Here is a 144,179-nt window from a genome sequence, read left to right as displayed (position 1 = left end):
GCCGTGCGTTGATTTTTTCGCTATAGGGCCTATCTTCTGAAGATATAGCATTTAGAATCTCATCCCTAGTCATTGCATCTTTCTACTCTAGAAGTAACGTTTTACATTTATTTGTCTAAATTTTTACTTCATCATGTAGCGGCGAATTTTTTCTTTCTAATACATCAGTCCCGATCAGAAAGTTCAAAGCCACATTACATATTCATCACTTTCCGCATCTGCCTGTTTCTCTGTTTTTACCTCTTTTTCCTCCCTTTTTAATAGCGCGCCGAATGACGATTTGTTTTAAAATCACGCAGAGTAGCCGTACGCGTTTTAGGATTTTTGTTCGTTATAGGCCTATCTACTGAAGATAGCATTTAGAATCTAACCCTGATTCATTGCATCTTTCTACTCTGGAAGTAACGTTTTACATCATTTTCTCTAAATTTAAAGCGCTATAAGAAAAAATGTACACTCTAAATTTCAAGGGTTTAAAATATCTATCTATCTATCTATCTATCTATGTCCCATAGCTAGTAGGCCGTTGGGGCGACGTAGTGATGGCTTTAGAGATGCATAATTTCCAAAGTTCTCTGTCCTCAGCTGATCGTATTAGCTGGTCAAAGTTCAGTCCAGTCCAGTCTTTGATGTTATCAATCCACGTCTTCTTTGGTCTTCCTCTCTTCCTTACCCCATCTGTACCTCCCTGCAGAATGGTGTTTGCTAGACTGTTCTTCCATCTGATCACATGACCAAACCACTGGAGTTGTCTTCTTTTCACAATGGAGATCAGGTGTTCATGCTCTCCGATGAAGCTTTCCATCATTGCCCTTACTTGTTTGTTGGTGGTAGTATGCGTAGAGTAGTGGACCTGGAGGAGCCTTCTCATGCAATTCATCTCAAACGCGTTAATCCTCTTTTCCATCTCGGCATTAAGCGTCCAGGTTTCACACCCATACAAGAAGACGGAAATTACCAATGCTCTCAGGAGGCTCATTCTTGCTGCCATTGAGATGTTCTTGTCTCTCCAAATGGGTTTCAAATTGGCTAGTGATGATGTCGCTACTGCAATTCTGATTTTGATTTCTTGCACTGATTTGGCATCATCTGTGATGGTTGCACCAAGGTATTTGAATTGTGTAACTGTTTCAAGTTCTTCCCCTCCAACATGAACTTCCACTATTTCATCAGACCCCATTTTCAAGACCTTGCTCTTTGCAGCGCTGATTTCCATGCCAAGTCGCCTTGCACTGTCATCTAGCCTTCTTGTGAGGTCACTTAGTTCTTCAGGTTGTCCTGCCAAGAGGTCGATATCATCAGCGAATCGCAAGTTGGTAACCCTTCGCCCTCCGATGCTAACTGTTCCTTCGAATCCGTCAAGAGCTTCCATCATGATAAACTCAAGGAAGATGTTAAAGATGGTTGGTGACAGTAGACAACCTTGTCGGACTCCAACTCGGGTACGAAACCACTCACTGATTTCATCTCCTAGCAGTACAGTACTCTTAGATGTAGTGTACAATGCTTCAATTGCATTTACAATTCCATTACTGATGTTGAACTTTCTTAGGATTTCAAACATTGCTTCTTGCCAGACACGGTCAAATGCTCTTTTAAAATCAATGAAGTTGTGGAGAAGTGGCTTTTGATCTGTGCGGAATTTCTCACTCAGAATTCTCAGATTGAAGAATTGTTCCACTGTGCTGCGCCCTATTCTGAATCCTGCCTGTTCTTCTGCTATGATTCTCTCTGCTTGAGGTCGAAGTCTATTAAGAATTATTCGGAGAAGTATCTTGCTCGGATGACTGATCAAACTGATGGTGCGGTAATTGTTGCAAAGATTTAAGGTTGCCCTTCTTCGGAAGAGGAATGATGATCGACCGTGTCCATGAGGATGGCCAAATTCCTGATGTCCATACCTCATTGCAGAGTTTTGTGTAAGCCTTGATTGTTGTTTGGCCACCGCTTTTCAGCATCTCTGCCGGAACATTATCAATGCCTGGTGACTTCCCATCTTTCATGTTTCTTATAGCCTCTTCAACCTCAGAGGTGAGGATTGGTGGATCTTCCTCTTGCTCTGTGTTTGCCATTGCCTTCAGCCTATTTAACAGGTTATGATCTGATGTTAGGTTATAGTTGTAGAGTTCCTCGCAATATTCCTTCCATCTGTTGGATATTTCCTTCTTCTCAGTCAAAAGATGTCCATCTTTGTCCTCAATTACTGTTGTTCTACCAGCTTTCTTCTTTGTAAGGTCTCTGATGGTTTGAAAAGCTGCTGCAGTGTTGTTACGCTCCATATTGGTGTTGATTGTATCACACTGATCATGGATCCACTGTTCTTTTGCTTCTTTATTTGCTTTCTTTACTTCCCTGTTAATTCTGCTGTAGTTGGTATGGTCGATGTCACTCATGAAACGCCTCTTCTTCAACTCCCTGCGCCTGTCACATAATTGTAACACATCATCTGTCATCCATGCCTGTTTCTTCTTAAAAAATCCTAAAAATAAATCCTAAAGTATTGTGAGCAGGGACCAATCAAGTATTAGATTTAAAATTAAATCTTAGGCCTAAGATTTAAAATTATTTTTCAAAATGTATTTTTACCTCTTCCTCTCCCCCCTTTTTTTCTTTTTAATAGCGTGGCATTAGGCCGAATGCCGATTTTTTTTAATCGCGCAGAGTAGCCGTGCGTTGATTTTTTTCGCTATAGGGCCTATCTTCTGAAGATAGCATTTAGAATCTCATCCCTAGTCATTGCATCTTTCTACTCTAGAAGTAACGTTTTACATTTATTTGTCTAAATTTTTACTTCATCATGTAGCGGCGAATGTTTTCTTTCTAATACATCAGTCTCGATCAGAAAGTTCAAAGCCACATTACATATTCATCACTTTCCGCATCTGCCTGTTTCTCTGTTTTTACCTCTTTTTCCTCCCTTTTTAATAGCGCGCCGAATGACGATTTGTTTTAAAATCACGCAGAGTAGCCGTACGCGTTTTAGGATTTTTGTTCGTTATAGGCCTATCTACTGAAGATAACATTTAGAATCTAACCCTGATTCATTGCATCTTTCTACTCTGGAAGTAACGTTTTACATCATTTTCTCTAAATTTAAAGCGATATAAGAAAAAATGTACACTCTAAATTTCAAGGGTTTAAAATAAATCCTAAAGTATTGTGAGCAGGGACCAATCAAGTATTAGATTTAAAATTAAATCTTAGGCCTACGATTTAAAATTATTGACGATCCTGACTTTTAGACCACCCGAGCTATATAAGGTACAAATTGCAAATTTATCATATTAAACTTTTGCAACAAGGTTAAACATGTTCTCAACTGTACAAACATACCTTTTATTCCATCGAACAAGCTTTATTTTGTTCCAAAATTCACGATTTTATAGCTATTTTTGACGTAAAAGAGCTGGTAACAAAACCGGTGATGCCAGCTCCGAAGTTTTCGCGTAGCACAAGCGCTTGATGTACGCTCGTTTTGACGGTAATTTACGCTAGTGTATCATGCATTTTCAAGCGCGTTTGACATCGTTTTACTGCGTGACGCAATTCTGCATTTACATTGTTTATTCAAAATGGCGAATTTCTCGAAAAACATGATACATTTTACCCCGAAATTTCCCTCATTATTCAAAGCCCTGCCCGTTTTCACAATATTTTAGCTTCTTGGATATCATCGGAAACATAGATTAGTAATATTAGGTAGGTCACTGTATTTTTAAAGATTTTTTTAGATGATTTTTACGATGAAAAATTGACGTTTTAAGCTTCTTTTCAAAAATTGGTTTTAGCTTGTTAAAAACGGGTAAAAATCGTATTTAGCTTGTTGGATATTTTTTGCTAAATAGTTTAAAGTTTGACTCCTTAGATGAAACTTTTAGTTTAAGCTTGTTAGAATATTAAACCTTGATGAAATAGTAATATTTTAGCCTATATAGCGCGGGTGGTCTAAAAGTCAGGATCGCCAAATTTTTTTTCAAAATGTATTTTTTCCTCTTCTTCTCCCCCCTTTTTTTTTTTTTTTTTTAATAGCGTGGCATTAGGCCGAATGCCGATTTTTTTTAATCGCGCAGAGTAGCCGTGCGTTGATTTTTTTCGCTATAGGGCCTATCTTCTGAAGATAGCATTTAGAATCTCATCCCTATAGTCATTGCATCTTTCTACTCTAGAAGTAACGTTTTACATTTATTTGTCTAAATTTTTACTTCATCATGTAGCGGCGAATTTTTTCTTTCTAATACATCAGTCCCGATCAGAAAGTTCAAAGCCACATTACATATTCATCACTTTCCGCATCTGCCTGTTTCTCTGTTTTTACCTCTTTTTTCCTCCCTTTTTAATACGCGCCGAATGACGATTTGTTTTAAAATCACGCAGAGTAGCCGTACGCGTTTTAGGATTTTTGTTCGTTATAGGCCTATCTACTGAAGATAGCATTCAGAATCTAACCCTGATTCATTGCATCTTTCTACTCTAAAAGTAACGTTTTACATCATTTTCTCTAAATTTAAAGCGATATAAGAAAAAATGTACACTCTAAATTTCAAGGGTTTAAAATAAATCCTAAAGTATTGTGAGCAGGGACAATTCAAGTATTAGATTTAAAATTAAATCTTAGGCCTACGATTTAAAATTATTTTTCAAAATGTATTTTTACCTCTTCCTCTCCCCCCTTTTTTTCTTTTTAATAGCGTGGCATTAGGCCGAATGCCGATTTTTTTAATCACGCAGAGTAGCCGTGCGTTGATTTTTTTTTTTTTCGCTATAGGGCCTATCTTCTGAAGATAGCATTTAGAATCTCATCCCTAGTCATTGCATCTTTCTACTCTAGAAGTAACGTTTTACATTTATTTGTCTACATTTTTACTTCATCATGTAGCGGCGAATTTTTTCTTTCTAATACATCAGTCTCGATCAGAAAGTTCAAAGCCACATTACATATTTATCACTTTCCGCATCTGCCTGTTTCTCTGTTTTTACCTCTTTTTCCTCCCTTTTTTAATAGCGCGCCGAATGACGATTTGTTTTAAAATCACGCAGAGTAGCCGTACGCGTTTTAGGATTTTTGTTCGTTATAGGCCTATCTACTGAAGATAGCATTTAGAATCTAACCCTGATTTATTGCATCTTTCTACTCTAGAAGTAACGTTTTACATCATTTTCTCTCAATTTAAAGCGATATAAGAAAAAATGTACACTCTAAATTTCAAGGGTTTAAAATAAATCCTAAAGTATTGTGAGCAGGGACAATTCAAGTATTAGATTTAAAATTAAATCTTAGGCCTACAGATTTAAAATTATCTTTCAAAATCTATTGTTACCTCTTCCTCTCCCCCTTTTTTATTCCTTTTTAATAGCGTGGCATTAGGCCGAATGCCGATTTTTTGTAAATCACGCAGAGTAGCCGTGCGTTGATTTTTTCGCTATAGGGCCTATCTTCTGAAGATAGCATTTAGAATCTCATCCCTAGTCATTGCATCTTTCTACTCTAGAAGTAACGTTTTACATTTATTTGTCTAAATTTTTACTTCATCATGTAGCGGCGAATTTTTTCTTTCTAATACATCAGTCCCGATCAGAAAGTTCAAAGCCACATTACATATCACTTTCCGCATCTGCCTGTTTCTCTGTTTTTACCTCTTTTTTCCTCCCTTTTTTAATTTTTTTTCCGAATGACGATTTGTTTTAAAATCACGCAGAGTAGCCGTACGCGTTTTAGGATTTTTGTTCGTTATAGGCCTATCTACTGAAGATAGCATTTAGAATCTAACCGTGATTCATTGCATCTTTCTACTCTGGAAGTAACGTTTTACATCATTTTCTCTCAATTTAAAGCGATATAAGAAAAAATGTACACTCTAAATTTCAAGGGTTTAAAATAAATCCTAAAGTATTGTGAGCAGGGACCAATCAAGTATTAGATTTAAAATTAAATCTTAGGCCTACGTTTTAAAATTATTTTTCAAAATGTATTTTTACCTCTTCCTCTCCCCCCCTTTTTGGTGCATGCAGAACTTGCAAACGCAAAATCAGAATCAAATCAGAATCAAATGAATGAAATTTTGAGAATAAGCTTTTTGCGTAGATATCTAGTCCTATAGAACCCCATTGGCTTTCAAATAAATAAATATTTGAAATAAATTTAATGGAAAATCCTGGCTAGGCTACGGGCCTCGCACGGCCCTTTATAATTATGAAATCTGTTTTGAGTAGCAGTGGGCTATATCGAAGCCATAATGAGTTTTTGGTAAAGTTTTTTTTTTGTTCTATATAATCTATCTCAACATGAAATGACAAAATTTTTGGCCTGGTGTCCAAGAAAAAAGTGTGCAGCGCCCTCTTGTGTCACCATACCTTATCATTGTGGAGGGAGTGAATTCGAGTACAAAATCCTTCAAAATAATATCCTTTTCTAGCATGTTACTCTGATTTTGGTATCCAAAAAATACCTGATTTTGAAAGTTGCATGAAAATTGGATGCGTTTTCTTAAAAATTGATATTGTGGGTCAAAATGGAGCATGAGGGCGCTTTTCATGATTTTTCGCAAGTTTGCGTCCATTTGCTGTTTTTAAGTTAATAGCTATGAAGATGATCACTAGTTCAAACTGCTCAAGAAATTTGAGCATTTTATCACAATTAGTTTGTCCGTAGCACTCGTTTGAATGTTCCTTCGATACTGCTATACAAATACATGAGGTCAACGACCTTTTATCATGTACGGTACAATCCAATGGTGACATCCAAATGAACGTTCAGATTGTGGACAAACTACTTCTGCTAAAAAGCTCAAATTTTTCGAGCAGATCAAACTTCGGTGTATATCTTCACAGATGTACACATTAAAATACCAAAAGGAAGAAAATTTGCAGGGGGGCGGCCAAGATTGACTGAATTTTGACGTCGTCATTGGTTTTACACGTAAACACAAAAAATGTCTCAAATTATTCCAAAACTGTACGCATGTTATTAAGTACTCAGTATTTTATCAGTCTAAATTCGTTGAGGTTCGACAGTGAACCTCATTGTAAGTACTGTTTTTTGAATGTTTTGTATGAATAACGCACGGTATGTTTATGATAAAATTTCCTCCACTGTGTATCACAGTTAGCGTGGTGTAATGGTGAAGTTCTCGCCTGCCACGTATAGGGTCCTGAGATCGAGTCCCACTCACTCCCGGATACAATTTTTTTTTCTTCACATTCATTTTGAATCCAAAAATATTTATTTTTATGTGAAAATGTATACATTCACTGAGCAATATATGTTGTGCATTTTTTTTCTGTAACGGGGCCAATAGAGCTAAAAACACAACTCGGCACGGGGCGTCCAATGTCCAGGCAGTGTGCGTCATATTGTCTGTTTTGTTTACGATATTGGCTGTTGCCACATGAATAATGTCGTCCACCCTCGGTCCCCGCACTCCGTGCATACGCGGGCATTCATGCTCGTCGAAAATTTCGCGAAATAAGAGGTGTTTTCAGATGAAGAAACGCGATTCGCAAAACACACAAAAAAAGGGGTGTTTTTTTTCAAACTACGTGTTCGCGAAATTGAAAAAAAAGGGTATTTTCATCGAGCAGCCTACGCGTTTCTGCCAGAAAAGGGTATATTAGTATTAGACATATCGTTCGCATTTAAGCGAAAATAGGGGTATTGGCGAAGGGCAAATAATTCGCGAAATCGCTGAAAAAAGGGGTGTTTTTCCCATAAAAACTTAGCGAAATGAGGTGCAAAAGGGGGTGTTTTTAAAGTTCACCGACAAGCATGAATACCCGCGGATGTACGGAGTGCGGGGGCCGGGCGTCCACCATCGTCTGAAAATTTGCGCAAAATCTTGAAAAGCGCCCTCACGCTCAATTTTGACCCAAAATGGCAATTTTTAAGAAAACGTAATGTCCGATTTTCATGAAACTTTCAAAATTAGGTATCTTTAGCTCATTTACATATAATTAGACACCAAAATCATAGCAATGTGCCAGAAAAGGAGTACTATGAAGGATTTTGTACTCAAATCCACTCCTCCACAAAGATATTAAAGGTATGGTAACACAAGAAGGCGCTGCACACTTTTTTCTCAGACCCCCTGCCAAAAATTTTGTCATTTCATGCTGAGATAGGGCAAATGGAATTAAAAAAAAAACTGTTTAGAAAATCAAACTAAATATCACCCATTTATAGCCCACTGCTATTTTGAGAGACTTTTGTGAACTCCTGTGAACATACTCCGTGAATTCGGAGGTGCTCCTATACAAGAGGAGGAATTTCCCACAAGAATCGAGTAAATGGCAGCGTCCACGGTATGGTTGTGCATGGTATTGGTAGTGCAGGCGGTAATGTGAAGGTAAATTTGTTCGAAATGTTCTAACTTTCGTATGAACAACCGATAACTATCGTGTCGTCGTGCATAAAAGATAGATTTTTCGATCAAAGGTAAATAAAACCCCGTACATTTTATATATCATTACTGTTAGAAATAGCGCCAGATTGAAAAAATGGGGGTATGCAGGGACCCCTTAACTTGCAGAAAATTTAAAAACAGGGGGTCCGACCTCTATTTTGGTGGGTCCGGGACCCCAAAAAGCAACCTAGCGCTACCCCTGCCTATGATAGGGACAGGCATAAAAATTTCAAATTAATTCTATTAACATGAATTGTTGTTTATTGGAAGAGAGAACTTCTCAGAAACAATTTGACACCAAAACCAATCTTCTACTGTATTGCTAAGTGAAGTTATGACGAAAATACTGTCGGCCCGACTGTCGGGACATTGGGCCATTTTCTCTGATAAGACTTACCATAGGAGTACATGGGGGACTTGATATTTTTGTGCCCCCTGTCAATTTTTTTTTTTTCACTGTAATTTAATCTAATTTTTGTTGAATATTATGTATGTTATCATTTTCAACACATCTGTGAAATTTTGTATGAAAATTCAAATTTTAAGGTGGTAAAAAAGTGATTTTTGTGCTAATTTTTGTCAAATTTGGCCAGTTTTCGGCCATTTTGGGCCCATTTTAGGCAAAAACAATGATTTTTCCCAAGCGATAACAAAAAAGTGCTTTCTCCCAGCAAATAAGTAAATTGGAATTGTTATGTGAAAAGGATGAAAGTTTTTGTCAAACCATGTTTCCCTTTTGTCAGAAGATGAATTTTGGGTCAAAATAGAATTTTTTCCCAAAATGCCCCTTTTGACCCCTTTTTGACCAAAGCGGTGATTTTCACCAAGGCATATCTCACAGAAAAAAAAAATATTCAAAAGTGAAGTCAATGTTGCATTCTGCTTCCTAAAGCATTGAATCTGTTGTCAATGCAAACTAGAGCATCTGAAACAGATTAATTTTGGTTTTATTCATCATTTTCTCCAAAAATGGTGTTTTGAGTGGCACAAAATGGCACAGATTTACATAGGGCTTTAATATCAAGTAAAATAAATAGCGCCCTCGCCCAGATGTGCCTGTCCCTACCTATGAGACCCCCAACTCATAATGCAGGGCTCTATGGGGGGTCCAAATTTCTTGAAAAATTGTTTGGTATATTGATGGGTCAACTTCCAAATTCTCAGCAGCACACCCCAGGGTTCTTTGGCTTCTTATCACTGTTTCTGTAATTCCCAACCATTTTCAAAAAATGAGGTCTTCATTTAGAGTTACAATGTATACTGGCTGCTTGTTTTAATTTTACATAACTGGTACATGTTCCTAATTGTTATGTGGTCTGTACATGAAATTAATGTGTGGTTTGAAACGAAAATTTAGATTTTAATACCAAACATCTTGTTTGAACATTTCAGATATTTTGATCCACTGATACATATTCTGCATTTGGAAACCACTTTAAGTAGAATCAGAGCTACAAAGTGAGAAGCCAGTGAGGATTGTGGTCTTATATTGTTCAATGCTTCACACCAGGACGTCTTTGCTAGAATTACCTTCCATGGTGGGTTTTAAGTGAACACACAACACAGTAACTTGATCTACATCTTTTCTAAACAGAAACAGCAACAGATGGCAATGAAACATTTGAAACCGTTTACTTGTGCATATTGCCGACGCGATCATTATTCTTTAGACAAATTGAAAACCCATGTGACCAGACATTTTGCTAAATATGTGCAAGCTTGTAGATGCAAATATGTGTGTTTTGTAAGAAAAAACTTGTCAAAAAGTAATAAGCTGCAGAGACATTTCAATAGCCACAGGATACTATGGTACCAATTCTGTAACTGCTTGAACGTAAAAAAGAAACCTTTGCAGTGTGAATATTGTCAGAAATGTTTTACATATTGCAGTGTTCTGAAAAATCACATCAGAACTCACACCAAAGAGAAACCCTATCGGTGCGAGTACTGCCAGAAATGTTTTAGTATGAAGAGGAATCTTCAAAGGCATATAAGGACCCATACCAACGAGAAACCCTATCAGTGTGAATACTGTCAGAAAAGTTTTGCTCAAAAGTATGGCCTCACGTATCACATCAGAACTCACACCAAAGAGAAACCTTTTCAGTGTGATTATTGTGAGAAATGTTTTGGGGAGAGTAGTGGTCTTAAAAGACACATGATAAATCACACCAAAGAGAAACCATTTTCCTGTGAGTACTGTCAGAAATGTTTTGCACTAAAAAGTACCCTTATAAATCACAACAGAACTCACATCAAAGAGACCTCCTTTCAGTGTGAGTACTGTCAGAAGTGTTTTGCTCAAAGGAAAAACCTCATAAACCACATCAGAAATCACACCAAAGAGAAACCCTATCAATGTGAATATTGTGGGAAATGTTTTGGACAGAGTAGTGTTCTTAAAAGACACATGAGAAATCACACCAATGAGAAACCCTTTTCCTGTGAATACTGTAAGAAATGTTTTGGTGAGAAAAGTAGTCTTCAAAGTCATGTAAGGACTCATACCAATGAGAAACCTTATCAGTGTGAGTATTGTCAGAAGTGTTTTAGTCAAGGGTATAGTCTCAAAAGCCACATCAGAACTCACACTGAAGAGAAACCCTATCAGTGTGATTTTTGTGAGAAATGTTTTGCACAGAGTAATAATCTTAAAAGACACATGATGAGAATTCACACCAAAGAGAAACCATTTTTGCTGTGAATACTGTCAGAAATGTTTTGCACAAAAAAGTTCACTTATGAAGCACACCAGAACCCACACCAAAGAGAAGCCCTTTCAGTGTGAGTACTGTCAGAAATGTTTTGCACAAAAAAGTTCCCTTGTAAAGCACATCAGAACTCATGCCAAAGAGAAACTATAGTGTGAGTACTATGAGAAATGTTTTGCTGACTGCAAAGGCCTGTGCACCATATCAGAATTCACACCAAAGAAACACCTTATCAGTGTGAATACTGTCAAATGTTTTGCCCAAAAAAGGACCCTTGTAAACCATTTAAGTCAGAATTCATACAAATAAACCCTTAGTGTTTTACTCGCAGTGAAATCATTGCAGTATGGTCAGTAATATATATCAAGGTAATTCGCCCCCTAGGATGTGAGCAGTGGTGGCACTGTCCCTGCACAGGCAGGTATGTCTGGAGTTTTTTACTCTGGTTTATCTGCCTATGCATGTTGTTTCCATTTGTAATTTCATGTTTAATTGTGCCTATGTGCAATGTGTGATTCTTCTTTCCCACATATTGATATATTAAGAATAGCGAATATGCATCATTGATCTTGTGTGCTAGTTTGTAATGTTTGATTGTTACTATTAGCAGTGGGCTATACATGGGTGATGTTTAGTTTGATTTTCTAAACAGGTTTTTTTTTCATTCCATTTGCCCTATCTCAGCATGAAATGACAAAATTTTTGGCAGGGGGTCTGAGAAAAAAGTGTGCAATGCCCTCTTGTGTCACCATACCTTATCTTTGTGGAGGAGTGGATTTGAGTACAAAATCCTTCATAGTACTCCTTTTCTGGCATATAGCTATGATTTTGGTGTCTAAATATATATAAATGAGCTAAAGATACCTAATTTTGAAAGTTTCATCAAAATCGGACATTACGTTTTCTTAAAAATTGCCATTTTGGGTCAAAATTGAGCGTGAGGGGGCTTTTCAAGATTTTGCACAAATTTTCTTCCTTTCGGTATTTTAATGCTTACATCTATGAAGATACACCGAAGTTTGATCTGCTCGAGAAATTTGAGCTTTTTTGCAGTTTGTCCGCTGTGCTCATCTGAACGTTCATTTGGATGTCACCATTGGATTGTACATGATAAAAGATCGTTGACCCCCATGTATTTGTATAGCAGTATTGAAGGAACATTCAAACGAGTGCTATGGACAAACTAATTGTGATAAAATGCTCAAACTTCTTGAGCAGGGGGGGGGAGACAATTTTAGAAGAACATAATAAAATGTAAAAAATGCCCTGTTAAGTAAGAAACTTTTGCAAAATGAAGACTTAATTGAAGCGATTTGGTGGACCATTTTGGCACTAGTAATGTGTAAAATTTTAGTTAATTTTTTTTAAATCAGTCCATGGAGCCTTTCGTGGACGGCAATTTTCCCTATTACGGATCCGTACAAGAAAATTACCCTCGATTAGAGAAACGTGAGGGTAATAAATCTTCTTTCCTTGGTCTTATTTTCACATACCACTGTCGGCAGGAGGGCTCCCAGCTCCAACCAAACCATGGGAAATAACCCTTTCCCTGGACCTCTGTGCAACTCAGTGGTATATACACTAGGCCTATATGGTAAAGTTCAACATTGTTATTTGTAAAAACTAAGACAATTGGGTTAAATTCGGCCGAAAAATTTTGACTTTTAGAATATCGATGGGTCCAAATTTCTTGTAAAATTGGTATATTGATGGGTCTACTATAATACACCCATACCAGAACCAGAACCACCCCAGAAAACTAACACCATGCAACTTTTGTTTTCGTTCAGGCTTTGGCTTTTTTTATCGTGCTGTTTCTTTAATTCTCAACTAATTTAAAAAAAATGAGGTCTTAATTCAGAGATAAAGGTAACAGGCACTGGCTGCTTGTTTTAATTATACATAACTGTAGCTTAAATTGTTTTGCAGTCTTTTTTTATATTATTAATTAAAGCCATATTATAACATTTGCTGAGGATAACGCCCTCAAAAAAATTTTAAATTCAGGTTTTTACACGATTGTAATGTACTTTAGTAAACAGATGTTCGTACCATATTACAACTGCCGGCGTGACATGCATTGGCGCTAGTTGTAAATTCTGATTTTCTTTGCTTTACCTCACTTGTTCGGCTCAACATTAAAAGGGGACATATCTGACAGTAAATGCTAATATTTTATTGAAAATTAATACTAATCTATTTTAAAAGAAATGTTATAATATGGCTTTAATGTGTGGTTTGAAACGAAAATTTACCTTATAATACCAAACATATTGTTTGAACATAGATATTTTGATCCACTATATATATTCTGCATTTGGAAACCACTTAAAGAAAGTAGAATCAGAAGTCAGAAGCCAGTGAGGATTGTGGTATTTTTATTGCTTAATGCTTCACTTCAGGACATATTTGCTAGAATTGCCTTCCATGGTGGGTGTGAACACAGATTATACAGTAACTTGATCTACATCTTTTCTAAAGTTGACTATGTAACTACATGTTATAAACAGAAACAGCAACACATGGCAATGAAACGTTTGAAACCATTAACTTGTGCATATTGCCGACTCGAGCATTATTCTTTGGACAAATTGAAAACCCATGTGACTAGACATTTTATTAAATATGTGCAAGCTCGAAGATGCAAATGTGTGTTTTGTAAGAAAAACTTGTCAAAAAGTGATAAGCTGCAGAGACATTTCAATAGCCACAGGATACTCTGGTACCAATTCAGTAACTGCTTGAACATCGAAAAGAAACCTTATCAGTGTGAATATTGTCAGAAATGTTTCACGAAGAGTAGTGCTCTGAAAATACACATCAGAACTCACACCAAAGAGAAACCCTATCGGTGCGAGTACTGTCAGAAATGTTTTAGTCAGAACAGTAATCTTCAAAGGCATATAAGGACTCATACCAACGCGAAACCCTATCAGTGTGAGTACTGTCAGAAATTTTTTGCTCAAAGGCATTACCTCACAGGCCACATCAGAAATCACCACACGAAAGAGAAACCCTATCAATGTGAATATTGTGAGCAATGTTTTGGGCAGAGTAATGATCTTAAAAGTCACATGAGAATTCACATTGAAGGAAAACTCTTTCAGTGTGAGTACTGTCAGAAATGTTTTAATGCGAAATATAATCTTCAAAGGCATATAAGGACCCATACCAAAGAGAAACCTTATCAGTGTGAGTACTGTCAAAAATGTTTTGCACAAAAGTATGGCCTCACGGACCACACCAGAACTCACACCAAAGAGAAACCTTTTTGCTGTGTAAGCTGCCAGAAATGTTTTGCACAAAAAGGTTCCCTTATAAAGCACATCAGAACCCACACCAAAGAGAAGCCATTTCAATGTGAATATTGTGAGAAATGTTTTGGGCAGAGTAGTGTTCTTAAAAGACACATGAGAAATCACACCAAAGAGAAACGCTTTTCCTGTGAATGCTGTCAGAAATGTTTTGGTGAGAAAAGTAGTCTTCAAAGGCATGTAAGGACTCATACCAATGAGAAACCTTATCAGTGTGAGTACTGTCAGAAGTGTTTTACTCAATGGTATGGTCTCATTAGCCACATCAGAACTCACACTGAAAAGAAACCATATCAGTGTGAATTGTTTTTTTGCTGTGAATACTGTCAGAAATGTTTTACACAAAAAAGTTCCCTTATTAAGCACATCAGAACCCACACCAAAGAGAAGCCCTTTCAGTGTGAATACTGTCAGAAGTGTTTTGCTCAAAGGAATGGCCTCGCATACCACATCAGAACCCATACCAAAGAGAAAATATCAGTGTGAGTACTATCAGAAAACCCCCAAAGAAGTGCCCTTGTAACCCACATCAGAATCCACACGATAGAGAAACCCTAACAGTGTGATTACTGTCAGAAATGTTTTACTGTCAAGGCAAAGGTCATGTTAGAGGAGACAACAAAGAGAAATCATATAGTGTGAATATCGTCAGAAATACAGGCACCAATATAATATATAAACAAAACATTGGAACGCACACCATATAAAATCTTTTGAATGCAAGTACTGACAAATCCGATTTTTATTTTTATTAAAACACCTGTTTTTAAGAGAATAAAACAACTAAAAACTACTTTTCACTATTGAGTTTTAATTTATAGTTGTTCTTTGTATTGTAAACAACAGGAAGCATGATCGGATATTACATCATACGTCATACAAGCAACACATTTATTTAGCAGTTTATGCATGTTCTTGCGCCAAATGAACCTTTTGAATACAGAAATGTTAACATGTGACTGCAAGCTATGATTTAATTGTGGTTTGATCACAAGCAAAATCGGTCTGAAGTCGACACATTCAACTTCCAATTCCATATACATGTAGGATTGTAAACAACATTTGTAAGGGGTGGTGCAATAATTATGTGTACCCCTGGGTGGTGAATTATAGGGGGCAAAGAGTTTTGGCAGACCAAAAGGGGGGGGCAAGCATTTTTGGCAGGTCAAAAGGAGGGTCAAGCAATTTTGGCAGGTCGAAGGGGGGGGCAAGCAATTTTGGCACAGATATTTTGGGTACCATTTTATATTACGCCTAAAAAGGCGTGAGGAAAATGTTAGGAACACGTTCAAATATGCAAAATTTCCTGCTAAGCTCTTTTCGCATTATATGATAAGACACCTGGGAACCAAGGGAGAACAGTGCCAGTGCATTGATGGTCACCACAGGTTAAATAAGAAATAAATAAATAAATAAATTTAAGGTTTTCAGGTTCCCCAAAATCTTGCATGTGTAAGGGGGGGGGGCAAAGAGTTTTTGGCACATCAAAAGGGGGGGCAAAGGTTTTTAAGCACGTCGAAAGGGGGGGCAAAAATTTTTTGCCACTGCCTAAGGGGGGGCAATCAATTTTGGCAGACCATTTTGAGAATTCACCACCCCCGGGGTACACATAATTATTGCACCACCCCTAAAGCTACATTTGGCAGAAAAGCCCATTGAATTTGGAAAACCAGTTCCAAAGATGAGCAGTTAGTTTCCAAAACAATATTAAACAAAAGGAAATATTTCCATTGTTTTATCTCAAAATCAATATATCCAACTTCTGACTGATTTTGCTTGATAATATCACATTTATACCATTTATAACACATTACAATATGTGGTCCATAATACCGTATGGATATGCAAGCTTCGATCATCAACACTGTTATTCTCGGGCTGTTTTTAAGTCAGTTTTAGATCTGGTGTCTTTATTGCACATTGTATGCTCTCATTCAAAATACATAGTGCCTCATGGACAAAAATTAAATTCGGTATCGTCGCAAAAGGACTCGTAAAAATTAAGCGGTAATTGAGATTCACTAATTTTTTCACACCAGGTGACTATTGTACGTGGCATCTATTGAAACTTTAAAGACTGAAGTTCAACCAGTTTCTCACATATATATTGATTTATTTGCTCTATTGCACTTTTTATGGCTCACCCTGTAAGTCCACTATTACAGCATAATACAAACAGCAACAATATTCTACATAATGTACATAATTGTCTGTGATTAATATTTGCATGCAAAGACTCATGAATGCATTGTGTTCGTGTTTTTTCTTTTTCTTTCCATGCAGAAATACAATAGAAATTAAATGATGGATGACGTATGGCAGGAGTTGATCATGGACTATAAAATGTACCGTGGCACTCCCTACCTTTCCACTGTAAAAGCATACACGTTTCTTGGGATGAAAACACATGTCAGACACAGGGGGTACGCAAGGATTGATAACTTCTTGGAAGAACAGGGATTTGATCCAGATGATCACTTTTTGCCACTGAAGGGGCGCTACAGGAGGAAAATAAGCATAAACGCATTTCTTGCTCTTTTACAAGGTGGAGGCAGGATGAGAGATTCCAAGACAATTTTGGGAGACACCACATATCATGCTACAGAAGTATTTATAAATAAGATCAAACAAACCATCTCAACTAGTGTAGTGCAGCTAATCTTTAATGATGTTAATGGAAAGACTCCTCAGAATCATCAGCACAATCAACTTCCACATTCTGACTCTGCAGCACCTCATACTGCAGTTACTGTCCGTTTTCCTATACACAATACACAGTGCTCTCACCATTGACGCGTGACCCCTACAAATGATGTACGTTGCAAGAATGGGCACTTGCCTAGTTAACATCACTGTGTGAAAAATAACCAGCCAATATGTTAGCTATTCTCCAAACTTCTAGCAAATATATTTCTCTAACATGACCTAAAATTACAGCTAGGTTTGATGTTCAGAAATAGTCGCACTTTTGTAAAATATGAGTGAGGGCAAGGCATAGCTAGCCAACTCCCCGTGTTAATTGAATGGAGATTTGACCGAAAATATTGGTATCGGACCGCTCACTTCTGAAGGATGCCACAAAAAAACGGTACAAGCTACATCTTAACTATTCTCTGGCAATCATCATGATGAGTTTCTTATATAGTATGCCGAAATTGGGTACTGTAGGTGATTGACAAAGGGTCGCACTTTTCTGATAAATAAGTGACAGTGAACATGAAATATCAGCGCCCATAAACCCAAGTTAGTAGCTAGTTAGTGGAGGCCGTCACGGGACTGATTATTGATTATTGATTATTGAAGTGCCTTATTAATAGATACGCACGATTTAGGGCAAGAAAAACAAACCGGGACACTTTTGGAGACATCATCATCATCATCATCATCATCATCATCATCATCGACATCATCATCATCATCACTTTCTACATTTTTTCTAAACAACATAGGGCCTACCGTTTTAATAAGATTTTTTTTCTTGAAATGCATGTAACTATAATTATTGTTTAGAGCGTGATGAAATAAAACATCACGATTTTCATCACAAAACAAATATAATGCATAAGAAATCGTTTGTTTTAGAGCGTGATGATGAAATAAAACATCACGATTTTCATCCCGAAACAAAGTAATACATAAGAAATCAATTTTTCGTGAGTGATGAAATAAAACATCAAAATTGTCATCACGAAACAAAGTAATACATGAGAAATCGTTTGTTTTAAAGCGTGATGAAATAAAACATCACGATTTTCATCACAAAACAAAGTAATAGGCCTACAAAAGAAATACATTTTTCGAGAGTGATTAAATAAAACATCACGATTTTCATCACGGAACAAAGTAATACCAGGGGGATGACACTCTATTCACGTGGTTTCTTTTCCAACGCTAAAAGATTACGAATTTTGGTGGTTTGTAAATGAAAAGTGTCCGCACTATCGATTGATTACGTAACTGTTATGAATAATTTATTAGTTTTTCAATGCAATCGCCTCGACCCATTAATACATATTATCTGTATTTATCAAAGTACTTGGAATAGCAATCTGGTGAGTTCACTGAACTACGCCCAAATACTGATGGAGTTTTAATGGCGCTAATCCTCTCCATACACAGATGAACAAATACAATAGGAGAAGGTCAACACATATGACCTCCTATATGATATGTTATATGAGATGTACAACAACCTGAATATCATAAAGATCAGTGTTCGTTTGTGCATATGAACTGCATATTTACAATACTAAATATTACTCGTTATATATTATGTCAAATATTGGTATTATGACAACACGGTATATACATTGTATATAAAACGACTAATAGATCCTACTATCATGGCGTCAGGTCATTGGTTCATCATATCCCGTATGTTTCTTAAAATTCATTCATATTTGAGACAAATTTCTGTGCCCATTTTATAGGCGTACAGGTGGATCCGGTTTTTTTGTCATTTTCATTTCTTTTTGATGAAAGAATTAAGGTTTTCCACTGCACGGAGGCCACTATGTGATACTAATTTAATGCTATTTGTAAATGAATGCGGATTCCCGGTTGTTGTTTTTCCACAGTGTGACAACTGTCCACCCATCCAGACAACATCATCACATAATAAAACGTCTGTATTTTTACGATGAGTAAATATTAAACTGAACTTTGCCTTGGAACATTGTGTAAGACGGTGTAAGATTTTGTGGGCGCCCTCAACATTATTATCCTCTTTGTATCCGTAAATGACATGGCATAGACTGTGTGAATTCTATGAAGACTAGGGGCCTACTTATACATGGGGTCATATCCATGGACACAAGTAACGATAATTGACAACACGATACGCGACTGTATTTAGGGAGGCTAACCACTAATAATTAATAATGCCGGGTAGGGCCTACTCCTGGGCGACTCGTGTGGGCAAGGACGCTTAGGACGGTGACCAACTGAGTCTCAAATTTCACCGGGAGGGGCACTCAAGTATGATAATGTAGGCCTATACGCATGTGTGCCCAACTGATTTAACCCCCCCCTAAAACGAGTTTTACCCTACCAGCAAATTTAGGATCAATAGGCCTAAGCTAACTTAATACACTAAAGGAAGTTTTGGATGAGAAAACGGACATTTTGATGAGAAACGGCCAAAATGGTGAGAATTTAAATTTTCTCATTCTTTTGGATGAGAAACTTCCTGGTGTGTGTGTCAATCATTATTGTCTTATTAAAATCCGGGACTTTGGTTGACCTGTGCTAGACTCCAGCACATGTTAATGACGCAAAGACAGTTGTGGTAACACCATGGTCGCAGACCTGCAAAAAAACTCAAAAACAGATAGTAATGAAACCAGTTTTTATTTTCCTTGCTCTAGCGAGTTCACAGAGAAGGTGTTTCTAGTAGCGTCGGACTCTAGCTGAGAGCGTAGCCTGAGTCCAAACGGACTCCAAGAAGGGCTCTCCATACACAAATGAACAAACACAAAGGAAAGTAGTCTCCTCCGTGACCAGCTTGATTTCGATGGAGCGAAACCAAATTGGCTGCAGAGGAGACGGGTAATTTTGCCATGCAAATGAGGTGAGTGCCCTCTCAAGAATAACTACTCTCTGGTAATACATAAGACATCGTTTGTTTGATTGCAATCAACCGCGACAGTTCGTCTCACACACATAACAATGCACTGCGATCAAATAGGTTGATGACAACATTTGATTGAATGGACTGCACTGCGCCATGATTACGTGCACCGGTTCAAATCCTTTGTTTGGAGCCAATCAATAATTTCACGTACAGCCTCTATGCAAATTAGAGTTTACACACGCTGCAGCTGGGGTAATCGACCGAAGCTGGTTGCCGTTAATGATCGAATGCATGAGCTTATTTTCTTTACTGAATCGATTTACTGGATTAATTTCCTGTTAACTGGGTTTAATGCCACAAAGGTCGAATCGCCTTTGCCATGGACCATGACTGCATCATGTTCAGCCTCAGCTGAATCCTCTGCGCCATCTACCTCAGCCTCAGGAAAATCCTCAACAGCACTGTCAATGTCGGCCTCAGCTGAATCCTCAGCATCATCAACCTTGGTCTTGACTGAATCCTCTGCACCATCAGGCGTGTGCATATCAGAACCTTCAACACCATCAACCACAGTCTCAGCTGAATCTTCTGCACCATCAACCACAGCCTCAGCCTCTGCGCCATCTACCTCAGCCTCAGGAAAGTCCTCAACAGCACTATCAATGTTGGCCTCAGCTGGATCAGCATCATCAACCTTGGTCTTGACTGAATCCCCTGCACCATCAGGCTTGTGCATATCAGAACCCTCAATACCATCAACTACAGTCTCAGCTGAATCTTCCGCAACATCAACCACAGCCTCAGCTGAATCCTCTGCGCCATCTACCTCAGCATCAGGACAATCCTCAACAGCACTATCAATGTCGGCCTCGGCTGAATCCTCTACGCCGTCTACCACGGTCTCGGCTGAATCCTCTTCATCGTCAGCCTTGTGCATATCAGAACCCTCAGCACCATCAACCTCAGTCTCAGCTGAATCTTCTGCACCATTAACCACAGCCCCGGCTGATTCCTCTGCACCATCTACCTCAGCCTCAGGAAAATCCTCAACAGCACTATCAATGTTGGCCTCAGCTGAATCCTCAGCATCATCAACCTTGGTCTTGACTGAATCCCCTGCACCATCAGGCTTGTGCATATCAGAACCCTCAACACCATCAACCACAGTCTCAGCTGAATTTTCTGAACCATCAACCACAGCCTCAGTTGAAACCTCTGCACCATCAACCTCAGCTGAATCCTCTACACCATCAACCTCAACCTCAGCGGAATCGTCAGCACCTCCAAGCTCAACTTCAGCCTCAGCTGAATCCACAGCACCATCTACCTCAACTGATGACTCTCAGTATCATCAACCACAGCCTCAGCAGAATCCTCAGCAACATCAACATCGGCCTCAGCTGAATCCTCAGCATCATCAGCCTCAGCTGAATCCTCAGCACCACCAAGCTCAACTTCAGCTGAATCCTCAGCACCATCAACCTCAGCTGAACCATCAACTACAGCTTCTGGATCCTCAGCATCATCAACCTCAGCCTGAGTTGAATCCTCAGCTGAATTCTCTACAACACCGGCATCAGCTGAACCCTCAGCACCACCAACCACGATCTCAGCTGAATCCTCAGCACCATCAACCTTGGCCTGAGCTGAACCTTCAGTACCTTCAGTACCATCAACCACAACTGAATACTTGGTACCATCAACCTCGGCTGAATCTTCAACAACCTCAACCACAACTGAATACTTGGCACCATCAACCTCGGCTGAATCCTCAACAACCTCAACCTCAGCTGAATCCTCTGCACCATCAACTACAGCTGCTGGATCCTCAGCATCACCAACCACAACCTCAGCTGATTCCTCAACACCATCAACCTCAGTCTCAGCTGAACCCTCAGCACCATCAACCACAAGTGATTCTTTGGCACCATCAACCTCGGCTGATGCCTCAGCACCATCAACCTCAGTCTCAGCTGAGCCCTGGGCACCATCAACCACAAGTGTATTCATGGCACCATCAACCTCAACCTCAATTTCACCGTCAACCTCAACCTCAGCAGAATTCTCTGCACCATGAATCTCAGCCATGAAACCTCGCCCTCAACTAAAAGCTCGGCATCATCAACCTCAGCTGAATCAATACATGTACCATGGTCCTAGGCCTCGGCTGAAGGCTCAGCACCATCAACCGCAGTCTCAGCTTAAACCTCGGCACCATCAACCTTCGCCTCAGCTGAAACCTCGCCACCATCCACCTCGGCATTGCAAAAAGCAACATATCGCAATGAAACATTTGAAACCATTTACTTGTGCATTTTGCAGACTCAAGCATTATTCTTTGGAAAAATTCAAAACTCATGTGAACAGACATCTTCTTAAATATGTGCGAGCCCGTAGATGCAAATGTGGGGTTTTTTTCGTTAGAAAAGCATGTCAACAGTTGTTGAGCTCCCGGGGGGGGGGGCACTTCAATTTGAAATGGATATAGGTGTAGGGCTGGCACTTTCGCACTAAGGGGCATTCGGTGAGAGCAAAATGTAAGAAATATGGGGTTATTGGGTGAGAGCATGATTTTTGGCATTCGGTGAGAGCAAAATGTTAAAAAATATGCATGATGGGATCATTGGGTGAGGACATGACCACAGAAACCATCGAAATCGAATTTCTAGTTCTAAATTTTTTTTCAAAATAAGTAACAAAATCAGTGGTAAATGAAAGTTGCTGTTCAAATTTAACTTGTAAGGGTCTTTGGGCGACAGATCAAATGGAAAAATAGGGGGTCTTAGGGTGACAGAGCATATGTTCGTAAAAAAATATGGGGTGTTTGGGTGACAGCGATGCTGAAAAAGGGGTCTTTACAGCCCTACATACGTGTCAGTTCCAAAGTTGGAGTGCCCCCCCCGCCGGTTGAGCTAAAAAAATGTGAATAGCCATAGACACCATGGACCAGAAGAGTTAAAAGGCTGCTTGAACATCAAAAAGAATCCCATAACAGTATGAGAAATGGTGGGGAAAAACTTTCATCCTAAACGACATTGGTGGGGAAAAACTTTCATCCTAAACGACATGTGAGAATTCACACCAAACAGGAAACCTTTATGTAACTATTGTTAGAAATATTTTGCCCATAGGCATAGCCCCTGGGCATAACCTCAAATAACAAAACTCACGCCAAAGAGAACATTACGTTTTGTTACCTGGAGAGATTTGATCATGACTCATCTCATTTTTCAACCAAATCGACGGTAATCAACATTTAACCACAATGTTGAGGGATCACAATTGCCTCAGGCAAAAATCATTTCCTGGGAACCAAATACCACACAAGGTCATTTTTATGTAATTCGTTGACCCATTTATGTTGTATACTGCCACTAGCTATAATGATATGATATCCTTGTGATCTGGTCAACTCATGGACAGATAGGAACGTACCTCAGGAGTGAATTCAATTTTTGACCAATTCTCTCCAGGTAGTGAAACGTAATGAACTCTTTCGGTGTGAGTTCTGATCGACACAAATGTTTTGCTGACAAAGATTTGTACACCACATGAGATTTCACACTAAAGAGAAGTGTGAATATTGTCTGCGGTGTTTCAAGACCACATCAGAATTCACACCAAAGAGAAACCGTGTGAATATTGTCAGAAATCTTTTTCCCCAAAAGGTAACCTTGTAAGCCACATCAGAATTCACACCAAAGAGGCAATCTTAGCAGTGTGAATATTTAACCAATTCCAATTACTAAACCTTGTGAATATTTAACCAAATGCCAGGAAGTCAGGCCCGTTTGAAAAACAAAACAAAAAAACACGTACGTAGAATGTTTTCAAAATTTTAAAAACAATTAAGGTATTAGACCTGGGATTGACTTATTTTGGTAAATAAACATCACATCATTGTGTTAGGTCATGTTCACATATGAATACCTGAGTGGAAGAAGGGCCCAACTCCATCAAAACTGTTTTTGAGATATTAAGAAAAAACTTAATATTTGGAAAAGTTTTATAGGCAGAACGTTTTTTATCTTCAGGGGACATTTAATACATGAACATACAATAGTACATACATTCGAAATTATATGTGATGTTTCCATGGCAACGGTACAGGTCTTAATACGAGCTGGAGTTGGGCCCTTCTTCCACTAATATACCACAAGTACCAGTTCTGTGTTATATATAGCTACAGAAATTAGATAATCACCAATAATTGCACAAGTAGAACTCATGTAATAGGTTGGCAAGAAAATTTATTGTAGTGAAAAGCAGATTTCATGGATGAACAAAATTCCTCTTTAACACTATATTTGTGGAAGAAGGGCCCAACTCCATGGAGTTGGGCCTTTCTTCCATGAAAACCATGATTAAGTGTACGTGGAAGACTATTTGGAGAGTGGATTTTGGCTCATCCTTCACACCCAAGGAAGATCAGTCTGCTGGCAATAAAATGCTGGGTCTAACTCATTTTTGTAAAAAAATGGAGTTGGGCCCTTCTTCCACTCAGGTATTCATATGAATTATTTACCCGGGACCCGAGTTAATCCGGGTTGTACCCGGGTCCCGGGTTGAAAAAAATTCTGTTCACACTATAGCCACTCTCATGAAGAAAATTGACCCGGGTTGATTATTTTGCCTAAGCCTACTGAAAAATGCAGGCGTATATACATACGGTATTCTGTCATTACCGGTAGATATGCAGGCTCCCGACCGTAGTTATGCTATTTTTTTTTTTAATTTTTAGTTCCTAATTCCACCTCATGTAATTTATCTAGTTGCTTCTTGTAGCTGTTTTGGGTTAAAAACTCACAAAAATTATTGTTACTTCTTGATTCGATAATACTAGTCATTTGTTTGCATGAAAATAGTTTTCTTATCTCAGGAATAGATGTTTATTGATTTTATTGCCAAAGAACTGAATCATTCTTTTCCCAGTGCAGACAGAAACAATAGAAATGGGGTGATAATGGTTGTGTTTACTTCTAGTAATGCGGGTCAAACAGTGAATTTCTGTTCACACTACAATTGACCCGGGTCATACCCGGGTTTGACCCGGGTTTTAACCTACTCTTTCCTAGGTTGAAAAAAATTGACCCGGGTCGATTTTTTTGAGGTTTTTTCCTGTTCACACTTATAACCATGACCAACCCGGGTCTAACCCGGGTTGTACCCGGACCCAGGGCAAAACAGGCATAGTGTGAACACGCCCTATGATGGCCATATGAAGAAATACATTTGTGGATAGTTTTATGAATATTAATTACCTAATTTGCATAATTAATTAGCTAAAAAACCGAGAAACGCCAAAAGATGTAGAGCAAGAACTAAACATCGTATGAAGCTCATTAAGGTATCAAATTAAAGCTCTCAACAAGATCTGTGCATTGGGATTGAGCCTGTACGAGTGAAGACTATCAACTGTCCAAGAATCATGCCATGTGAAATTTTCGTCATTAAAGTATGCAGTCAACATTTTCAAAACTAGGCTCAATGCACAGATCCGGGATTAAAGCATATTCATTCCAAATTTCAGGCCAGTAGGGGGTGTAGTTTTGCTTCCACGTTATTTTGCAATTCCAAAATTGGTGAAAATATGAAATACGAGAAAATTGACATTAAAGTTTACAAAATCAATAATGAATATTAATTAGCTAATTAACATAATTTTGATGATTAGAATGATTACTTTTACTGTTATATTTTGATATTCAATGCAACAATATGTTTGGTTTAACTGGTGCATTTTAGATCGGTAATTAATTTGTATTCAATGATTTCTAAAATATCACTGCTTGAAAACAATAAAATACATAAAAAATAGAATGCATTAATATGGGATAACACTCATGTTGGATTATTTTCGCATTCTCTGTCAACAGTTTTCATTTATAAAATTTTAACGGAATGTTCAAATAAAAAGTAAAAGATAGCTGAAAGTTTGGGGAATTCCATACATAAACCTCAGAAAATGACATTTTTATCACCTAATCCCACACACCGTCATCATCCCTATATCTTCGTGTTAAAAATTGCCGTGATAGTACGATGAATCCTCACGTTTTTCAACAACTACGCATGGTGATTTTATTCGAGATAGGCCGTGCAACTCAGGCTAAGCATACAATTTGAGATTTTGAGCGCCTGCCACACTGTTTCTATTCTATGTTTTACGATTTTCGCATGATCAATATATGGCTGGCCGTAACCGCCACAACGTGGAGCTGCTACGCATAGCTTACTTTTCGCTTCGCGGAGCTAAATTGACCAATCATGTTAGATCTTTTCATTACGCGGAGCCAGTGGATGCATCCTCGTTCCGGAGAGAGAAAACTCTTGCCAAAATTAATGTTTACTATGGGGATTTTAAATGAATCGATTGTAAATAAACCACGACCATTTGTACAGGATCAATACCATTGTTTGATTAGTGTATAGTCAATGTTACCTTGCATGCATGTGTCATGTGTGTGGCGTGTTTGTTTGTTTGTTTGTCTACTGTGTCAGGCCAGGATCATTGACACCCACGGTACTGATACTCTCATACAATCACGGTGATCATATTGTTGAATGTTGTTGACTTAAAAATAATCATGATGCAGTCATGTCTACAGTAGAACTCACCACGACCTTTGAAGGACTTAAACCCTATTAAAAGCTATTAAACCAAGATAACACTCAATGAAAACGGCTCAACTATGTTACATCAGATCTTCTCTGGTTAAATACACACTGCACCTGTGTCCGTTTTACCTGTGCAATGAGCAATGAGCTGGTATTATAGTTTCAGTTGGGTGAACGATTATAAAACGAACGCAAGGTAACAATACTGTGGGCTTTTGTTTACGAAATGAGACAATAGTCTGCTTATTGTTAACCAGCGTTCTTGAAAATGAGAAGCTTAATGACTTAACACGGTTTAGAAATAATTTCTTCATATTTTTTGGTACAAAAGTACCAATATTTCCAAACACCTAAATTAGCTAAAAATTTAGGACATGTTGCAAAACTATATTTTCTAGAATTTCAGAGAATACTTTAAATATTGGCCGGTTCTTTTTTTACACAGTAGTGACGTCAACTAGGCAATGGCCTATACTTCTAACATACACTATTGGTAGAGGTCACGCGTCAATGGTGAGCGCACTGAGTATTGTGTATAGGAAAACGGACAGTAACTACAGTATGTATGGCCTACTACTAGTATATAAAGTAAATCCGAACTGGTTTGCAGTTTGCTGAAGGTCGAATTCCGCAGGGACACCGCGCAAGTTATACAAATTAGCTCCCGGCGATACACTGCAGATCGCAGAACTGTGTGCATAGTTTACCACCACTCTGCCTAGCTATATAGTTATGTACAATACTGTATGAGTTTCTTATGAGTGCATGTCCATCTTAATAATAAGTCAGTTCGTACTTTTCATAAACTACTTTTTGAATCATAACTTTCGTGACCGAGGATATCTTGCAACTACGTGACGCTCGTCTGGCAAATTCTTAATGAATAAATTCGCTTCACGTAATGAGTAAGTCGTACTTAATTAGTCAGTTTTACCTCCGAGTAATGAAAAACTCTAACATGATCATGATTGGTCAATTTGGCTCCACGGAGCAAAAAGTCAGCTACGCGTAGCAGCTCCACGTTGTGGCGGTTGCGGCCTACCATATCAGTATCCCATATGATATTTCTATTGCAAGAAAATTTTATTTGTTGTCAGGTTTTATCTTAAATACACTAACTGGAAATTAAATACACTAATTAGTGAGGACCGGTATTTTGCTGTGGATATGTTTAACTGCAATTTGCGGGTAAAAATTTGAAATCCTGAGTAAAAATTTTGATCATATTCAACTCTTTGAGAAAAAATTGATATAAAAGAATGCATGTAAAATCCAGCTGCAATATAATGTACATTATTGACACACTATCACTCTCTTTATTTACGGCAATAATAGAATATCGATTTCAATCGAATTGAATACGATGCTCAGTTTTGAGTTTGTAGTTGACTACTAAGCGACCTAAGCGATCGATTGCTAGCCAATCAGATAGAACTCCTTTTCTTGCGTTCGGTGAAATACCAGTCGCCCGTCGCTCACCAACGGAGTATTAAATTTATATTTATCGAATAGGAAGTCGACACTGTGTCCCAGGTCTAATACCTTAATTTAAGAAATCACATCATAGAGAAATGCTTTCAGTGTGAATACTGTCAGAAATGTTTACTGGCATAGTGGTCTTGTTCGCTAAAATGATCCGAGTTTCACATTAACCAACTTCAACCAAACATCATGCTTCATGATTTTTAATGAAAAGGTAATTACAAATATCGTTCCTAAATATTTAGTTTTTGAATATTAATATATATTATAAAATAAACACATTACAAGAAATAAAGTCCCCCACTCAAAATCTTGTCATAACACCGTAAATAAAACTTTGTACCAATAAACCTAACTTAGAATAATTATATGAATGTTTACTAAGTGTTGTGTGAAAATGAAAAGATGTCCATGACTTCATAGCTAATGAACCCAAATTGAAGAGAAATACTGTCCTTTCCAAAAGTCACAAAGTATGCCTATATGCTTGTTAACTGCAAGGTGTATTGGGACAAGGAATGGGACTGACCTGTGCTGAACTCTGCACCATGAAGGGGATTTGCATGGCTGAATGGTTGAAAAGGGGTATAATCCTTCTTGTCTTCCATGAGCAACCGCGTCACATCGGGTATAATCTTCCTTCCAGGAGCAACCCCTGTGCATGATTGACGGGCTATTCCATTGCTCGTAATAGGGTAGTGTATTTTAGCGGGACAATGCTGGATGGTGCACTCGCACGTGCACGATGTGCAAGGTAGACTTTCGCCAAGACTTGGCATGTGGTTGTTGGTGTAGGGGTGGGGTGTGTGTGGAGGGGGGGGCGTGTTGTCCGAGATGGGAATAGGAATTATTTAATAATAGTTATTAATATTGGAAGAACGTTTTAAACTTTAATTTAAGGCATCATAATACGATTTTATACTATTTTAGATTTTCAATTACCTGACGCGAGTATAGTCCCACCCCGTTTTTGGGTGAACATTTTTCAAAATTGGGGGGTGGGACTATACTCGAATTTCAACAAAAAAATGCTAGGGTCAGTCATGGTTGCCCTAAAAAATAAAAAAATAATAATAAAAAAACAATTTCAAGATGTTTTGTATTTTTAATATGAAAATTGATAATTTGTTTTCATGTCATACTCTATTAATGATTTCAAAATGCATTGAATTTGAATGCATTTTGATATCATTAATAGAGTATGGCATGAATACAAATTATCAATTTTCATATTAAAAATACAAAACATCTTGAATTTTTTTTTTTTTTTTTTTTAGGTCAACCATGAATGATCCTAGCATTTAGGTCTAGGTCCTGGGACACTCCAAAGTCGAAAAAATAAATAACTTTAATAAAAATATATATTTTTTTTTTTTCTGAAATTTTTCGAAAATTTGGGGGTGGGACTTTACTCGAAGGTGGAACTATACTCGCGTCAGTACGGTAATAAAAAAATAGCATTAAAAAATTATATTAATAGGCCTATTTATTATCGCACGCCATGGTAACAATAAAAAAAATGGCACACTTTCCGATAAAAATTTGGGAAACAAATTAATTTAAAAAATAAAAATAAAAACAATCTTTCTTAAACCAAATTTTCATGAAATTGAGGGCCATCAATAAACCAAAATGCACCCCGAATCTGTCGCACATCCCCGTAGTAGGCCTACCCTCCTTTCCACCCCCCGTTGCCCTAAACTAGGCCCCATGTCACAAGGGAAAACGCGGTAAATCGCACATTATTTGCAGAATCTCTCCTCTTTTTCCACTATTTTGAAGACTTTAAGCTTAATTAGCAGATATTGTGGTGATCTTTGGCGACTTTAGCTTTTTTGGGCGATTTCGCTCATTTTACCGCGTTTTCCCTTGTGACATGGGGGCTATATCACCCACCTTACACCAAAAAATGCGGGTCGGGTGTTTGAAATTGCCCATACTTTCAACCCCTGCAATTTGAAGGCAGTCAATATATAGGATATTGCCCAATTTGAGTTCCAAAATGTGGCTTTACCACAGGTTCAATGGGAGAATTCAAACTTTAAATGACTTTCCGGAATTTCAAGTGCTTTTTTCCTCTGTCGTCAAAAAAAAATAGAATTGTTCGCGCATTAAAGTTTCTTTTCGAGAACGCACATATTACTTGCGGACTTTGACTTAAAAAAAAAAAAAAAAAAAAAAAAGGGAAATTTAAATCCAATTTGCTCCACAGTTCCAAAGTACACAATGTGCTTACACAATGATACAGCACCTTACCTGCATATGTCCGATGTGTGAAATGCAGCCTATGGGCTGTTCCAGTTAAAATCCTTACACCCTCTAGATGGAGTTCATGACGTCAATCTTGCACGGAGGAGTTTGGATATCAAATGTAGTCACCCATTCAGGCAACTCCATTTGATATTCACGCTCCCTGTGTGGAAGATGTCTTTGCCGGGTGGGGAGTATGGAATTCAAATGGAATAGCCCAACATTTCTTCTTTTGTAGGATTTGAAGGATTTAAATATTTAGGCCCCAGGTCACATGGGGGAAAATGGTAAATCACACATATTTAGCAGCATTTCTCCTCATTTTTCACAATTTTGCAGAATTCAGCAGCCTGTTTTAACAGATTTTGTCGTTATTTTAGAAAATCTGGCTGTTTTCGTGTGATCTCCCATTTTCCCCCATGCGACATGGGGCCTCGTTTCAGATCATGATTTTACATTTGAAATCACTCACCTTAAAAAAAAAGGTGGTATGTGGTTAGGTGGGGTGGGGTGGGTGAAATTTCGAAACGTTCGAAATCGCTCATATTTTCAACCGCTGGAATCTCAGGGCAGCAAATGTGTTGGATATAGCTCAATTTTGGCTCCAACTTGATTATTTAGCATTGGGTTCAATGTAAAATTAAAACTTCACATGCATTTTTCTGGAATTTCAAGTGCTTTTTTCCTCTGTCATTCCACAGCTGTGTGCTGTACATACTCAATGTGTAATTTGACTGCCACACTCTTGCAGCCAATGGGCTATTCCATTTGACATGCATACACCCCCTAGATGGAGGTCATGACCTCAATCGCGCACACAGGGGTGTAGATATCAAATGGAATCAACCATTCAGGTAAGTCCTTTTGAAATTCACACTCCCTGTGTGGCAGATTAAGGCATGTCTTCCATAGGGGGTGTATGGATTTCAACTGGAATAGCCCAATGGTTTAATCACCTGTGTGAGTTTCTTCGTGTAAAATCATCGACAAGTAAAAGGCCCCATGTCACAAGGGAAAACGCGGTAAATCGCACATTATTTGCGCATTATTTGCAGAATCTCTCCTCTTTTTCCACTATTTTGAAGACTTTAAGCTTTGAGCTTACTTAGCAGATATTGTGGTGATCTTTGGCGACTTTAGCTTTTTTGGGCGATTTCGCTCATTTTACCGCGTTTTCCCTTGTGACATGGGGGCTACTAGACGTGTGATATGGTGTGATATCTTCTTCAGTCTTCTTCTTTTGGTTAAGTCGGTAATTAAGGTGCACAATGTGCATATCACACCAACTGATATAACCGCCACGAGTAATTTTTTTTACCTGTAGGCAAGCTCACCCCTACAGTCGCAATAGTTCTAGCCCAGATAACTTTTAACTCACGCCTAATAACGTACTTTCATCAAGTGATGGCGCTATAAGGTTTACCACGGAAGCTGTTTGGTTTACCGTGGAAGAGCTTGGAAGAAGATTACACCCTATATGGAATGGTTAAGGGATCTGGAATGAGCGTATCGACAGTATTTTTTGTGGGTCATAAGAGCACATCAGACATATCGAATTGCATTGCTTTCTGATATCAAATTTCATATTGACTATAATACACTACATTTTATTTCAAATTATTAAAATTTGATATTTTTCATATAAAACAGTCCTCGAAGTAAACTTCATAAATCTAATGATATATTTTTAAAGTGCATGTAGGAGGGAGGAAAAGCCGACGATCAATTGAAAATTTTGACCTTTCATATTGAAGATATGGACTTTTTTCCCAAAAAGACCTAATTTTTTTTTTTGGTGTTTTTGGGTTAAAAATCCATCTTCAATATGAAAGGTCAAAATTTTCAATTGATCGTCGGCTTTTCATCCCACCTACATACACTTTAAGAACATATCATTAGATTTATAAAATTTACTTTGAGTACTATTAAATATCAAAAATATCAATTTTTAATCATTTGCCATAAAATGTGTATTACATTGCGAATTTCAAAAAATCAAAATTATTTGATATCAGAAGGACATTCTCCCGGGGACATTCTTCATATTCAGAATGTAATTCAATATTTCTGACGTGCTCTATTTCTGACGTGCACTAATGTCCCACAATAAATACTGTCCAAACGTTCATACCCCATAGTTTTCAGGTTTTCAATGAGAATCCACTTTTTCAACCTGGAGATCGGAATCCCTATTTATATGCTCTGTATGTTTTTTGAATAAAATAATAGTAAAAAGCAAGCTTAAAATTTTCATTCAGTGAAAAAAATCATCGCAATCGGTGCAAATATGCATAGTTGGCAGTGGTGATACAAACCCACCAAAACTCCGAAACCCACCCTTTCTAAGCGTGGTTACTAATCATAGATAAATGGTTTTGGTGGTTCAGGAGGTACAGATTTGCATCCAAATAGAATAACATATTGAAGTTTTAGATGACCAAACACTACAGAATGGGATTTCAATTTTTTTTGTGTGTTTCATATAGTGTCATTCAATCGGAAATTAAAGTAAGCTTTGAAATTGCAATTGTTGACTTCTAAACCCACCCTTTTTTATCAGTGACCACCCTTTATATTTAGACACACGGTTTTAGCAAAAAAGTTTTCAAACCCACCCTTTTAAGCATTTTGTGGACCTCTCAAACCCACCCTTTCTAAAGCGTGGGTTACCAACAGTGAATATGTCATAATTGGATACACGTGAAGTTTTACCTACGTATAGGAAAGAAATGCTATACTGTTTGATGCAAACCTAATGAAAATTGAGCTTCTGATTTATCAAGTTATTACAAATTTATCATTTGCTGAATCAATCTTGTTATAATGAAACCTGGGGCAGAGAGAGAGAGAGAGAGAGATATACCGGAATAATGAGCCGAAAAGGAATGGCTAACACGAAATGAACAAGATGAACAAGAATTACGTCTGTGAAATTTATTGTGATTTTACATGATCAGAACATAAACATGCAGGAGCAAAATAATAAATGTTTGTATTATACAAGGTGTCCCATAAAAAGGTTACATGTAGAAAATGAAACCGCATTTTGTGATGGTATCACAAAACAATGTAATTTTTTAATATTTTTTATTTATCCTTCTTGTAACCGTTTGCTAAGTTTCAATTCCGTATCTTAAAAACAACTTAACTTAATCTATTCAATTGAAGAAACACTTTGAAATATATATAGAAACAAATCTGTGAAAATGGATGGTTATTTTTCTTTTACTCATTAATTTTATTGAGCTAATTTTACAGCCACGTACGCATGTTGTAACATTACTGTTATTGTTAAGGGTAATTTTACTTAATTGTTGTAGACTACAATGTAAAAATGTAAAGAACGTGCAGGCCCTTACGCAAGGTGCGGGGGATGTGGGAAAATGTCCGAGAATGTCCAAATTAGAATGACAAAATAAGAAAGGGGCCACATTTTAAAACTGCTACAGATAGGGGTTGTAGTCCACTTTTTGATTTCAAGATATTTTTGGTGGGAAAATATTTTTGAAATTACACCCAACCACAAAACTTCCTGCGTATGGGCCTGAATGTAAATTTAATAAATAACCTTTGTTTGTCTTAAAAATTCAAATGAAATAGAAAACTTGTCATGTCGAGACATTAACGAGAGGTTGTTAAACCAACGTAGTCGTACATCACATAAACTGTATGTTTCTGCCCAGCAAACACAAAAACGTTTTTAAAACATTTTAAATAAGTTATATTTTGGGTTTTGGTTTAGGTAAAAACGTTTTAATAACATTAAAATGTCGGGTTATATAAAGGTCATGAAATCGTTTTAAAACGTTTTGTATGAAAACACACTACAACAATATTTTTAAAATGTTTTCGAAATGTCATTGTAAACTATTTTTGCAAACATTTTTGGCCAAATATTTTGTCAATACTTAAATAACATTATGTTAAAATATTTGCACACAGCAAACACAGAAATGTTCTTAAAATGTTTTTTACAAAACGTTATAATAACATTTAAATGTCGGGTTATATAAAGGTCATGAAAACATTTTAAAAACGTTATTGCAAATATTTTGGGCAACATTTTTTGCAAAATATTTTTTCAACCCAAAAATAACATTCTGTTTAGAATGATTTGTACCAAGTTTTCAAAAATGTTTTTGGAATATTATTAAAACGTTTTTATACCCTTTATAAAACCCGACATTTAAATGTTTTCTGTAAAACATTTGTGTTTGTTGTGCAGTAAATTACCAACAAATGTTATTTAATGTTATGAAAACGTTTTATACCATTAAAGGGGCATTTCGTGATCCACGGCCTCATCCCCCACTTTTCTCAAAAAAGTTGAGATTTTTATATCACTGGAAACCTCTGGCTACATAATGTTTATGTACAAAATATTTCTTGCAGATTAATTCGTTTTGCAAAGATATCGTGAAATTTGAATTTCGTTCTGGTGCACCAGAACGAAATTACAACGCATTGTCTATGGAGCAGTGTAATACACATAATCATGCATAACTCGCACACGCAAAATCGGAATCAACTGAAATTTTGGGAATAGGCTTTTTTCGTGGATATGTACTGAAAAATGTCATAAAAAGAGGATGCTAGGATCACGAAATACTCCTTTATAAATATACCCTTTATATAACCCATTAATGTACCCTTTACATAACCCGACATTTACACGTTTTCTGACAACCTTTTATAACCTTTTGCGAATGATGTCGAAAACGTTTTGTGTTTGCTGGGTGGTTCGTGGGCTATTACAACAGATTTGGGCTCATTGACCCAAAGACGACGTATTTAAGCAACGTAATAGGATTAATTCCTCTTTCTGGGTTACTTATTAGAAAAAAATATGTTAGCCCACGCTAGCCCGAATAGTGCAATCTCAGAATTCAGATGTCATAGGGGTCAAAATTCAAAATTGCCCCAATTTTGTAAAACTAATTCCGTTCACAACCACTTGTTGGGGGGGGGGGCTGATGCAAAAAAGGGGCCTTTAATTTTTTTTGACCCTTTAAAGGCCCATTCAGTGATTTGCTCATCCGGACGATCGTAAAAATCATCAAAATTCAGATTTTGGTACCTTTGTAATTGGCATAGATGTGCTAACATAGCCTGCTAGTGGTTCGGTCGAAAGCCGTGTATTTTAGACAAAATAAAGCATTTGCATGATTCTGGACTTTTGATACTGACAGTACAAAAGTCCGACTCGAGATCGAAAGAAGCTCACTCTCCACGTACCAACACGCGTTACGTATTGTTTCTACTACTTATTACATCAGTAGCTACTATTTTAAACAAAATACACAATTTTAACTGTTTTTCATATTTGAATTGACCGTTAGTTTGCCTCGGTGATCTTTAATTGCTTATTTTGTTTTCTACTACAAAATTGTAGCTTAAAAGCGTCTGTTTTAAATCAATTTAGACTCTACTTCCCCGTGTTAGAAACACTGGACTAGGAAGTTTTTCCAGTCGATTGGTGGCGCACTGTACGAAAATCTCGATTTTCTCAGAGGATGGGGCGATGACTTTTTTTGCATCAGGCCCTTCCTAACAAGTGTTTGTGAACGGTCCCAAAAGTATTTAGCTTGACCGACTATCAACGACTTATAATTCTGGAGTTGTGAGCGCAAAAATCGAATGTCAACATAATAGGGCTCTAGGGGTCTATTTGGTCAAAACTATTCCAAAATATTCATCAGGTCACGAGGATTCAGAAAATGTATAGTTTGACCTACCTACGAATAAGCAGTCAGGAGTTATTGGCAAAAAGGTCAAAGGTCGAAATTTGAACTCCAAACACAGAAAAGTAACCCAATTTTGCTCAAAATGGTCTCAAAATGTTTGTCTTGTCTTGTATTCAGAAACGAAATACTTCGCACTACATACGATGTTTCGTTACCATGGTAACGAAATGTCGCATATAGTACAAACTATTCTTTTTCAGAATTATTGTAACCAGAAAAAACATTTTGTGAACATTTTGATCAAAATCGGATAAATTTTATGTATTTGACCCATGTTCAAACCAAATTATGATTTATTTTAAAACTTATTTTAAAACTAAATAAAACAGTGACAGAAACTTTCTTTTAATTTAATTATATACAATTCTGTGACAAATGAATCACATTACTATACGTTTAATAACTGTGAAGATTACTATTTCCTCTTGTTTAACAAAACGAAAAGAAATTTATTAAAATTAAAATTGTACCAGGGTTCGAACCCACTATCTCTGGATCCTTAGGCCAGAGGCAACACCACTATACTACGAGTCGTTCAACCATACATGTATACGGATTCCGGATTCGGTTATATGCCCATAGCCTAGTCCGCCCAAGTAGGGCCTTTTTTCTAGTTACCAGAATATTCGACGTAGAAGAAGCTACATAACAGGATTAATTACCATAGCAATGTAATGGGTTTACACTGTTTTTTAATGTATTGCCATGCACTAGACACCCGGACTAGACATTACACTGTTCCTCTTCATTACACCCTAGATTATCAAGAAACAGGGATAAAGACCTGGATCGTAATTCTATAGAAATTTTACGTTATGCTGAGTCCATGTATATGCTTCATTCGCACCTGTAAGAATAGCGCCTTTGAAAAGAGCGGTATGATTGCACACATGTATACACATTACACAGGTGATGAGTACAATCTGGGCAACAACCCATCGCTGTTACATCACTACTTCTACTGCGAATACTATGCTCAGACTATAATCACTATCTCACATGGTGCAAGACGAATCGCGAAAGTCCAGTGAGGGGCGGGTTATTGGTCTTTCAAGGTTAATTTTTCTTAAGGCTGGACAAAAATATATACTTGTTTCCGGTCACCCCGACCGTGTCCTTCTGAAACCCCTCAACCCAAAATATATTGGAGTGTTAGAAGAAAAAGATTTTTGGATTCCGGCCTTCCCGACCGACCCTGTTTCAGACCCGCCGATCTAAAACATTAAGGGTCGCCCGGCCTTCCCGATCGACCAGTTTTTTTGAAAGCATGTGACCGGAATTCAAAATATTTTTTGTAAATAAGATATTTTGCCGACCGACTGACTCCTGCTGGGACTCATGCTACCGCGGGAACACGTATAAATGTTTGTCCATCCTAAGCGATCAGAGACTGATGAGCATTGGTGAGTAATTAGCCCGGGTAATTAGGGACACTAACAAATCTGGGGTGATGGCCGAATCCTATCTGTGTATATCGTATCAGGGACACTAACAGGCGGACACCTATCCTACATACCAGCTGACATACCCCCATCTATTATAACAGGGCCAGGGCCAAAGGGTAATTTTGGCGTCAGTGGCGTATCCACGCCCAGAGTACGCTTCCAGTCACGCACCTCATCCGTACTGATAGGGAATGATGACAGGACAGGCACATGTGTACTCTTCTCTGGCATGTAGGTTGCCAGTGAGTCGAACGTGTCAGCAACTTTGAGAAGACTTCGTCTGACGGATGATATTAACTCATCAGTAATCGGTTGGTTCTTGTCGTTCAGTTGACTAACCTGCTTGGCAAGATGCTGCAACACGCCCACTCCCTGTGATATTTAACACAATAATTATACATGCATCATGTATTAAAGCAGATTCATACACTCTTAGGGAGTGTTCAGAAATACTTTGGTGGGGGGCTGGTAAAAAGGGAGGGGGGCCAACAAAGTTTTGGACCTTAAAAGAGGGGGGACCAAAAAGTTTTAGGTGGTAGGAAAGGGGGGGGGGAGGGCCAAAATAAGTTTTCTGCTTTAAAACCCAAAATTTTTGCGCGCTTCGCGCGCATTTACACCCTCTATATCACTTTTCACATAGGCAAGTTTTGGTTTTCAGTGCTTTTGTACCAATCTGATCAAATATAACTAAATCAAGAAAAAAATGCAAATAAATTGGATTTCTTTGCACGTAAACTGCACACTTCAGTTTACTCTTTCTCATTGCAAAATTATTTTGTACACATAGGCCCATGGGTAGATTTACCATAGGGCAGAGTGGGTACAGGTCCAGGTGCAACGGTCTTTGGGAGCCACAACTGATACCTGTGTACATTTGCGTTTCCAAATTAATCTCATATTTGACCATTTTAGCTTTTTGCATCAATTAGTTCCTAGCTATTTTAACAATATTAGACCATTCAAGCTTCAATATGGCCAAATTTTTTGCGCGGTTCGCGCATATTTGTACTATTTTGTACTATCATAATAGCCACAGATTATGCTGATGTGCTTATGAACCTCCAAATAAATCCTATTTCATCCCTGTAAAATGAGATAAACACCCTGATTTGAGACAAATCTAAATTAAGTATAAAATGAAAAAAAAAATTCCTTGTGCTTGTATTTCATGCGCAATTTTTGTCCCACCATTTACCTCCCTCAATGTTAAGTATTAAGTATAATGTTTGTTATACGATAATGGGGGGGGGGGGCCAAAAAAGTTTTGTCTGTCAAAAGAGGGGGGCCAAAAAGTTTAGCGGTCCATCAAGGGGGTCAAAAAAGTTTTTGAGCAAAAAATTTGAGGAAGACCAGCCTCCCCTACCAAAGTATTAATGAACACTCCCTTAGATAGTGAGAATTTAACAGACCAAATGTTAGAAAAATGCGAACCATGCATTGATTGTGTATATGTATGCACGGGCGCGCAAACTACTTACTACACGGTGCTTTCGGACGCGTTCATTTTTCTTGTGGGTTGATGCTTTTATATGTATTTTCCATTACTTTTAGTGATAATTTTGTTATAAAAATTGCAAACATTGTGAAATTGTACAAAATAATGCACTTGTACTGTCGAGATGTTGATGCGTCTAATGCACTCCCCCTTCGGGGCTCGTGTATTACGCATCAACGTCTCAGTTTGCGTGCATTATTTTGCACAATTTCACTCCCATTAACCTATAAATATGCATGAATTTAATAATAAATCACGTGTAATTTGCAAACGGTTTCAAATACTACACTGTAAGAAATATTTTACTCAACATTGAGTAAAAAGGTCACAGTTCAATTAACTGTTGAGTAAAAAATTACTCAACATTGAATAATTAAGCGCCTTGGCGTTTAGGCAAGTCATTAGAAGGGACACTGTTAACTGACATAGTTATTGCACAGCCCCTTAAAAGGTGATAGGCGTAAATTGTACAAAATTTTCGTGCTTCGCGCGCATTCAAATAGCAGAATTCATGTTGATCTGGAGCTTAAATAGTCTGAAATTGGATTTTTTCACGTGCTTTGCGTGCAAATGTCCAAGTATTAACATCGGAACAAAATATGCCCAGGGCCCCTATAAGGTAAATCCCACCCTGGCTAAAGGGGCCGGTACTGCTCCTTGTCCATGGGCTCCTGATGCTCTTGCTCTTGCCAAACACACACAATTATTAGCATTCCAAGTACTTGCAATGTAAAATTATGAAACATGATCTTCATCCATGGCGTTGTCTTTTTTTAAAGACATTTCTTGTTTACGTGTGGATCGAAATATGACTGTGATGCGATCAAGCAAATCAGTCGGAACTCGGAAATATCGTAGAGGATAGCATAAAGCATTTACAAAGCTGGATTTTGCAGAAAACCCCATTGAAATTGAACAGCCAGTTCCAAAGATATGAGCAATTAAAGAGTTTCCAAAACAAAAGGAAACAAAAGGGAATAGTTCCTTTGTTAGGGTATATCTCAAAATCAATATTTCCGAGTTCCGACTGATTTTGCTTGATCGCGTCACATATATAACTCTGTTACTTACTGTTGAGAGTGGCGTCATGAATTTGGCAAGAACCCCGGAATCAACTGAGACGTTGATACCATCCAGTTTAACCGTGTCTTCCTTGTGGTCGTGGAGCCATTCTGTTATTGTCGTCATCTTATTTTTCATTTCTACCAAGACTTTTATCAACTTATTCAGTTCGTCAACTTTCGGGCTACCACCACCAAAAGCGGCCTTAAGAATTTTCTCAGCAGATTTGAATACTGCATCGATGGCAAAGAACTCCTTCGTAAGTTTGCTAAGCTTCGCCAGTGCGCGTAAAACTTTAGCGGTAATCTTTGCTGCTTCTCCGGCACCTTCAGCCGTAGCTTCAGCTTCTGCCTCAGCGGCAGCCTCTGCCGCTCCTTCAGCTTCCGCCTCTGCTGCTGCCTCCGCCGCTGTTTCCGCCGCCACTTCTGCAGCCTCTGCTGCGGCCGCTGCCGCTGCCTCAGCTGCGGCTTCTACTGCTGCGGCTGCTGCTGACACTACCACATCAATGATCACTGACACAACGATACCCATGTTAAAGCTGTGATTTTGAGTGCCTGTGAAATAAATAGTTTTATATCAAGTTTAGTTTTATATGTCATACACGTAAAATGCGTGCAAAACATGTTTTGTTGTTCAACGTACTTCAGAACTGATACCATGTTTTAAATGTTTATCTTAATAAGGGACGCACCATTAGATATCAAGGGGAGGGCTGGGTAGTTGGGGTCATGACAAATTTTTTTAGCACCTCGGTGAAGCAAAAAAAAAAAAAATTTAGCCCCTGGATGAAGTAAAAAAAAAATTTTCAACACCTCGGAGAGACAATTTTTTTTTTTTGCAAACGTAAAGTCCTATAATTTTCAACAATTTGTTTGTCGAGTTGTAAAATTTTGTAGCACCTAAGTTTTCGAGTGCCACAAAAAACATCATTATATTTATGTGTAAAAATTTTCTTGAAGTATAATGAACCTCTTTTGGTGCGAAAATTTTTGGCATATTGAAGCTAAACCGGTACAATGTGGAATAATTGCGCGTTTTTGGGCGGGTGCGGCGTGCCGCACCCGCCCTGTATTCTCTGACTATTGACCTACTTTCTCACATGCCGCAGTGTTGAGAAAATATTCGTGCTGGTTATATCCCATTATCCCAAACACCCACAGAGGTGATAGTTTACGGCGAGTTTTGTAATTATTACTTGATTTTGATATGTAAGTAATACGATAAAGTCGTCATAGGCAGTAATGTGTTTGTATTAAAAGAACTAACAAAAATAATTATTTAAGTAATAGAAATACTATTTGGAAATTGCAGCAAGATTTGCAGATGTTTTTATTTGAACAGTACCAGTTCACCAGTTTTGCTAGTTTTCCTAATCTTTGGGCTAAATTAATAGCATCGTGAAGGTCATATATATCATTTTATACTGATAGCTTCGGTACTTAAATACAGCTTGTATGTGCATTGTGTTCAGTGTGTACACATTTACTTTTCAAATCTTGTGACAAATAGTGCTTGCTGATGCTTGTATAAGGTATTATAGACAAATTATTAGAATGCATGTGCACCAGTAGAAATGGCCCAGGTTGAATAAAATAAATAAACATATGAATGAATATTTTATTCCCTGGATTATTTTTGTTGGGACAAAATAGTGATATAGTTTGACGCTTTGAAATACAGTTATGTTAATCATAATAAAGTTACAAAGTTAAAAAATAATATCGAAATATTGTAAAATCAAACTTTTCCCCTCATAAGTTGTATCAAAACAACATATTGAGGAAATTGATATGACAGATTTTTAAACTTTGATATGGAAAGATACCCCAGCCCTGTTGTCTTACCAGAGAAGATGAGCAGAAGTCTTTCTATCTGATGATAAAAAAACTCTAGGTATGATTACGAAAATGTTTTAAATAACTATTATCTACAAAAGTTTTATAACAATGTTTTATATAAAATGTTAAGATGTGAAGGGTTAATATAAAAACAGGGAAAATCTGTTCCAACTGACCAGCAGAGAACAAAGGATAAGCAATAGATAAGATTAAAATCAAGGAAAATATGACACAACCTCCAATGGGGGAATAACAAACGTATAAAGTTAAAAACTCTTTTAACTTTGTTTATACGTTTTGTGTTATTCCCCCATTGGAAATCGATGTTGTGACAATTTTTCATTTGCCCGCCCTATTCCTTTTAAAGGAATTTTTATTTAGGTTAATTTCTTCCGAAACTCACATACAGGCGTCAACATAGGGGATGATTGTATGGACCACCTCTAGCAAATATTGGGGGGATTTATCCCCCCGGGGTCTACGCCTATGCTCTCAATCAGTCATGTGGCCCCGGCATGTGGCACATATTTCTATAATAATTTTGACAATGGGGTAGAATTTGGTGAAAATCTGTGAAGTAGAGTGAATCGAGTGTTTTCACTCACAGACCCGGCTCACATAATAACTTTTCACAAACAAATGCGCACAAAATACATGTATCAGTTCGAAGCTAAAATAAATACTCTTGATGAAAAAGGAGGAAATTTGCGCAATATAAAAGCTATATGAGGTTAAAGGAGGATTTTGTGATTCTAGCATCCTCTTTTTATGACATTTTTCAGTAGATATCCACGAGAAAAGCTTATTTCCAAAATTTCAGTTGATTCCGATTTTGCGTTTGCGAGTTATGCATGATTATTTGTATTACACTGCTCCGTAGACAATGTGTTGTAATTTCGTTCTGGTGCACCAGAACGAAATTCAAATTTGGCGATATTTTTGCTAAACGAATTAATCTGCAAGAAATATTTGGTACATACACATTATGTAGCTAGAGGTATCAAGAAGTGTAAAAATCTCAACTTTTTTTTGGGAAAAGTGGGGGATGAGGCTGTGGATCACGAAATGCCCTTTAATTTTTCTTCACTAACTGTGACAATTTTTTTTTTCACCCTTGACATCAAATCTTTTTTTTTCTGGTCCGAGGTGGAGCAATTTTTTTTAGTCTGAGGTGGAGCAAATTTTTTTGCTCAGATGGCGCGACAAAATTTTTTTTCTTCAAAAAACTACCCAGCCCCCCCCCTTTTGGTATCTAATGGTGCGTCCCTAAGCGCCTTGGCGCTTAGGCAAGTCAGAATTGTCACTGTTAACTGACATTTGTAATAGAGGTTGTGCATATGACGTATCAGTGGCGTATCCAGAAGGCCCTTAACCCCGGGGGGGGGGGGGGCTAAGATAGGTTTGTGCCGCCCTGGAGAACGGATACAGGATGTCGCCCTAACACCCCTCCCCACACATACACACGATCATTGGTGGATGTAGAGCAGTTGAAGGGGCCCCATTGTAGATGAACGCAGGGGTATCTGAGGGGCCCCCTGAGAAGTGAGCAATTTTGCAAAATGAACACCTATTTTGGGATTCATTTTGGCACTATTATTGTGTAAAGATTAAGTTTGAAAAACTGAGCCGACAATTTGTGGAATGACGGCCCAATAATATTGAAGCCATTCGTGTACAAGTTTTAACTATAGCCTATTGTATAAATTATTGCTTTAAATGAAGTGTCGGGTGCCTAAAGCAGAAGCGAAATGGGCAACCTCTTTATGCATACGCAGGGGGAATTCTGAGGGCAATGTTGCCCCCTGAAAATGTTGAAAAGTTTACAAAATGAATGCTTAATTGAAGCCATTTGGTAGACGATTTTGACACTATTATCGTGTAAAATTATAGTTAGAAAAAGTGAAAATGAAGGCCCAAATGAAGCCATTCGTGGACCATTATTCACTATTATTGTAGGCCTATGAAGTTATTGCTTAAAACAAAAGGTGTACGTATGTCCTAAAGAGAAGACAAAACGGGCACTTGATTATCCAAACGCAGGGGGTATCTGCTCAGAAGTTGAACATTTTTGCCAAATGAAGGTCCAAAATTGAAACTATTTGTGGTGCATCTTTTTTCTCTTGTTTATCCATACGCAGAGGGTGTCGGGGGGTGTTCTCCGAAGTTGGAAAATTTTGCCAAATGAAGGTCCAAATTGTGAAGCCATTTTTTAAAGTTGTTTATTCATAAGCAGGGGTGTTTGAGGGGAGATGTTGCCAAATGAAGGTCCAAATTGAAGCCATTTAGTGCATCATGTTTTAGTTGTTTATCCATAAGCAGTGTCTGGGTGGGGGTGTTCCCCCATAAAGGTTAGAAAATTTTGCCAAATGAAGATCCAAATTGAAGCAGGGGGCGCTGAATCCATCTATGGCGACACGTTCACGTTGCGATTTGATTTCCATTGCAACGCCAATGGCACGGCGCTATGTTTTTCTATAATACTATCTGAATTTTGGCCTTAAAATTGTCTTTCATAAGGATTACTTTTTTAATTCACAAGAGGTGCGAAAAAATGTAAGATTTTGAAGTGAAGTGGCTCAAACAGTGGCGTAGCTAAGGGTTATGGCACCCAGGGCTAAGGATACATAATGGCGCCCAGGGCCGTCGCTAGACCATTTTCTCGGGGGGGTGTCGGGAAATATATTTTGCTGCTATATACGTCGTATATACGACCGGATTTACCTTTTGCTTTCCCCTGGGCAACATGATTGCCACCCCAGAATTCCTTTACCGAGAAAAGCGCACGAAATTTTGATAAAATGCGCGTGTAGCACGCAAAAACTTCAATTTCAATACCAAAATGAACACAGTTCAGAACAATTTTGTCCTAAAATGGCGCCAAAGGAAGATGCTTATGGCTTATGGTTATAGTCCCGGTATTTTGATCCAGCTCATGAGTCGTGTTTTATGATTATTCCAGGCATCAGAACAGCAGCCCTAGCAATCGTATTTATGATTTACATAATAGAAATGATGGATCTCATTTTTTAGATTTGTGATCGTGTTCAAGTTTTAGAAGTAATTTCCAATGGGGCACCCCATTGAATCCAATGTGACTTCAAGAAGCAAAGTTACAAGCATTGCAGTTTTAAAAACATGGTTCAGTTTTGGAATTACGGTTAATTTTCCAAGTGTAAGGATACTTTTTTGGCGCAGTATATAAAACCTATATTCACAATATTTTATCATGGAAACCGTGACATAGCTATAGGGGTTGTCATGGTTGTGGTGCTTGGGACCAAGGATACATAAAGGCGCCCATTCCAATTCTTGAACCAATTGCTCGCGGAGCGTGCCACAATGTGCACAAATACCACTAATTTTAATTAAAACTTCGGTTATAATGGATTTTTGGTCTTAAAAAAGTGTGGGTGGGACGGGTTTGTGGTGGGGGACGTTGGGGTGGGGTGTGTGTGGTGGGACGGGTTTGGGGTGGGGGACGTTAAAACAACAACCACTAACCACTAAATGTGGATATCTGGTATCAAAATGCGAGTAAATAAACCCGGGAAATAAACCACCTTTCTTTCCATGATACAATATTGTGAATACGATTGATAGTCCTGAAGCTATAGACTTCGGCTTTAATCCACCCAATAATTGGGCAGTCACAACGCCAGTTAGGTGCTGCGGGGACCCAAAAATGGCGACCAAATCCTGATCATGACTTGGCTCGTTGGATTCGTTACAGACGTATTTGTAACGGCTAGGTTACATTTTGTGACGTCTTTATAAGTGTAAAGATGAACACCTGTCCTTTCTAAAATTACATTTAAAAAATACACTCTGGTCAGATAAACGGATAACTGCATTAATTTCATTTATTGGCGGTTAATTACATTCATATCTATACATTAACATGGTTTCATTTTAAAAATAATAACGATTATAGCTAACCCTTCCGTTGGTAGCCAGTGTGGTTCCTACGGACCCGACTAATTATGTAATTAAAGTATCAGCTCACTATTTTTTTTTCTGCGGATTTTTTGTTTCAATCTCGGTAAAATAAATCTCGTGTCCCATTGATAAACCTGGCTACTTAATTTTTATCTTTGTAAATATCCGGGGGGTTACTTCAATAGGTGTTGGGCTGACCATTTCACAGTAAGGGGCATTCGGTTAGAGCAAAAGGTAAAAAATATGGATTCATTGGGTGAGAGCATAATTTTTGGCATTCGGTGAGAGCAAAATGTAAATAATATGGGGCATTAGGTGAGAACATGACCTTTTTCTTATATGGAAATTTTGGATGAGAGCCGAAACAGTGCCACAAAAACCTCGAACATTGAATTTCTAGTTCTAAATTGGTTTCAAATTTCTTTGTTTTTTCAAAATAAGTAGCAAAACCAGTGATAAATGAAAGTTGCTGTTCAATTCAAATTCAAAAATAAGGGTCTTTAAGTGACAGATCAAATGGAAAAATATGGGGTCTTCGGATGATAGAGCATATTTCGTAAACAAATATGGGGTCTTTGGGTGACAGCGACGATGAAAGAGAGGGGGGTCTTAACAGCCCTATATACTTCCAAAGTGGGCGTGCCCCCGGGGTAAATTCATTTTTGGCATGCATTACTTTTGAATATTATTAGAGAACAAGAGATCAATGCTTTACCTATAGAGGGCAGCATATCGATTTTTTAACGGTTATCGTCTTTGACCGTACTGCGAGTCACCGTTAGCTAACCCTGTATGCCGCCCTCTTTTGAATACTTACTATGCTGTTATCATCTGATCTCCGTTAAAAAATTGATATGCTGCCCTCTATTATGTATAGCATTGATCCCTTATTCTCAAATTCAAAAGGTATGCATGCGTAAAATGAATTTACCAAAAGCCGAATCCGGATTCGGCCGTCTGCCGAATTCATAACGATATAATACATATTACTTCATTTATCACAGCTATGACGTTTTGTTAACATTAAAATATATTACGCATACAGGGTATAATTATATTACTATTTGCATAGATAAAAGGCATAGCATGACATTTAGGACCCGGTGCTCAATCTCGCGTCAACGGCGTTTCGGAGCATTTCGATGGCTCTCCAGCGGCTTGCAGTTTTAAGACGCAGCACGACGATGAATTAATATAGTGTAGCCATATCACTGGTTGCGAATTCGCGAGCAGCTATGGGCTTCGACCGTGAGTAATTTGTGGATCAGTCGATATAATCCGTTATTCATCAATGCACTCAAGAAAAGTTATTTGATAGGGTATTGTTGTCAAGTGTTATAAGCCGGTTGTGAGAAATGCAGGAGTTGGTCCAATATAGCCGATGAACAGGTGACTGAAATGGCTTTTTATCGGGCAGACACACATTTTGTTAGCTTTTGTTAGTGCATATCGCAACAGTATTTTATTTCTCAGCATAGTTGCATCGACTTGGGTTCCGGGCACGCCGACGCGTTTATCGGCGAGATTGAGCACCTGGTCCTAAATGCATTTTACCTTGACATACGCGGGGTCGTTTACAACGATCCAATAAATAAATATCCAACGATAAAGTTAGTCTCTTCTATCCACTTCTCCCGGGGATATATCACAATCGTTAACATTTGGAACATTTCACATGCATACTGCTTGTCTCAATGCCTTCTTGGACCATATTTATATTGGATATTGTATCGTGATACCGTAGAACAATCTGTTGGTCAGCATATTGATTGAATAAAATTGAATCCTATCATACCGCTCTAAACCCTTTTTAGAAATACTGGTTACCCGCGATTTAAAATATATATTAGTATACTCTTACCAGTACCATTAATTAATCACCGTTGGTAAGCAGAAAGCAAACCACTGAAAATATGAATTCCTCAAAAACAGTATAATTTGACAAATTAAATTTTGTCATAATAAATAGAAGGGTTCGTCATTCCTTTATGCTCAAAATTATTTGTAATAAATCTCATTCACTAATTTGTAATTCCGAGTGGAGTATGTATCAAACAAGTTGTTCTGGTTAAAATTCATTTGTAATACTACCAATTGCTTTTTTTAGTATTGTAAATAAATTTGCAGCATTTAAAGGATATTTCTTGAATGACTACTGTCCCATTTATATTGCAAATTTAAATTTATCAATAATTCGACTACGTCTAATAATCACTACGTATGAATATCTACTCGTAAATTCGACCGTGTTTTCGACGAATTAATTAATATTATCGGAGAATACTATAGTATTTATGTGTTGCAAAACGTGTTAGCCATTCGCCCTATCGATGCCATACCATTGCTCTTAATAATAGGGCAATTTTTTAACGGCGTCAAGTTGGCTGTTTAAATTAGTAATGTCTGCTTGAGTCAGCGGTAGGCTCTGCAGGGTTGGAAATTGAGAAGAATGGTCAACGGCAAACTTTCGGAACTTGTCAAACGCCGTCAGGAAGGCTGCTGAAGCTTCTATCAATTTTGCGATATCATCGGCAGTCGGGATGTCAGTGGTAACCTTGCTACCAATCTTTTTCTGCAAGGGTTTAGCTGCATTGTAGGCTTCATCCACAGCCTGCAAGATAAAATTTTTGTTTAGGTAGGATTTAGGTTGACAATAACAAACAGAAGATACTAAAAATGTATTAAATGAAGACAAGTCGTTTGTAGTAGGTGTCCCTTTATTTGAAAAGAGTCGTTAATTGTTGGTGGCAATTCCCTATACTGAATAGCTGGTTGCTCTGAGGCGCTTACAGTGAACTGGCCCTTGTCGACTGAGAGCTATAGCTCTGAAAAGAGTCGTTAATTGTAGGTACTCGTTTCCTACTGAATATTTGGTGGCTCTGAAAAGAGCTTTTGAAATGAACCGCCCCTTGTCCACTCAGAGTTGTGGCTCAAAAAAGACGTTAATGGCAGATGCCCCTTACTGCTAAATATTTGGTGGCTCTGAAAAGTGCCCACATTTTGGGGTCCACGGGCCTCTACAATCGAAAAATGCTCCAATTTTAATCCAAGTGGTCTCAAATTGTTCCCTCGGCAAAAATAAGTCAAAATGAGAAAAGTTGCATTGTTTGAATGTTTTGTTACAAAATAGGTCAAGATCAACAGGGCTTAATGGATTGTTTTGCCATGTTACTAAGGAAACAAAGATCCTGAGGTATATCAATTTATTCTCTTTTAATGTCTTTGTAAGCAGAGCAATCTAAAAACATTTTGATCAAAATCAAAGAAATCTTCAATTTTCGCAACTGTGGAATCCAAATTTTGACATTTGACCTTTTCCTTTATAACTCAAGAAGTGTACATCAGAGATATATAGGTCAAGCTATACATTTTCTGAATCTTTATGACGAAAGGAATATATTTTCATAGTTTGTAACAAGATTTAACCCGAGTAAGCGGCCATTTTGAATTTCTGCAAATTAGGCACTGTTATTTGGAATTTCCGGGTGGATGATTTCATAACTTGACTGGGCTATGAGTCATGACCATCAGTGACCATAGAGCCATATTATTCATGCAATTTTAGTGTTTGAATTCACGGACGTATGACTGGTAATATAGTGGTATAGCCCATCAGTAACAACGTTATACGCTAAAATTGGCAATGTTTTGTGCCGGGGTTTTGTGTGGAGTGTGAGCCGAATCTATACCCGGCGTCGGAAAAATCTACGTTAAGACGCTGTCGAAGTTACGTAATAATCGGATTAACTACCATAGCAATAGATGAATATAATTTGTGAATAGATCGCCCTGCACTACAAGCAGGTTGCACTCTTCATCTGTGTATGTTTGCAATCAAAGATTGAATACAATACCGCTCTTTTCAAAGATACTAATCTATACAGGTGCTAGTTATTAGCATTTATTTGACATCTATGGTTCAATGCATAGGAACCGCGTTAAAGTTGTAGTGCAGGGCGATCAATTCAGAAATTGTATTCATCTATTGCTATGGTAATTAATCCTGTTACATCATCACTTCGACAGCGTATAGATGAGTTGACTTCTGACGTCAATGCCTGACAGTATGCGCACGCATCATCCCAATTTCCATTGTTTGTTGCCTGGCATTATGCGCGCGCATCATATTTTGTTCAGGGCTCGTGTTTTAAAACTCCCGCCATAAGGCTATTGAACAGTGTAGTGGTTGCATGGGGTTCGCTCAAGCATACCGATAGTCCGATATACCAGTCCCTTGCCTTTGTTGATAAACATTGAGGTCAACTCATCTATACGAGTACATCTAATTAAACTTACGTCAGAAATGGGTCCCAGATAATCGTGGAAGATTGAAACTAGTGGCACATTAATACCCCCTAAGGTAATAGTCTCATCTTTGTGCTTTGTCAGCCAGTCTCGAAGATTTTTACTGTCATCTGTTTCTGTTTGGATGAGCTTAGTAATCGCCTTCACAACAGCCATCTTCTTTTTGTTGGATTTCTTTTCTGCTGTACTACCACCAACTGCTTTGGTCAGCTTCGACAAGGCAAGATTCACTCCATAAAGTATGGCACCAACAGCAATGTTCTTAGCAACAAAAATGGCAAATTTCTTTGTCGACTCCGTATTCAAAAGATCTTTGAATTTTTTTGCATCCTTCTTTAATTCTCCAACATCTTTTTTGGCCTCTTCAACTTCTTCTTCGAATTCTGCTTTTTCTTCTTCAGTCATATCTTCCACTTCTTCGCCTGCATCTTCAAATCCTTCTTCTGCTTCTTCAATAATTTCAAACGCTCCTTCGATTTCCGCCATACTGCCGTACAGCAACAATGCATGGAATGAATAGGAAAAATAATTGTGGATTTAAAAAAAAAATAGCACGGGACCTAAAAGTGGCTAAATCTTAATATAACACATTTCAGAATTGCCAAAAACAATTAGGTCTTTTTGGGAACTTGCAAAAATGTATATCTTCAATATGGTTTGCGATAGCGTAAGAAAGAGACCATCGGAAATAAACATGGCAGCGTCCATCGAGAGCTACGATACGTACATTTATGTCGGGGAAAAAATCTGATTTTCTCGTTTATTATGTTTATCCAATTGATTTTTACCCCAAGACTTTACAGTTTGTTTGATTCATAATTCCTACACATATGTGATGCGATCAAGCAAAATCAGTCGGAATTCGTAAATATTTAATTTTCAGTTTATTTAATTTATTTATTTAAAATATTTAATTTTCAGGTTTTTTTTATAATATGGTAAAAAGCATTTACAAAGCTGCATTTTGCAGAAAACCCAATTGAAATTGAACATCCTGTTCCAAAGATATGAGCGATTAAAGAGTTTCCAAAACAAGAGGAAACAAAAGGGAATATTTTCTTTGTTAGGCTATATCTCAAACGGGATCTCAAAATCAATATTTGCGAGTTCCGACTGATTTTGCTTGATCGCATCACATATGTCGGGGTAAGTCAATAATGGTATGTTCCTTTAAATTTCACAGTTCTTCTATATATTCGTCGTTATCATTTTCTTCGTAATTTTTTAAAAACTTTTTGGGAAAACAACGACAGCATTTTTTCAGGATTTTTCTGGGTTTTTTAACTTTGGGGAAAACAGCGACCGCTGTCGAAAGACACAACCAATGACCTTGCAGCATTTCTTGGCGTAACAAACGAACACGGACATTGGACGTTACTCCCCCGGTTACTTCTATATCTATCAAGCTTTGGTCCAAGTCCACTAGTGGCGTATCCCCGATTCGATTAATATATCCAAATACGGTTAAATAAAAGTAGAATGTAAAAATATTTATATGCCCTGGTAATATATAGACTAGTCGTCAACAATAGAAAAAAATAGAAATTTAAAAAATAGAAATAACGAAAACACAATCTAAGACACAAACTCATGTCCTCCAGCAAGTTCAAAATATTCTCCAACGCAAAACAGCAGTTTTGCGTTAGAATAGAGACTGTATATTTTAATCGATAAGTTCATACGTGATGGTAATAAACCATTTCCAAAAGTTTAAACTGACTTTCAGCACAAAAATTCACTAACCTTGAATTGTTGATGTGTGACACACATCTTCATCAGAAGAAGTCCTAAAATGTTGTGATGGACTTGCCCTTTTGTTGATCATTGGCAACTTTTGGTCGAATGAGGGTGTTGTATAAGGTTGGCAATTCCAGTCCTTGATCGCGATTTAGTTCTGGCGATTTCTTCTTGATCTAGATGGCCTCCCGCACTAAACGGGGGTACTCTCTATCATCCTTGGCTAACACCTTTGTGGATTCCCAGTCGAAAATTCAAGGTTAGTGAATTTTTGTGCTGAAAGTCAGTTTAAACGTTTGGAAATTGTATATTTTAAAGCAAAGGTTGCCTATTATGATCAACATTCTAAAATTAAGTTGAAGTGCACTAGTGTTAACAACATTTCGTTGCGATCGCCTGACGTGACCGACTGTGTTTCCTTCCGAATGTCCAATGCTTAACACCTAGGAATAGACTCTAGCCTCGAATGTGAAGCTAACAGTGAGCAAATTTATGGCTAGACTTCTCAGGTAAATAACAAGAAATGTCTTTAAAAAAGACAACGCCATGTACATGATGGATGAAGTTCATAATAAAACACGACTTGTGCAAGCACATGAGACATGATGTTTTAACTTTGTGTCTAACCAGACACGTGTCTCAAAACTGGCTTCACATGATGCATCTTTCTGCAAAACAGCGCGGTTTCAGGCCATTAGGCCTACAGGCCAGTAATTGAACTAATAATGGATTACATCACCTTTAACATAGACATACCAACCTAGACCTATGACTACCCATCCCTGACCGTGGCAGTAGGTGAAGCCACGTATCCAAGGTGATTTTGGTCGGGTGGTCGGACGCGGAGAAATAAGCGTTCATGTCTGGAGAGAAAGACGCGCTCGTTTGCGTGATTGTTGCGCCATTATCGCTCGCGTCAAATGCAACATGTTCCATAGACGCGAACATATCTGCTTGCTTGCGTCCGGGTATGCGTCCTTGTCAAAGTCGTTGCTAAGCAGTGTCGGCTTCACTACGCGAACCAAAGTCATAGGTCTAGGTTCTTGTTTGTCTGGGACCTTTAAACTGGTATATTGATCGAAGTAATTATTTGAGCGTGTTAAGGGAAGGGGTATGAACGTTTGGACAGTATTTATTTTGGGACATTAGAGCAAATCAGACATATCGAATTGCATTCTGAATACGAAGAATGTCCTTCTGATATCAAATAATTTTGATTTTTTAAATTCGCAATGTAATACACATTTTATGGCAAATCATTAAAAATTGATATTTTTGATATTTAACAGTACTTGAAGTAAACTTTATAAATCTGATGATTTATACTTAAAGTGTGTGTAGGTGGGATGAAAAGCCGACGATCAATTGAAAATTTTGACCTTTCTTATTGAAGATATGGATTTTTTTTCCAAAAACACAAAAAAAATTGAGGTCTTTTTGGGAAAAAAATCCATATCTTCAATATTCAAGGTCAAAATTTTCAATTGACCGTCGGCTTTTCCTCCCTGCTACATACACTTTAAGAATATATCATTAGGTTTATATAATTTACTGCGAGGACTGTTATATATCAAAAATTGAAAAATATCAAATTTTTATAATTTGTCATAAAATTTGTATTATATTGTGATTTTCAAAAATGAAAATTATTTGATATCAGAAAGACATGCTTCGTATTCAGAATGCAATTCGATAGGTCTGAGGTGCTCTCATGTCCCACAAAAAATACTGTCGAAACGCAATAAACGCTCATTTTAGATCCCTTAAGGGTATACAATGTATTGTTGGTCGAAGCAGCAAAAAAAATCGATTTTCATTATCTGAATCAATATATTATTGAAAAATAACACTTTGGTGTTTTGCAAAAGTTCATTCTACAAATCATATACTTTGAAAACTAGCTTAATTGATTGTTGTTAATGAGTTATGTACGTGTTACAAAAGTGTTGTTGAGTTATGTACGTCTTACAAAAGTGTTGTTGTTTCAGCCCTCTTTACAATATAACTCAAGAACCACAGGACCCACAAAAGTATATCTGTGATATTCGAATTCTTCTACACGATCTCTATGAATTCTGCAATGCAATTTTTGCTAAAGCTCACTACCATTGGCAAGATGCTGTGAACTACTTTTTTTCTGCTGCTTCGACCAACAATACATCGTATACCCATAATACTGAGCTTGTACTTGTAGATGCTATCTACCTATTAAAAACATAAATTAATACTTATATTCTAACCTGCAAACACTAATAAATATTAATTAGGATGGATTGCTACTACATATTGATGTCTATTACTTTTCGTGACGTCAAAAAGTATTCCACGTCGAATAAAAAGTATGTACTGCCGGGAAAAATATATTTTGTTTAGTACTACAGGGTGTTGCTCAATTCATAAGGAGTTGGCCAATTTGTAAGTGTGGTAAATTTAGTGAGTGTTCTTGCACGCAATGATGAACATGTTTTGATGTCATTTCTCGCTTAATTCCCGTATTGAGCCCATAGATACGATTTGCGGACAAAAATAATGTTTATGGTACGCGAAGTAGTGTAAACCTATTACTATGATAATATAATCCTGTTACATGTGACCTGATATATTTGGAAAATCAAATTCTTTAAAACTTACGAATAACATAAAATGTCATCCCTTTCAAGCACTCATGCAAAAAGAACATGTAAATGTGACTAATTCCTAATGGAATTACCGACATTTATACAGCGTGATATTGGTCGTCTACAGCGTTTTTATTAATGATAATCTTCATGATCATGTAATATATTGATTTCAAGTGAAAAGCCCTATTTTTCTCATAAACATATTGAAATTAGAAGTTCCAGCTCGGTGTACTTCCGAAGATATCATCAAAAAACTGCCTAATTAGTCTCAAATGTGGTATAGACTAATTCGGCAGTTTTTTGATGATTTCTTTGGAAATATACCAATTTGGAACGCCAAATTTCAATATGTTTATGAGAAAAATATGAGGTTTTATCTGATACCAAAATCAGCATTTTGATGAGGTAAAATGATGGATGAGATTGTCAATCAGGTTACCCAGCAAACACAAAAACATTTTAAGAATATTTTAAATAAGTTATATTTTGGCTTTTGGTTTAGGTAAAAACGTTTTAATAACATTAAAATGTCGGGTTATGTAAAGGTCATGATAACGCTTTAAAACGTTTTGTATGAAAACACACTACAACAATATTTTCAAATGTTTTCAAAAAATGTTATTGTAAACTATTTTTGCAAACATTTTTGCCAAATATTGTGGCCACACTTAAATATCATTATGTTAAAATATTTGAACCCAGCAAACACAGAAATGTTCTTAAAATGTTTTTTAATACCTTTTAATAACATTTAAATGTCGGGTTATATAAAGGTCATGAAAACGTTTTTAAAACGTTATTGAAAATATTTTGGGCAAACATTTTTCGCAAAATATTTTTTCAACTCCCGAAGTAACATTCTGTTTAGAATGTTTTGTATCAAGTTTTCAAGAATGTTTTTGGAATGTTATTAAAACGTTTTTATACCCTTTATATAACCCGACATTTAAACGTTTTCTGTAAAACATTTTTGTTTGCTGAGCAGTAGATAATCAAAATATGTTTTTCAAGGTTATGAAAACGTTTTATACTCTTAATATACCCTTAATATAACCCGACATTTAAACGTTTTCTGACAACCTTTAATAACCTTTTGCGAATGATGTCGAAAACGTTTTGTGTTTGCTGGGTACCCACCTTTAACTACTTTCACGGCGAATAGTCACTTTTATCTGAGAGTTAGCATAGATTGAATATTGCATAAATTTGAATCCCATGCATGCACATCAACTTAAAGCTACACCGTTTGACATTGAAAATCAAGTTGAATACTGTAAAACAAAATGAATAAAGCGGAACAACCAATAACAAAATTTACGTACCTGCTCTGAAGGTAACTCTAAATCACAATCCTTTGTTTCTTAAGAAGAAGTCGTCTAATTCTGTATCCGTAAGCTTGCACAAGTTTGTGATGCGCTAGTTAGCAGTTGTAGGGTAGTTTTCCAAGGCTCCAATGTCTTTAGCTCTCGGTAGTTCACGATGAACAAACTGATTTTTTACCTCTGGGTGCAGCTTTATATACACCGAACTGGTTCTGTCTGCTTCACATAGCAACGCCCACCACTGTGTTGATCACACAAACTGAATTATGAACAGGAGAATTGAGAAAAATAATGAAGTTGTTATCATTCTTTTCACTCGGAACCTATGTATCATATAGAAGTCCCTAATATTTAAATGAGGTTATACAGAGAGTAGACATCTTTGAGAGGGCACTCTCTATTCACGTGGTTTCTTTAATTAAATCTCATTTAAATATTAGGGACTTCTATATGATACATCTATGGCTGTGGTTTACGAGGGAAGTGCCGCGATGCCGGCACTTCTGCTTGAACTCGCCCGTGAGCAACCTTTTGGGGTTTTCAAAGCTATATAAATTATTTCGAAATTAATGAAGGCTATTTCCCAACTTTCTAAAGCAAATCATACGGGGCTATATAGATCATAGTTTTGTAAGAATTTCCGTTTTTATTGCACTATATTAATCCTAACTATCGGAAGGCAGAGAAGGAACGAAAAAGGAGAGAAGATGAACAAAGATTTCTCTTGGCACCCCCGGGAATTGACCCTGCGACCTCTCGGGTGCCACGTACACCATCACCGATCTCGTGCCAAGAGGGAGTCGCTTGCCTGGCCAGCGATTTGGTGGGCATATACGACTTAGGGTGCACCAAAACTACAAAGATATATTCTTCAAAAAAACATTTCATTGGATTAAAAGAAATTCTAGGTGCAACGTCATTATTGATGGTGATTTAAGTTGTACTCAAAACCATAATAAAGATACTAAAGATATGACAAGGAAAAACGTACCATGCAAATATCTTCAAAAATTATTAAACATTGTAATTTATTGACATCTGGAGGCACGGATGGCCAGAAAAACGTCAATTCATATGGAGAAAAATATCTCTTGGTTTATTCTCTAGACTAGATTATTGACTGATTCACAAAGAGTTCATCGATGCTGTTGAAACTACTGATATTACACCCTGATATTGACGATGTTTAAATTATAGATTCAATGATAACAAAACAATACCATTTTGAAGGAAAACTATATGCCCTCCGTCATGACCACCGAAATTGTATCATAAAAATATTGTCACCACAATTCACACTTATTCTAGGTTACACAAAACTGCTTTCCAGTTTGTCTGTATATTATTTCTGGTTTGATCATTAATAAACCATGAACAAGAAGTCTGAATAGGTAATAACACCTCTTGACTTTCAGCATTATCAATAATATTTTGCTTCAAATTGTGATGAACAACCCTGGTGAGAACCTTTTGTTAGGGACGCTATCAATGTTTAGACAACGGAATGTTCCCACGTTCAGGTTTTGTGTGCAAATTGGTCAAAAATAATTTTAGCGTCCTATTATAGCTCTTTGATATTTATTCCTGCTCGAAGTTGTAACGGAACTTTAATAAAATAAAATTTGTGTGCTAATGGTGCCCATTTTTTTAGGCAAATAATTTACTTAATTTGCATATTTTATTGGCGGTCATCTTGTTTAAAAAAGAATTAGGTTTCTAACATGTTTCGCTGTGTACTGTACCTGGACTGGACTCTGTTGTATACCTGGAATCCGACACCCAAAAATCCAAGATGGTCACCAATAAAATATGCAAATTAGGTAATTGTTGCATTTTTTGCTTTTATTCAACCCAAGTGTCCTTGACACCATTATATGAAGTGTCTAGCAGGTTTGATAAGTAAAAAGTGTTTTTGGTGCGCACCTTCCCTTAATAGAGAGAAAACTCGGTCACTTCATATTCATGAGTTGTTAAAATCGTGTTTTGTTATTGTACACTGGACATGCTGGAGGGAGTAACATCAGGAATTTGCATGGCCCTGATCTTGTGTAGAACCCTGTTCGTATTTTGTGGATGGCTTTGGGCGCGAGCCCCCGGGGTAACTTGAAGCAGGGGGTGGCAAAAAAGAAGGGCGGCAAAAAGAATTATTAAAGTAAAAAGGGCGTACAAAATCAATTTTTTTTTGCTCTTCACTTTTCCAAACCATTGAAAAAAAATATATTGGGTCAACCTCTAGGGGCCAGGGGCTGATGGAGGGGCGGCAAAATGTCACTTTTCTGCAGTCCCCGGGTAGGAGCGGTCATGGTACGCCACTGAGAACGGTATGATGAAAAAACTATAATGTACCTAAAGCGACGTGTTTGCTGCATAGGAAAGCGTTCAAAATTAAACAGGGCATGTTTTTGGATACATACAATTGGAAGCCTATGCCAATAACCTAAGTAATGATCATGATGAGAAAATGTATTAATACACACAGTTGTTTTCAGTGGAATTCAATCAAAACGTTGAAACAGTTAAAACAGATTATTATAAATATAAATATTACAATTTGCAGTGGAAATGGATGGAATGTTCTGGAGTGGGCATATTTACCTTGAACTGATGAGTAATCTGAGGACAAAATACCGTTGTGAGCTTGGGAAAAGCGGGGGAAGACATATTCCACTCACTGTGTTCTTTAAAACTACCAAGTAGTTTTCAAACACGTATTGTTATAGGTGTTTCATGCTTATCACAGTAATTGATATGAAATCGTCATCGAACCAAGTTTCTAGTCTAGTGCTTTGGAAATTCGTCCATTAATTGTGCGTGGAAACTGGGCCATGACAACAAAATATGTTTTGAAGTTTAAGTAAGACAAAGAGACACTTTTTGAAAGGAAGCCTTGCCACTTACCAAGGTCGGTGACGTCTCATCATATCAAATTTCTTGGTGATAAAGAAACTTAAGAAAAGGATCCTGAAACGTGTAAATATAACATATTGAAGCTTAAATGGAACAAATTTGATGGAATGGCAACATCAAAATGGCGATATCGCACTTCGAAGAAACTTGCTCACATCACAGTGACATAATTATAGGCATAGAATCAAATTACAAATTAGGACCTGGTTTAAAATGTCCCCATCTTTAAGATATACATGGCTGTATATTTTAAAAAGTATTAAATTAAGTAGAGCCTTGCTTGGACACACAATTATTAGACAATTGTCATTACAGAAAATAAATATTCAGTTAAGTGTTTTCGTCGGTTTAAGTTCTTTCATGTCATTCATAATTTGCAATGAACATGTGTTGTGCTGAATCTATAGCATAATATGGGAGCGATCGTTATTTATGACAGAGGGGGGGAATGGGAAAATTTAGGGGGAACACGAAATTTTTTAGGGTCTTTAGGGGGGAACCTGAAATCTTTAGTTGAACCAGGAGGGGGGATTGTTAAATTTTAAATGGAGAAAATTTAGAAAACAAGGGGGAACGCGAAAATTTTGATCGGACGCGAGGGGGAACGCGAATTTTTTGGTCGATATTTTTTCCAAAACGCCCATTCTCCCCCTGCTGTAAATAACGATCGGTCCCTAAATGGTGTAGGTGTGTAAGGCGCCAGTCACTAATACCTGAGACTAGCAAATGATGTGAATTTGCAGGTGTCCTTTTGTTTAAGGGATATATTTACCTTGTGGCCCATGACGTTACTAAAATTATTTTTCTGTCTTATCTTTCAATATGTTGCTCTTCATTACGTGTCCGACTGGTTCATTAGTTATGGGTAGTCGCACTCACGTACAACCAAATATATTTTTAAATCAATTATTTTCCATTGTGTTGATTTTTCAGAATATAAGGAACTATTATTTGGCAGCAGAGAACCGTGTTCTGGATTTGTTTTTACTTTCTTCTTTTCATTCTTCTCTATACTTACTTCATTGATTAAGAGCTTCCTGTATACTGACGACAGATGCCTATTTCTCCACGGCAAATGCACATCACATGATCCCATGAAAGTGCATTAGCATCGTTTGCCTGCGTTTGTATCTTAACCAATCGTTTTACATGCATACGTTTATCCATTCCCATCTTTATACTAATAGTCCGGTATCTACGGGAATTTAGTGATGATCCCCCACAGGACTCTACCAAACAAAGATGTTAACAAAAATAATTCCCGGCACTTTCAGGAAAAGATCAAATGAAATTATAGCGGCGCTATTGAGTGGCAAAATATCCATGTTTTTTTTAAATTTTAGATTTGCTTTTCCTTTCATAATGTAAACTAATGGAAAGCACATTTTCTGTCAAACAAATATTTTACACCATCTCCCGACACACCGGGACACCCCAATTAATATTTACCCCGTGCGGTTTATGCAGACCCATCCACACTAGTCTTTCTTTTTTTTTTGCGAAAAAATATTCCATACTAAATGTCAAGTCTGTACATCACGACATGATATATATACATGTGTCCTTTTAGCGTATTTTGGGGATTTTCGCCGCCATCTTGAATTTTAAGGGGAAAATTGAGCTGGCCCAAAGGCTTATTTTACTTCTTTCATCCAAAGTAACATACATGCCAAGTATGGTTTTGGTAGGAAAAAGCAGTACTTTTTTCATGGGATGGACCTCATGTCATGTGTGTATCACTATCACACGATACAATACATTTCTATATGCCTGTCACCGGTAAAATAATAATTTGAAGTTGGTAAAGTTAACCTTTGTTTAAATCTTCAATTTTCCGGATGACTTGATATGAATTCGGTAAAGTTGAAATGCGCTTTCTTTACAGTGTTTGTGTAACTGAATTCAGTCAGAAAGAAAAGATTTTACATGCTAGTTACACGACTTAAAAAGCATGGACTTAACATCAGAAGTGACTTTCATATGATTTTCAATATTATTGACAAAATAGGAACGATATTTGTTTGCTTTAATGTTTTATAGGAAATATATGTTCGTAAGTGTTTATTTACTCGATTTGTCTTTTGCTTTGTATATATTGGGGTTACAAAGAGCCACCATTTTAGGCTAATTCACAATTATTAATGACTTTTAGTACTGGTCTTCAAGTAGAACAACATTTTTGTATACCTCATCAGTTTAACTTTATTTTAGTAATACCTAAAATATAAACTGAAAATGAGGTTTGTTAAGTTGGACAAAATATATATTTTGTACCGAAATAATGTGGTAATCCATAGGTACATGTATTTGATAATGATAATCCATTCATATATTCTGGATAAGGTTGTTTATGGTTTAAGATTCAAGCTTTATGGTTGGATTTATATGTGGGACTAGTGCATCTGTGCACTCTGTAGTTGTTTAAGAGCCAGTCTCCCTTATTATGTACATGAATAAGGGGGCTTGTGATACAAAAAAAAATAGAATTGTCTCTAAGAAATAATTTTGGTACCTATTAGCACCAACAACTCACATGTAAAATCAGACGATGGTGGACTACATTATTCAATGTGGCAACAGCCAAAAGCGTAAACAAAACAGACAATATGACGGCAACACTGCCTGCACGATGGACGCAATTATTTTTTCCCGGAGCCAAGATCCGTTCTTAGCTCTATTGGCCGGGTGGCCCCATTACAGAAAAAAAATGCACAAAACATATTTCCCAGTGCAATATATACATTTTCACATGAAAATAAATAATTTTAAATTCAAAGAAAAAAGAAGAAGAAAATTTTTTAATCATCGCCGGGGATGGGAATCGATCTCGGGACCCTTTGCGTGGGCGGCGAGATCCGTAACCACTACACCACGTAAACTCATTGATACACGTAGGGGAAATTTTCAGTATATATCGTAACATATCGTGCGTTATTCATAAAAAAAAAAATAAAAAAACAGTACTTACAATGAGGTTCACTGGCGAACCTCAACGGATTTAGACTGATAAAATAGTGCTTAATAACATACGTACAGTTTTGGAATAATTTGAGAAATTTTTGTGTTTACGTGTAAAACCAATGACAACGTCAAAATTGAGCCAATCTTGGCCGGCCCCCCCCCCGGTAAAATATGAGCGTGCACAGCGCCCTCGTTCAGCTTTAAAAAATTCTTGAAATTTCAGCCTCTCTGAGCCTTACTTGCAAATGGTAAACTTTGGAGGTGTATTCGCCACTTGCACGGTTCCGCCATTATGCACTATATGCGGGAGAGCCTCGAACTGGCAGCATACATGAAAGGAAGAATTACGTAACCTTACACAGAATGTTATATGACTGGTTCAATTCCCATTCATGTATGCTGCCAGTTCGAGGCTCTCCCCGCACATAGTGCATAATGGCGGAACCGTGCAAGTGGCGAATAACATTGTGCGCCATCATCATCCCAACCTGCATTTTGCATTTTTATAAAGTACCAAACGGTTACATTACAAAACCAAGAAAAAAAATTGGGATCTTGATGGCGCACAAAATCAGCAAATCCAATGATTTGATGAAAAGCGCCTCGTGCAAACTTCAAAGCATCATAACGGGCTGCGCCATCAAGATCCCAAGTCCGAACAAGTTTGAAATTAAAGACCTCCATGGCAAGTTTCATTTTTCAGCAAAAATTTTTTGGGATTTCGTTGGCGCACCGAGTTAACAGAGGTCAAAGGTCAAAATTTCCTATTTTCGCACATATTTGCATGCCTGTATTATCGCGCGCCAACGTCACCTGACTCTCCGAATAGCATTTCATCAAAGAAGAGTTAATTCTCTGCAAGAACTGAAAAAAATTAGCTTGGGATCTCTTGATCTTCATATTTTTCTGATTTTTTGAAAATGGACTTAGCCTCATTTTGGAGGTCAATTTGACCTCTTTTTCCCACGCGCTGCACAATGTGGGCTTTTTACTGCATCACAAAAAGATGCGCCAACAAGATCCCAATTTTATTTTTCATCGTCTACCTTCTTTGGCGACCAGTAGACAAAAAACAAGCAACAGCTAATTGGGATCATGTGGGCGGACTAATATAAAAGAGGTCAAAGGTCAAGCTTTGTGCCAAAGTGATGCATATTTGCCTATGTGCAGCACGAAAGTGGAACTTTGACCCGCAATAAAAATGTGCGCCAACAAGATCCCATCTTACTTTTTGGGTGATTGGATAAAGGGGCTTATGTATAAGGGACCGTTCACAAACACTTGTAAGGGGGGGGCCTGATGCAAAAGGGGGGGGCCCTGAAATTTTTGACCCTCCTAAGGGGGGCCCTGAAAAAATGACAAAAATGGGAAAATTGAGTTTATATGCTTTTCTATGGGGTTGACCGATAATTTACATGTCAAAAAGGGGGGGTCCTGAAATTTTCGAGGTCTGTAAAGGGGGGGGCCCCGAAAATTTTTCGCGATAAAATTTTTTTGCATCAGGCCCCCCTTACAAGTGTTTGTGAACGGTCCCTAACTGATAACAAGTAAAAAAAAAGTGGGATCATGTGGGCGCACTAATTCAATAGAGGTCAAAGTTCATACTTTGTGCCGAATTGGCATTATTTTGCCTATGTGCAGCACAAAAGTGGAACTTTGACCCGTAATAAAAATGTGCGCCAACAAGATCCCATCTTACTTTTTGGATGATTGGATATAAAGGGGCTTATGTATAACTAATAACAAGTAAAAAAAAAAGTGGGATCATGTGGGCGCACTAATTCAATAGAGGTCAAAGTTCATACTTTGTGCCAAATTTTTTTTCAATGGGGATCACCAGACATGACTCATAGAAACTTGTGTGAGTGCATTTCAGATGATGCTGATTCCATCATGGTAGTTGGTGAGGTAAAAAAAATTTTTTGTCAAAATACTTAGTCATATTTTGCAAAATTTGAGTGAAAGGTTGCTGAATTCGTCAACTTTAGGCTAAAAATCGGTTAATTTTGCATGAAGTATGAACCGTTAAAAAAAAAGGGGCAACCTTTTCGTGCTGTTGAGGAAGGGGCGGCAAAATTGGATTTTCTTCAGCCCCCCGGGGAAGGGGCGGCCACGGTACGCCACTGTGCTAGATCTTCTCCACAGCAAGTCTGTTACCTTTCTTACCGTTGAATAAAGCTGGTACCCATTTGTAAACCTGGGTGGGAAGAGGCAATAGCTAGCTAAAAAGTTAGTTTGGTTCCGAAATAGTATTCATTATGGTCATTTATAGTGATTGTCTCGAGACATCAGGAAAACAGAACACCAAAGCAATGATTAGACTCCGCATTGCCCTCCCGATCATGAGGACCATTTATTAAGCTATTTATGACCATTCAACAATTTTATATTCATATACATAAATATAATTGAGATAAATAATGATAAATAATGATAGATTTCATAATATAATAATAATATAATAATCATAGCACTTTCATAGCAGTTAAGACATAATATGAATAGTTATTTATCTTCCAATAAATATTATTAATAACACAATACAAGAATTATTGGAAAAATGTGTACAACAAGCCAACCATATAGGCTGGACATGCAAGAATTGACTTCTGTATCACATTTAACCAAATTTCATCTTAAGCAAATACAGATACCTCTTTGGATCAAACAGAGGATTGAATTGGAAAACAATATTTATAACGCAATTATTAAATAAACAGAACTCCATAAAAAGCATTCATAAAGCCATCACAAAGCGTAGTAGAAAGTGGAGACAATCTACTGACGAGATTCTTCAGGATTTGAAGAAAACTCCAGACAAAGCAGAGAGTAGCATAATTTGACATACTTTTATTGAAGCATCTTGGACAAATGAGATAACTGAATTACCCTTCCAGCTACTGGGAGGGTGGGTGGGATTTTTGGTCCAGCATGATCGGAGGAGCAAATGCAAGTGGCTTACTAAGAAAGGTGTGAACACAACAAAAGAAATGGAATTAAAGCAGAGACCTGATTGGCTGCACCCCACTAAAGTGCCATCTGAATGGCCAAGAATCTGGGATTGTTGCTATAACAACACAACAACTCCTACATCATTCCAATACTATGACCCAAATCAATAGCATAAACTTTCAAGAGGACTTGATATGGCTCAAGTGGAACTGATAGGATAATTGTCCAGACTTGGCTGCACATGAATGCCCAACTTTCCCTGATGCTGAGACAATCTGGTTTTTAAAAGATTTTCAACTTTGAAAAACGTCATTACTTGCATTTGGCGGCCTTTTTGGACGCTATCTTGGTAAAACTTTTTTTTCTTTTGGGAACATCCTGATTATTATTTTTTTGGGGGGGTCATCTCAGGAATCTAAACAAGTTGGTTTGGTTCGGTTCTGGGAGGGGGTGAAAAGGATGTGCTTCTAGCTCCCCTAGTATATAAATGCTGACGGGCAAGTTGTAACATACAGCCAACTCAGTCGCCAAGCTGAAACAGTGAACCAATTGTTTAAAATATTGCTATTCAATAGCAATTTTGCATGTTGTAATCGTATAGTAACTTTTGACATGATTTTAGTAAAATTGAATAAAAAATTCTCCCAAATGCAAATTCTCCCAAAATGTAAAATCTGCTAAAGATAGCATACATTATGTGAATGCTGCTGTTGACTGAAGATAGCTTAAATTAAATTGTGTGAATGGCGAATGCTGCTATCTACAGGGTGAGTCAAAAAAAGTGCAATAGATAAAAGAATCCATTTTTACTTAAGAACCGAGTTGAACTTTTTAGGTTTGAAAACATTTTATATATGGTATATCCATCAGTGACTTTGTGTGAAAAAATTAAGGAATTAGCATTTACCATTTTGTTTTTATGACACATTTTATAGCGCTACCCAATTTTAATGTTTGTCCAAGAGACATCTAAAATTTGAATGTGAGCCCACTCTGTGTAAGGTAGATTTGGAACAACTGCCGTTTTCTTAACCTCGTTGGCATTGAAATAAAATGGAGCATCCAAAGTGATATTGCCCTTGGTCTGTTTAAGGAGAAGAAACATTATTTGTTGTTATTTTCATTTTACCTTTACTTTAAAGATGTTTATTCTCTATCAAAAACATACAAATTTGCAAAATGAAATGCGGGCAAATTGAAATGGAGTGAATTACAAAATATCCAGTAAGTTGGACATATTGGGATTAAGAAACTGGAGTTGGAGTCGAGTGAGGTATGAAGGACTTAAAGTAATGTTAGAAAGTTTGTTTGAACAGAAAAAAAACATGTAATTAACGCAAAAATCAACCTTATTTAAGTTAAAGTCAGTTTCAGATATGGTGCCTTTACCGCGCACTGTATGCTCTCATTCAAAACACATGGTACCTCGTGGACAAAATACGAAATTGGGTATCGCAACAAAAGGACTCATCCAAATTAAACGGTAGTTGCGATTCACTTCATATTTTCACAGAAGGTGGCCATTGAGCGTAGCATTTACAGAATATTTCAATATTGGGAAAGTTCGATTTGATTCTTACATAAATATCGATTCTTTGCTCTATTGCAGTTTTTTTGACTCACCCTGTACCTAAGATAACATATTAGGCTACATTCTGTGAATGCTGCTATCTACTGCAGAAAGCATAAATATATTACATTGCTCGAATGCTAATATCTACTGAAGATTACATTGTGCATGTTGTGTGAATGCTACTATCTACTGAATGATGCTATCTACTGAATGTAGCATAATGCTGCTACCTATTAAAGATAGCATAACACATTAACACAGCTACCTACTGCTGTTAGGGTGTATTGTCGAAAATGTGTCGCAAAAAAATGTGTGCTAAAAGTTGCTCACCCCCATGTCATAAACTTGCCAATATAATGTCACCCCTAAAATTTACACCCTGCGTAATTATTAACTATTTATGCACTATGCAGTTCGTATGGCACTTCTTTATTATCCTTATTAAGCCATACTCATGATTTACAGCAACATGAAGAACATGTGCTAAAAATTTTTGTCCACCCCTTATATATGCAAGACTTTAATAAATTTGTATAAACTTAATTGATCTTTTCATGTGATTCAATTATTTTGCACCCATGCTTCAGGTTGAATACCTTCCTCGAGTCATTAAAGGAGTATTTCGTGATCCTAGCATCCTCTTTTTATGACATTTTTCAGTACATATCCACGAAAAAGCATATTCCCAAAATTTCAGTTGATTCCGATTTTGCGTTTGCGAGTTATGCATGATTATGTGTATTACACTGCTCCATAGACAATACGTTGTAAAATTTCGCGATATCTTTGCTACACGAATTAATCTGCAAGAAATATTTTGTACATAAACATTATGTAGCCAGAGTATTCCAGTGATATAAAAATCTCAACTTTTTTGAGAAAAGTGGGGGGATGAGGCTGTGGATCACGAAATGCCCTTTTAATATTTAGATATTGTTTTTTATTGTATCTCTAAATGTAATGATGAGAAGTATATAAACTAATTGATCAAATCCAAGATGACTGAAAGTATACACAGTGTTAGTATATAAAAGTATTTTCAGAAAGGAAATGATACAAGGAATCCAACTAGCATAACAGATTCCTGCAAAAAATTACCAGTTTTTGAGAAAATCTCAAAATCTGATTTAATTTAGTGACTCGAGGAAGGTATACGGACTATATACCATACCAAGGGCGTAAATCGGGTGGGGGACAGGGGGACACGTCCCCCTGGCACTTTTCAAAGTGGGGGGAACACAATATCAAATGTCGCCCCCCACATTTTGGTCCCCACCCCCAAAAAAAAAAAGGGAAAGAAGAGAAGAGAAAGGGAGAAAAGGAGAAAAAGAGAAGAGAAAGGGAGAAAAAGAAGAGAAAAGGGAGAAAAAGAGAAGAAGAAATGTTAAATTGCACGTAACAGGCCCATCACTGCCCATACCTAAAAATCCGCACAGCCGGCTTGATCGTAAGTATAATATATTATTGGCCTGTGATTATTTGGGGCATTGCTTGAAGGCGGGTCCTCGGCTCAAAAGCCTGTACTGCGGGCCCGTCGATATGCAGGGCCCGTCACATTTTATCACCAAAGTCAGCTTTAAGGTAATACACTATTTTAAAGTGTTGCGATTTGGTAGTTCACAACATCTTGCGAATGGTAGTGAGCTTTGGCAAAAATTGCATTGCTCATTTCCTTGTGAGCGTGTAGAAGAATTCAAATATCACAGAAATATTTTGTAGGTTCTGTGGTTCTTGAGTTATGTTGTAAAGAGGGCTTAAACAACAACACTTTTGTAAAATGTACATAACTTATTAACAACAATAAATTAAGCAAGTTTTCAAAGTATATGATTTGTAAAATGAACTTTTGCAAAACATCAAAGTATTATTTTTCAATAATATATGGATTTAGACAATAAAAAATCGATTTTTTGGCTGCTTCGACCAACAATCCCGCGTCTACCCTTAATTAAGACGGACTCAATGCTGACTTCATCAACATCAATCCATGCATGCTTTAGTAATAATTCCGAATCTCAAATCTCAAGTAAAATTTTGCAAATTGAGTTCGGTCCTTTTTTTTGTTTTTATGATAACAGTGTAAAAATTATGCACCAAATGACTTCAATTGGACCTTCATTTTGCGGAACATCCCCCTCAGGCACCCCCTGTGTGTACGTAAACAAGTGGTTGCTTTCGCTTCTGTTTTAGTGAAGACTTGTTCACAAGTTAGGCCGTCATTTCACAATTTTTCAGCTGTTTCAAGCTAAAATGTTACACACTAATAGTGCCAAAATGGTCCACCAAATGGCTTCAATTAGGTCTTCATTTTGCAAAGTTTTTACTTCTGAGGGGGAACATCCCCTCAGACACCCCAGCGTATACATAAATAAGTGGTCGCTTTCGCCTCTGTTTGAGAGAAGACTTGTCCACGAATGGCTTATTAGGCCATTATTTCACAATTTTTCAGCTGTTTCAAGCTAAAATTTTACACAATAATAGTGCCAAAATGGTCCACCAAATGGCTTCAATTAGGTTTTCATTTTGCAAAAGTTTCTTACTTCTCAGGGGGGCACATCCCCCCTCAGACACCCCCCTACGTCGCGGGGCGCGACGTGCGACGCTGTCGCGCCGAAGTATCAATGACTTATAGTTTTCATTGTGTCTCCCCCACTTTCAAAAATGGATTTACGCCCCTGTACCATACCAGCATTTCTTACATCATGTGAATGTTGCTAGTAGGCCTATCTATTAACGATACTGAGCATAATTATTTTACACATTTACAAGTTACAAAAGGTGGAGTAGCAATGATTAACTGACATTCCTCATGAAATAATCATGTGAATTATACAATCTTTAGCTTGTTTCAATCATTGAAAGATACATATTGCAGTTACTGTCCGTTTTCCTATACACAATACACAGTGCTCTTTCCCATTGACGCGTGACCTTTACAAATAGCCCTATATACGTTAACAGCATGGGGATATGACTAGTTAACGTCGCTGTGTGAAAAATAACCGGCCAATATTAAAAGTACTCTTCTAAAGTTCTAGAAAATATAGTTTTTAACATGTCCTAAATTTTTAGCTAATTTAGATGTTTGGAAATATTCGTACTTTGGTGTTTTAGTTAATGTTATAGGTAATAGTACATTGCCTAGTTAACGTCGCTGTGTGAAAAATAACCGGCCAATATTAAAAGTACTCTTCTAAAATTCTAGACAATATAGTTTTGTAACATGTCCTAAATTTTTAGCAAATTTAGATGTTTGGAAATACTCGTACTTTGGTGTTTTAGGAAGGATATGTAAACGACAGATAACACCAAAAATATGAAGAAATTATTTCTAAACCGTGTTAAGTCAAAAATCATGATGTTGCTCATTTTCAAGAATGCTGGTTTACAAAAAGCACGACATTGTCTGATTTCGTGAACAAAGCCACACATAACATTGTTTCCTTTCGTTTCCTTTATAATCGGTTACCCAACTGAAGCTATGAATACCAGCTTTATTGCGATATCGCACATGAAAACAGTCACTTGTGCACAACCAGAGAAGATCCGATTTAATCAGTTGAGCTGTTTCAATGAGTGTTATCTTGGTTTAATAGTCTTTCCTTTTTTTTTTTTTTTTTTTTTTTTTTTTTTTTTTTTTTTTGTTAAAAAACGCCTATTGCGTGTTCAAAAAATAAATTTAGCAAAAATTCATTGCTTGTTGGTGACACACTTTTCGAGATAATCGCAATTTTATGAAAAAATCTCCATTCACTGCTGTATTAAATGCAATCTTCAAGTTGAGCTATCTCTAAAACTATTTGTCTGGTACCCTTGAAATTCTGGGATCACGATCACATTTAAAAATGTTCCAAATTTTTACTTTTAAAATTAAAAAAAAATCTTTAACGTTCTGAAAATTGTGATTATCTTGATTGATAATTGATTATTGATAATCGATAATTGGTAATCGATAATCGATTATTGATTATCGATTATCAATGCTTGATTGACACCGCCATACAAATAGAGACAGTCCATAAGGAAAAGGCCTGATTTGAAATTCACCCCCATCATTTTTAATGGTATTTGAATAGTAGGCCCAATCATGATTGATATTGATAATCGATTAATAATAATTGACAATCGATTATTGATTATCGACTATCAATTATTGATTATTGATTGACACCGCCATACACATAGACAGTCCGTAAGTAAAAGGCCTACGTAAGGAAAAGACATGATTTGAAAATCACCCCCCACATCATTTGTAATGCTATTTGAATAGTAGGCCCAATCATGATTGATATTGGTAATCGATTATTGATAATCGATTATTGAATATCGATTATTGATTATCAAGTAGTGATCAGTGATTGATTATTGATTAAATGCAGACAAGATCATGCTACCGGTATAGCTATCTTCTACCATTCCCATCGCCTCCGCCATTCCTGGTCGAATACGATAGGATTTCGGTCATTAAGCACGTTAACACGGCTACCCAATAGGGCTGGGGTTGAAACTTAGTCTCCGGTCAGAGCAGGTAGTTGAATTCGGAAGGCGATCATGCAAGGAGGCTTATAGGCTTGAAACAGGCACTGTCATTGATTGGTTAGGGTTAGTTTAGGGTTAGGATTAGGGTTATGAAAGGGCTTAGGGTTAGCTTACACAAAATAATTACATGAAGGTTGGACACCGCCCCCTCAAGTAGCTTGTTGATTCAAAAGCTAGTGAGGGCTCACACATGTTCAGAGTGCCCGTCAGGCAAAGGCTAGAATATTTTCTATCTAATAATAACTGAAATCCTATCGTGATCGACCAGTAATGTCTTTCCTTTTTTTTTTTTTTTTTAAGTTAAAAACGCCTATTGCGTGTTCAAAAATAAATTTAGCAAAAATTCATTGCTTGTTGGTGACACACTTTTCGAGATAATCGCAATCTTCAAGTTGAGCTATCTCTAAAACTATTTGTCTGGTACCCTTGAAATTCTGGGATCACGTGGTTGTTGCCATGGAGATTGTTATAATTGAAAGTAGCAATGACACCTTTTGAACTCTGGAAAGACCTCAAGACAAGCGCTCCAATTTTCGAATTCAGAACAAAATTTTCAACAAATATTTGCACAAAATTGTCATTTTATGCATGTGAAGGTGAAAATGGGAATTTTAGAAATTTTTAATAATGTTCCAAATTTTTACTTTTAAAATTAAAAAAAATCTTTAACGTTCTGAAAATTGTGATTATCTTGATTGATAATTGATTATTGATAATCGATAATTGGTAATCGATAATCGATTATTGATTATAGATTATCAATTATTGATTGACACCGCCATACAAATAGACAGTCCATAAGGAAAAGGCCTGATTTGAAATTCACCCCCATCATTTTTAATGGTATTTGAATAGTAGGCCCAATCATGATTGATATTGATAATCGATTAATAATAATTGACAATCGATTATTGATTATCGATTATCAATTATTGATTATTGATTGACACCGCCATACACATAGACAGTCCGTAAGTAAAAGGCCTACGTAAGGAAAAGACATGATTTGAAAATCACCCCCCCACATCATTTGTAATGCTATTTGAATAGTAGGCCCAATCATGATTGATATTGGTAATCGATTATTGATAATCGATTATTGAATATCGATTATTGATTATCAAGTAGTGATCAGTGATTGATTATTGATTAAATGCAGACAAGATCATGCTACCAGTATAGCTATCTTCTACCATTCCCATCGCCTCCGCCATTCCTGGTCGAATACGATAGGATTTCGGTCATTAAGCACGTTAACACGGCTACCCAATAGGGCTGGGGTTGAAACTTAGTCTCCGGTCAGAGCAGGTAGTTGAATTCGGAAGGCGATCATGCAAGGAGGCTTATAGGCTTGAAACAGGCACTGTCATTGATTGGTTAGGGTTAGGATTAGGGTTATGAAAGGGCTTAGGGTTAGCTTACACAAAATAATTACATGAAGGTTGGACACTGCCCCCCCTCAAGTAGCTTGTTGATTCAAAAGCTAGTGAGGGCTCACACATGTTCAGAGTGCCCGTCAGGCAAAGGCTAGAATATTTTCTATCTAATAATAACTGAAATCCTATCGTGATCGACCAGTAATGTCAGAGAAATTTGAAATTGACAATAATGTGTTTTTTAATTAAACACACGCCCACACCCCACCCCACCCCACCCCCACAAAAAAACCAGCGTGAATTGTATGCAATAATTGACTGTGCGTCTTAGGAAAGTTTGAATTTGCCTGACTGCAATACTATTACTAGCAAAAGTCACAATGTACGGTATCTATGTCAAACTGGATTAAATCCTAGCAGGGCTCGAATTTAGCACCTTCTTCATTGGCATCATCCAGCCTGTAAACAACAACTTAATACAGTGAAAGTTGTCCAAGTTGAAACAGGACAAGTATTTACAAATATTAAACACAATTCAATAGCACTGACTTTGCATGTTGTAATCCAATAGTGACTTAATTATACTTGGCACTGTTCGATAGTGAATAAAAAACAAAACAAATTGCAACTGGCGTAAACATGGTCTAAGGTTAATCAGTCAGTAAATATAATTTTATATTTAACTCAAAATGTTGATGTGTACACACATCACCCCATCATCAGGACTCCAATGATGAAGTGATCTTCAGTCTTCAGTGGTTTCCTCCTTCTACAATCGGGCAGACTAAACTAGGAGTAGTGCAGTTATATGTCCTCTTATCGACCTTTGATGTCATTTCGGATTTCAATAGCCCTCTCAAACCTGAGGGGGTATGACTGTCCCGTATGCCTACCAGTAAATCTCAATATAATTGTGTTGGAACTTGAATGACTGTTTTAACTATATATAGTTTGTCTATTGTAATGTATCTCTAAGCACAAGACCGGAGGGGGGGACTCCCATATTGGCATACGTCATGTACCCCGTTTTTTTCAGCAGCTTACACTGAATGACCCCTTTTTTGAACAATTAGTCCTCAAAATTGAAATTTCAACACCCTACGCGCGCATTTTCAGCAAAATTTAACAAGTTTTGTCTATTTTGTACTGTAAAGTTTGGTAAAAAGCTATTTTTGATTGTAAATGATGTGAAATTTTGGGCGCTCACATACAAAATCACCCCATTTTGACGTTGGCAACACCGAACGATGTTCGACCTACATTTTAGGGTTCTTCAGACTGAAGGAACGCCTAAACTATACACGAAAGTCATGTTCTCAATAATCTCCATGTTTTATTGACGCGAGCAATCAAGGCAGAAGACACAGCTTCACCCTGGCTCAGAAACTTAGAATATTAGTCCGTTTCACCAATAACCTTTCCCATTGCTACTCTAAACCATGCCATTTGCCATTTTATAGTTTCCTTAACTCCGGGGGGCACTTGTATTTCAAGGTGGACCGTGCTCGTGTACAAAAACAAGTAAAAAGGGTTGTTTTTAGCATTGGGTGAGTACATCGCTGTACCTAGGGTGTCAAAAACGCCCAAAATCAGGAAAAAGGGTAGCAGAACAAAACAAAATATGAGGTAGGCCTATACGTATAACGAAGAAAATTGCGATTCATCATTCTGTGTTCCAACGTCTACAATGCCTGCACTCACAGCTGCACTACGCTCGCCGATCGTGCAACTGCACGGAGCATCGCGCTACATGTTAGCAAGTAGGCCTACTCGATCGCTGAACTCTGAATAAAACCGGGTCGACCCGGTTTTAATACAAAAAGTTACTGTTATTAAAGCTTTTCAGGCTATAGTCTTTTACGTGCATTTTAGTATAGGCCTAGGCTACCACTGGGCATTATAATTATGCAAAAAGTAAAAATCCGAGTAAAATTGAGGGCATCGCTGTGAAGCAAATCACACATTATGGCTTTAGGTATGAGAGGGAAACCTCAGTTAACACATTTGCTAGTCAGCCAAAATGACCAAAACCGGCAATACCTACATATTTACATAGAAATATAAAAGAACTGCTAGCTCAAGGAAACCTATATAAATATGCTGTCTATACTGACCCAAATATATGATTTCATGGTGATAAGATACTCGCACATGGAATTTTAGAGGGATTTTGATAGCAGTTCCATTAAAAAAAGCTGCTATCCTCATGAGACTATAAGATCTAGAAACACCCCGAAATGCAGTTTTGGGGAATTTTGCTAGCAGAATCTTTTTGATGAAAGTCGATCTTTGACAAGATGTAACTTTGCCACGGAAAGTGCTATGACAAAAAGGTTTTCAGTTTTGGCTTTCTTTACTCAAGGGCTTTAATTTGATATAAAATGATGTAGTTTGATGGCAAATTTGAATTCACCTAGCATACCTATATATAGGCTTGTTTTGAGCCCAGATAGGGTAAAATTGCAAAAGTTGTGCAATTTTACCCCAGCTGGGCTCAAAACAAGGTGTTTTTCGTATTAAAAAGGTATTTTCGTGTTAAAAACTTTTTGACCCCTCCTCCTTCTATCAGGATGTAGTAGGGGAAGGTGGGGCATAACGGACCCCCAGGGCAAAACGGACCCATAGGGAAAATAGGCCTTGGCAATACTGTCGTCTATGCAAATTATATCGAGGAACACAAGTATGGCCACGCAGATTTACAACAAAAATTTGATCTGAAACAATCTACTGACATCCTAGCAAGATCGAGTCAAAAAATTACAACCTGTCTGACGTAAGATATGAAGATGTTTAATGTGCTGAAATTTTACTTCATTAATATCGGATTCTTAAATAATTGTGTATATGTAAACACTAAGGTACTAGCTTTGACCTGTATGTACTGCATGGGCTATATGCTACAATGCATGCAACCTATTCCTAAAAAATCGGGTATGGGGCAAAACGGAACCCCTAGTGTGGGGCATAACGGAACAGGGTTCCGTTTTGCCCCAATTGTACATAAATACGTCTTCACTCAAGGAAATGTAGGCGTTATCTAGGGGCCTACTCGTGGTGGTAAACACTTTGCTGAAACATAGGCATATTAAACTAGGCCTACGGATAGAATTAATGATTAAAAGTTAACTTACTCTACAGAGATGGGTAGGCCTACTAATCAAATATCGGTCATACATATTATAGGCCTACTAGGTCTATAAGAAGTTAACTCACTCCACAGAGATGGTAGGCCCACTTAATATTGTAACTGAATATAGGCCAACATATAACTAGGCCTAGGGCCTACCGATGGAACTACTGATATAAGTTTACACCCAGGGTGCCGTTTTGCCCCATAGGGGGGTTCCGTTTTGCCCCGATAGTGGGGCAAAACGGATTTATTTTTTTGAAAATATTTCTTCATTTTTATGAAAAACTGTAAGATTCAAGTTATATTGGTTAATGGTATATTAAAGGTAAATACAATCTTCAACTGAACATATAATTTTTACAGTCATATTACTTATGGTGACGTCACAGAGCATCCTTGAAGTATCCACCTTCTAGGCCCCTCAAAACTTTTTTGACTCAACTTTTGGACCCCTTCCCACCCCACCAAAGTAATTATGAACACTCCCTAAACAAAAAGGTACAGAGTGTACAAATTATTCTTGTAATCCTAGAAAAAATTAGTGCTGAGTTTTTCTGGAATCAGAATAGGAGTTAGGAGGGTTTTGTGAACTAGGCTAGGTGTGAACTCCCCTGAACTAATACTCCGTGAATTCGGAGGTGCTCCTAAGACGGGAGGAATGTACGTGTACAGGAAACGGTCCGCAACGACATGGCCGCGTTCACGAAGACTGACATCAGGCATGCAGGGAAGCAGTAGAATCGATCTAGATTTGTTGATAATTCAGCATCAGCAGTGTCCACTTCTGGATGGGAAGCTGAGGTGAAAACTTAGGTGAGGTAACACTCTACTTTTCAGCCCCAGACATATTGCTTAAAAACATTAGACATCAAGTTCAAAACTTCAAGCCCCGGTTCAACTCAAGCCCGGGGGGGGTCACTCCCATTGTGGCCTGTACACCATCCGCGATAATGAAAACCCGTAAAAAGGGTCGTTTTTCGTGGGTAGGCACGATACGCGCGTATCGCGTTTAGGGTGTCAAAAACATGAAAAATTGCAATTGCTAAATACGCGGAAATGAAATTTAGGGTATGAAATTTGATGTTAGGAATGAAATCCCTGTTTAGGGTGTCGTTTTAGCCAAGGGGTTAAATCCTTGTTTAGGGTGCTTTTCAAAAGTTGATTATCGCGGATGGTGTACAGGCCACAATGGGAGTGACTTCGGGGTTCAAGCAAGCAAAATAAAAATATGATGGGGTGGGGGAGGGCGATGCACTTTCGGCGTTAGTTTACTTTTAGGGGTTTTATTCTTTTATTCAGTGCAGAAGGCAGCTATTACATGTAAGAAATGCCGCACTTTCACTTCAGTTTCCCACGCGTTTGAATTAGACTTGCTTGCCAGTCTATACGCGTGTACACCTATGACGTACAATGTATATCTACCAAAAAACGTTTCAAAACGTAAAAAGCGGCCAAAGTTTAAAAAATCTTTCCTGTGTGGCTTTTCACCCTTTTTTAAACTTGGTCCCATTTAGTAAAGTAGTATTAACATGAAGAATGAGTCCTAATTTTTACATGCAACAATGTACTCTTATAGGTTTTAAGACTGTTCGAAAGCGGTGCAATATGACGTAGCCTTGGCTACTGTATGTATTAGGCCAAATAAAAAAATAAACATGTTTCACGTCCCCTCCCGCTTCCTTTTTTGAGGTTTTCTCAAATAAATTTTTATTTTTTGAAATTCAGTTATAACTTTTCAAATAATATGTCTAGGAAGTTGGGTTGCTTTCTATAGCCTTGTTAAGATACAAGAAACATTTTAGGAAGGTTTTGTGATCATTAGAGGGGGTGTAACTCTCAGAACAACAAATAAAAAAGGGCCTCCTTCTTTTTCCAGACATTATTGTATGTACAGATTGTACGCTAAAACAGCTCCAAGTATGGGTATTTACACCAATTTTGCGATAAAAAATAGAAAATAAAAAGCCCCCTCTTGCTCCTTTTTTTCGAAAACCCGGACGTGAAACATGTTTTATTTTTTACTTAGCCTTATCAAAAACATTTCAAGGTTTATGTTTCATTATATTGCGTGATCATAAAGAGTAGTAGAGTATTATATATACTTAGCAAATTGACTGTGTGTCAACCTGCTACATATGATATAGGCCCTACACCTGTACATATTAAAGGCGCAGAATCGCACATGATGATGAAGAATTTAACAAAGTGAGTATTTGCTACAAACAGGGTTGTCACCAGGACCAAAAAAGTACTGGTTAAAATATTGAAGGCGAAGCGTAGCGAGCGAATCTCTCGCTCCTCGCACTATCTTTTTAGTGAACGCTAGGGATTGGGGAATAGGCTTTGAGGGTACCACCCCACTAAAAAAAATTTTCTTGCTCTTTTTTTTTTTTTTGTGAGTGCCGGACGGCCCCAGACAGTGCCGGACGGCCCCGACCGGCGCCGTCCGGCGTAGTGACAACCCTGGCTACAAAATACATTATAACGTCTATACGGAAAAAAACTTCAACATTAATTCATTTGCTCTACAAAATAAACATTGACAACTAAGAAAACCAACAAGTAGCCTATACATGTAGATGACTTCGTATGGGTCTTTAAAAACTTTCATAAATGGGACCAAGTTTAAAAAAGGGTGAAAAGCCACACAGGAAAGATTTTTTAAACTTTGGCCGCTTTTTACGTTTGGTAGATATTAATTCTTTTTTGAGGTAAAAAAATATTGCGCGCTAAGTGGTTCTTTGTAGCCATGCGAGGTGAACTAGTTGGATATCCATATTTCGCGGTTATTGGTGCTTTGTAGCCCTCCGGGGCAAACTAGTTGGATATCCATATTTCGGGTGAGTGGTTTTTGAAGCTCCGAGGGCAAACTAGTTGGATATCCATATTTCATGCGGTTAGTGGTTCTTCTGCTTCTGCTTCTGCTTTATAATTGGCACCGCCTCCGCAGAGTATCACGCCAATGGAGGGTCAGGGTCAGTTAGATGTGCTGCAGATGTAGATGTGCTTTCAACCTTTCTTTGAATTGAGTTGGTGAAGTAGATTCGATGACATTGGGGGGCAGGGCGTTCCAGTCGACTATGGTTTTTGGGAAATATGAGTTCTTAAATGTTTCCGTTCTGGCAGTCAGATGTTTATAACATGCCTGATGTATGCGTGTACTCCTCGATGGAATCAGCCTTTTGTTTGCTGCTGTGACAAAAAGTTCTTCATTTCTGATTTTATATAAGTTCGTCAATCTTGAGGCTTTTCTTCTTTCTTGAAGAGTTGGCCATTCAAGTTCACTGAGCATAGATGTAACGCTACTATGGCGGCTGTAATCACTACATACAAATCTGGCTGCGGAGCGTTGCACTTTTTCAATTTTGGAGATATTTTTTGCTGTGTGGGGCTCCCATATAGAACCGGCATACTCCAGCGTTGGTCTCACAATGGATTGATAGGCAAGAGTCTTGGTTTCTTTGGGTGCTGCATAAAGGTTCCTTTTTACCAAACCCATAACGGAATTCGCCTTTTTTACCGTTTTGTCTATATGCGTGTTCCATGACAGAGTACGGGAGACTTCAATGCCGAGGTATGGATTGGAATCAACAGGAGTCAGTTTCTGACCACATAAGGTATAATCAAAAACTTTTGGAGTCCGTCTGGGACTTGTCATTCTGATGACAGTGCACTTACTGGGATTGAACTGCATAAGCCATCTCTGTTGCCAAAGTTCAAGATGATGTAAGTCTTCCTGGAGAATATTATGATCAGCTTGTGATTGAATAGTATGGTAAAGTAAACAATCGTCGGCGAATAGCCTAATTTGCGATTTGATGGATTGCGGCAGATCATTAATAAAAAGTAAAAAAAGAAGCGGGCCCATGACGGTACCTTGCGGTACACCTGAAACCACGTCCTCAGCCACAGATTCAGCTCCGTCGACAACAACTTTCTGCGTTCGCAAGTGAGGAAGGTCTTGATCCAGCTATGTATTGGTCCTTTGATCCCTAGATGGTCTAACTTTGACAAGAGTCTGAGATGGGGAACCATATCGAAAGCTTTTCGTAAGTCCAAAACAATGATGTCAGTTTGATATCCTCTGTCAACATTGAAGGCAAGGTCGTCCATGGTTTCTAACAGTTGCGACTCGCAAGAACGATTGCGCCTGAATCCGTGTTGGACGTCGGTTATGATGCTATGAGTGTCACAGTGATCCATGATGTGTTTGAAGATAACATGTTCCATGGTCTATTGGTCTTGCAGCACACTGATGTTAGCGATACTGGACGATGGTTTGAAGGTAAAGATCTATCTCCTTTCTTAAACAAGGGTGTAATGAATGCAGTCTGCCAGTCTGTTGGTAGATTCCCTGTTTGCAAACTCTGAGTGAAGAGCGCTTGTAGGAGAGGAGCTATCTGTTCAGCACATTCTTTTAATATGCGAACTGAATATTGTCTGGCCCAGAGGCCTTATTTGGGTTCAGTTTTTGTAAAAGTTTCAGAATACCATCACTAGAAAAAGCCAAAGGTGGAATTGTTGGCTGTTTTTTAGAAGACATTTCTGGTATATCACATGTATATCACATTGTTCTTTGTAGCCCTCAAGGGCAAACTAGTTGGATATCCATATTTCATGGTTAGCGGTTCTTTGTAACCCTAAGGGGCAAACTAGTTGGATATCCATATTTCATGTTTGTGGTTCTAGTGGTTTTAACGAATTCGTAACCACCCCAGTCAGCTGCATACCGCATCCAGCTATTTTAATTATCAAAATACTAGTTTTTTAATGCTATGGGGTAACAGAATTATTTAAAAAATTAATAGCTGAACCCAATAGTTCAGCCAAGGACTGGAAACGACATATTGATGACTTTATATAGAGTCCACGTATTCAATAAACCCAAGGCGGAACGAGAGTTGATAAGTAACCGCTATCCGAACCATAAACACACATGCATGATCAGACAACGAGTATTCAATTTCCTCATAGCATCATATCCCACGTTGTACACACGTCAGTCGAATTTGGCGGTGTTGGTTTGTTAGCCCTCCAAGTTATAACATCGTTCACTTTGTGTTGAACATTGTATGTGGGCCTCGCTGTAATAACATAAAGATCAGTATGATCAGTGTGGTATCACAGAGCAGACCCTTGAGAGGGTCTGCTCATTTGGCTCATTTGCATGGCAGTCGGACTCGCCATTGTACTTGATCATTTGTGTATGGAGAGCAATGGCGACCCGTCATTGTATTTGTTCATGTGTGTATGGAGAGCCACTCTTGGAGCCCATGGGACTTAGGCTAGGTCCTCAGGTAGAGTCAGACGCTGTATGTACTAGAAACGCCCATTCTTGATTCTGCGTTCATTCAATGTTAGCATTAAATTTGTATTGATGCTAGCTGACCCAGGTGAAAATGTGTTACTGATGTTGTTGTTGGGGTGTTAGGTTAATTGATGTTTGGGGATGCTTGTGGGGAGGGTTATTTAGAGAGTTCAAATATGCATGGTGATGACGTGGTGTGCATGCATGTAATGTTTAGCCTCGTATTATAGCCTCGAATTATTAGCCTCGTCTTAGTCTTACAAACAACATGAAGAGGTAGGCCTACTGTAATTGGCCATGCGTTTTGAGTTGGGCCGGTAATGCGTTACATGTTTTCGCGAGATGACAATTGCATGTTTTTTCGTTTAGATATGCATTTCTTTCACATATTATACCCAACATATATAAGAGTATACATTTTCTTGCTGCAAATGAACCAAGGAATCCAAAAATGCACTTTAAAATGGCACAGGGTGTAACACTAAGGAGTTATGGAACTGAAAATACCAAATATTTTAGGGGAAAAATGTAAAATTTGACAATTAAAAAATAAAAGTTAGCTTCACCCCACATATTTAAAAGTTCCATATTTGAATTCCTCTCAGTCAGAGCTTTAAATACATATATAGCATCATAGGGTTCAATAAAAATAAAATGATTTTGCGCCAGCCTCTTTCAAGGCATATTTTCCCATTGACTTCAATGTGTAACCCGAACGGAAAATAAAATATGCAAAATTGCTTCTCAAAGCAAATCAAATTACCTGGAATATGATTGTATGGTGTTATAGTATGCAGTTTAAAGTGAATTGTAAAAATGGGAAAAAAGAAATGGACCTCTAGCATCATATGACCCCTGGGGGTCACTTTGATCAAATTTGCTCCTCCTGATCCTCCTCCTCCTGATCCTCCTCCACCCCGCACATTATGCTAATTAGATGCAAATTATTCAAATGTTAATAACTTTTTACAACTTTTTAAAGGTTTACTGTATTGGTCTCATCACTAGCTTTCATTTGACACCAAATGTAACTACATAGGGTGCATATTAACTGAGAAAATTGAAAAGATGAACCCTAAAATGTCGCGCGCATGTAACATCTCCACCTATTTACTGGCCCAACTCAAAACGCATGGCCAATTAAAAAAGAAAACAAAATGAGGACAAACAGGTAGGCCTACGAGTATGTGGGTTAGCCTATAGTTAGTCACAGTAAGAAAATGAAAACGGGAATAAAATAGGCTAAAGAAGGAAAGAATAATAAAATCTAATAAAATTAGATGATTTAAATAAAAAAAAGCTATTAAACTGAGGACAGAACTAAATAAATAACATGAAAACGGGAAATCACAAGCTAAGCAGCAAATAAAAAATGAAGTCAACAGGGAAATGTAAGAAAGGGCAGATTTAGAAAATAATGGGAACGGGATTGAGTAAATAAAAAACATGGTAACGGAAATTTGCAAGCTTTATAGCAGCAAAATGTTTTTAAAAAATGGAACAAAATTGGCCCATGTAGAAGAAACTAAAAAGAAAGAAAGAAGCTAAAATGGAAACTTAGGCTTAACGAGGGTCAGACTCAGATAAATGAAATTTACCTTTTCAATGATTCTACCTGTTCAGTAATTCCTCCCGCTTTTAGTGAACGCCCCATTTACTCACCTAGCGGGATATGCAGATATGACATGAATACAAATTATCAATTTTCATATGTTTTTTAGGTCAACCATGAATGATCCTAGCATTTAGGTCTAGGTCCAGGGACACTACAAAACCCGGGAAAAAAAAACTTGTATAAAAAAAAAATGTGCCGGATACCCGGGCCGGCACAAAAATACCCGAAAATCACACCCCTAGAAAATACACACTTAATGATTTGCGCAGGTCAGTTGCAGTTCAGTTATTTTAAACATTTCTTCAAAATTTGTTCAACAGCGGTACCGGTATATAAAATTGGTACTCACATGACCTTATAATTTATTGTGCTTGCTAATTTAAGACTCGGTTCAATGTCGGTTGAAACAAAATTAAGGATCAAATGCATTTTAGTGTCCAAAAAGGCAAAATTATCGTCAAAGTTATGCTGAATTCTGCACCCTTGTGAAGGGTGCAGAATTCGAATCGGGAATAAAAAATACCTGATCTTTGCAATTAAAAACAAAAAAATACAACTTTTAAGTTAACATACTACATGTACAGTAGGCTACTATTGGCAAAAGACATTATAGGCCTATTGCCAAACAATACAGAATAGAACATTTGATGTCAATTAACTTGTCAAAATGTTGAAGAAATGTGCTCCCCAAACATCTGGTGAGTAGGCAGACGACGGTGGCCGACATTATTCATGTGGCAGCAGCCAATAGCATAAACAAAACAGACAATATGATATATGGCAGCACTGAATGGACATTGGACGCCCCGTGCCGAGGTGCGTTTTTAGCTCCCGAATCCATGGGTTAATACCAAAGGTCGAGGCCTTATCTAAGCCTCGACTTAGCCTCAGAAAATAAGCCTTATGAATAGCCTCATTTCCTTAGCCTCGTCTTAGCCTTATCTTAGCCTGAAAATTAGCCTAATTATGTAAAATGCATTGGATTTGACCCTATGTGATTTCCATGTTATTTTGCAATTTAATAAAACCATGTTTTCCTTGATTTTGGTATGAAATTGAGCAAATAAAATTCAATGTCATGTCAATTTGGAGTTATTAATAAAGGGCAACTAAAACTGATTTGAAGTTTTACCTGTTTGGAATCTGTATTGACTACCGTAAACGTTCGCCTAATGGCGCACCTGGGCTTTGCCTTGGTGTAAATTTCATGTACTTATAGAGGACTCCCTCCTCTAAAAATCCCAACAAGAATTAAGGGTAAGTGCCCCTATTTGCTGGTGGGATTTTTATATGGGAGGGTACTTTTAGTTTTGTGTCTAAAATTCCAGTTATGTCAAGGGAGCCTATAGCGCCATTAGGCGAACGTTTACGGTATTCTTATAGAATTACTGCAATGTAAACAAACTAACTCATGGCCCATATGAACATGGTGTACTGGACCTACTGGTTTTCAGTACTGGTACCCTGTTTTCCATGGGTGACTGTAGGAACCCATGGATTCGATCCATGTACCGCCCGTGCCCCTATGACGCTGCACCACTGGGTAACATAAAACCATATTGTTAATGTCAAGAGCTTTCAATGGGCTTTGACATTACATATTCTTTGTTTTATGTAATGTGTTTTCATTAGCAATAATTTGAGACCATTTTTATCCAACTCTGAGCATTTGCCAGAATGTGATTTTAACCTTTTTGCTTTTATCTCAAGAACTATTTAACATCAACATCCTTAAACTGCAAGGACGGTATTGGTCTGGTTTCAAGCTGGTCTGAATAAATTTGAAATTTGATGCCTTTTTTGTTTTATTCGAATTATGGATCTTTCATGCACTGGGAACCTCATAGAAATGAATTGTGTTTAGAAAATAAGACAATAATACCAAATATTAATATCATGTTGTAACCTTTCAGATTTATCTATCCACCGATCTGTGGTTCAAAACATCTACAAGTAGAACCAGGGCCAAGCCAGCTTGGATTGTGGTCTTGTATATCTTGCTACTTCACTCCAGGACATCTTTGCTACAATTTACTTTCATGGTAGGTTTTTAGGAACACAATATTGTAACATTTGCTGAAAAGAACCGTCCTCAATGTTTTTCAAAATTCAGATTTTGACACTATTGTAATCTTAAGGGGGTACTACACCCCTGGCCAATTTTGTGCCTATTTTTTTTTTTCTCAAAAATTATTGCGCATGGTGACAAGTAAGATATATTAATTATAGGGGCAAGGACTACAACCACTGCACTGGAGATTTTCATTTCAACACAGACAACAGTTGTGGAGTTACAGTCAAAAATGAGGGAAACCCAATATTTGATCAATAAATCAATAACTACTTGCCTAGAGTTGCTGAATTTTCAGTGCAGTAGTTGAAGTCCTTGCCCCTATATTATACGTATCTTACTTGTCACCAATGCGCTATAATTTTTGAGAAAAATGCAAAGATAGGCTCAAAATTGACCAGGGGTGTAGTACCCCCTTAATGGCCCTTAATTTAGGTGCCTCATTTAAACAAGCTGATCGTTTACGGTAACAACGTGGCTTGTTATATAGGTCTAATGTGTCACTTTCTATTAATTAACTATTTTGCAGTATATGTTGTTATCATGGTTATAGGGCTATTCAATAAAGTCAAATGGGTTTCTTAATATCACGAATAGTCAGTTTAAAAGCCAGGGGCAAGGGAGGGAGTGAAGGAGGGGAATTCGAAGTAGATGGGCTATCAAGATTAGAGGGGAGGGGAGGAAGAGAAAAAGAAAGAAAGGTCAGGAGAAGTGGAGAGAGGGAGAAGGAGAGTGAGGGAGTGATAAAGTGTAGGCATAAGAAAGAATGTAGCCATAACAAGTGCAGACTGCAGATAAAGGAAAAGAAGGATGGATAAAGACGGATGGCTAGCTAACTATCACGCTGGAAAACATTTTGTACAGAAAATCTGCTTGTCCTGACTCCCTCCCTTAAAAACATAAATGTATGGTTTGAAAAGAGAATTCAGAATATATATATAACACCATAATTATATTGTTGTTTGAACATTTCAGATCCGCAGACAGAAGCCAGCGAAGACTTTTGCCTTGTAGGCCTATTGCTTCCTGCTCCTACTCCAGGACATCTGTTCCAGAATTGACTTTCATGGTGGGTTTTAGGTGCACACATACAGTAACTTGATCTACATCTTACATAGTTCACTATGTAAAATGCATGTAACACTCAGCAACAAATGGCAGTGAATTATTTGAAACCATTTACTTGTGCATTTTGCAGAATCAAGCATTATTCTTTGGAAAAATTGAAAACCCATGTGAACAGACATCTTATTAAATATGTGCAAGCTTGTAGATGCAAATGTGTGTTTTGTAAGAAAAACTTGTCAAAAGGTTGTGACCTGGAAAGGCATTTCAATAGCCACAGGATACTATGGTACCAATTCAGTAACTGTTTGACCATAAAAAAGAAACCTTATCAGTGTGAATATTGTCAGAAATGTTTTACGTAGAGCAGTGTTCTGAAAAATCACATCAGAACTCACACCAAAGAGAAACCCTTTCAATGTGAGTGGTGTCAGAAACGTTTCAGTGAGAACCATAACCTTACAAGGCATATGATAACTCACACGCAAGAGAAACCCTATCAGTGTGAGTACTGTCAGAAATGTTTTGCTACAAAATATGGTCTTGCAAACCACATTAGAATTCATACTAAGAAAAAACTGTATCAATGTGAGTATTGTCAAAAATATTTTGCTCGCCGGCATTGCCTCACATACCACATCAGAACTCATACCAATGAAAAACCTTATCAGTGTGAGTACTGTCAGAAGTGTTTTGCTGACAAAAGTGGCTTGTTGCGCCATATCAGAACTCACACTAAAGAGAAACCTTACAAGTGTGAATATTGTCAGAAGTGTTTTACTCATAACATGACGTTTAAAAACCACATCAGAACTCACACAAAAGAGGAGACTCCTTATCGGTGTGAATTTTGTCAGAAATTTTTTATGCAGAGTAAGGATCTAAAACGACACAACAGAACTCACACCAAAGAAAAACCGTACCAGTGTCAATATTGTCAGAAATGTTTTGCTCGCAGTGATGGCCTCACAAAGCACATCAGAACTCATACCAACGAAAAACCTTATCAGTGTGATTATTGTCAGATACATTTTGCCGACAGCAGTAGCATGGTTCGCCACATCAGAACTCATACTGAAGAGAAACCCTACAAGTGTGAATTTTGTCAGAAGTGTTTTACTCATAACATGACGTTTAAAAACCACATCAGAACTCACACAAAAGAGGGGACTCCTTATCGGTGTGAATTTTGTCAGAAAGGTTTTATGCGGAGTAGTAATCTAAAACAACACATCAGAACTCACACCAAAGAGAAACCGTACCAATGTCAATATTGTCAAAAATGGTTTGCTCGCAGGCATGGCCTCGCATACCACATCAGAACTCATACTAAAGAAAAACCTTATCAGTGTGAGTACTGTCAGAAATGTTTTGTTGACAGAAGTAGCTTAGTGCGCCACATCAGAATTCACACTAAAGAGAAACCCTACAAGTGTGAATATTGTCTGAAATGCTTTACTAGTTAGTTTCATCATTTCAATTTTATTCATAATACACATAAAACAGATATATTGAAAAGAATACATTTAAGGCCAGTCAGGAGGGTTGAGAAGGTACATGACCAGGCTCAAACATCCGCAGGCATATTAAACAACAGGACAATACAACATATAAATGCAGTTTATAAAGGAATACATCAATAATAATATATTATAAATTAGAAGTAATATTGCATAAAAATGTTGCCAGGGCCCCGCCCCGAAACAATTGCACAAAACGATAAAATATGGTCTAAAAGACGGCGATATGATTTAAATCGACCAATCATGGTCATATTTCATAACAATACTTTTAATAACCACATCAGAACTCACACCGAAGAGCAACCATTTTGCTGTGAATACTGTCAGAAATATTTTGCCTATAAAAGTACCCTTGAAAACCACATCAGAATTTGCTGCAATGAGAAAACTTATTGGCCTCAAATACCAAATCAGAACTCACACCAAAGGTAAACTCTATCAGTGTGACACTGTTGTGCACAACTATCTCATTTTGGAAAATGGATTTCATTTTGAAAATCGTCTCAAATTGGATAAAATGGAGATGCAATTTGAGAATGAATTTGAGTACTATATGAGATCCGTAATCACCCAATTGGTGCTTAATATAATTATGTACATTGGTGCTACCAAATGTTTATCATCTGATGGTCAAAGAAGTTGGGATTCACCAAAATTGTATTTTGACTATGCGGGGCCTAATTGCTCAAATGATCTTAAAGAGGAAACATCGTTGGCCAGACCAACTGGCAGGGAGGTGACAGTATCTATTACCATCAATTACTAAATGTTTATTCTCCTTGTCCCTATACATCACATTATGCTCTAGTTTAGCTGGTCTGGACATTTGCAAGTCGAAAACTTCTATTATCATGGATTAAGTTTCACCATAAAATGTTGAGCTTGCTGTAACACTTTATGAATAAATCCAGATGTGCTGTATCCTCTTTGTTAATTTGTGCTTGCAGATCTTGTTTTCTCAGCTAAGAAGACAAGACCAATTACTATGAAGTGTGTTTGTGTTTTTACTGATATACTGATTCATTGAGCCATGGCACTTGAGAATGTGAAGGGGGGGGTAGGAGCAACAATTTATTTATGACGATGCGTGCGATTTTACTCATTTTCCAGCTTTTTGAGATTTACTACCTAGGCGTGAGATTATACTACCTTGGTGTGAGAAAGTGACCCAATGCGTGAGACTCACGGCCAATGCGTGAGAGTTGACAGCCCTGTAGGACATTTTTTGTTTTTGCTATAGCCCTCGAATGAAATGTATTTAAATATGTTTGTACGCACTAAGGTAGCATTGTGTGTGAATTTTACTTCAGAACTAATTGCGGTTATTTTTTTATGGTCATTTTAGTGACTAAAATGGCCCAAAATGAGGGTTTTTCAATATTGCTGTCCATTTCTAATCATCACCCCAATAGACTTTACATGTGAAATAAAAAGGGCCATAAAAATTGAATACCGTAGCACTATAGTTCGGATGTAAAATTCTTACAAAATGGTCTTTGAGTGATTACAAAGATAATTAAATACTTTTCACACTGTTGTGCACAACTATCTCATTTTGGAAAATGGATCTCATTTTGAAAAGCATCTCAAATTGGATAGAATTGAGACCCAATTTGAGAATGAATTTGAGTACCAATATGAGATCCATAATCACCCAATTGATGCTTAATACATAGGTGCTACCAAATGTTTGTCATTTCATGGTCAAAGAAGTTGGGGATCACCAAAATTGTATTTTTGACTGAGCAAGGCCTATTTTATTGTAATTTAATAGCTGAAGTAGTATTGGGAATTTTGTTCAGGTTTCTCTACCAAGAAGACAAGGTCAATTATACTATGAAACATCTTATTGTTGATATTTCAAATTTAAATATCAGGGTTTTGCTTCAGTTTTCACTGCATGAATTGTTTCCACATTAGGCCCCATGACACAAGGGAAAAAGCGGTAAAACGAGCAATATCGCTCAAAAACGCTAAGATCGCCAAAATTTCCCACAATTTCTGTTAAGTAAGTTTATAATCTGAAAAAAGAGGAGAGATTCTGCAAATAATGTGCAAATAATGTGAAATAATGTGCGATTTACCGCTTTTTCCCTTGTGACATGGGGGCTTCTTACTTGCAGATGATTTTACATGCAGAACTCAAACAGGTGATTAAACCATTGGGCTATTCCAGTTAAAATCCATACACCCCTATGGAAGACATGCCCTTAATCTTCGAGACAAGGAGTGTGAATTTCAAATGAAGTTACCTGAATAGGCGATTCCATTTGATATCTACACCCCTGTGCTGCTGATTGAGGTCATGACCTCCATCTAGGGGTGTATGCATGTCAAATGGAATAGCCCATTGGCTGCAAGAGTGTGGCAGTCAAATTTCACTGTATCAGCTACACATTGAGTATGTACAGTACACAGCCAGCCTGTGCAGCAAAATATCGATTTCATTTTTTGCGGCTTTTTTTTTTTTTTTTTTTTTTTTTTTATCTCGAAAGCCCTAAGTAATATGCGCGTTCTCGTTCTAAACTTTGATCCGGAACCAATTCTAATTTTTTGACGCCAGAGGAAAAAAGAAATTGGAATTAAAGAAAAATGCATTTGAAGTTTTAATTTTACATGGAACCCTATGCAAAATATACAAGTTGGAGTCCAAATTGAGCTATATGCTACACATTGGCTGCCTTGAGATTCCAGTGGTTAAAAATATGAGTGATTTTGAACGCTTTCAAATTTTCAGCCCCCCCAGCTACCCCCCCCCCTGCAGATTTTTTAAATTTTTTTAAGGCGAGTGATTTCAAATGTAAAATCATGATCTGGAACAGACTTAAATATTGAAATCATTCAAATCCTACAAAAGAAGAAATGCTGGGCTATTCCATTTGAATTCCATACTCCCCACCGGCAAGACATCTTCCACACAGGGAGTGTGAATATCAAATGGAGTTGCCTGAATGGGTGACCATATTTGATATCTACACTCCTGTGTGCAAGATTGACGTCATGACCTCCATCTAGAGGGTGTAAGCTTTTTAACTGGAACAGCCCATTAAGCATTGGCTGCATTTAACACATCGGACATACAAGGTAGGCTGGTAAATCACTGAGTGTAAGCACATTGTGTACTTTGGAACCTGTGGAGCAAATTTGATTTAAATTTCCCGCTTCTTTCGATTGACGTCATGACCTCCATCTAGAGGGTGTAAGGATTTTAACTGGAACAGCCCATTAAGCATTGGCTGCATTTAACACATCGGACATACAAGGTAGGCTGGTAAATCACTGAGTGTAAGCACATTGTGTACTTTGGAACCTGTGGAGCAAATTTGATTTAAATTTCCGCTTCTTTTTGAAAGCCCTAAGTAATATGCGCGTTCTCGTTATGAAACTTTGATCCGGAATCAATTCTAATTTTTTGACGCCAGAGGAAAAAAAGCACTTGAAATTCCGGAAAAAGCCATTTAAAGTTTGAATTCTCCCATTGAACCCTGTGGTAAAGCCACATTTTGGAATTCAAATTGGACAATATTCTATATATTGACTGCCTTAAAATTGCAGGGGTTGAAAGTATGGGCAATTTCAAACATTTTATTTTTTTTTTGACCCCCCAAACACCCCCCAATGCATTTTTTTTCCTTCAAAAATTTGGTGTATGGCGGGTGATACAGGCCCCATGACACAAGGGAAAAAGCGGTAAAAGCGAGCAATATCGCTCAAAAAACGCTAAGATCGCCAAAATTTCCCACAATTTCTGTTAAGTAAGTTTATAATCTGAAAAAAGAGGAGAGATTCTGCAAATAATGTGCAAATAATGTGAAATAATGTGCGATTTACCGCTTTTTCCCTTGTGACATGGGGGCTCACATTATCTGTTGTTCTTTTCATTTTTTTTTATATCAAACAAACTGAAACCAAGTAACCAACTAGATATATCCTCCTGGAATTTATAAGTCGACCCTTTGTTAGTGATTGAGTTTGCGGTTTTCCGGCGCAATTTTATCATGATTATTCAGATTTTAAGTTTGTGAGATATATTCTGATGCTTTAAATAATTTGAAAAACATTCCCTTGATTGTTTGTTTTAGAAAGGAACAAGAAAAACATTTTTAGATCAACTTTACCAATATATGGTCACCTTGTCATACTCAAAAGACCATGAACAGCAATTAAACCCATACTTGACCATGAGAAGTCTAGACACTGGTTCCATACAGTATCATACTTCACCAACTATAATAGTTAGCAACTTAGCACCCAATAAAACCTAATTGGGTGGATTATATCTCAATTTGTCACTCAAATTGGATCTCATATTGGATCTCAAATTGCTTCTCAAATTTATTCAATTTGAGACGATTACAAATATGAGATCCATTTTCCAAAATGAGATACTTTTGAATATCAGTGTCAGTCGGGGGGCTATGTCGGGAGCTGAAGTCCCTGGTGTCCGAATCCAAGTCCCTGGTGTCCGAATCCAAGTCCCTCACAATTTCTGATGTCCGAGTCCTTGCATGTATATGCACTGTGGCAAATTCAAGTCCCAGATTTTTCAGCGATACTAGCTGGCCTATATCAACATTTCAGTTCTATATTATTTTCTTGTAAATACATAATTTGCTACTCCCACCTAGTGATATTTAGGTCACAGTAATGTACGTATTATGCTGAATTTATACTTGAGCACTTATGCAGAAAAATGATTCTCACACATGCTCATGTTTACTTCTATTTTCTGATCATCAAGTCGATCAATCGATACAGGTCACTGACGCAAAAACAATGTCGCTTTTGCAAGTTGAAGAAATCTCAACTGCCGAACGATGTCACTTGGCACGTGAATGCATCAACCGGTCATTTCCTATCGACTGGATTATTTTGTAAATTAATTAACCTTTCTCGTTAACTTTCGGAGATGAAAAAAAGCAATAATTATTGACAGCAATGTGGATGTTCTATAAGTTGTATTTTGTGGCCTTTTGAATATTTGTCGTCTGTAAGGCCTAAAAAAAAATTTAGGGTAGGTAGGTCGGGATTCATCAAAAGATGCAATATGACAATCAAAATAAACATCACTTTCAAACTTAAGGTTATAAGGAACGGGGTCAGTGGCATGTGCAAAGAAGGGTACGCCCACAGGGGGTAATGCGCCCACACTCTTACAGGGTTCACAGGTTTTTGCCGCAGGTGAAAAAAAAACCGCAGTTTTAACCGCTTGGCAAAAACAATTTTTGCCAGTTTTTGCCGGCACAAATGGCAAAAACTAAAAAAGTGATTTATAGTTCAGTTTTTTCATTTCAAAACAAATTATTAAGTTACAAAACTCATTTCCTGAGTGTAACAATGCCAGATTTTGTAATTATAAGTAACATATTAAGAAATTAAAGACATGCGTTTCCATTGCTCAAGTGCATTTAACCGAAATGTGGCATATAATTATCAGATTCAAAACTTTTTCATTTTAAGGACTTATTGAGACAAAAATTATGTTGTATGATTCATTCAAAGTTGTGTGCTGAACTGCTGCTGTTTATGAGCTTTCGGTGTTATTTATTAATATTGGAGTGACTATATGTGACTGGACACTAAGAATCAGCCGTAAAGTCCACCCCCGGTCAATTTTGTTTTATTTCATGTTTAGAAAATATATATCATAAGCTTTAAACTAGTATATGATTTGACTTCAAACAATATCCAGAAGTGGGGTTATATGGTTTGTTGAACTCTGCTCCTTCAACAAAATGGTAACTTTTTCGGTTCTACTTGTGTCTGTTTTTCCACATTGTTGGTAATAAAGTCATAATTGGCGGTCATTTCAAATCATCCCCAAGTCAACGAGATTCAGGAATGTCCTCTCATTGTTATTGTTACCTAGACAAAATACAATGCAATTGTAACCCACCACTTGAACAGGATTTAGCCAAAGCAAACAAAGACTAGCCTGAGCTATCTAATGATTAGATTATTATCCTCTTCAGCAATAGGATTATTGATTGGTTTAAACGCTATCAAATGAGATACATGTCGTGCCTAATTGAGACACCTATGAATACAACCTGCATGCATGTTTTGCATTGTATCTCAGAATACAATTTGCCGAGTTTACGGCTTATTCGTAGTGTCCACTCACATATGTGAGTTTTTGCCGGTTTAAACCAGGCAAAAACAGGTTTTTGCCACTGGCAGAAACCGAACCCTGCTGACTCTTATGATCTATTCATTTTTGTATAGATCATTGTCAAATTTGATAAAAGAAACTATTCAGATATGGGGACATAACAGATTTCTCTTCAAAATGATTAGGATATTCTCAACAAATTAATGACAGGAAACTCATCAAATTTGATAAGATTGCCTTGTCATTTAAAAAAATGAATAGGTCCTTGTCAAATATGACCTAACTTATCAAATTTGAGTAGTTGTCTTATCAAAAATGGCCAAAAATATCAAATTTGGATAGTTAGCCCTTTTTTTCATTTTTCTTTGAATAATTGTTATATATTAAAAAATAAAAAAAACTTCATTTTAATAACGGGCTGTGCAATAATTATGAACCCTTGTGGGAGGGTAAAATTTTTGGCGCCCAAGGGGGGGCAAGCAATTTTTGGCACACATTCATGGGGTGCCTTTTAAAGAAAATGCTCTAAAAAGGCTCAGGAAAACAGTATGGAAACGCTTGAATATGCACATTTTGTATCTAGACCATTTAAGGTTTGTAAATTGGGATCCCCAAAATTTGGCATGTGCAAGGAGGGGGGCGAAGAATTTTTGGCAGGCCGAGGCAAGCAACTTTGAGTGAATTTTCATTATTGCACAACCCGAAAGAGTGTAGGTTCAAAAATGATAATATAACTAGAATCAAAATGAACAGTATAATATCAAAACAAATAGTTACAGGATCAAAAATAAATGAGTATGGATTCTATTAAAAAATTATACAGAATTATAGTGCAGTTGGGGAAAAATCAGGGGGTTACCAATTTTTTAGCAGTCAGGGAATAGAGAACAGTCCCCACTTTTTGAAAACATTTAAATTATAGATGAACTCGGAGGGTTGTGAGGTACCACGGGGTGTTATAGCAATAGATCATCAGAACTATATGTTATTAAGGTGATTTATAATAATTATAAAGAAGATTTTTTCACAAAGTTTTCAATACTAAATACAGAATGACCCATATTTAGGGCCTGCGTGATAGTATACATACATAATATAATCATTGCTATTAAGCCAGATTTTTTTTGTTAAATAAATTAGCCAATACATATCTAAATATGACAAAAGAAGGCATACAATATCGATTTTGTTCAAGCTTCTCCATCTCTGCAGGGCTACTTGTAGTCCATCACCTTTATTCAGGTAATTTGGCAAATTATTTTTTGTCTCAATAGCCACTATGCAGGTCTACAGAATGCGTCCAAATATAGGCCAACACCAAAAATATTGCATTTCCTCATGTGGAAATACACCGATAATATTACATTTGCTCATGCAGGAATACAACAAAAATATTTTTTGGTCAAAATATGTGTCATACGAGTGAGCAGTTTTGCCGTCTCTGTTCAATCCAACAAATCATGCTGCACTTAAACTGGCGTGTACTCGGTGTTAGTAATAGCGCCGTCTTTTGATTGCATGTAATGGCGTCTGGGGTGTTTGGAAGACCTAAAAGGCATTTTCATTAATTTTGCATTTCAAGCGTTCATCGAACTATGTTAATCTTTTCCATTCAATGCATATTAGAAACAGTAATAAAATCAAAACCAAGTTAGTTCTGTTATTTATTCTAAGCACCTACTTTAAAAAAACAGATAAAAAGTAAATCTTGCAAGACCAAAATTTGAAGTAATTTGCAACTACAAGCCAATAGTGGGGTGCCGCCATAGCGGGTGCCCCAAAAAGCAGATTTGCATAGATTTTCAATAATACCAATTAATGTCACACACGAAGCAAATAAATGAATTAAATTAACCGAATAAGGAGGTGACAGCTGCCATATTAAATATCGAAAACTTTTTTTTTTCAAATCCGGAGAATATAAGATACATGTACTCATCAGTCTGGAACACTCTGTATTTATGCTTACCAACCAGGCAACATAAGTCTTAGCTAGGAGTTTACAAGTTTTTGTCATTTTTAACCAAATTGACAGTCCAAAAGTTGACCCTGCCAATATATATTTGGTGTTCAGTCATTTTAAATTGCTTAGTTCATTTATTAGTCTGGCCTTGTTTTGAGTTCACAGAACTTATTCAAGCATTATTTTTAAAATTTAGCATATTTCACAATAAAGTAGAACAGGGTTTTCTTTTTTCGTCGCCTAATGTCATGAATTTTTTCTGAAAACTGCCTGTCCAAAATGACGGCTGGAAACATTGTGTACAGAAAATCTGCTTGCCCTGACTCCCTCCCTTAAAAACATAAAATCATTGTATGGTTTGGAAAAAGAATTCAGAATATAATACCATTATATTGTTGTTTTTTTCATATATTTCAATCCACAGACAGACGCCAGAGAAGATTCGTCTTGTATTGCTTGCTGCTTCACTCCAGGACATCTGTTCCAGAATTGACTTATGGTGGGTTTTATAGGTGTAAACAGTAACTTGATCTACATCTTATATAGTTCACTATGTAAAATATATGTAACACACAGCAACAGATGGCAATGAAACATTGGAAACCGTTTACTTGTGCATTTTGCAGACTGCAGCATTATTCTTTGGACAAATTGAAAACCCATGTACGTAGACATCTTATTAAATATGTGCGAGCCCATAGATGCAAATGTGTGTTTTGTAAGAAAAACTTGTCAAAAAGTGATAAGCTGCAGAGACATTTCAATAGCCACAGGATACTATGGTACCAATTCAGTAACTGCTTGAATGTAAACAAACCCTATCCGTGTGAGTACTCTCATAAATATTTCAGTCACATTAACTTTAATGTTAATAGGCATATCAGAACTCATACCAAAGAGAAACCCTATCAGTGTGAATATTGTCAGAAATATTTTAAGCAGAATAGTGATCTTACAAATCACATTAGAATTCACATCAAAGAGAAACCGTACCAGTGTGAATATTGTCAGAAATGTTTTTCTCGTAGGCATGGTCTCACATGCCACATCAGAAAAACCTTATCAGTGTGAGTACTGTCAGGTTTTTGCTGACAGCAGTAACTTGGTGCGCCACATCAGAACTCACACTAAAGAGAAACCTTACAAGTGTGAATATTGTCAGAAATGTTTTCAGCAGAAATGGCATCTGACAAACCATGTTAGAATTCACACTAAAAAGAAACCATTTGGGTGTGAATACTGTCAGAAATATTTTGCCCATAAAAGTACCCTTGTAAACCACGTCAGAATTCACTATTAAATATAAATAGTGTGAATATTGTCAGAAGTGTTTTACTCAGGGATGTCCTCAAATACCACATCAGAACTCACAACAATGAAAAACTCTTTTAATGTGAGTAATGATTTGTTGAGAAAAATATCAGAAATCACAACAGATTAGACACACCTTATCAGTGAGAGTACTGCCAGAAACGTTTTGCCCAAAAGGTCATTTGCAAGACATCAGAATCAGGATCAGTGTACGGAAGGACTGGAAATGGCTTCCACCCATTGTTCTATGCTAGTTGCGGGTTTACAAATTATCTTCAGTAGAGCAAGCATATATAATACATTGATTGGTAGACCCACAATTACAAGTCAACAATGCCTTTTCGGAGATTTTTTACACGAAACCATAAAACAATTAAGAGTTTGCAGTTTGAATTATATAGAATAAAATAAATCCTACGCACATCAAGTCAAACCTACTGTTGATGCCATTTACCAAAATCAAAGTTTGTTTAAGTGTTGTGCATCCTTAATCATTGCATTCCTATGGCATGTTTGTTTATGTGATGAGCGCCCTGAAGTAAGCTAAACATAGCCTGCAGCCCATCAATCACATGTAATTTGGTGCCGAATTTGGCACTGGAGGCTGTCATCTTGGTTTTTGATGTATTGTAGTGTAGAAGCTCTCGGTAAAGACACAATTAATCTTTACCTAAACCAACATAATTAGTATTTGTGACAAGAACAAGAAGAAGAATAGCAAGTGAAGATAATAAACATCATCAAGATACGTTTCAGCTAAAGTGTATCCTTGGATTTGTGATGATTTGTGTCACTTTTTGTTGTTGGTTCCGAGTCATCGAAGATTGTATTATTTAGTACCAAGCTTCTGCTAACCAGGGGAGCAATCCAAGTTTGCCCCTACATTTGTAAAGATTAATTTTCTGTAAAAAGATGCTATAGTTGGTAAATAGTTACCAAATAAAGGTTCAGTTGAGCGTCTGTTTTGTAAGCTTACCTAAAATAGCTAAAAGCTTAAGGTCGTGTCAGCAGTGTAAACATAAACATTGCATTGGCACAGACAGTCACCACAGCCTCCAGTCATGTCAGACGTCACTGAATATAGCAAATATTAATGAGTGTGCATGTAGATAAATGCACATTTGGTAGAAGCTTAAGGATTAGAACTTCAAAGAAGTTATTGAGGCCTATGAATCCGAATCGTAGAAATCAAAATAAAGATATCAGTAGTAGCTGCCTGTATGTACATTTCTAACACAGACATTAGATCTCTTGCACCGTTGTGCAGGAATGACTTGTAGAATCAAAAGCACAAACTGACACGGGACTACTACTGAAAAATAGCTTTGTGGTATTTTAATAAATATCTAATTAAGGGGTAACAAGTTTACTCTCATGAGTCGCTTTTACAATTCAAATAAAGTTTGGTAGTAAAGTGCCTGCATGTACGCCTCTAATACTGACATTAGTAATCTTGCAGTTGCACAGCTAGTGCATGCAGGAATAACTCATAGAATCATACAACACTGACTCAGGACTTCTACCTAAAAAAGAGTTTTGTGGTATTTTGTTATCAATAAACGGGCGCAAAGAGCTTACTCCCGCCTGTCGGTGCACGATAAACGAGTGGATCGAGCTTTCTCCCACCCGTCGGTAAGCAACGTAGGGCCTGCATTCAAGCCGAAGTTTCGTGTATACTGACATTCAGATTTATTTTAGGTTTCGACACATGTAGCCTCACAAAGCACACTTTACACAGGTCCTACGATAGTTTCTCACATAAATTAGTGAACCGTTGTTCACTTTAGAAAAATATTTAAACCGTTGCTTGCATCGGTGTCGTTTACGTTAATTCGCTCGTTTCGGTACTATCGAAAACATCATGTCGAGCCATAAAAGCGGTTCCGAACTAAGAAGCAGAAGATCTTATAAAAGTGATGCATTATCTAAAAGTACAGAATATGCTTTATTGCAAGCTGCAACTCGAAAGGTAGAGCTAGAATGTCGTGCCAAAGCATTGAAGGAAAAACAAGCTCTAGAAAGTGAGGAATTTAATATCCAAGCCAGGGCAAGGGACTTGCAACAACAAAGAGAGTGGTTGAAAATGAAGACTGAAATAAACATAGAGCAAGCCAAAATAGATGTATTGGAGGATTATGAACATAAATCCCAGAGCTTAAGAAGTAGACCAAAATCGGTGCTTGATGACCTCACAGAAGCTCAACCAGATACAAACACATCAGTGAGGCAGTGGTTGAACCACAACACTAGAGAAGGTCAAGAAATTGATGGCAAGTTCCTAGCTAAACATGATACAATTGGTGCTGTAGGTCTAAATCCAGGGGCAAGACCAAAATACACACATGTGGAGTTGGGACCTGCAAAAGAGCAGCCAGCAGTGGGCATGACTACTGATGGTAAAGTACATACTGATTTAGGTCAACAAGTTCAGCCAAGAAGCAGGTTAACAACCAGTCAAGTTATGCAAGTCAACTTTCCACCACCAAGTGAAGTCTTGTTTCCTGCAGCAGCACCTGAGGAATCAGAAAGTACAGGGGACAGAATACCCCACATTATTTGTCAGCCACGAAATATGAAAATATTGATGAACAGTATCGTCAGTATGGCCAAGAACAGTACAGTGAACAGTATGAACATGACGGGCCTTCATCAGTAAAGTATGGTCATAGAGTAACTTCGTCACCAGAGCCTGATGTGAAGAAAAAACAAGTCATGTTGCCACGGCAACATACAACAGAAGTGAAAGAAGAAGATAAAGATACCAGTATAGAAAATTTGGCACGCAACCAAGACAACTTAACAAGGCTGCTGGTGGAACAACATAAACAAGCGAGTCTACCAAAGCGGACATTACAGACATTTACTGGAGACCCGCTTCAGTATGTTACTTTCATACGAGCCTTCAATTCATAATCGAAAATAAGAGCAAAAGCAATAGAGACCGTCTGTACTATCTTGAACAGTACACAAGAGGTGAAGCCAACAGTTTGGTGAAAAGTTGTATTCACATGGATGATGAGGTTGGTTACCTGGAAGCAAAAAGGTTGCTGGAAAGGAAATATGGTAATAAGCACAAGATTGCAGAGGCCTACTTAGCGAAGATGAGGCAGTGGCCGAATGTGAAAGGTGATAGTTCAGGGCTACAAGATTTGTCATTATTTTTGTTAGAATGCAAAAATACCATGACCAGCCTGGGCTATACTAATGAGTTGCAAAGTACAGCAAACATTAGAATGTTGATGATGAAGTTACCATATAGTATGAGAGACAGATGGAGGAGACAAGTAGATTATGTAGAAGAAGAAAGAAACAAAGTGGTAACATTTGAAGACTTCACCTCCTTCTTAGAAAAACAGGCTAGAATCGCAACTAATGCTGCCTACGGTAGAAGTGTGACGGAGAAGGAAGATAGTACTAAGAAGGAAGAAAGGGTAAAACACCCAAACTATCAGACTTATAAAGCTAGAAGAAATCTAGCAACAAACACAGAAGCTGTGTCGGCAAGTGTGACATCAAATAGTCCAGGAGCCAGACCAAATGTAATGTCATATAGTCCAGGAGCCAGGCCAAATGTGTCGTCAAGTAGCCCAGGAGCCGACAAGCCGTGTACATATTGCAAGGGTAAAGATCACACTTTGGAAATGTGTAACAAATTGAAGGAAAAGCCTATAAGTGACCGGTTGCAGTATCTAAGAGAGTTGGGAGTTTGTTTTGGCTGCCTAAAGAAAGCAACACATTACAGTAAAATCTGCAAATACAAGCTTACCTGCAAGACATGTAAAAAGCGCCATCCAACAGTGCTGCATGTGAAACAGGAAGAGACAAAGAAGTCTGGTGAAGTTGCCAATCAGACATGTGGGCTTACAGGCGCCGGAGTTAAATCTAGTGAATCATATCCCACAATAATACCAGTCATAGTCTACTCAAGAGTTTCCAGAATGTCTGTAGAAACTTACGCCTATCTCGACAACGGCAGTGATGCTGTATTCTGTTCTGAAAGGCTGCAAAAGGAACTGCATGTTAAAGGCAAGAAAACCAAATTGGAAATTGAAACCATAACAGATGATATCATAGTAGACAGTGAAATCATCCAAGATTTAGAAGTTTCTGACATGAACAGAAATAATATCATCTCTCTTCCAAAGGCATATACACAAGATAAGATCCCTGGTGACTTGGCTGACATCATCAACCAGGATGATATTGATGCAATTCCTTATATGGAAGAAGTTAAGCTAGGAAGAATAAATGATGAATCTCAATGCCATATTGGTCTCCTCATAGGAAATAATGTGCCTAAAGCATTTGAGCCAATACATGTAGTAAATAGCCAAGGTGAAGGACCTTTCGCCTGCCAAACTAGACTCGGATGGACAGTGTATGGTGTCAAAAATAAAGAACACAAAAGGACATCAGTCATCCACAGAATTAAGGCACATGACACTATTGACCAGCAATTAGAGAAACTCTACAACGCTGAGTTCAATGAGCGAATCATTGATGATAAACCAGAGAGAAGCGTGAGTGAAGGACAATTCCTAAACAGAGTAGAAGCATCAATCAAGTATGTAGATGGGCACTACCAAGTAGGTTTCCGCTCAAAGATGATGACATGAAATTGCCGAACAATATACATCAAGCCGAACAGCGGGCATGCCATCTGAAGAGGAAGTTAGAAAGGGACTCGGTTTTCAACGACCAATACACTGCATTCATGAATGATATGTTTAAAAATGATTATGCAGAAGAAGTGCCCAAAGATGCATGCAATAGAAAGGATGGCAAGGTGTGGTCTGTCCCCCACCATGGGGTGTTTCACCCCACCAAGGGCAAGCTGCGAGTTGTATTTGATTGTGCGGCGAAGTACATGGGCCAGTCTTTAAACTCACAATTACTAAAAGGACCCGACTTGACAAGCAACTTGGTAGGTGTGTTGACGAGGTTTAGAGAGCACCCTGTTGGAGTTGTAGCAGATATAAAAGCAATGTACCATCAAGTGCGTGTACCAGAATCAGACAGAGACGTAGTAAGATTTCTATGGTGGCCCTACGGTGACCTGAGTCTGCCTCTGAAGGAATATAGGATGAATGTGCACTTGTTCGGCGCAACTTCGTCACCTTCATGTGCGAATTTCGCACTGAGAAAGACCGCTGATGATGGTAAAGAGAAATACAGCGAAGAAGTATGCAACACGGTGCTGTCCAACTTCTATGTCGATGACTACCTCAAATCTATTGAAAGTGAAAGCAAAGCTATTCAACTCGTCAGTGATCTCACCAATTTGTGTAAGGATGGTGGTTTCAAGTTGACCAAGTGGTTGAGTAACTCAAGAGAAGTGTTGCAGTCAGTTCCTGAAGACGATAGAGCTGAGACTACAAAGACACTAGATTTGAAGAATGAAGAGTTACCATCAGAAAAGGTGCTGGGGTTGCTATGGTCACCAGAAACCGACAGGTTTGGCTTCCATATTAAAGTGAAAGAGAGACCTCCTACCAGAAGAGGCATCCTAGCAACTGTAAGCTCCATCTATGACCCGCTAGGATTTGTTGCTCCAGCAATCCTGCCAGCAAAACAAATATTGCAGAACTTAAGCAAGCTGCAGCTTGGTTGGGATGAGTCTATTCCTAGTGAGCTTCTGACCCGTTGGGAAAGATGGCTTGATGAAGTACCGAAATTGTCAGATTTCACCATCGAAAGATGTTTCAAGCCCAAGGACTTTGAAGAAAGTGAAGTCCAGATGCACCACTTCTGTGATGCAAGTCAGAAGGGGTATGGTTCAGTGAGTTACTTACGATTCGTTAATGAGATGGGTCAAGTGCATCTTACTCTCCTGACAGCCAAGGCAAGAGTTGCTCCCTTGAAGATCATAACTATACCTCGCCTAGAGTTAACTGCAGCTGCAATGGCAGTAAAGGTCAACAACATGTTGCAAAAGGAACTACAGTTGAAGGTCGAAAGCACATACTTCTGGACTGATAGTCAGACCGTGATCAAGTATATTAACAATGACACCGCCCGATTCCACACCTTTGTGGCTAATCGAGTCGCATTGATTAGAGATGGCTCCCAGCCACACCAATGGAAGTATGTGGGAACTAGCTCAAACCCTGCAGACGACTGCTCAAGGGGCTTAGCCGTTGATTGCTTCCTCAAGAATAGAAGGTGGACTGATGGTCCAGACTTCTTACACAAAGCAGAAAACCAGTGGCCAAAGACTACCATTGGAAACAGCGCTGAAGAGCTAGCTGATGATCCAGAAGTTAAAAAGAAATTAGTAGTCAACACAGCGTCGACAGAAGAAGCAACAGATACAATGGAGAAACTACTTACACGATTCTCCTCATGGTATCAACTTTGTCGTTGTGTTGCATGGATCCTCAGAGTCAAGAAACATCTCTGCAAGATCTGTCGTGATAGAGATGATGATAGAGATGATGATAAAGTTGATGATAGAGTTGATAATGGAGATGATGATGGTAGAAAGAATGATGAGAATGAAGAGCATGGCAACATTACAGATTTGCTTAATGTTGCTGACATGCAAGAAGCAGAAAGAGCTGTAATAGTATATGTCCAAACCAAGGCATATCCAGAAGAAATTAAGACACTAAAAGAGCTGCAATTGAGAAGTAATGACAGTCAGCCAGAAGACGACTTGCGACAAGTTAGCAAGATTAAGAAAGCAAGTCCTCTCTACAGACTTAATCCATTTATAGAAGATGGAGTAATCAGAGTAGGTGGTCGACTGGCTAAGTCAGCTCTACCTGAAAAGACAAAATTTCCATCAATCATACCAAAGAAGTCCCACATTGCAAAGTTGATTTTACATGACGTCCATGAAGCAACTGGACATGGGGGCAGAAACCACATGTTGGCTCACCAACATGCCCCCATGTCCAGTTGCTTCATGGACGTCATGTAAAATCAACTTTGCAATGGGACTTCTTTGGACATGGGGGCAGAAACCACATGTTGGCTCACCTGCATAAGAAGTACTGGATAACAAATGCTAATGCAGCAGCTAGAAAGGTTATCAACAGTTGCATCACCTGCAGAAAGAGGAATGCAAAAGTACAACAGCAGATGATGAGTGATCTTCCCAAAGACAGAGTCACTCCAGGAGAGCCACCATTTTCAAGAGTTGGAATGGACTATTTCGGTCCACTAGAAGTTAAACAAGGCCGTAGTATAGTCAAGCGATATGGTGTAGTGTTCGTCTGCCTTGCATCCAAAGCCATACACATTGAAATGGCAGCGTCTTTGGATACCGATGCCTGCATGTAAATGTCATACGACGATTCGTGTCCAGAAGAGGCCAAGTGAAACAGATCCGCTCTGACAATGGCACCAATTTGATAGGGGCAGAAAGAGAGTTACGCCGAGAAATTGCAGCTTGGAATCAAGACAGAATCCATGACTACCTTCTGCAAAGAGAGATTGAGTGGACCTTTAATCCACCAGCAGGAAGTCACCATGGAGGCATCTGGGAACGTCAAATACGGACAATCAGGGGAGTGATGTGCTCTGTTATAAAGGAACAAATACTAACAGATGACTCTCTTCATACATTACTGTGTGAGATAGAAGCCATAGTTAACAGCCGACCACTCACCAATGTTCCTGGAGAAGTATCTGATTTAGAGCCACTTACACCAAATCACCTTCTTCAACTAAAGAGTGACATGATCTTACCACCAGCCGCTGCAGGAAAGCTGAGTCAGTATGCCAAGCGCCGGTGGAGGCAAGTCCAGTATCTGGCAGACCTGTTTTGGCGCAGATGGATCAAAGAATACCTTCCTCAGTTACAGCAAAGACAAAAGTGGATTCACCCACAGCGAAATGCCAAGGTGGGAGATGTCGTCATGGTTGTAAATGAATCTACCCCCAGAAACGTCTGGCCGCTAGGAAGGGTGATTGAAACTCTCCCTGCAAGTGATGGACTGGTTCGACGTGTGCGAGTGAAAACTAGGACAAGCATTCTCACCAGACCCATTGATAAACTGTGTTTGCTGTTGGAATCAGAAGTCGCAGATCAAGATATAGGAGTGAAGAAAGATTCTACTTCAGCTCATCCACCAGTACCAGCATTGGGTAACCCAAGTACCAAGCCTAAAACTACGTCCAGTGCTACCAACAATGAAACTGTATCAGTGTCAGGTACTCCAGAAGCAAGACCAAGACGAACATTGAAACCAGTGAAACGCCTGGACTTGTAAAGAACTAAAGAACTAATAGTGTTATAACAACAAGTCAATGAAACCGTTATAACCAAAAGGTATCAGCTAAGCTAAATTGCCACTTAGTCTGGAGGCTATACGGATCAGCTGATATATAAAATAAGACTAACCATCAGTTTACGTTAAATTGCCATGAAAGGCAAGCTGACACCTTGCTTTTACTTTGGAACAACTGATGCAAACTGTCAAATTCATCATGAGATCTACCAGATGTGATGACGGATGAACCTATCTGTACTACAGATGTGAAGACTGGTGATTCGTCTCTACAGCGACGTGTCTGCGTTTAGTGTGAAGTTGCCAGATTCGTATACAACTCATCGTCAAGATCAAGAATGAACATGTTTGACACCTACATCCCCTTACCAAACCCGAATGCAATTATTGCATTCAGAATGCATTCGGAATGCATTCGTATCTTACCATTGTGGTAGTGATGTGGCATTTTGTGGTATTTTGCATTTGAATGCATTCGAATGCAACAGACCACAACATTTTTTAATCCTTTCGAATGCAATATCACCATTTTTGTTGTATTTTTGCATTCGGATCTGACAACTAAGGACTTAGACTATTTTCAACAAAAATCTTTGCATTCGTGTTGCATTCGGTTGCATTCTAATCCAACCACAAATGATGATCACATGATCATCACATGTTTTTTTCAAATTATGCTACAAAAGTGGCAGTTGATACTGGCAGTTATAGTCTCCACTAGCTTCCTGGTTGTATGGATGTGAGCTGCTGGTATTGTGATATTACCACAGGAAATGTTTGGTTTTTTGTGAATAAAATACACACCAAGGCTCTGGACTATATTTAGATCAATGTGCAGTATTAGTATAGGAAATGTTATTACATTTTGTAATTGCAACAGGATCCAAGAGGAGAATATTCATGAATCTAACAATTAAGGTAAGCTTATAAGCTTATGTAAATGGTCATTGTGGCATATAGCTATGGGTTCCTGTTGAAATTTACAGTTTTGTAATATTATGCCAGATGTAATCTAGGTGTATAGTATCTGTTCTACATATCTCTGACGTACGTATGCTGTACATAGGCCTATAGAGTACATATGTATACATAACGACATAGTACAAGCAAGTAAGTGAGAATTTAATTGTACACTTTTAATATATAGTTCTTTGCGATATGCAATATAATTATGAGCCCTGGTGGGAGGGTAAAATGGGGGGGGGGGGGCAAGAAAGATTTGGCGAGCCGCAAGAGGGGGGGGGCAAGCAAAAGGGGGAGCAATTTTGGCACACACATTTATGGGGTGCATTTTGAATAAAACGCTTGGAAACGCTTAAATATGCAAATTTTCCTGCTAGCTGCGCTCGCAACATGTATCTATAGACCATTAATAAGGTTTTGCAAATGGGATCCCAAAAATTTGGCATGATGTGCAAGGAGGGGCAAAAATATTTTGCCAGGCCGAGGGGGGGGGGGAGCAATTTTTGGCAGGACGAGAGGGGGGAGCAAGCAATTTTTGGAGCGCTGTTTGGAATTTTACCCCATGGGGGCTCATAATTATTGCACAGCCCCTTACTAATACATTTCAATTGTATTTCGATTTTGTAGATAATGTACGTACGGCCTCCATGTGTGATTGCCACACAGTGTGTGACAGACGAGGCTCGGAGGATCACCATACAGTGTTTGGCAATTAAACCTCCCACAGCGGAGGATTGCCACACAGTGTGCGGACGCATCGTTGTTAATCGGTGATGAACAACGGTGAAACATGATTGAATCCCTAATTATCATAAATGTGAAAATCATGTGTAAATGAATTGTATTGCAAATGGGATTAATGGGTGGCTCCATTTGAAATCTACACCTTGTATGGGAGATCATGGTATATGTCTCTTCCATAGGGGATTTATGGATTTCAACTGGAATCACCCTTTGCAAAAATGTACTTTTATTTCATAATTTTATATGAAGTGAAATAGATAAGAGAATACATGTAGGATCAACAAATATAGTAGATCTTGAGTGTCTTAAAAGCAGGCTTGGGTGATTGTTAAAAATAATAGATATTGATTAATTGTTTAATCAATTATTTTTGATTAATCAAAGTATCACCCAAGCCTGCTTTAAAGCATCAAGCAAATGTATGCATAAAACAAGGTAAGCTTTTTCTCAATCTTCCTACATAGGCCTATGCATAAAACGTTAGTTTCCATCATTTCCCATATTATTCAGTTGCATTCGATTGTATTGATTTGAATGCATTAGATCGTATTAAATTCGAATGCATTCAAATGCACATGAATGCAACAGGAGACTGAATGCAATTATTGTGGTATTAGCATGCTCCGAATGCATTCCGAATGCATTCGCCGAATGCATTCTGAATGCATTCACCGAATGCATTCCGAATGCATTCGGAGCTCATTTAAATATTTCGTGCATATTGAGGGCAACTCGAATGCTATTTTGTATTCGGAATGCATTCGACAACAAAAGCTAAGCATGGTGACCTTATGGTTGTGGTTATATAGGTTGTGGTTGTTAGGATTCATAATGCATTCTACCACAATGCTGCTGAATGCATGCAGAATGCAACAGGAATGCATTCAAGTTTGGTAAGGGTCACCACATCTGTGAATTTGATTTTGTAAAGAAGAATCCTATGCATGCAATTTGTACCGATGGAACCAGTGTGCATCATTAGCAAGTTTGTTTAAAGTTTGGTACACCACAGGCCCATGGAGTTTTAATTTGCAAGATTCTACATCGTATTCTACTGCTTAAAATGTGTGCACAATTTGTCGGTTGTGTACAGTGATCTACATGTAATCCATATTTGGGATACACATTTGAAAGTAATGTTCTCTGTGTGTATTTTGGAATCTCGATAATGCTCAAATTTGATTTCTCTTGAAATTATTGCTTTGCTATTAATCAAAGGGTATGCATGATCGAGGTCTGAAATAATTTCACTCAAGTTTGTAATTGTGTATTCCTATCTACATGTACTTTGCAAGTAAATGAATCCTATCAGCATCTGGTGTTTTGACTATAACCTGGATTGACTGAATTTGCAAATTTGGGCCATGGCTGCTATGGTTGTGCACAGGCAGTCATATTATATCAAGTTGTGTTTTTCTCATGGCTGCTATGGTTGTGCACAGGCAGTCATATTATATCAAGTTGTATTCTCATTTACAAGGTGTACCAAACAAGATATTCGCATGCAAAGAGTTATGTACTTTGATTGAAAGGACAGCAACAGACTGCATTTCTAGTTTACAAACTAAACATTGTGTGTTCATGTTGATATGTTGTGATCATGTTGCACTTGAATAGTATCTCCCATGTATTCAGTTGGCTTTTCCAATCTCACCAAAATTTTGCCTGTTGTGTGGGCTTTTGTTTGGTTTTCTTTCAAGTAATTTTGGTTGGCATGGGCAGTTATCTCTTGAGTGCAGCATCATCTATCTTGTAAAATAAAGCTAAATAATTTTTTCATGTGAAGTTAAAATCGCTTTTTGAAATTTCCAAAACTCAGTTTATTTTTTCTTTTGGATCAAATCATTTGAAATTTTTTGAAATTGTTTTTTGTTTTGAATCATTAGCATTGATACAAGTTTTTTATCACACAAGTGAATCTCAGATAAAGGTTTTTGATTTCATAAACTTTATTCATGTTTCAAAATCAGTCAAGTTTGATGTTTTGAAGTTTAAGGGGTCACAAAGGCACCTCTTGTAAAAGGTTCAGTTTTGTCAGTAAATGGCACACCAAAACTATGTTTTAAGAAGAATTGTTGCTGGTAGCAGACAATTAGGCGCCGGAATGTTGATGCCATTTACCATTTACTGAAGTAAGCTAAACATAGCCTGCAGCCCATCAATCACATGTAATTTGGTGCCGAATTTGGCACTGGAGGCTGTCATCTTGGTTTTTGATGTATTGTAGTGTAGAAGCTCTCGGTAAAGACACAATTAATCTTTACCTAAACCAACATAATTAGTATTTGTGACAAGAACAAGAAGAAGAATAGCAAGTGAAGATAATAAACATCATCAAGATACGTTTCAGCTAAAGTGTATCCTTGGATTTGTGATGATTTGTGTCACTTTTTGTTGTTGGTTCCGAGTCATCGAAGATTGTATTATTTAGTACCAAGCTTCTGCTAACCAGGGGAGCAATCCAAGTTTGCCCCTACACCTACATTCTTTTTAGAATACTAGTGTAACCCGTGATTTCAAATGTATGCAGTATAGTATTGAGTGCCACTTAGGTTGGAAGGTATACCGAAATGAAAGCCTTCATTAGTGGGCAGTTAAGCAGTCTGTAAAGCAGTTAATACAGGTAGTCACAATATAGTTGAAGGGGGATCAGGTGTAAGCAAAATGAAGCTCTAATTAGACCTGGAAGCACTATAGGCAATATACCTACACGTAAAATGGGGAAATGAAACACTATAGGCAGTTCATAGACCGTCACCTGAAGCTCTAATTTAGGCAGTCCACCTCAAATGAAGTTCTAATTTAGGAAGGTGTCGACCTCAAAGAAGCACTAATTTACATGTAGGCAGTCGACTGCCTCAAATGAAGCTCTAATTTAGGTACTAGTAGTCGACTGCCTCAAATGAAGCTCTAATTTAGGCAGGGTTGGCCTGTTAAAACCGCCCCGGTTTAAACCCCGTGGTTAAAACCAGGTTTAAACCGCCTAGTTTTGACCGCTAAAAAGTGGTCAAAACTGGTCAAAACCATTTTGATGCTACAAAATAAAATAAAATAAAGGAAAAAGTCTGAAAATTTACCTAACTTGACATTTATTTTAATACAAACACTCAAAAATGTTGCTAGTATCATACAAGTACAACAAACAAACAAATTGATATCACTGTAGGATGTAACATTACTTTTTGTTCCTCCATAGTGGCAATGCTAGAGTTAGTTTAAATCCATTAGCCTAATTTATTATCAACACTTTAAAAGCAATGTTTCCCCCCATCGGTTTGAGTTTTCTTATTTATAATAAAATAATATTCAAGTTGAGACTAAGTTATTTGCACATTTGCATTATTCTTCTTCAACTCATTACAACAACATTTATTTTCATTATAGACTTTTTTATAGTCTATATTTTTTTCATTTCAGCTTAATTTAGCAGTTGTCATGGTTGTGTGTAAATTACTATTACTATTAGATACGTTGTAATAAAACATGATTTTAAATATTTGTATATTAATTTTCTCTGAGGGCTTGCAGCAAAATTGATATTTTATTTTCCTTGGTATGGGTTTGTGGCTAGTAGTCAGGTAATGATGAAGGCGATGATGATGATGATGATGATGATGATGATGATGATGATGATGATGATGATGATGATGATGATGATGATGATGATGATAATTAATACACAAACGACAAAGAGGAACAAACATGCCTAGCATGTAATTCAATTTTTAACATGGAAAAATTTGACCTCTTATCTTCTCGCAAACTAAGATTATGCATATTTTATCTCTTCAATAAACATTGTAAAAGTCGAAAAGTTTCTTGTTGAATGGAGGCCTTCGAGGTCACTGAACTGTGTATTTGGAGATGATGGCTCATAGCACACGTGTTAAGCAAAAACATACATGAGAAGTAAGCAGGTTACTGTGAGTTATACCATAGAAACGTGCTCTTTGTTTAAACATTACAAGTAACATTAGTGGCAAACATTAATGTTTCATATTGCTTGCAACCCCCCCCCCCCCCCAAAGCAATGTTGGAGCCAATACTAGACCAATTGTCCGCTCCTGTCTCAGTATCAAAACAACATTGACTGGGTGGGTGCGGGAGGGGGGTTGAAAATTTATTACTAAATTAAATCCTTCATCACTGCCATCATCGTCACCATCACGACTCATCATCATCATCATCATCATCATCATCATCATCGTCAACAACAACAACAACAACAACAACAACATCACCATCATCATCATCATCAACATCAACAACAACATCACCACCATCATTCATCATCAACAACAACAACAACAACACCATCATCATAATCATCATCATCATCATCATCATCTACACCATCATCATCATCATCATCATCACCATCATCATCATCATTTACACTATAGCCACACAAATAGAAATCTTACATTAACTGCAAGTCATCAGAAAAACAATATTTAAAATAAATTATTGTTTTATTACTGCGCGCACAGTTTGCAACAACAACATCAACTGCCAGATTGTGCTCAATTGAAAAAAAAATAGATTTTTAAAGTCTAATATGAAAAAAATTTTGTTTTACTTTACTCATTACTAAGGACTTGATGAGACAAAAAATATGCTGAATGATTCATTGAAGCTTTCTGTATTACTTTTTAATATTTGACTGACTATGGCAAAAACAAGTTTTTGCTGGCTAAAACAGTATCCTAGCTTGGTGGGTGCGTAAATCTTTATATTTTCTTAATTAAATGATTTATTTATTAATTAATTAATAAATAAATCATATTATTCTAAATCAGAGTAGTGGTTATAGTTATGTTATATGTATACATGATACATATACATAAGTATGATATACATCAACTTCATTTAACTCTAGAATAGAAATCGGGTTTTGACCAGATTTGACCGCTTTTGTCCAGTTTTGACCGGTTTAAACCTGGTTTTAACCGCTTTGTGGACAAAACAGGTTTTGACCGGTCAAAAGTCCAACCCTGAATTTAGGCAATCGAATGCCTCAAATGAAGCCTTAATTTAGACAGTCGACTGCCTCAAATGAAGCTCTAAATTTGGCAGTCGTCAACTGCCTCAAATTAAACTGAAGCTTGTGATTTTACAGGCTAATTGCTAGACGTCCACCGATTTTTGCAGAAACACATACGTTAGTGCTTACTTTGCTTGCAACCAAATGTTGGGGAAACATGTATGAACAGAGTTTGTTAATAGATATAGGGCAGGTAGCATGTCCAACACAAGAAATATGGGAGTAAGGGGAATAATGTGAAAGAAGACCTTATTCTTGAAGAAACTGTGTGAAAAGCAGAAGCAGCTCCGTTCCACACTATTCCCCTTACTCTTTGACTGTTATAATACTAGTAATTTAAGTTGTTGATGTTTTCCTGCCAAAATCTACTCCTGTTCAACTGATATGTTAGCTGTCTCTGGTAGTTGTGCAGTTTTCCTTACGTTTCACTACCTGGAGAGAATTGATCAAAAATTGAATTCCCTCCTGAGGTTCGTATCTGTCAATGAGTTGACCAGATCACAATTTTAGGATGCCATTATAGCTAGAGGCAGTATATAACACAAATGGATCAACGAGTTACATTGAAATGACCTGAGGCAATTTGTGGTTAAATGTTGATCCCTCACTAAAGGTGCTGACATACTCCCATACACACACTTAAAACATATGCCACATATACAGAGGCGCAAGCAAAAAACTGCCTCAGCATGTTGCAATCACTGCCGCGGTGAAAAATCCTGTGGCACTTGAACTAGGGGGAGAGTATAAAACTGCCCCCTTGGAATAATATTGTCATTAAATTTATTTAAAATGGGTAGCAGCCCGTTATTAGTATGAAAGAGTTGTTAAACGTAGGATTTAAGGGCAGTTTAGGTTAGGGTTAGGGATATAGAGTTAGGGATAGGGTTAGGCTAGGTTCACGGTCAGAGTAAGGATTAGAGTCAGGATAATTAGCCATGTTTGGTATGAAGAATTCAGTTAAATCTGGAATATCTCAGAAAGTTGTTCATTTTTGCGAACTTTATAATTATGCTCCTTTTCTGACAGCTCAGTGGTCATAAGTGAGTTACGGCTTTCTGTTTCTGAACCCTCAACTATAATTGTTGATGTTTCCCACCAAAAGCTGCTCCAGTTCAAATTGCTATAGCTATATCTGGTAGTTGTACAGTTTTGCCCTTCCCGAAGTGATATCAAACCACCAATATGAAAGGTCTATAGTTCAGTGCAATGACGTATTGGTTATTTGTGCTCAATTGTCGTCGTACTTGGACACCATTGCACCAGACAATTTAATCGTAATAATTGAAATGTCTAACTTGCCAAGGTCTACAAGTATAAAAGAGCATTGTGATATGTATAAGGACAATTTTACCTGCCCAAATCCTAGTATAAACATTTAAGAATTAAAGGTAATGATACTGCACAAAAACAAATGTTGGCCTATAATGGCTACCTCCTTGTCCATAGTTTGCCTGATCAACAATTCTTGCTTGTTAAAGAGACTATAATGATACCGATGAACATAAGAATATTGTTTAATCATTTCAGATAAACCAGTGACATACATCTGAGTTAAGAAACTACTAAAAGTAAGAGACATGGACCAATTAAGACTGAAGCGGTGAGGACTATTGTCTGTATTGCTTACTACTTAACTCCAGGACATCAGTTCCAGAATTTACTCCCATGGTGGGTTGCTTAAAAATGCATGCTCACAGTAATTTAAACTACATCTTTTAATTTTATTGGGTTTATAGTTGGAACAGCACAGATGGCAATGAAACATTTGAAGCTCTTTACTTGTGCATTTTGCACACTCGAGCATTTTTCTTTGGATAAATTGAAAACCCATGTGAACAGACATCTTATCAAATATATGCAGGCGCGAGCCCATAGATGCAAATGTGTGTTTTGTCAGAAAATCTCGTCAAAAGGTGGTAAACTTGAAAGCCATATCAATATCCAGAGGATACTATGGTACCAATATAATAACTGCTTTAACATCGAAAAAAATAACTGCTTTAACGTCGAAAAGAAACCCTATCAGTGTATGCACTGTCAGAAATGTTTTACACAGATGAGTGGTCTTCAAGGACACATGATTAGAATCCACACCGAAGAGAAACCCTATCAGTGTGAGTACTGTCAGAAATGTTTTGCACAGAACAGTCTTCTTACAAGACACATGAGATGTCACACTAAAGAGAAATATAAACAGAATCAGTGTGAATATTGTCAGAAATATTTTGGTCAGAAAAGTGATCTGAAAAATCACATTGGAACTCACACCAAAGACAAACCGTATCAATGTGAACATTGTCAGAAATGTTTTGCTAATAGGAAAGGGCTCACATACCACATCAAGACTCATACCAAAGAGAAAACATTTCAGTGTGAATACTGTCAGAAGTGTTTTGCCACCAAAAGTGTCCTTATCAGACATATCAGGATTCACACCAAAGAGACAACTCATCAGTGTGAATTTTGTGGGAAAGGTTTCTATTCGAATTATCATCTCAAAAAACACATTGTAATTCACACCAAAGAGAAACCTTATCAGTGTGAACATTGTCAGAAATGTTTTGCTAATAGGGAAGGCCTCACATATCACATTAGAAATCACAACACAGAGAAACCCTTTCGGTGTGAGTACTGTCAAAAATGTTTTGCCTGCAAAAGTGTCCTTGCTAGACATATCAGAATTCACACCAAAGTGGCAACTCATCAGTGTGAATATTGTGGGAAATGTTTCTATGGGAGTAGTGATATGATAAAACACATTAGAAACATTCACACTAAAGAGAAACCTTATCAGTGTGAATATTGTCAGAAATGTTGTGCCAGTATGGAAGACTTGAAAAACCACATCGGAACTCACACCAAACAGAAACTCTTTCAGTGTGAGTACTGTCAGAAATGTTTTGCTAGCAAATATGTCCGCACGAGACATACCCGAATTCACACCAAAGAGTATCCTTATCAGTGTGAATATTGTCAGAAATGTTTTATTCAGAAAAGTGATTTGAAAGATCACATTGAAGTAATTCACACCATAGGGAAAACTTTTCAGTGTGAATACTGTTTGAAATATTTGTCACGGAAAAATGCCCTTGTAATTCATAGGAGGAAACATACCAAGGTATATCAGTGTGAGTACTGTCAGAAATGTTTTACACAAAAGCAAACTCTTGTGAACCATATCAGACTTCATATGGAGACACCTGAACAGTGCGAGTATTGTCAGAAATGGTTTACCAGAAAAGGTTCACTTTTAAACCACATAAGAATTCACACCAAAGAGAAACCACTTCAGTGTGAGTACTGTCAGAAAATTTTTACTCATAAACGTCATTTGAAAAATCATATTCGAATTCACATGAAAGGGAAACCCTTTCAATGTGAATACTGTCAGAAATGTTTTACACGGAACGTTATCCTTGTGAACCATATGACAATGCACACTAAGAAGACAGCTTTTGAGTGTGAGTACTGTCAGAAATGTTTTACTAACAAAGGTTCACTTGTAAACCACACTAGAATTCACAAAGAGAAATCTTTTCAGTGTGAGTTCTGTGAGAAATGTTTTACTCACAAGCGTCGTTTGAAAAGACACATGGGAATTCACACCAAAGAGACGCCTTATCAGTGTGAGTATTGTCAGAAATGTTTTGACAACAAAGGTTCACTCTCAAACCACAACAAAATTCACACCAAAGAGAAACCCTTTCAATGTGAGCACTGTCAGAAATGTTTTACTTCCAAGCCTCGTCTGAAAAGACACATCAGAATTTATTCACACCAAAGAGGAACCCTTTCAGTATGAATTTTGCCAAAAAAAACCACCCCGTATCATAAATATTGTGAGAAATGTTTTACTCATATAAGTAGTAAGTATGCATTCCAGGCCTACTTAATATTCATGAGGTCAGAGGTCAACCTGAAATGCCGCCATTTTGAAAGGGCAACCGGAAATACCGCCATTTTCAAAAATTAAACAAAATCACGAAGAAAATTTTGTGAAATTTTTTGTGTGAAATTTTTTAAATTTTTGTTAAAAAATTTTTTGTGTGATTTTTTTTTAATTTTCAAAATGGCAGTATTTCCGGTTGACCTTTCAAAATGGCGGCATTTGCGGCTGACCTTTCAAAATGGCGGCACTTCCGGTTGACCTTTGACCTTGTGCCCGCATGAATATTAAGTAGGCCTGGAATGCATACTTACTACTCATATAGGCCAAAAGTCCTTATACCACATCAGAACTAACACCAAAAAACCCTTTCATTGTGATTACCAAAGTACTATCAAAAGTGTTTTAGTGGGAAAATATCCTTGTGAACCATAATACCCAAATTCACACCAGTGAATATTGTTAAAAAATCTGTGTGATGGAATAGTGATCTTTAAAGTGTTGTGGTTAGCATGTTTCCATACGATTTTATATGAAGAGCTTAGTTTCAAAACCCCTTACATCCACTTAAAGGAGTATTTTGTGATCCTAGCATCCTCTATTTATGTCATTTTCATTAGATATCCACGAAAAAAAGCTATTCCCAAAATTTCAGTTGATTCCGATATTATGTTCGCGAGTTATGCATGATTATGTGTATTACACTGATCCATAGACAATGCGTTGTAATTTCGTTCTGGTGCACCAGAACAAAATTCAAACTAGATCTGGTTACAGATCTGGACCTAGCCGGAGCCGGAAATGCCAGTCTTAAAGTTTATGGACATCTCACACCATTAATGGTGCATCACTGTAGCATGTAGGGGCTTTATCCGTCTTCCATAGGCTGAGATACAGCTACTTTTCCGTAATTTTAAACATTTTTTTGCAAATTTGACGTTTTGACCTCTTTAATGACCTTTGACCCCAATATAAAAAAAACCTCATATACACCACGAAAATGCATTGTTACAGTTTAAATAAAAAAAATCTACTATGCTTAGTTATGGAGATAAAAATTCTTGAAGTTATTTAGCTTAAAACCGGAAATGACGTCTAAATGACCTTTGACCAAAAAATAAAAATACCGTGCATGCATCGGGTAACACTAATGCATATATGAAGTTTATGTCACTCTGGTCTGGTTACGTTTTGAGATATAAAAAATGAACATATTTGATGATTTTTGGTTTTTGACCGGAAGCGACCCTTAATGACCTTTGACCCCGAAACTGTAGACACCCCAAAGACCCTGGTTGGTAGCAATGCATGTGTGCTAATGACAACACTCTGCTATGTAATTTGTAAAAACAGTGATTTTTTGAATATTTTTAGCTTTCAGACCGGAAATGACCCCCTTAATGACCTTTGACCCCTTATTTGTGAACACCCTATAGACACTGGATATAGCCGATGCATATGTGCAAGTGACATCATCGTACTATGTAATTTGTGGAAGAAGAAGCATTTTGAAGATATTTGGTTTTATACCGGAAATGACCCCTTAATGACCTTTTGACCTCAAATTTGTGAACACCCTATAGACACTGGATATAGCCGATGCATATGTGCAAGTGACGTCATTGTACGATGTAACATGTAAGAGAAGAAGCATTTTGAAATTTGTTGCCAGAAAGAAGAAGAAGAAGAAGCAGAAGAAAGATCCGATAGCATCACAAGACCTAGCCGGTGTCCCGGCTAGGTAATTCCACGATATCTTTGCTAAACGAATTAATCTGCAAGAAATATTTTGTACATAAACATTATGTAGTCAGAATTCATTTATAAAATTTCATGTAAACAAATCCAATTGATTATTTGGTAAAATGATGTTAAACATACTTAACAATGACGTTTCGTGCTACATCGTAGCACTTTCTCAAATTGACTGACCAATTCTCCCAGTCCTCCTCGTCTGCTTCCTGTATGGAGCGTGACGTTGGTGGCGCTGTTTTAGGTGGTTTTAGGAGCTGGTCATAGATGTGCGGCAGGAAGTGATTTCCTTCATCCCGGTTGAGTGTGTTGGGCCCCCTTTTCCGTATCCAACTCGCTTCTTTTATGTGTCTTCTATTTCTGTTTTGCTCTCTGTCCTTTATGCTCGCGTCATCCCAATTGATCACATGATTATCCTCCGCTACATGGTCAGTAATAGCGGATTTGTTGACCTCACCGGTGACCGAGGCCTTCCTCTGAGCTCTGGTATAAGCCTTAGTTGAGGCTTTTTCTGCTTCCGTTAATCGGTTTTGTGTTCTTTAAGCCGCGTACCTAGAACTCTAGAGGTTTCACCTATGTAGGTTTTTTCACAGTTGCGGCAGGGGATTTCGTAAACGCATTCAGCGGTTTGTAAGGAATCGCGTTTGTCCTTTGGGTGGACCAGAATGTTTCTTAATGTCTGGTGTGGCTTAAATGATGTTTGAATGCCATGCTTATTAAATATCCTCCTAGCGCGCTGCGAAAGCCCCTCTTTGTAGGGGAGGACGACCATCCCTCTAGTGACCGACTGTGACGGTTCCTTTTTGGGGGGTTTCTTTTTGTCCACGTCTTTGAAAGCCCATTCTGAGACGAAGTAGTTTGAGGGCTTCCTTGATTTTGCTTTCTTCCATTCTTTTGTCTTCCTCCTCTGTGATGACTTTGTCCTTTCGATCCATAAGGGTTCGAATGACGCTGAGTTTATGCTGAAGTGGGTGGTGAGATTGAAAGTGGAGGTACTGATCCGTGTGGGTCTTTTTACGGTACACTAACAGTTTAATGGAGCCATCAGGTTTCTTGACAATGAGGGTGTCAAGGAAGGCGATTTGTTGGTTTTCCTCTTTTTCATACGTGAATTTGATGTTACCGGTTTTGTCTATCTGATTGATATGTGAAGTGAGCTGTTCCGCTGATCCTTTCTTAACAATTTCTAACACATCGTCCACATATCTTTTCCAAAGTCTAGGTTGACAGTTGACCGGGGCTGTGGCAATGGCTTCTTTTTCAAGCCACTCCATGTAGAGATTAGCAACTATTGGGCTAACCGGGGAGACCATCGCGGTACCAAATTTTTGCTGATACACTTGGCCGCGAAAGGAGAAGTATGTGGTAGTGAGAGCAAAAGCTAAAATCTCCATGACGTCGTCTACAGTTAATGAAGGAAATCACTTCCTGCCGCACATCTATGACCAGCTCCTAAAACCACCTAAAACAGCGCCACCAACGTCACGCTCCAACAGGAAGCAGACGAGGAGGACTGGGAGAATTGGTCAGTCGATTTGAGAAAGTGCTACGATGTAGCACGAAACGTCATTGTTAGGTATGTTTAACATCATTTTACCAAATAATCAATTGGATTTGTTTACATGAAATTTTATAAATGATATCTATTGACAATCCTGATGAACTTGTTTACGGATATGTAGTCAGAGGTTTCCAGTGATATAAAAATCTCAACTTTTTTTGAGAAAAGTGGGGGGATGAGGCTGTGGATCACGTAATGCCCTTTTAAGCAATTTTGAGAAAACATCAAAAAGTCATCAAAAAAGTACTGATATATGGGGGTTTGCAAAAAAAAATCAGTTTTTATCGGGATGCTTGGGTAGGATAAGCATCCCGTCAAAAACTGCTTTTGTTGAAATCCCCTTATATCAGTGATTTTTTGATGATGTTTTCATGCGTTCTCAAAATTGCACAAGTGGATGTAAGGGGTTTTGAAACTAAGCTCTTCATATGTAAATACATGTACAATTATTAAATGCAAGTCTTTTCGAAGTTTTACATTGTTATGTACACCAAGACAGAATAAAGAAGTTACAACAATTTACTAAAAGAAATAGTGAGTTTTCTTGTTTTATTCGATTTGTGAACACTCGTAATTGGATAAAGATCGCCATTATGTGTACCCTTGGATAGTGAATTACATAGGTGGGGAAGGTTTTTTTGCAGGCCGGGGGGGGCAAGCATTTTTTAGCAAGTGGAAAAGGGGGTAAGCGATTTTTGAGATGTTTTGGCACCGTTTCTTTACGCCCTAAAATGGTGCAGGAAAATGCTGAGCTTGCATTATATATGATAAGACAATTAAGGGGGTCAACGATTTTTTTGACATGGCCATGGGGGAGGGAACAATTTTAGCAGACCATTTTGAGATTCACCATAATTTACCCCATAATGTGTACACATAATTAGGACCGTTCACAAACACTTGTTGGGGGGGGGGGCTGATGCAGAAAGGGGGGCCCTTAAAAATTTTGACCCTCCTAAGGCTAAGAGAAAATGAAAAAAATGACCACAAATTTTCCTGGGAAAATTGAGTTTATATGCTTTTCTATGGGGTTGACCCATAATTCTCATGTCAAAAATGATGTTTTTTCATCAGGCCCCTCTAACAAGTGTTTGTGAACAGTCCCTTATTGCACCACCCTCTACCAGGGAACTTAATATATTATCGGGAATTGCCTCTCACGCATGATCGCACGCAGTGAATGCCCCCGTCATACTCCATGGCAAGCGGCAACAGGCAAGACGTATTAACCAATGACAAGCTTCGATCCGTTTGTCTGCAATGGGCGTGTGTCACGCCGCTCAGCGACAAAAGTATGACACAAGCATTTGGTCGGACCTCATCTCTAACATGACAAGATACATATATGGTGCATACACACCAATATGAACCTCGCGCCAATCGATTCGTGTTCCACAACTCTTTAGGATATTTGGTTTAAAAGATACAGGGTTAGGTGCACTAAGTACAAAAAGTGAATATATCTCATTAACCAATGATCCTACAGATATGCGACCACTGACCTTTTTGTTCCTTACGACCGGAGGATTAACCAATGATCCTACAGATATGCGGCCACTGACCTTTTTGTTCCTTACGACCGGAGGAAAAGTTCGACATATCACACGACTCTCTAGGATATTTTGTTAAAAAGATACAAAGATACGTGCACAAAGTACAATAAGTGACTATATCTCATTAACCAATGATCGTACAGATACGCGACCACTGACTTTTTTGTTCCTTATGACCAGAGGAAAAGTTTGACATACAACACGACTCTCTAGGATATTTCATTAACCAATGGTCCTACAGATATACGACCGGAGCACCTTCAATTTGACCTGACCTTTGACCTCACATGACCTTTGCAGTTTCATACTCCCAAAGAGTCAAGGATCATTTTACCTGAGTTACAGCCCAATCAGAGCCACTTCCAATTTGACCTGACCTTTGACCTCACATGACCTTTGCGGTTTGATACTCCCCAAGTGTCAGGGATCATTTCCCCGACTTACAGCCCAATTGAAGCAACTTTAAATTTGACCTGACCTTTGACCTCACATGACCTTTGTGGTTTTATACTCCCCAAGAGTCAAGGATCATTTCCCACAAGTTACAGCCCAATCAGAGCAACTTCTAATTTGACCTGACCTTTGACCTCACATGACCTTTGTGGTTTGATACTCCCCAAGTGTCAGGGATCATTTTCCCAAAGTTACAGCCTGATCGCAGCAACTTTAAATTTGACCTGACCTTTGACCTCACATGACTTTTGCGGTTTTATACTCCCAAAGTGTCAGGGATCATTGTCCCCAAGTTACAGCCTAATCGGAGCAACTTCAAATTTGACCTGACCTTTGACCTCACATGACCTTTGCGGTTTCATACTCCCAAAGAGTCAGGGATCACTTCACCCGAGTTACAGCCCAATCGGAGCAACTTCAAATTTGACCTGACCTTTGACCTCACATGACCTTTGCGGTTTCATACCTCCCAGAAGTCATGGATCATTTTCCCCGAGTTACAGCCCAATCGGAGCAACTTGTAATTTGACCTGACCTTTGACCTCACATGACCTTCGTGGTTTGATACTCCCCAAGTGTCAGGGACCATTTTCCCCAAGTTACAGCCTAATCGGAGCAACTTCAAATTTGACCTGACCTTTGACCTCACATGACCTTTGCGGTTTTATACTCCCCAAGTGGCAGGGATCATTGTCCCCAAGTTACAGCCTAATCGGAGCAACTTCAAATTTGACCTGACCTTTGACCTCACATGACCTTTGCGGTTTCATACTCCCCAAGAGTCGGGGATCATTTTCCCCGAGTTACTATATAATATTCTATTTACTGCTTTTAAGCTTTCCCTCCGGCCTTTCCTTTTAAAGGGAATTTTATCAAAGCGTCAGATCAGTGCTCCAAACCAGGTGGTGGCCGCATTGCATTCTCTAAATTCAGTAAATTTTCATCGTCAACCGTGTAATTGAATGACGAACGAATTTCTCAACACGCATGCTCAATTCAATTAATAAACTCAACCTCTATGCAGAAAACAAATTATCGTTGTTTCTAAAAACACTATTTTCTCTGAAAATAGTGAAATTTTATGTTTTTTATATTACACACTATCATCGCACACCGACACCGCCTGGCTAATAATTATTTGGTGCAGCAGAGACACTAAAATGAATACACGGGATCGATACACGTGAATTGCTATGTACGATTTTGATATCAGACGAAAATCTTCGTATACCGGGTTAGAAAATGATGAATATCTCCCGTAAATGATTTTTTCTCAAGAAACCAGATGTGGTCTCATACACTTGAAAATACGTGTTGAACAGATATGATAGTCGCTAAGAATGCGCTTTGAAAATTGGCCGTGCGCTTTGAACTCAAAATTTGACCAAAACTAATTTTATATTGCGTTGGTCCTGTAGCGTGTAGCGTGGTACTACAGCGTGTAGTACAGCTGCACTCACTACTAGGCAGTATAAAAGTCGATGACCATTGACCTCAATGGGGTATACAAGCTTATTCACGCACAACCAAGATCAGTTACCCGGCTATTGTGTGTAGCCTTAGTTATGTCCCTCGACTAATTCTTCGTCTCAAAGAGCTTCAAAGGTCTGAACCAAATGGCCAATCGTGGCTGTGGATTCAACCTACCATGGCGATTTATGCCATGAAGATATAGGGTCGATGACACTGTGCATCGCTTGAATATTTGTTTTAATAAAAGTATCATAAATATTTAAATGAAGGTAATTATAATTTACTATATTCAGGCTTTCCCCATGTCCCCACGTTCGATTCAGAAGTAAACACTAATACCTCGCGCCTCCCGGCGCGAGGAATAACTGACATAGGTCAATATCCTTTCCGACATGCTTAGTAGCCAAGTCCGTAGAAGATTATTATTCTTGTGATCCACACACTATGTACACATTATACATTTGGCCACATTTTATTATACGATAAATACAAATTTATTAAACATGGTAACACATATTCTCTAGCAATCGGTTATAGGATGGAACGTATGCATATTATAAATTCGGGATATTGAATATCTTCCTGACCAGCCAGATCAGCGCAAGGTCAAAGACGATTCCTTACTAGCCACAGACCGTCCGCTGGAATTAGTTGAACATGAACCATTCGATCGTTATAATGGCTGTTGGTCGGATCTCTCCACATCGATTGAAAAATTGTGATCTATAATCCTCGACATTGCTCTTGAGCCATTCCATGTCAACTCCAGGGATGTGCACCGCAGCACCTCTTCAATTGTTTTGTTTTTCTGTGTGGTGGTAGATATTGGTGAGAAAGTAAAATCCTGAAAATTTGAGCTTCATACTCCCGATTTCGTTTTCCCGTGGCATTTAGGGGGGTCAGCGTAAAAAATGTGTCGCAACGCGAAAGACGATGTTTAGAGGTCCATAAATGTATAAAGGGAACCCCCAACAACTTTGCAAAGTATGTATCCTGGGGTACTTTTTTGTGTAAAATTCAAATCTGGCATCAGAAAACTTGTGACTCCTTTACTTGAAAAGATATAGGGCCCTCAAAATGCAACTTCGTCCATCCAGGACCAACTTCGGGAGGTCAGAACTCCAAAAGTAAAAATAATTTTATTGTCCATTTTTTTGCCAGTCAGAGCCCTTTGGTAGGACAAACTCTTACTAGTATCCCATATTGAGCCTATTAGAATACGTTTAGCTGAGATATTACCCATGCAAAACTCCAATTGTAAATTTTTTGTACATTTTGACCCCCCCTGAAAACCAATGTCAGACATTTTGCCCCACCATCAACTTTAGGTATGTTGAAAATATGTTCTTGGACAACATTTCTGTGAGATATTGGCTTTGGGACTCGATGACTTTGCTTTAAAAACATCAGTTAGGTTTGCCTAGTCACATATATGTCATTCCAACCACATCAACAAAATGGGATGGTTGGTCAGTGGTCATCCACTCAAATTTTGCTAAAAATCATTTCTAGCATACCTCATGTACCTCTATGAGTATAATGAACACATGGAAAAAAATGAATGCTCAACTCCAAGCGGTTTTGGAGATATGGCTTGTCAAAATTTGGCCCAGGCCCCACCTTTTTGCTCTCTCAAGTTGCGTCGTTGAATTAGTAGCGTTTTGGAACACTCATATTTGACTTTGCAAAAAAGATATTATGCTGAAAAGTACTAACTGGGGTGACTTTAACCCATAGCTGGGTTAAAGAAGGTTCACCCTAAAGTGTCCCTTCCTTCTGCCTGCTCATACAACACTGCACTGGAGAGGTAACATGGTAGAGGCTGGATGAGCTCCGAGTTGGAAGAGAGGAGTTCTTGCAGCTCTTGATGTTATACTGACAAGGGGTCTCAGCGCCCGGCCTGAGAATCCACATTCCTACACAAAACACTATGATATGGACAGCAAGAAAGAAAAGATGAAGAGGAGAAGTAAAAGTCGTAACACAAGCTGGCACCCACACTAGCTTTTACCCGACAAAAGGAAAAGGACGATCTTGTCCGGCCGGTACGTCTGTCTGTGGATAACCTTTTAGTCCACAGTCCGGATTTAATTTGACAGCATCGCCCTTTTCCTGATGTCCGTGTGGGGTTGCGCCGTCACCTTCACACTGGGGATCTGTATCCTGTACCGCCAGTGTGAAATGGATTATGCATGTGCCCATCAGCATGAAACTATTTAATAATATTAGTTATCAAATATTCTACACTAAAAACCATTTCAAAATCCTAATCATTTTTAATTGCACACACAAAAAAAGTTAAGAAATAAAATAGAATTAATACAAAATTAAAAAGTTTACCACACCATCGTATTGAGCTTGGAGCCAGCAATCAGTTTAGATTCTGAACTCTGATCTTTGGCTTTAGGCTTGTCACAGACTACCACAGACGAACGACGAACTACAAACAGTCAAAGTTCCTGTGCTTTTCATGCTGTGAATTCTCGCATATTCATGAGGGCCGATCGTTTGATCGTGCATGTCCAACAATTACGCCAGCGTTGTGTGTGTTATAAACGATATAATAGAGCGTTGCATATGTCTATGCGTTTAAGGGATCTAAAATGAGCGTATATTGCTCCAGTTCGACAGTATTTTTTGTGGGACATGAGAGCACCTCAGACCTATCGAATTGCATTCTGAATACGAAGCATGTCTTTCTGATATCAAATATTTTTCATTTTTTGAAAATCACAATATAATACAAATTTTATGACAAATTATAAAAAAATTGATATTTTTCAAATTTTTGATATATAACAGTCCTGGAAGTAAATTATATAAATCTAATGATATATTCTTAAAGTGTATGTAGCAGGGAGGAAAAGCCGACGGTCAATTGAAAATTTTAACCTTTCATATTGAAGATATGGATTTTTTTCCCAAAAAGACCCTTTTTTTTTGTTGGTGTTTTGGGAAAAAAAATCCATATCTTCAATACGAAAGGTCAAAATTTTCAATTGATCGTCGGCTTTTCATCCCACCTATATACACTTTAAGTATAAATCATCAGATTTGTAAAGTTTACTTCAAGTACTGTTAAATATCCAAAATACCAATTTTAATGATTTGCCATAAAATGTGTATTAAATTGCGAATTTCAAAAATCAAAATTATTGATATCAGAATGACATTCTTCGTATTCAGAATGCAATTCGATATGTCTGATGTGCTCTAATGTCCCACAATAAATACTGTCCAAACGTTCATACCTCGGCCCTTAAGCGAAAGATCGTAAAAATATGCGGTATCTGTCTGTCGCATTTGATGGAATAATTGGCTCTTATTATCAGGTGATTCTGCGACTTCAGACTTATCATAATTACAGTGGGAATTCCAATTGAATGAACGCAGCCTGAAATTTTTTAAAAAAACTTCGGCGGCGAAATTTTTTTCCCGGCCCCATCTTCCTACCCCCCCCCCATGAGAATCTAATGGTGCATCCCTAAGGTCTTATTTTGGGTTTTGGGCAAGATGAAAAATATTATGCGAAGGCTACTGGATATCATCCTCTTCACAAATATAAAAGAAGCCTACAACAGCATTTTTATGGACTAAACATTTATTCCATGTTCCCTACATTCTATATAGGCCTGGAGGTGGGCGCCTACTTCTCTTGCTGTTTGATAATTATTTTTCTAACATATAGGGTATAATGTTGTGAGTGCCTGAGACTTCCTTTAATGTGATTTTTCAATTTCTGCAAGATTTAGGTTGCCTCTACCTCCGGGAGGGCACTCAACAAGTGACGAGCATGTGCCGGGAGTATGTGCCTACGGGCGTCGGGAGGTATAACGGCCTATCGGTGTAAAATATAGTTTCAAAAAAGGAGGGCCATTCGGTATAATAAAATGAAAAAGGTGGTCATTGGGAATAAACTTTATAAATGAATTTTTCGTTCCAAATTTGACAATTTACAATAAACATTTGTAGCTGAATAAGATAATTTGAAAGTGTTCACATTATTTTATGGCATATTTGAAAAAAAAAGATAGTCAGGTATGAAATCAAAAAAGGGTTTTCTTGGGTACGTTCGACTTTTAAAATGGGGCATAGTAGCTCATAGTAACAGGCACATACACTTCACATCTAAATTTGAGTGCCCCGACCCCCCGGCCCGACCCTACCTGTATCGTAGGAAATCCTAAGTACCTTCTGGCCTGACCTATAGCGTTACAGAGGCAAATTAACCTGTTCATAGCTACCCAAAAATTAATACAAACATTTAACAGAAAACGTTAAAATGTCTGGTTATATCACTGTTATATAAAGGGTATAAAATGTTTTTATAACATTCAAAACATGTTTGATAATTTGATGCAAAACATTCTATACAGAAAGTACTTTGCAATAATGCTTGTCCAAAATATTTTACAATAACGTTTTAAAAACGTTTTCATGACCTTGATATAACTCAACATGTTATCAAAACGTTTTGAATTTAACGTTTTAAAGGAGGATTTCGTGATCCTAGCATTCTCTATTTATGACTTTTTTCAGTAGATAATTATCCACGAAAAAAGCTTATTCCCAAAATCTCAGTTGATTCCGATTTTGCGTTTGCGAGTTCCGTACGACAGCAACTTCGTGACCTCTTTTGTTCGACAGAAAATTTATACGGGTTGGTGAACACGGGTTACGTAACACAATGTTGACATTTTAGCCGGCAAACGCTTTTTATCAAAATAGCTCCAGAAATGGAAGACACGGGTCGTATATTGCTCCATTTATGTACCCTAACTACAGATAAGATATCAAACATTTTTGTAAAGCAACAAATAACGTGTAAAAGTTGAATTAAATGGAAAGAAAGAAGCTTGAACATGTCCAAAGTAGCTCGGAAAATGAGCAAAATTGCATGTCACGAACACAAAAATGTTCATATCATCAAGCAAGAAAAAGCGCCGGAATCAAAAATGTCATGTTATAGAATAACTTAAGTTAGCTTGCCTGACAATTTCATGATTTTTGGTTGGGGTATATTTCTAGTCGCATATTGAACATGTTGAAATGTTTATCTTTGTGCGTGACTACTGTCACGCCATATATTGTACGGCCGATGTTTTTCTTGCAAAGAAACTTTCATTGTCAATTGTCCATCGTTGGTTATTTAACTTGAAAATAATACTCCCAACGTTCAAACAATTCTAAAAGTCAGCATAAAGGTTTGTGTTACATTATTTGGACGGTGTTAATTAATTCCAGAAATAGAATACACGAGTGAGCCACTGAGTGGGAATAACATTGCTATTATTGTCACCGAATTAATCATATCTCTGGTATGACTTAGTGGTAAATACATGTATTTGGAACTTCGATCTTGGTTCGAACCCCGCAAGCATCTCTCTTTGATTTTTGATTTGATTTTAACTCATATTTTGAAATCCTAGTTTTCATATTTTTATTAAAGCCATAATATGCGATTTCGGGCAAATTTGAAGTTTTGTTATACCAAAAATTATAACAATATTTATAATATTAGTAAATAACTGTCAGGAAGGTTTTCACGTTACATTTGAAGCAGAAGTAGCGAGATAAAAATGAAAGAAAACACTTAATATCTTGACCGCTTAACTGTGGTGTTGTATGGGGGATTAGTCTTAATAAGACACCAAAGTTTGTTGCTCTATCTAGACAACGAACTTGGCTGATTCCAATTAGCATGATTAGGTGTAATCCGAGGTGTAGTTGGACATTGTGTAAAAATTACAAATATGCCAAAATATTAGGTTTGAAATTCGAGCATCTCATGATTTGATATGTATGCATAAAAGCTCATAAAATATGTTGCCGATAGGGAGGGGTCTAGTCCAATCAAAAAATAGTGAAAATTTGTGTTGACGTTCCTTTATTTGATAGGCCTATATATATTCTTGAACTTTTAAAAATTACTTAAGTTTGACATGCTTTATTTGATTATTTAATATTGAAAGCTACTGAACTTAAATGCATTTTTTTTTTAAATTTTAAAAAGATATAAACTCGAATGTAGGATTAGGCTTAAACATGAACAAGAAATAAATCATGAAAAAAGTGGGCCTTCAAGCTGACATTCATTAGGCCTATATTATTAAAGACAAAAGGGAGAGGAATAAAGAAAAGAAAAAACGAACTGAAAAATTCCACATCATCGATAAGACAACATGGGAATCGAACTCTCAACCTTCCACACTGCACACCTTCGCTCTGTCCACTAAGCCATCGCAACTTGTTCGGGCAAAGGGTATTCTTTTGCTATCTTATTTCTCGTTCAACATGTTCAAGGATCTCACTCAACAACAATCTTTTCAAAACTGCTTGTACTTCAGTTACTGAGATGATACTACCTTCTTTGAGGACTACAATATTTTGTTACACAATAGAGTATTTTGCATTTATAAAATAAATAACAATAGACGTTTTTAATTGCTATATTAATCAATATAACATGTATAATAGACAACACCGGCTGGGATCCATTTCGTGAAGCATCGTGACACTTGCAACTTGCGCTTACGACACGAGGACTCAAAGAACGCAACTTTTCAACCTACGACTAGGTTATTCCACCGCTCATTTTCGCTGAAATTTTAATACAAGCTGTGGTTAATTAATGTTTATCATAACAGAAAAGTATTAGACCGGCGTTTCCTCAAAGCTGTAGATATAACCATTTTAGTGATCGTGACATGCATTTTCTCTCATTTTTTAGGATACTTCGCGCACCAAAAGCATTCATTTTTTCCACAATAATTCAACTTTTACACGTTATTCTTAGCTATTCTTTGCCTTATACTCATGTTTCATATCCTATCTATGGGCTCAATATGGAAATGAAGGGAGAAACGACTCGTGTATTCCATTTTGTTATGTTTTCTGAAAAACCGTAGCGGCCACCTGATTTTCAACATTGCGTTACGTAACAGCAGAGGTCACGCCGGGAAAAATTACCGGAAGTGAGATAAGTTGCTGTCGTACTTATGTTATGCATGATTATGTGTATAACACTGCTCCATTGGCCACTGATGTAATTTTCAATTTAATGAGGTACACAAACTTTAGGAAGCGGTGAGTGAGTATGAGTTTTAATTTTTTTATTTTGATGTCTATTTCTCGACTTACATTCAATTTTACTCGGTAATTTTGTTTATGTACAAAACATTTCTTGCATTTAGCAAAAATACCGTCAAATTTGAATTACATTCTGGTACACCAGAACGAAATTAAAAACTTCGCGTCGAGGTTTTGCCAAGTTTTACAAATAACGGTTACTTAATGAAATAACGGTTAGTTCATGAAAAAGAAGAAGTGAAATTTAGCAAAACGCGACGAGGTTTATTTGCCCGTAAGGCTGAGTTCACATAGAAGTATACGGTATACGGTATTCGCTATACGAAATACGCTCATTCGATCAGGCTGATTTCATATAGGAGTATACTATGTGAACTCAGCCTGATCGAATGAGCGTATTTCGTATAGCGAATAGCGAGTATGTCAGTTTACCCATTTTCTTCGTCTTATCAAATGCTTGTAACTTTACTTCTAGAGGTCACATTGCATTCAATGAGGTGTCATAATGTGCAGAATTAGAGAGTGCATCTATTAAAAAAATGAATTTACCCACATATGGTTTAGGTTTTTAAAATGTTGACGGTATACCCTGCACTAAAATCGAACATGCGCGATTCCCACTATACTATACTAAACGCAGGTATACAGCCTTTTCGAATAGCTCTTATGTGACCCGGTACTATGAAATTACCTTGCTCGATTTAAGCTATACGCGTGCACCGGCAAAACGTGCATCGTATACCCGAATAGTATACTTCTATGCGATCGTAGCCTTATGTGACCCGGTACTATGAAATTGCCTTGCTCGATTTGAGCTATACGCGTGCACCTGCAAAACGTGCACCGTATACCCGAATAGTATACTTCTATGTGAACGCAGCCTAAGAGAGCTCTATTGTTCCGCTATTGTATCCGCTTTTGTATCCACTATTGTATTCTATTCATAAAAGCTACTGCAAGAATCGCGGCAATCCCTGATATCGCTGGTGTCTACCGCCGGCGTTTCGCATTTATTAACATTCAAAATGATCCGATACTCTTACATTTACAGACTTATCAGCGCTTTTTATATAATATTCAGAAATTGCAATTATGAAAACTACAAACTTTGAAAGTGAACATGTATTACCATCGAAAATATATCATACTTAAATTCTATAGAATCTATAGAATGTGCATGTGACGTATCATCCCGTAAATATGGCAGACTACTCAAATGCATTCAACAAAAGCATGATTGTAATCTACCGTGACAGTTCGTCTCACACACACATAACCCTGCACTACGATCAAATAGGTTGATGACAACATTTGATTGAATGGACTGTACTCCGCCATAACTACGGTGAAGGACACCGGTTCAAATCCTTTGTTTGGAGCCAATCAATAATTTCATGCAGGGCCTCTATAGATACTCAACCCAGAAGTGCCCATTTATTTTCTAATTTTTTGTAATCGCGCCCAAATATCCCCGCAAATATCTTATACACGGTTTTATTGATTCATTTTGGGCTTACCAAAAGTTAGAAGTCGTCAAAAATGGCAACATCCATTGATAGCAATGGTTGAGTAAACATTGTCTAAACACTAGATAAAAAGACAGCTTTGTACTACAGAGAAGATGTGAGGAAAAGGAGATAGATCCAGCTATCCTCAAACAAAATATGTGTGCTGCCGCTCATTCAAAAGTAATCACGCTATTCAGGTTTAACAATAAAATACAATAAAGGGGATCGAACCCATGATGGGTGTGATACACAACTTGCTGCTTAATAGTTTTAGGGAAAGGTCAGTGTCTGTATAATTATCATCATACTATGCATACCATGCATGCAGACCCTAACATCCAGTTATATTTCAAATAAAATATGACCGAAGTTCCATGGCAAATTATAATTTCTGACGCTTGTTGACTCTTTCAACCTCTACGATTTATGATACAGACTATTTTCAGTTATCAAAATATCTTTATTAGGTTTGCAGGAAATGACAGGAAAATACATACAACAATAAAATAAACATGATCAACAATCATCCCTTTTCTAACAAAATCCTAAAACACTCTCCCTAAATAATTATAATTCGAAATAATAACACCTATTCATTTATTCATTATAAACCTCTCGCAAACTGGAATGTGTATGTGGTGAATTGTAATTTTAATAACCGATATATGCTAAGGAAACAAACGGTTACTATAAAATTATTCAAAATCAAGAATAATATCAAACAAATCCTCCTACTCGAACAGTACACTTAATTTAGGCCCGGGATTTAGGCCTGCATTATGATTATAGACCTAAGGTAAAAATACTTGAAGAGATGACAAGAAACCTTTCGTGCTTGGCCACTGTAGTGCTTGGCTGATCCTTGCTGGATGAAAGTCATATTGATCTATTACTTGAGTGAAATCAAACACCGTGTCCTCGGTGCTACTCCCATGTAATCGAAGGTCGTAAGAATTAATCCGATATAAACAATAGAGGGTATTCATTACTACATCATTGATGTGGTTGCTCAATGCTCATGCATAAAATTCTTCCGCATAGGCTGTTTAGCTTAATCATGTTAATCGGGAAGTGACCTCTTGAAATGATATCATCACACTGATCAGACTGATCTTTATGTTATTACAGTGCGGCCCACATACAATGTTCAACACAAAGTGAACGATGTTATAACTTGGAGGGCTAACAAACCAACACCGCCAAATTCGACTGACGTGTGTACAGCTATGAGGAAATTGAACACTCGTTGTCTGATCATGCATGTGTTTATGGTTCGGATAGCGGTTACTTAGCAGCTCTCGTTCCGCTTGGGTTTATTGAATACACTCTATATATAGTCATCAATATGGCGTTTCCAGTCCCTGGCTGAACTATTGGGTTCAGCTATTATTTTTTTTAAATAATTTTACCCCATGCAGCTGATTGGGGTGGTTACGAGTCGTTAAAACCACTAACCGCGAAATGAGGATATCGAACATAGGCCCCACAGGGCTACAAAAAACTGCTAACCGCGAAATATGGATATCCAACTAGTTTGCCCCTCGAAGCTGTAAAAAACCACTCATCGCGAAATATGGATATCCAACTAGTTTGCCCGCAGGGCTACAAAGAACCACAAACCGCGAAATATGGATAACCAACAAGTTTGCCCCGCAGGGCTACAAAGAACTGCTAACCGCGAAATATGGATATCCAACTAGTTTGCCACTCATCGCGAAATATGGATATCCAACTTGTTTGGCCCGCAGGGCTACAAAGAACCATTAACCGCGAAATATGGATATCCAACTACTTCGCCTCGCATGTCTACAAAGAACCACTTACCGCGCAATATCGTTTTACCTCAAAAAAGAATTAATATCTACCAAAAACGTTTCAAAACGTAAAAGGGGCCAAGTTTAAAAATCTTTCCTGTGTGGCTTTTCACCTTTTTTAAACTTGGTCCCATTTATGAAAGTTTCTAAAGACCCATACGAAGTCATCTTTACTTTAGGCTACTTGTTTGTTTTCTTAGTTGTCAGTGTTCATTTTGTAGAGTAAATTAATTAATGTTCGTGCTTGATTGAAGTTTTTCCGTAAAGACGTTATAATGTATTTTGAATTAAGGCAAAAGTAGCAAATACTCACTTTGTTAAATTCTTCATCGTCTTGTGCGATTCTGCGCCTTCAGATGTAGGGCCTATGATGTAACAGGTTGACAGACAGTCAATTTGCTAAGTATATATAATACTCTATACTACTCTTTATGAACACACAATATAATGAAACAAAAACCTTCAAATGTTTTTGATAATACATAGCCTACGTCATATTGCACCGCTTTCGAACAGTCTTAAACCTAATCATGCTATTTGTTGCATGTAGAAATTAGGACACATTCTTCATGTTATTACGGTACTACTTTACTAAACGGGACCAAGTTTAAAAAAGGGTGAAAAGTCACACAGGAAAGATTTTTTAAACTTGGCCCCTTTTTACGTTTGAAACGTTTTTTGGTAGATAGTATTTGATGGCAAGAGATGGCCTGAAATTATATTTGGGACATAAAATATAATGATGTACGTGTAATTGACGGTAGATTAAAGAAAAGATTTTGCAAACATATCGGTAATCTTCCTTTAATATTCTGCAAGTTGGGCAATTACCTGCGCGCTGCGGTCAGTTGATGTTATTGTTTTGAAATTAGAATAATTATACAAGTATTGTTCAAGTAATCATCTATGCTATCCTTAATCGTTTTATGGATAAAAGTTTTTAAGGCCTTGCTATAATATGGGCATAATTTATAAATGTTGGCCTATAGTATTGAACAATGTACCCCATTTGACATGCACTTATAGAAAATAAACAAATTATTGTCTTAATTTATTAATTATAAATAAAATGACACTTAACTAAATGAAGCCACTTTCTATCTTTTTTATTTGATTAATGAAATTACATTCAACAAATAATTGAAGACTGAGAAAACACACAATGTAGATTAGATGCATGCCATGTCCATAGCTTCGCAGGAGTTTCGGACAAACAATCAACACTTTCAGAAAAATACAGTCTAAAAATTAAAAGTGAAGATTGTATTTGTAGTCATGGTAGTAATCAGTCCTTTATGTGCTTGCCACTATCTAGTTTATAGTAAACTATACATTGCGAATTAATATAAAATATAAAATGTCCATGTAGGGTGAGTTTATATAGCGAATTAACTAAAAACTGCAGTGTATTTCTTAATATTAATAATAGGCATAGGCAAAAAGCAGAAAAGACAAAAAGACGAAACAATTTGGAGTAATGAATGAAACATGCTGTTTCAGTAATCAATGTGCATGTTCTCATCATTGATGGTTTGGAGGACTGTCATGTAAAATGGATGTAAGCGTATTCCTAAAAATGCATTTTACGGTAACCCAAACTAATTACACGATCTCTTCTACAATGAGGCTGGCTTTTATTAGTGCACGGGTGTACAATTTGTAGTCCGATGGTATATAAATAGTGAAGGAGACCCTCACTATCTATGGTCAGGTTCACTCACAGCATGCGCGTATTTGGGGGGCTTTGGGGCGCTAGCCCCGGGGCCCGGGGGGGTTCTTCGAAAAATTTTTACGGGGATGTGCCACGCAGACTTTCGGATGCTGACTTTCTCTATACCTACTTTTTGCTGTTATTGCCACCCATCAGTATACCAATTTTTCACAAAAAACACCCAAAAAGCACCCAAATTTGCCCTAATTGGGCGCTTTTAGGAGCACTTTTTCCCAAATGCGCCCAATTGGGCGCATTGGTCTCCACTGAAAACCCACCCATCGATATACCAAAATTGCTGAAAAGGTACCCCAAAACCGTGGCACATCCCCGTATACCTTCAACCAGGGAGAACCCCCTCCGGGCCCCGGGGTCAAAGCAGGGGGCGGTAAAATCGAAGGGGCGACGGGAAGATGAGGGGCGGCAAAAAGAGGGGCGGCGGAAGAAGAAGGGGCGGCAAAAAGAATTAGTACAGAAAACAGGGAGGAAAATGTGAAAAAATTGTACTATACATAAAAATGTGTTGCTTTTGGGGCGGTAGCGCCTATATCTTTTTTTTCTCTTCACTTTTTCAAACGACCGTAAAAAAAAAAATTGGGGTGTTGAGGAAGCTTGGGCGGCAAAATTGGCTTTACTTCAGCCCCCCGGGGAATGGGCGGCCACGGTACGCCACTGCTCAGTCTCACACTGCTATTCCAGCTGCAAGTTATAAAATTGGAGGTAGGTGCGGGATTGTTACTTTTTTTTATTATTTTTAGATAATTTGGATAATTTGTGTGTTGTAGTATAGGGTGAAAATCTGCTATTTTAGATAGGTTGTTTTTGTTCACGCCAGTGAACATTTAATAAAAGCATTTGCACCCACATCTCATATGCACAGTTTATCCCTTACACACCATGTGTCTTGAATAACTATTGTAACCCACCACCCCTGTGGTTAAGAGACTAGGAAATAATTCCTAATATCTGATACCCTCGTTTGTATGCCTTTATTTAAGGTGGTATTGGATGCATTTTCTAGAAATTAGAAAATGCTTTGAGCATGTTTTAAACAGATTAATTGAGTAGGGTAAAGTACACTGATCAATATGCCTTTTGTTTGGAGCAAATCGGACATACGGTTTCCATAATACATCAATTTATATTTTCTTTGTATCCTATTGTTTTTGTCAATAATCAATATAGTTAATGAGCTAAAAGGACTGGAAAGGCTCATTAATATGTAATTGTTGCCAATATTTTGCTAAAAATCAATGCATAAATGTTCAGGGTACTTTTATTTTGCATACTTGTGCCCTGAAACTTGGTCAAAGTGTTTCTAATATGTTCTAATGTATTATATAGTGAAGCCGCCCTCTAATTTGCATATTTGCATAATTAATGAGCTAATTTGCATAAATGATAAAAAACAATAAGATACAAAGAAAATATAAATTGATATATTTTGAAAACCGGAAGTCCGATTGATTCCAAACAAAAGGCATATTGATCAGTGTACTTTGCTCTACTCAATTAATCTGTTTAAAACATGCTTAGAGCACTTTTATAATGCCTCCATAACCACCTTCATCTTGCTCTCCATGACAATTACAATTTAGCACATTTAACCTCCAGTGAGACTGCTCATGTGTAGGGAATTTTTAGCCTTTTTTATTGTATAAGCCCAAAGCGCAATACAAAGGGATACGGCCAGGTACCATGTTGTTCGCAAGCTACACGTGTAATTCGGTAGATTCATGATCTGAAATTTTCCTGGTGTGTTAACTGTCATTAAAGCTAGACACCAGTTTTATTTTGAACTTGAACGGGTATCTAATTAATGAGAATTTCGAGGTTTGGCAAACTGGCTTTTAATGAGCACAATGTACATTATTATAGACCAAATACACCTATAGAAGCATGTTCAAGCAACACTTTGGCACCTTGGACTATTGTTCTATAGTTGCCGATATCTCTCTCTAGTTGGTGCATTACCTGCATGCCGCGCTTTAGCCTATAACAAGATCAGTCATGAACGATTTGCTATTTACGCATCGTTATTGGGTTGGGAAAACGCGGCTTTAACAACCAATTATTCAAAGGGTTTAGGCTATTGGGTTGTTTATTGGGAGAGATTATTTAACATTGATATTTATATTCTATAATAATAAATTCACTTTAAGGAAAATTTGCGTGTGTCAAGGTCGAATTTTTCTGGTTTTACATTGCAATAATATTAAATAGTACCAGGCTTCGCATTTTGTACTTTTGTTTAGTGTTTAAAATTTGCAATTAATAAAGTGGTTTTACATGACAAAACATCGTGTCACCGGAAATTGGTAGGTGAGATTCACATGCCAGGGTTGCCAAAAATTCCAGCCCAAATGGTTGGTCAAATAAGTGAAAAGTCGCCGAATATTTTTTTTATTATTTACCATTGGTTCCTATGGAATAAGAAACTACCAGAATTCGCTTTAGCCAATGTCGGAAAGTAGCCCTTTTTTCTTAGCCATCAATAATATTATTGGTGATTATATACACCACTCCACGCCATAAATAAATTCTGCCAGTCACATTTCCCAAATATGAAATTTATTAAAAAGTAAAATTTTAATTTTACTTTTACTTCATTAAAGTTTGGCGGAGGCGGGGTTCGAACTCACGGCGGCTGACTGCTTTGAACACACTATGAACCCAGCGCCTTAGACCACTCGGCCACTCGGTCTTATTGGAATTCATTTGAAACTTATTTGTAGATATAATCGCAACTTCAACATAGGCCTACCACGTGACAAGCAAAGGCAGAAAACATACCATATTTTGGAATTTTATTTGCCTAAAAACATTTATGTGTATTATTAGCGCTCAATTGTTAACTACGTGTTTTATACCAAAAAAAATCCAACAAAAACATGATAACTGGGCGTCTATATGGACAATAAATTATATCGATTTTGACACGTGCTTGTGTCTCAGTACATTTCCATGGTCAGTAAAATACTATAGAGGAAAACCTACCATTTTCTTGTATACACGTTCGATGTTTTGATCAAGTATGTGAATATTAGACATTAGACCCAACATGTTTTTTTCAGGAAATAAAAGATTAGATTACCATAAAAACGAAACAGTAATTTTTGGTTGGGTCTAATGTAATATTCACATAGGATTTTCAACGTTTTTTCTATCCTTATTCTTGCTCAATTAAAAAATATTTTGGCGTATATAAAATTGAAATAAAATTCTCTGCCTCTTAAACGACATCAAATGCGCCATAATTGGGTATCACGAATCGTTATATATGATGTGCAGTTAATATTCATATTTTCTTTTATACAGAGGATGCTTCAGTTTTGACAGGAAAAATATTTTCTTGAAAACCCTCTCACTCGGTTATTTTAAAAAGGTAACCACGCTTCCCTAGAATGTGCAATAAATTAGCATTAAAATTTTTCTTATTATAACAGCAAGCGTTTCTAGAATGTATTATGGCGAAATGTGGTGTAGTGATTATAGGACATTTGGATATTGTCGCGTAGAAAATCTTCAAAGTCGTCCTATATTGGGCTATTAAATCGCGGGTTTAATTGGCAACCCTATACTCACCTGAGCGAAGCAAACTATAGTTACATAACAAAGCAAATATGTTGACATTGTGTTAAGCGTCAGCGGTGAAACAAGAACTGTCTTTAAAAAGACAACACGGTTGATATAAAAAACATAGAATGCGCTATCATGATATACATGTTCACTTAAAACAAAAGTAAAGAAATAATTTAGGCCCAAATAAATAAACAGCATACAGCACGTGATATCTTGTAAATATACAGCCTATACAGCATGTGCTATCTTGTCAAGAATGATAAGTCATATTAGCCTGGGGGGGGCACTTCAATTTGAAATGGATAGGCCTATAGGTGTAGGGCTGGCACTTTCGCACTAAGGGGCATTCGGTGAGAGCAAAATGTAAAAAATATGGGGTCATTGGGTGAGAGCATGATATTTGGCATTCGGTGAGAGCAAAATGTAAAAAATATGGGGTCATTGGGTGAGAATGTGACCTTTTTTTGAAATAGAATCTTTGGGTGAGAACCGAAACAGCGCCACAAAAACCTCGAAAATTTCTTTGTTTTTTCAAAATAAATAACAAAATCAGTGATAAATGAAAGTTGCTGTTCAAATTGAACTTGTAAGGGTCTTTGGGTGACAGATCAAATGGAAAAATAGGGGTCTTCGGGTGACAGAGCCGGGACAGAGCATGTGTTCGTAAAAAAATATGGGGTCTTTTGGTGACAGCGATGCTGAAAAGGGGGTCTTAACAGCCCTACATACGCGTCACCTCCAAAGTTGAAGTGCCCCCCCCCCCCCGGGCATATTAGGCCTGTATAAAATTTGAAAATGTGTCTGAAGATAATTATATACACTTAGAACAAAAAATAAAGCAATATTTAACACAACCATGCATCTATCATGAATGATGAGAAAATTGATGATGAAAACAAACAAACAAACAAAATAGGCCTATATAAGAGCATGCACCCCAATAAAGAATTACCGGTACATAAAATTAGGTAAAACAATGAAAAAATCATATAACGTGAAATGAATATGACACATTTGTAAATAAAGTAATACCGTACTCAAGTAAAAGTGCAATATTAAATGAAGAATACGAACAAATGTGTATCATGATAATACACTTGAAACAAAAATAAAGAAATACACGACCATGATAATGTGACCTTAAGGGCGCACACCACTAATTAAGCATCCTTTGAAATGTACATAAAAAAAGTAGTACCTTTCTCACCTTTGATTTTGTATTTACATCTGCGTATACATGTGCATAAGAACAATTATTTTGTAGGCCTATAGCCGAATTTGTAAAATAAAATGAAATTTAGTAACAAAAAAAAAAGGCCACACAGAAACTTTGTATTGACAAAGAAAAAAAGAAAACTTTATACTACAAGTATTTTAACTCTTATCAAGTTTTCAGGGAATAACGAATATTGACTGCTGAGTAGGCCTACTCAGTGGCATCTCTGGGTGGGGTATGGTGGTAGGGTATTAGAGTGGGATAGGCCTATAAGGGTAAGGTGGAAGAGATTAGAGTGATGTGGGTAGTGGATTTTAAATCCATTTTGTGCTACTTACAATTAAACCCTCTCTACACTCTCAGAAAAAAAGGTGCTACTTAGAACCTTTTTTGTCCTGTATTTAGAACCCTAAGCAGTAATAAGGTTCTAAAAAGAACCTTAAAAGGTTCTATAAAGAACCTTAAATATTTAGATAGGCCTGGGGACATTCTAATTCATTCATTCAGGGACTCATCGCCAAGTTAATAAAAGCAAAACGTAGTGTTAACCCTTTTTGGTACTAAAACATCATTTTCTTGGATAAAAAACCTTTTTTTCTGTTCTACGAAGAACCCTTTGAGGGTTCTTTCTTTAAGATTCCTTAAGGGTTCTTCAAGCTTAAGGTTCTACAAAGAACCCTTTTCTTGGCTACAGAACCTTTTTTGGTTCTACAAAGAACCCCATTGGGTTTCAATTGGGTTCTTTATCTAAATTAGCCAAAATATCGGTTATTTAGCTATTAAAATAGTATTATTTAAATTAACCAAAATATCGAATTTGGATATAAGGAACTTATAAAATTTCTATTGAATTTTTTTACTTACTAAGTGATGGACATTAAGATATTATCAGATATTTACCTATTATCTAAATTATCCAAAATATCGGATAATTTAGATATTATCTGAAATATCCGATATATCAGATATTTTGATATTTGGGACTTAAGAATTTTTTTGCCTGGTAAGTGCTGGATATTAAGATATTATCAGATATTTAGCTATTATCTAAATTATCCAAAATATCGGATAATTTAGATATTTTCTGAAATATCCGATATATATCAGATATTTTGATATTTGGGACTTATGTATTTTATTTTTGCCTGCTAAGGGCTGGACATTAAGATATTATAAGATATTTAGCTATTATCTAATTTATCCAAAATATCAGATAATTTAGATATTATCAGAAATATCCGATATATCAGATATTTGGGACTTATTATCTAAATTAACCAAAATATCGAATTTGGATATAAGGAACTTATACAATTTCTATTGAATTTTTTTTACTTACTAAGTGATGGATATTAAGATATTATCAGATATTTAGCTATTATCTAAATTATCCAAAATATCGGATAATTTAGATATTATCTGAAATATCCGATATATCAGATATTTTGATATTTGGGACTTGAGATTTTTTTTGCCTGGCAAGTGCTGGATATTAAGATATTATGAGATATTTAGCTATTATCTAAATTATCTTGGGTATTTTATTTTTGCCTGCTAAGTGCTGGATATTAAGATATTATCAGATATTTATCTGAAATATCCGATATATCCGATATTTTGATATTTGGGACTTAAGAATTTTTTGCCTGGTAAGTGCTGGATATTAAGATATTATCAGATATTTAGCTATTATCTAAATTATCCAAAACATCGGATAATTTAGATATTTTCTGAAATATCCGATATATATCAGATATTTTGATATTTGGGACTTATGTATTTTATTTTTGCCTGCTAAGGGCTGGACATTAAGATATTATAAGGTCATTTTGGGGTCATCCAAGGTCACCACGGGTCATCTGAGGTCAAATTAGTAAAAACTCACATATGGGCATGAAACTTGGTGGGTACAGTCAACATTTAGAGTTATAAGTTTAGATCATTTTGAGGTCATCCAAGGTCACCCAGGGGTCATCTGAGGTCAAATTACTAAAAACTGTCGTATGGGCATGAAACTTGGTGGGTACAGTTAACATTTACAGCCAAATTTTGGAAGGTCATTTTGGGGTCGCCAGGGGTTATCTGAGGTCAAATTAGTAAAAACTGTCATATGGGCATGTCACCATCAGCCTGGTAATCGCGCTCAGGCGAGAACCGCCTAATATGGTAACCGCCTATTCTATTTTAAAACTGATGCATCAATGACTATGTTCATCATGTCATTATTGTATCATTCTCACATAGGCCTACATTAGGAAATGAATTTGGAGAATAGAGGCCTTGCATGTGACATATCATCCCGTAAATATGGCGGACTACTCAAATGCATTCAACAAAAGCATGATTGCAATCAAATAGGTTGATGACAACATTTGATTGAATGGACTGCACTCCGCCATAACTACTGTGAAGGACACCGGCTCAAATCCTTTGTTTGGAGCCAATCGATAATTTCATGCAGGGCCTCTATACTTTCTGTTAATAAAATACTATGCTGACCTCACACCCCAGTAATTTCAGATCATTGAGCTCAGTAATACATCAAAGAATGTCTTCCAATTCATGAAAACAAATAGATAATCTGCATATCGGATTAAAAGCTTGAGGCATTTAAATTGCAAGGCCCATTACTTATACACCAACAACAACATAGGCCTACAAGTGTATATAATGTAGCCTACCCATTCCCAAATAAATGCAGTGACCAACCGGTGTTCACTCATAATTGACGCACTGATCATTATGTATGATTTAAACTCATAGGTTTTGGCAATTTGGGATGGGGTGGGTTCAAAATGACCCCATAGGATTATACGGGGGTAAACATTTTTCAAATTGCTCAAATACCCCTTTCAAATATATCAAATTATTTAAATAAATAAATAAATAAATAAATAAATAAATAAATAAAATTGAACAAATTGTAGCGTAGCATTAAAATCATAATAACCATTGCTGGCAGGCGGATTCGAACCAACGATATTGACATTACCAGTCCGATGCTCTAACACTGAGCTATGCCATCATCTAGTAATGAGGGTCGAGTTTTTAGCGTATACAGTGTTTGTCTGTGATAATGCCGCCTTGTGAAATAAATAAATATAAAATCTCAATTGTTAATTTAAATTTATTTGATAATTTTCTAACCTATATTTTCTTTAGAGCAGGGACAAATATTTCCCTTTTATCCAATTTGGCCGCTAAATAAGAATTTACTTATTTTATTAATGATTTAATTTCGAGATTTGTTCCATTCAGCAATATCAAAGATTAATGTCAAGCATCTCACGACAGATATTTAGTTGGCTTAGTGGTTTTGCACAGTGCTTTTTAACCGGGAGGTACCGAGATCGATTCCCACCTCTGCCTGCAATTTGTTTTTCAAGACTGGGAAATAATAACCTGACATTCGCCGCTGACATTCGTACTGCAGAAGCGGAGTTGTAACTTGTTAAACTTTGCTCCTTCCGTAAAAGGGTACATTATTTTGGCACTACATTATTTCTTTTTTTTTCCACATTGCTGGTATTAAATATCAAATGGTCATAATTGGCGATCACTTCAAATCATCGCCAACTGAACGAGGTTCAGGAATGTCCTCTCATTGTTAATTGTTGGTTAACCCACCACTTGAACAGGATTTAACCAAAGCAAACAAAGACTTAAGCTTTTTTACGAATGCTATACATAAGTATAAGCTTATTATCCTCTTCAACAATAGGATTAAAGATTGGTGCTTGACTGGAATTACGTGCTAGTGTCATTGGTTATTGTTAAAAGGCAATAAGGTGTGTAATTGCAATATTTCCTCTGAATAGGAAAGACTCTACATCGAACCATGGATGCTGGTGGTTCGAATTAAACCCGATCCTGACTCCACTTCGCAGCGGTATGCGATGCTTTTCAAACATCTCAGCATCCCGCGATGAAATTAAAATGTACAGGTGGAGTCAGTATCGGGCTTTAGGAATCCAAACCCAATTCGAAATGATGCGCTTGAGAATTCAACAATATAAATAATGGTAGCTCTATTATAATACACATTAATGATAAAATTCCAAATATAATACGTTTTCTGTCTTTGCTTGTCACGTGGTAGGCCTATGTTGAAGTTGCGATTATATTTTTAAATAAGTTTCAAATGAATAACAACAAGACAAGTGGCCGAGTGGTCTAAGGCGCTAGGCTCATAGAGTATAAGCCATGCGCCGTGAGTTCGAACCCCGCCTCTGGCAAACTTTAAAAGAAGTAAAATTTTACTTTAATTTTAATTTCATATATCCATTACTCGTCGATACACGAAAGAGCGAAATAAATAACTTAGAACATTTTCTTGATGTCCTTTAACATGTTTCCATAGTTAGCCCCCGGGAGTTAGCCATGGTTAGCCATGGATATCTATGCTGTAGAACTGACCGGTGACTAAGTCCGATTTATTGGGACGTCTATCGACCATCAACGAGTAATGGGCCTTTTTTGGCCTGGTAAGTGGTGGATATTAAGATATTAGCAGATATTTAGCTATAATCTAAATTAGCCAAAATATCGGATAATTTAGATATTATCTGAAATATCAAATATATCAGATATTTGGATATTTTGGAAATAGAAAATTTGTAATATAATTTTTGCCTAAAGTTACATATGCATCAAGTTTCCTAAACCAGGGATAGTGCTGGAAAAGACTTTTAGAGAACGACGCATACACTACTGTCTGTTCAATTAGCTTAGATTGGGACGTCTATCGACCATCAACGAGTAATGGGCCTTTTTTGGCCTGGTAAGTGATGGATATTAAGATATTAGCAGATATTTAGCTATAATCTAAATTAGCCAAAATATCGGATAATTTAGATATTATCTGAAATATCAAATATATCAGATATTTGGATATTTTGGAAATAGAAAATTTGTAATATAATTTTTGCCTAAAGTTACATATGCATCAAGTTTCCTAAACCAGGGATAGTGCTGGAAAAGACTTTTAGAGAACGACGCATACACTACTGTCTGTTCAATTAGCTTAGATTCTTGAATTTTTAAGATATTTGAAAAAATAAAAACTTGTGGCCAAAGTCATCAAAGAAAAGTGTTAGCACAGCCTTAGACCTAACGTGATTTATACTTTTCAAATTCCCAAGTTCAATTTAAAACCCCATTTCTTTTCAATTTTGCGTCATTTTGGGCAGTTACTTGGGTCCACCGAAAGGGTTCGCGACCTTTTTACAAATCGAGTGGGACGGTTATGGCAAGCCAAGGGGGCCAAAAGCGTGGAACAGCTACGCGTAGCTTCTTTCTCATTACGAGCAGCTGTTTGACCAATCAAAATAGTCAAATTT

The 144,179-nt window shown here is 37.4% G+C and overlaps 4 protein-coding genes and 1 long non-coding RNA gene across 7 annotated transcripts; 4 read left to right on the top strand and 1 right to left on the bottom strand.

Moving 5' to 3' along the window:
* Positions 1-9,986: 9,986 nt before the first annotated feature.
* LOC140167253 (uncharacterized) lies at positions 9,987-11,653 on the top strand. The gene has a single exon (XM_072190594.1). It carries the CDS (start codon positions 10,003-10,005, stop codon positions 11,098-11,100), a length of 1,098 nt encoding a protein of 365 aa, XP_072046695.1. The 5' UTR covers positions 9,987-10,002; the 3' UTR covers positions 11,101-11,653.
* Positions 11,654-20,379: 8,726 nt separating this feature from the next.
* Positions 20,380-22,083, top strand: LOC140167595 (uncharacterized). Its single transcript, XM_072190893.1, has one exon. The coding sequence runs from the start codon at positions 20,380-20,382 to the stop codon at positions 22,081-22,083; it is 1,704 nt and encodes a 567-aa protein (XP_072046994.1).
* A 14,333-nt stretch (positions 22,084-36,416) lies between these two features.
* Positions 36,417-56,000, bottom strand: LOC140168252 (uncharacterized). Of its 2 annotated transcripts, none has more exons than XM_072191587.1 (3): positions 55,849-56,000; positions 40,099-40,643; positions 36,417-37,904 (listed from the first exon to the last, which is right to left on the bottom strand). In XM_072191587.1, the coding sequence occupies exons 2-3, from the start codon at positions 40,618-40,620 to the stop codon at positions 37,596-37,598; spliced, it is 831 nt and encodes a 276-aa protein (XP_072047688.1). In that variant the 5' UTR covers positions 40,621-40,643; positions 55,849-56,000; the 3' UTR covers positions 36,417-37,595. The 2 variants fall into 2 exon arrangements, with proteins under 2 accessions (XP_072047688.1, XP_072047690.1); XM_072191589.1 differs by lacking the exons at positions 36,417-37,904; positions 40,099-40,643 and adding exons at positions 46,037-48,474; positions 50,160-50,655.
* Positions 56,001-75,970: 19,970 nt separating this feature from the next.
* Positions 75,971-95,439, top strand: LOC140168255 (uncharacterized). Of its 2 annotated transcripts, XR_011861173.1 has the most exons (4): positions 75,971-76,099; positions 84,123-84,251; positions 85,256-85,349; positions 95,368-95,439. It is a non-coding gene; the product is annotated as an uncharacterized lncRNA (long non-coding RNA). The 2 variants fall into 2 exon arrangements; XR_011861172.1 differs by lacking the exon at positions 95,368-95,439 and having other exon boundaries at positions 85,256-86,265.
* Positions 95,440-100,866: 5,427 nt separating this feature from the next.
* Positions 100,867-103,176, top strand: LOC140167593 (uncharacterized). The gene has a single exon (XM_072190892.1). It carries the CDS (start codon positions 100,867-100,869, stop codon positions 103,174-103,176), a length of 2,310 nt encoding a protein of 769 aa, XP_072046993.1.
* The last annotated feature ends 41,003 nt before the right edge of the window (positions 103,177-144,179 follow it).

The sequence above is a fragment of the Amphiura filiformis genome, chromosome 13 (genome assembly GCF_039555335.1).
Source record: "Amphiura filiformis chromosome 13, Afil_fr2py, whole genome shotgun sequence".
Taxonomy (NCBI): domain Eukaryota; kingdom Metazoa; phylum Echinodermata; class Ophiuroidea; order Amphilepidida; family Amphiuridae; genus Amphiura; species Amphiura filiformis.
The sequence above is the reverse complement of the archived record's forward strand: the minus strand, read 5'-3'. Positions and strand labels throughout refer to the sequence as shown.

What these genes read in the sequence shown, in the direction of transcription:
- LOC140167253 (XM_072190594.1), top strand. Translation starts at nt 10,003, where the DNA reads ATGGCAATGAAACATTTGAAACCGTTTACTTGTGCATATTGCCGACGC.
- LOC140167595 (XM_072190893.1), top strand. Translation starts at nt 20,380, where the DNA reads ATGACTGCATCATGTTCAGCCTCAGCTGAATCCTCTGCGCCATCTACC.
- LOC140168252 (XM_072191587.1), bottom strand. Translation starts at nt 40,620, where the DNA reads ATGGGTATCGTTGTGTCAGTGATCATTGATGTGGTAGTGTCAGCAGCA. An exon ending in TCATGACGCCACTCTCAACA is followed by an intron (nt 37,905 to 40,098) that starts GTAAGTAACAGA and finishes TAAATATCACAG; the next exon opens with GGAGTGGGCGTGTTGCAGCA.
- LOC140167593 (XM_072190892.1), top strand. Translation starts at nt 100,867, where the DNA reads ATGAAATTGCCGAACAATATACATCAAGCCGAACAGCGGGCATGCCAT.